General features: G+C 43.6%; 1 protein-coding gene across 1 annotated transcript; it reads left to right on the top strand.

The window, feature by feature from the left end:
* The first annotated feature begins 11,323 nt into the window (after nt 1-11,323).
* On the top strand, nt 11,324-88,790 carry SNCA (synuclein alpha). The gene is made up of 6 exons (XM_054990246.1): nt 11,324-11,559; nt 18,042-18,188; nt 32,921-32,962; nt 37,445-37,590; nt 85,288-85,377; nt 88,273-88,790. Exons 2-6 carry the CDS (start codon nt 18,068-18,070, stop codon nt 88,303-88,305), a joined length of 432 nt encoding a protein of 143 aa, XP_054846221.1. The 5' UTR covers nt 11,324-11,559; nt 18,042-18,067; the 3' UTR covers nt 88,306-88,790.
* The last annotated feature ends 33,106 nt before the right edge of the window (nt 88,791-121,896 follow it).

The following is a 121,896-nucleotide window of genomic DNA, read 5'->3' as shown; positions in this document are numbered from 1 at the left end:
CAGACAGTCAGGCGCCATCAATCAATTCCCCTGGAAACAGAGCCGGGGTAATGCCTGAACTCTGTCTGTGCTCCTTCTGTCGTCCTGGAAACCTGAATCGAAGCCCAGCTTACCTTGATCAGCAGGTCTTCCTTCCAACCATGAAGCTGCAAAGCGGTTACAAGTTGGGAGAAGGCACCCGGGGGAGGGAGGGGGTGTTCTGTAGCCATGGGCATTTCAATCTCATCCCTGCAAACCCTGATAGGCAGCTCTGACGGCCAAACACAGACCTCCTGCGTTGCTCTATGGGACCTCAGCTTATAAAAAGTACTGCGCTCCTAGGCTGGCTTTCACTTTCAGTGAGCAGTGGAGTGTGAGAGCTGTTGCTTGCTACTTGCTAGCCTTTGGGGAGAGACAGAGAGAGTATAATTGAGCTTGGATTTTTGTGGGAGTTTCCGGGGGGCCTCGGATTGGAGAGGGCATAACTCCAACATCCCTATTGCAATCTTGACCAAACTTGCGTGTTGGCTGGAGGAGACGCATATTCCTGTGAATATGGGCTCTCTAAGTGCAACAGGCGCCGTTCTGAGCACCACAAACCATGAACTGCGAACCGGTTCGGCAACGGGAAATGTCCATTGCGGTTCACGACTTCAGGATTGTCATCGGCACCGAACCATGAACCACGGATTCATTAAATTTTTTTGGTTCATGCTCATGTCTAGTCTGAAGCCTATTCTACTGTGTGTGCAACCTCAGTCCTGAACCTGGGCAGCCCTGGAAATTAATCATGCAATCCAGAGCAAAGTTACACCCTTGTAAGCCCATTGACATCAATGTGTTTAGAAGAGTGAAACTCTGCTTCGGATTGCACTCTTTAAGATCCCAGTGGGGAAATTCCAGTACACGTCTGATGGAAACATGTCAGGCAACTATGAGGATTTAATAATGTGTTAATTGTGTTCTCCCTCTCTCTCTCTTCTCTCTCAAAATATGTGAGAAAGGCAAGAAACCTGAACTGTTGATAATAATAATAACAATAACAACAATAACATTGGATTTATATACCGCTCTTCAGGACAACTTAATGCCCACTCAGAGCAGTTTACAAAGTATGCCATTATTATCTCCACAACAAAACACCCTGTGAGGTGGGTGGGACTGAGAGAGCTCCAGAGAACTGTGACTAGCCCAAGGTCACCCAGCTGGCTTCAAGCGGAGGAGTGGGGAATCAAACCCAGCTCTCCAGATTAGAGTCCCACACTCTTAACCACTACACCAAACTGGCTCTCCATAAGATGCTATGGCCCTTTTAAAAATAAGATGCTATGGCCCTTTTAAAAATAAACTACCAGTTGCACTGGGGTTATTATGGGGAGGGGAAATTTCTTTTTCCTAAATTTGCTTTTGTAGATAGGGCCATCTTATTTTCTTTTATTTTCTCTTTTAAAAGAGGGGGTTCTCTTTCATTCCTCTTTATAGAGAAATCAGTGCACCCTTTTGTAACTTCAACCTTTGTGGTTGTTTTAAGTTACACACCCCAGGGTGGTGCAAGAAATAGGAAGGTTTGAGAAGACCTTGTCAGGCCTCTTGATAACTATAGAGTGAAATTATGAAATTTTGCCGAATCCTCCCTCCAACCCCTCCTCTCTTAACATTTCTTTTTCAAAAATTTCAAAACAGAATTTATTAGAAACAGACTCCAAATTCCAAAAGAGAGGGAAAGAAAAGGATTGTTGGATTTCAGGGGGAAATGAGGAATTAAGAGAATTTCTCTTAGCAATGCCAGATTTGACCCTCTGTTTCATTAGATCTGTAAACATATAGGGGAATAGCTGTGCAGAATGGAAGAACAGAGGAAGGAGGGACAAAGGGATGAAATTGGCCCCTTTCCTCAGCAGAGCTGTGTCTTCAGAAGATAAAAAAGAAGTGATTTCACACCTTTCCTCCACCTGCATGGCTATTCCTTTGCATGAGTCCCGCAACCCTGGGAATGTTCTTTGTGCGAGTCGTAAGAGGATATGGGAACAGAGAGGAGTGCAGGAAAATTCTGCATGGAACAATGGGATCCATGTCACTGTTTTTTTTAAAAATTAAATTCCATATTCTAAAAGCATTATTTAAATGGGAGCTGTCATGTCATACATTTTAAAACTCTACTTTTTAAAAGTCTTAAGTGGGGCAAATCAACATTGTAGGTTGGCCAGAACATTTACTGTATCCATTTAGGTTACTGCCCGGGATACTAACCTTGAGCAATTCAGGACTGTGTTTGAGACTCTTTTAGCATAAGTTTAAAAAAATAACAGACAAGTAAGTGAACATGGCAGAGGTTCGTAAAGTTATTAATTCCATGGAAACAAATGAAGTTTTTGCCCTGTCATAACACTAGAACTCAGGGTCACCTAATTAAGTTGATTGGCAGGAAGTACTGGACCAATCCCCCCCAAAGTACTTCTTTGCACAGCGTCTAATTAATTCTCTCTCTCAAAATATGTGGGAAAGGCGAGAATCCTGAACTGTTGATAAGATGCTGGGTCCCTTTTAAAAATAATCTACCAGTTGCACTGGGGTTATTATGGGGACAAGTGGTGAGGGCCATTCTCTTAAATGGCTATAAAAGATTTGACAACTGTGTGGAGGATAAAACTAGGAATGGCTATTCACCATGACAGCTACATAGAACGTCCATGTTCTGAGGCAGTAGATCTCTGATGGATACAAATAATACAGGAAAACGATGCTGACTTCATGTATTCTTGTGAGTTTCCTGGAGGAATCTGAATGGCTGCTGTTTGAAATAGGATTTATTTATTTATTTATTTATTTATTTATTTATTTATTTATTTATTTATTTATTTATTTATTTATTTATTTATTTATTTATTTATTTATTTATTTATTTATTTATTTATTTATGACGTTTCTAAGCCACCTTTCCACCCCAATAGGGTCTCCAAGGCAATAAACACCAGAACATTAAACCATTTCAATATTAAACCATTTCAAAATTAAAACATCATTTAAAATATAACAGTATATCCAACACACGTAACAACACAACCAGGGGCGAAGACTAATCACAGTTAATGGGGGGATGCTAAACAAAACAAAAAAGACGATAGAAGCAGATGATAAATCTCCCTGAGGAGGGACTTCCAAAGTTTTAGAGCTACAACCAAGAAGGTCCTTTAGCAGGTTGCCACACATCTAGCTTCAGATGGTGGGGCCCCCTGAAGCACAGAAATGTTTCAAATAAGTCAGTATTGTCTTTTGAATTTTTTTCTGTCCCATTCTCCTTCTCTCTTCCTACCCCCTTCTTTTCCCTCCCTCCCCATACCCATCTTTCCCCATTCCCCTCCCATACTCTGTCAGGATGTCTCCGTCATAATCTGCAAAACTTTGGTACTGTTTGACTCTGATGATAGGGGCTGAAACTGGTCTTTGATGGGAATGTGAAAGTCTGCTGTTATCTTTCTGTTTTCTCTCTTTAGCCTGGAAAGCTGGGCCTCGTGGGCTTGAAGTTTCCAACACATCATCTCTGCTTTGTCTTGCTGCTCATCTATTGAACTTAGCTGTTTCCTGAAGGGAGTGGGGACTCTGGGGATGAGGCTGTGCTTACATTCCTATATATGCTATGTGCTTGTAGTGAAACGCCATTCCTGGCAAGGAACGCAGTAGGAGTATGATTCTAGTAGCTTATCAATAAAGTGCTTTAACACATGCAGTTCCTGGACTCATGCAGTGATGTCTTTGAGAGTTACTTGGTAGATCCTTACATACTCCTCCCCTCCCTTTCTTCTACTTTCCCCTCTTCTCTTCCTAAAGCAAGAATGGGTTTTTTTTTTTTACTCAGGAGCAGAAAAATATGAACTGTATGCTGTTTGCAGTAGTCTTATTTATTGTAATTGTACTCCCAACCTTCTAAAACAGAACAGTTGGGGACTGAACAAAATTAATGAAATTAACGTTCTCCAGAAATACTTTGTTAAAATGACGCAATGAATCTTGTCTGGAGTCAAATAGTTCAATAAACAAAAGAACACGAACTGGATAATAAATGTTTGCCATGGTCTTATTGATTTTAATTTTAAAATTCTACAAAAATGATTGTGTTGAATGTGCTATGCATGTATAATCCCTCCAGAATTTTACTGATGATGGGGAAAGGATTCCAAGCTGTTTGCAGTGATCCTATTTATCTTAATATTACTCAGAAAAAATGTAATTCAGATTGGTCTAATTTATTGCAGTTTTGCTTTGAATCTTCTGAAAAGGAGACAGGCTCTAATGGTCAGCTTGTAAGAAACCAATCACCTTCCATGAAATGTTTTCCAATGGTAATTTGGAAAACCAGTGAACTCCCAGTCATTGAGAACAAACCAATGGATTCCTATGGTCCTTCTCTGTCATTTGTTATTGTACATTCCCTTTGCATTGCATGGTGTATTAGGACCGAAGTTCCTGCATCAGATCCTCAGGTGTATATTTGAGCTGCAGATAATAGACACAGGGTTGTTGTGTCCCATGTTGTTTGCCTGATTGGAAATGCTGGGCTAGGCAGGGTAAAAAGACAGGTATTTCTACTATGCCTGTCTTTTTCCATTCTAGCAATAAAACAGCCTGTGGGATATACCCATTTCCAATCGGGAAAATGGCACTAGGGAAATCATTTGCTCCAGAGCGAAGATGCACCCACCCAAATGTTCAGTGGCAAAAGACCTTAAAAAATGACAACTGCAGCCAATCATACTAACAATTTTTATTGCCAAGAGGAATAAAATAGGGAAAGAAATACGATGTAAAAGAGCTGGGCAGAAAAAAGAAGGGGTTGGCTCTTCTTGTAATTTCCATGAACAGAAAGAGTTTCTCTCCATGATGCACACCGTCTCTTTCTCATTTCCACTGCAGCCCCAAATGCCCCCAAAATGCCGTTCCTGGAGGACAGACTTTCAAGAATAGTATGAATGGGGAGCTGGAGGCCTACAGTTAGAAAATCAGCAGCAGTTACACCTTGGGATGCCAAGTGGGAGCGTTTGGGAGCAAGACCATTTGGGGCAGTGAAGAGTGGAAAAAACAGTGTCATGTGAGACCACCACGACCATTTTGGCTCCTGCTGCTCTATTGAGTGAGTTTGGGGGCATACCACAGTGGCGGGAGGTTGTGTTCTGCAGTGGAAAACCTGGTAAGTCTAATTATTCCCCCCTTTCGTTCAGGGAAAACCTATACTAGATCCAAGCCAGGGTATGTCTATTAAATAATGGCTGGACTTGAAGAAAATATCACACACCTACACACACGTAATGGGCAATATGGAAAATTTCCTTCATTTTCCAATAACAACAACCGTCACAGTTGCAATTATGATTGTTTTCTCTTCCCAGCATGTAGCAGGAACACGAATCTCCCAGCAAACTCCTTCACTGTTCTGATGGTTGAGCTCCCTGCAAGCCTGAGGAAACACATTTATGTACGATGATTGCTTCAAAAAGAAACACAAAGAAAATCGTATAGAAGACTGTTATTTAAAGGAAAGGAGGTTTGTAGATTTGAACAGATGCCTCTGTGACGGAGAAAACACCTTGCTGAAAGAATGACTGAATGAAAAAAGCAGTTACGGAGGAGGAACCATATAAAACTTGATCAGGTTCTTCATAAAGGCACTGACCTTTACAACATGAAGTAAAAACAAGAGTAGGGACACAACACAGGGATAAAGCACATGCCAGGCTTGCAGAAGGCCCTAAGCTGAATCCATCAGTTGACAGGATCTCAGATAGAATGGCTGGAAAACACCATTCTGTGCTGGGGCATGCTACTGCACTCAGAATAGAAAACGTGGACCAAGAGTCTGGTGTAGTGTAAAGTAGCTTTACATCTTCAATGTTGCTAATCTTGAACTTGAGATGGAAAGAACAATGAAACAAAATAACTTATTTAAATAATGAGAAGATAACAGACTCATCTTGGCTGAAGGTACTGTAGTCCATGCTTTAGCCATAGCACTCTTCCTGAAAAGGGCAAATTGGCACAGGTACACTTTTGGGGGTGAAGATTGGTGGCTGGTGGCTACTAGCTACTGAGTCTATGTAAGTGGAGACTGAAGGAAACCAGTTGGCAGCTTGGGATGCAGCCAGTGAAAGAAACAAAAGACTGTTCTCCAGCTGACCAGTTTGGTGTAGTGGTTAAGAGCGTGGGTCTCTAGTCTGGAGAGCCGGGTTTGATTCCCTACTCCTCCGCTAGAAGCCAGTTGGGTGACCTTGGGTCAGTCACAGCTTCTAGGAGCTCTCTCAGCCCCACCCACCTCACAGGGTGATTATGGTTGTGCGGATAACAATAGTATACTTTGTAAACTGCTCTGAGTGGGTGTTAAGTCATCCTGAAGGGCAGTATATAAATGGAATGTTATTATTATTATAATAAAAGGGATTCCCGGGGAAGGATCCAAAAGCACATTGTTTCTAAAAGCACATTGCTGCCTGGCCCAAGGCAGAATGGATGCCAACTGGACAGGAGGTGAGTCAGAGAGGCTGGCAGACCAACAGCCCCCTCCTTGCTCCGGAGAGATGAGTAACTTAAGAAAATGAGGCTCCCAGGAAGCCCCTGACTCATCCCATCAACACCCAATCTCGTTCCCCTCTCCTTTCCACCCTAATCAAGCGACACCAAAGCTATTCAGGAAACATGGTAGCTTTTCCCATCCCATGCTAAAAGGGTCATCAAGCACCTTTCACACCTACAGTTCACCTTAGGAAACCTCTCCTAACTCCATTGTCCACCTCTGGAGACGGCCATTAAGCCATTGTTTTGGAAGTAAAGATGTCAGCTTGCCCCAGGGAGCATTTCTTCTTGCAGACTAACATGGCTACCCGGCTGAAACAAAGTTCCAAGAGTGTTGCTTCTGAATTTAATTTCATTTGGACAGACAACAGTTTTGGTGTCTGAATGTAAGTATGTGCTGTCAAGTTGCGATCGACTTATGGGTACCCCAGCAAGGGTCTTTCAAGGGAAGTAAGTAGCAGAGGTGGTTTGCCAGTGCCCTCCTTTGTGGACCTTGGTAGTCGCCCCTCCAAGTACCAACCCTGCTTAGCTTCTAAGATCTGATGAGACCGGGCTATGCCATGCCTCGTTTCCTCCCACAGAAACTGAAATGTAGACATAGAAAGGCACCCTTGTAGGGGAACAAATCTTCTCCTCCTCATTGGAACCTCTCTGTCTGCAGGTACTTCATTGGCAGACAGCTGACAGATCGCACTTTCCTTTAGTCAGTCCATCTTCAGCACTACCAACTGCTACTAACATGCAAAGAAACAGTGACCCAGCAGCTACAATAGGAAGTATTCTACTACGTGTTTTTGTCCGTGTATAGGACTGGATCACATAGGCAGGAATACTGAGGAAAGGTGCCCTAAGGCAGGATGTCAACATGCATAACACCCAAGTATCATACAAAGTCGTTCTATGGGGAAAATATAATACCATATGCAGATCTTCGTAGAAAGGGATAAAATATAGAAAAATGAAATTACAATGAAAAGAAAATATACCTTTGAGCATGTGCAGACTCCATGATCACTTGCAGAGCTGGTTCACACACTTATGTTACAAGAATCCTCGTTCTTGGATTACTCAGTATTTAGTAAGTGAAAAGCTTTGGGCTTCATGAGATACACTATATAACAGGGGTCCCCATTTTTTTTTGAGCATGTGAGCACCTTTGGAACTCTGACACAGGGTGGTGGATGCAACCACAGAATGGCTACCTCGGGAGGCGGAGCCAACTACAAAATGTCAGGGAGAGAGGTTATGCATAACTCTAATAATAACTCTTCAACATTTCAGGCAGAAGCTCTGTTTAACAGGATGACTTTTAAAATGAACATCTTGCTTAAAATGTTTTCTCACATACACACACAACAATGCACTGAAGATGCTTGTGCTGTGGAGGTAGTTACTGTTTTCTAAAAACATTCAGCAGGCACTAGGGAAGGTGTTGGTGTGAGTCATGGTGCCCATGGGTGCTGCACTGGGGATCCCGCTGTAGAGTAAGATCTGTGATACTCATCCACACATCTAAGTTACCACTTGGTGTTGCAGTCTTCCAGAGATGAACATGTACCCAAAGTAACCCAAAGGGTAGCAGAAAGTGCTGTCAAGTCATAGCCAATTTATGGCAACTATGTACGCTTTTCAAGGCAAAAGTTTGCCATTTCCTACCTCTGCATAACAACCTTGGACTCCCATCCAAGGCCAACCCTGCTAACGGTGCAACCCTAAGCAGAATCAAAAAGAGTCCAGTAGCACTTTTAAGACTAACCAATTTTATTGTAGCATAAGCTTTCGAGAATCAAGTTCTCTTCGTCAGATGCATGGTACAGAAACTGGTCAAATATAGAAGAGGAGGGGGAGGAGGGGAGGAGAGAGAAGATGCAATTAGGGGGGGGGAGGGAGGGTGCAACCAAAACATTCCTTTGCTAGTAAATGTAAACATCTCCTTTTGGTGTGGGGGTCAGTTGGAGTTTGCCGTGTTACTCCAGTTGAAGCCCATTAAAATCAATGAGCTTAGAATGGAGTGACTTTTCTTAGGATTGCTCTGTTAGCTTCCAAGATCTGATGGGCTAGCATGGGCCATCCAGGTCAGAGCAGTAACCCATATGTTAGGGGTTAAAGCAAAAGAGCTTTCAGATTATAGGGGAACAATTTACTACAGAAATGAAGCCTGGTACTTCTCATTTTTTAAAAATATCAAGCAAATCTGGAAGGAGTTCCTTGGGGAAAGGGACTTTGGGGGTGTGGGTCTCCTTGTTGAAATCTCGAACTTGGAACTTTACTTACTCGTTGATTGTCTAGGATATGCTTTTTTCAAAAAAAATAAATGTAAATCAAATTTACAAAGTGAAATCTAGGCATTTTTCAGAATTCAAGCACACTAGAATTCAGAAATATTGCCAAAGTTTAAGTGTGAAAAAAATGGTTTTAAATGTACTCTGAACATGCTCAGAGGCATGCTGAATAACGCTGAATTGAATCTTGGGCCCAAAACACAGAGGTATTTTCAAGAGAGTCAATAGTCCCTAACGAACCTTTTCCCACATCACCTGGTTACAGGTGATGCCCAAAAAAGAAACTAGATTGCAGAGTTCTCAATCTACCTTTCTCAGTGGCCAACATCTGATTTTAAAAAGCCAGCGCAAGGGCATTTGCAGTTCTTCACACATGAACATAAACAGCAGGAGAGCGCATCAAAAAACATCTGAAGTGGCACGCATGACATTTGTCTTTGCAGTCAAAACAGATTTCCTGGCTAAATACATAAAGTAGTATCCAAATGGTTACGAACTGCGACACAGTAGGTTAAAAGAGGTGAGAACTTCTGAGCATTTACAAATTAATGCTCTTCATTACTGCCTAATCCAGAGGTTCTTAACCTTTGGTCCATCCACCGCCATCAACATCAAATGCCACCCCAAAGCCACAAGAACAGAATCAGAACATAAAAACAATACTCCATACAAGGCAACTTGTATGATATATAGTTTTTATGTCCTAATTCTGTTCTTATGGCTTGGAGGTGGGGAGATGAGTACAATTCTCATATCTCAGATGTACCTTTTGTGATACCCTTGTACCTGAAGGCCATCTGCCAACTCCTTAATGTTATTTATTTATTATTTAACAAGATTTTACCCCACCTTTCTGTCTTCACAGGACTGCCAAACATACATACAAATTAAAATCTCGTTTTAAGGTTAGGCTTAATTCCTGTTTGCTCCTTTCAGGGGCCTGGGGGAGAAATCTAGGAGCTCCTCTGTTGGTTCTCTGAAACTATTCTAAGTGTGTGAAGGGACTGCCTGAGACCCCCAATTCCCCACTCAGTTGTGAATTCCCTCCAAGATTTCAAGATGGGGGGTGGGGCGTGATGGCGCCAGTTGAGACTCATTGAACTTACATCAATGAAGCAGCACCCAGGATTAAAACTACCAGTCTGCAGAGGAGGGGAAAGTGTCAAAATTTAATTCTAGGCATGCCAGATTCTCATGTTTGAAATCAAGAACTGGAAGGAAAGGCATCGGGCAATATCAGCAGCTATGGCCAGGTAGTAAGGTTGACAATTTTGTAATGACATGGCAGCATAACCCAATGGCCTACGCTTCTAAAGCTTCCAAAATAAAAAGGCTGGCTTTTCTTTTCAGAATGCTTTGCTTTCAATAGAGGCAAGGGGCCCTGCTGAGTCTCTTGATGAAGAGATGTTTTGCTTACAAGGATTTTGAGCTCTCCGGGAATGAAGCCTGTTATTTCTCAGGGCAGAGCCTTTGCATAGTGATTAGGTGGTTGGGTCGCAAGTCAGTATTCTGCTGGTTTGAATCCCACTACTACCGCAAGCTCAGTAGGTGGCCTTGGGTAAGCCACTCCCCTCAGCCCCAGCTCCCCAACTTTATTGTGGGGATAATAAGAACACTGAGCGTTCACTGTCCTGAACAGGGCACTGATCTGCCTAAAGAAGAGCGCAGTTATTATTATTGTTGTTGTTGGGTCCAGTAAAAGAAAAAAAGAACAAGGTGCAATAGGAAAGTTATTTATTGACCTCGATCAAGGTGGGACCGGAAGAAGTTTCTGTTTAAGATTCCATTTGCAAAATGTGTTGGGATCTAAACAACTTTCCTTGCCCAGGCAAGCCTGACCATGTCAGATCTCAGAAGCTAAGTCTTGCTTAGTACTTGGATGGGAGACCACTGACTAAGTTCAGGTTTGCTATGCAGAGATAGGTCATGGCAAACCACCTCTTCCCTTGAGAACCCCAGCAGGGGTTGCCATAAGTCTGCTATGACTTAACAGCACTTTCCACTGTCACAGTGCACCTTGGTCTTTTTTCCCTTTTACTGGACCTTACTGGCGCAGCCCTCTTTTTCCTGGCAGATCCTTGGGGATCACAGAAAGCCGTTCTATAGGCACTCAGAGGTTCTTTTTTGATCTCCCTCCTGGGGGCCGAGCGGGCGCGGTCAAAGAAAGAGGGGCGGGGCGTCCAGCCCATGCCTTGTCGCCGTCTCTCCGCTGACCGCGCCGGGCTGCAGGTACGGAGTTCGAATTTGCAGCCCTGCTCTTCCTACTTGTTGCCAATCTCATTCACGACAGCAGAGCCGGGGCGGGAGGCGGTAAGCGGGCGCTCCCTTCGTGCGAAGCAGTTGGCGGGCGGAGCCACGCGAAGCTGAAAAGCGACGGGGGGAGGGCCGCGTCCCCTCCCCGGCTGTGCTCGTGGGCGCTGCCTGCCTTCTCCCCCTGGCAAATCCGGCACAGGAGGGGCGGGCTAGCTCCGAGTCAGTGCGAGCGTGTAGGGACTGGGGGAGCAGCGTCTCTTCTCCCCGGCTGCTGCTGGTTTGCCCCCCGCCCGCGCCTTGCTGAACTGGGATCGAGACAGCACTAGCCGCCGGCCTCTCGTGTGCTCGCATCCGTGATGCGCTGAGCAGAGAAGCGGGGAGCAGCGAGCATCCTTGGAAACTCTCGGGGCTTAGGGGGTCCGCCTTGGCGTTCTTGTAACCCCTTCGGCCCAACAGTGCTAGAGATCTACCGAGGCGCGAAAGGGTGAGTAATTCGGAGGAGGCTGTAGGGGCGGCAGGTCAGGCGGGGCCAAGAAGGCAACTCTGCAGTCCTCGGTTGAGTTACTTGGGGGGAAATCCCGTTGGACGTCTGCATAGGTTCGGGCGGGATTGCAACATTTTCCGTCCGATGCCCGCGTCTTCAGGAGGCAGCCATCCCAGGGGGACTTACTTTTGAGTAAACACGTACGCAATCCCATGGTTGCTCAGGCGAAAAAAAAGAGAGAGCGTTTGTTTCCCCTCCTTCCTTTAGCTGGAAGGAGCAACCATCATTTTATTTATGCAAACAAGAGCGATCGGGAACCGGCTTATGAAACGGGCTTGGGTCTGCCTTGTGCTGCGTGGGGAAGAGGCGTCTCGCACGTAGCCCGCTTCTGGGCGCTGCCGCTTCGCCCGGAGAGTGGGGTCCCCGCGCACGTCCGTCAGGTTTCCTTTGCTTTCGTTTCTGGGAGCATTTCTAGGAAAGAGGGAGATGCTGAGGTGCTCCTTGGTGGCGGGAGAGTTGGCAGGTGCAACACACGAGTCAAAAGCCGCGAGCTGGTGGGTCTGTGCAGAAAAGCGCAAAGTTCGCTGTTGCAGGAAAAGTCCCTGCGATACTGCATGAAGCAGCGAGGGAGAAAACCCACATCCATTCTAGCAGGGTTTGCTGCAAAAGCTGCCATATGCAGGAGGCGTCTCTTGTCCATGTTTCCAGACCATTAACTCTGACGTCTTAATAGCCTCTTCCCCCAGACCGTGCATGCTTCAGTAGGCAGGAGAGGCAACCGGTGATCTATCTTGCCTCCCGCCTTTGTATGATCCTGTAGCTCTGTGTGTGTGTTTCAGGGAGGGAGCCCTGATGGTCTGTAATGGAACAGCAGGATTTGGGTCCCGTGGCACCCAGCAACGTTTTCAGGGTCTAAGCTCTCCACATGAAGAAAACAAGTCTGTGGGGATTCTAATATTCTCTGGGACAAGAGCGAAAAGTTCCTCAGAGTTACCCACTTCCCACCTATGGAGAGGATGACGGATCCTAGAGCACTGTGACTTACTGAATTACTTTGTTTGCTCTCTCTCTCACACACTCTCGCTCACACACACACAAAAGACAAAAGGTGTTTGTGTGTGTGAGAGAGAACAAGCATAATTCAGTGCCATGGGACCTGCCATCCTTTCAGCAGGTGGGAACTGGATACGTATACGGAATTTTGGCTCTTGTCCCGGAGAATATTAGAATCCCCACAGATCACAAGCGTCGTTTTCTTCATCACCTCCATGTCTTTGAAGAAGGTTCTGACTCTCAAAAACTTACACCCTGAAAATCTTGCTGGTTTCTAAGGTGCCACTGGACTCAAAAACGATGTAAACAGTTATTTGTGCCGTAATTGTAGTGGTGGGATCACCCTTGAATGAAAGGGGGGGCATGTTGGCATGAACATTTTAACCTTTTGAACTGTTTCACCTGAAGCCAACCTGCTTGGTTTTACAGCTGTTTTCTCCAAAATTTACCCATGTACGTCCTTGGCCATCAGCTCTTCCTTGGTGTTTGAATGCTCAAAGTAGGGGGCATTTTAAAAAAGGCTGAGGAGAACTGCCATATCTTGGAGCAAAATCCTTCTTTGAAGACCATTTCAGGCTCCGCCCCATCACCTCACTGGATTTTTTGTTTTTTGGCACGGTGTTTAATCAGAATTCACACCTCTATTTTTAAAGAATTACTCATTCGAGCACAGTTTGGAAGGACTTGCTGCCTGTGACACAGATGTACATCTTGGAGCTTCCGTTCTGCCATAGAGAAACGGAGCCTAGATGGTTAAAATGGGATTAAAAGAGGAATTGTCTACAAAGTTCTAACTTCTTAAAGGGCCTTTTAAATCTGGCTGACTCTTGTTGGAAACAGAATGCCGGGCAATAGAGACTATGGCAGTGCTTATATTTCAAGAAATTTAACACTCATCCATTGGGGTGGAACAAGATTGCACTCCTGTGCACATTTAGGCTTTAAATCTCATTAAGCACACTTGCTTCCGAGTAGTTGTGCATAAAACTAGTCTGCCTTTCTCGCTTAGGATCAAGGTGGATTACAGAATTAACACAATAAGATCCATATAATACATGCAACAATGAAGTAAAACTGGATTACAAAATGAGTAAGTGACATATTAAAAATCAGTATAATACATGCAAACACCACAATAAACACAGTATGATATATTTATTTGGGGAAATGTATATGCCACCTTTCCAGAGACCTGCTCAAGGTGGCTTTCAACTAACTAAAGTCATTGAAACAGCCATTAAAAAAACAAAAAAATAATTAAAACAAGAACTCTAAAAAAACTGCCTAAAATTTCAGACACTTGTTAAAAGTATCAACCTTGCTGAGAGCCAGTTTGGTGTAGTGGTTAAGAGCAGCGGGACTCTAATCTGGAGAACTGGGTTTGATTCCCCACTCCTCTGCTTGAAGCCAGCTGGGTAACCTTGGGTCAGTCACAGCTCTCTCGGAGCTCTCTCAGCCCCACCCACCTCACAGGGTGATTGTTGTAGGGATAATAATAACATGCTTTATAAACCACTCTGAGTGGGCATTAAGTTGTCCTGAAGGGCGATATATAAATCAAATGTTGTTGTTGTTGTGATGATGACGATGACTGAATTCTGAATAAACATGGATCATGTTTGACTGTTAATATGCCATCTGGATCTCTACCATATCTGTGGTATAATATTTTTTCCTCCTTGTTTTAATGTCTTTCCATACGGCTATACACAAACCCACTATGCAAGAAACACTGTAGGTATGAAATTGCACAGTATACTATCAGAGTTGATAGTAAGCTACCTGGTGCATGCACGCTCGCCTCTACAGAAAAATACTTTCCATTGTATCCAGGGCTTTTTTTCAGCTGGAATGCGGTGGAACGGAGTTCCAGAACCTCTTGAAAATGGTCACATGGCTGGTGGCCCTGCCCCCTGATCTCCAGACAGTGAGGAGTTTAGATTGCTCTCCGCGCCACTCAGCAGCGCGGAGGGCAATCTAAACGCCCCTCAGTCTGGAGATCAGGGGGCGGGGACACCAGCCATGTGACCATTTTCTCCGAGGCCACCCCACTGAGTTTCACCCCCTCTTTTCCCAGAAAAAAATCCCTGATTGTATCTACTTGTAATGATAGTTGTATAGACAGCTGTTTTTGTATCTTGGAACTTGGAATCTTGGAAGTTTAATGAACTGAGCAGAGATTTTGGAGAAAGAACTGTATTGGGGCTTTAGATTCTGATCCGTTCTCACTGTCTTTGGAGAGAAGGTTTTTTTTTAACATTAAAAGATAGTACATGAGTTGATGACTTGTGGTGGAATGTGGACTCAGCCTCCATTGAAAAGTGCTGTGATGGAAGCAGTTGAGAAAAATGTTAGTATGGTTTTGACGCCCTCCCCATTATTCCAGTCTGGGTAGTGTGAATTCAAGGAGAGGTGGGCATGTGGCTCTGACTGCTTGCTCTGCATGCAGAAGGTCCCAGGTTAACTGTCATTAACCTAAAATGGGTGGGTAGCTAGGAGATTGGCTGCCCCAAGCTCCTTGAAAGAAGATGAAAATAAATAATAATATACAATGCATGAAAATTGTGAGTTCTTGACAGTCGTCTGATACACGCCTGCCAGAATTTGATGTTAAACTTTTTGAGTGCTGAACATGTTATGTGTGGATGCAAAGAAACTGGTATCGTCTGTGGTCTGTAGTGACTAGCCAGTCCTCTCCTGTTTGGATGCCAGCCTGTAAGACTTAGCAATGGGAAGGAGGGAGAGCTGCTTGGAAGAGCACACGCTTTGCACGTATAATCCCCTCCCTCGGGTTCAAGTCTAGTTAAAGCAGCTAGGCTGGGGGGAAACCCCTGGCTAGTTAGCAGAAGTCACAGCACTGGGCTATATTGTCTGAGTCCATGCAAGGCTGCTGCATGTATCGATGCAAGGGCTGAGTATGCTGGTCACTGCATGGGAAGAAACTTCCCCAAAGTCAGAGCTGTTTAGAGAACTGCACCTCCATATGTGGAACCTTGCATTTTCTACAAGAAATAAAGAAATCTCTTTGATGAGGCTCCACTGTGTACAGAGACGTCAGTGCGTTAGAAATACCCATCTCTGTTCGAGAAAAGCATGCATGCAAATAAGCCCTGTGCTTTATTTGTAAATGAGAGTGGAGTGCAAAGGAGGGGGAGAAGGTATGATTGGATCTTTTACACACGGACTTTCTCTGTGCAATATGTTACCTCCATTTTTCCAGCTCACAGTGCATGCATACAGCGTTATGTAAGAAGGGTTAGTGCTGGCGAGCTGGTCAACATCTGTGGTGTATGGAGAGTCAGTGTATGGTGTAGTGTTCAGAGCAGGGTTTCTTAACGGGGTCTGCATGCCCTCCGCCCCGGATGGAAGCAATGTGCGAATCTGGGGGCATTTAGAACTTCTGACAACAAGTGAAGGAGGCTTGTGGGAGTTTAGAATTCTAAGCAGCTTCTTTTCCCCACTTCAGGTGGCTTCTAACAGCCAGTCGTGGAGCATAAGTGTAAACTACAGGGGGGCTGAGGGGCTCGAGCCCCCCCAGATTTGGCCAGGGGGGCAAGCAATGACAAACTCATATGAGGGACTCAGTTATAATGGCAGATGAAGCACAGGACTGTCCACTCCTATTTATATTACAATTTCTATGATTCTTTGGGGCTTTGTTCCTGTTTTTTTGCTCTTATGTATTTCTGTGTTTATTAAGAATTTATAATTTTAAAAAGGAGTTGCAGTTTATATAAACAATTTACAAATAAATGCTGCAGAAGAATTCAGAAACTCTGACGGAAGATATATGATTCTGAAAATCAGGCTTCTGGAAGGCAAGATTTACACACTAGCAACAATATAAGCGCCAAACAATTTAAGAGAAAATTTTTATGAAAATGTTTTCCAATCCTTTTTTGATTTTCAAGCAGGTAATGATCATGGGTGCCTGGGTCCCCCTAAATTTGTGGGGAGCCCCTCCCTAAATCCTCCACGGCCCTGCCTCCATAGATGGTGGCAATGGAAGCCCCTCCCTGTGGTGTCATTGGCTTCTCCCTATGATGTCACTGGACCCCGATTCTTTTAAGGACCAGCCCCAGCCCCCCAGCCCCCGGGAAATTGGAAAGTCTACGCCCCTGCCGTGGAGTGTTATTTTATGCTACTCACCCCACCCTGTGTATAAAATTCCAGGCTCTTAAAACTGTGACATCGAACAAATAGGAATCAAACCTTACATTAAGGAATTGGCTGATGCTGAAGGCACAAGGGTCTCATGGAATATATATCTGAGATCTGTGTATTGAATGCATATTATCATACTTATAACTATATTAATGACAAATGGGAAACCTGCAAGGACTTACAGGGGTCACCTGTATCCCTTTCCCCACACTATTTCCTCCTTCTGTCCTCTTGGCAGTCCTCATGTCCTCTCCCCTTTCCTTGCTTCCTTCTCTCCTCCCTGCTCACCAACCAATCTTTCTTTTATTTGCGCCCCCCCTCCACTCTTCAGTTTTATTTTTTTTAATTTCATTTATACTCCCCTTTCTCCACAATGGGGAACCAAAGCAGCTTACATCATTCTCCTCTCTTCCATTTTATTCTCAAAACAAGCCTGTGAGACAGGTTAGGCTGGGAGAAAGCAACTGGCCCGAGGTCGCTCAGCCAGCTTCCGTGGCAGAATGGGGATTTGAACCTGGGCCTCCCAGGCCCTAGACTGACACTCTAACCACTACACCACACTGGCTCTCATGCTGTTGCCTGGTCAGGAATGCTATTGTTATATCTCGTTCTTTTCATTTGTGGCATTCAAGACATTCAATGATAATATTCAGGGCTTTTTTTCTGGGAAAAGAGGTGGTGGCACTCAGTGAGTTGCCCTCGGAGAAAATGGTCCCATGGCTGGTGGCCCCGCCCCCTGATCTCCAGACAGAGGGGAGTTTAGATTGCCAGCGGTGTGGAGGGCAATCTCACCTCCCCTCTGTCTGGAGATCAGGGGGCGGGGCCACCGGCTATGGGACAATTTTCAAGAGGTTCCGGAACTCCGTTCCGCCATGTTCCAGCTGAAAAAAAGCCCTGATAATATTGCATATCTAATGAACAGTAGTGGATTATAGGTTATTAACCACTTGGTTGGAGTATCTGAGAACAGTGGTTGTGCCTCACCTATCCCACAAGGTTACTTGTATGGGTAAAATGGAAGTGCTGCTCTGAATTTCATGAAGGAAGGGCTGGATAAAAGCATCGGAGTAATAATGTGGGTATTAGGGAGAAGGCCATGAGGCACAATCCTGCTTTCTCTCCCTCCATACACTCTTCTTGAATTTCCCACTTAATCATGTAATTTAGGCCCATAGGCAGGTATGGAGAAATGTACCTTCTATTACTACCCCCCAACTTCTCTCATGGAACCACCAATGAATGTGTTCTGTTGCCTTTCTTTCCAGTGCAGGACATACAAAACTCTTGAGCCATGGATGTATTCATGAAAGGATTTAATAAAGCCAAAGATGGTGTTGTGGCGGCAGCAGAGAAGACTAAGCAAGGCGTGGCAGAAGCAGCAGGGAAGACGAAAGAAGGCGTTCTCTATATGGGTAGGTGAGCAAAAGACCCAAACTTAGCTTGGTGTCTGCTTGCTTTTTTTTTTTTTTTTTTGCTCTTGAGTGGAGACAGCTATGCTGTGAAGGGGCCCGGGCCGTGGCTCAGTGACAGAACACCTACCTTGCTTGCCGAAGGTCCCAGGCTCAAATCCTGGCCTCTCCATTTAAAGGAAATCGGGCAGCAGGTGTTGGGAAAGACCTTTCTAGCTTTTGCCAATCAAAGTTGGTAATGCTGAGCTAGACAAACCAATGGCTTGGTGTAAGGCAGCTTCATCCATCCAGCTGTTTTGTGTTCAACCTTGGCCATTTCCACACTGCTTACCTTCCCTCGGAACGACCCGGAACATCACGCAAAAAACGCGATCTTCCGTGTTTTTTGCGCAATGTTCCAGGTCATTCCGAGGGAAGGTAAGCCATGTGGAAACAGCCCTTGACCTGCTGGCAGGATGATAGAGACCAAGCCTACCTGGGAAGAAAGCATTCAACTCAGGATTGTTTGGTTGACCATACGGGCTGAGAGGGTGAAGAAGGGAATGAAGAAGGACAGCAGTGACAAAGTGAACACTGGCATAAACTGGGAGGAAAATTACTTAAAGTTTGGAAAAAAAAGATCTCAGTGGGCACCAACAGCGGGTTGTTGTGATAGTGTGCAGCAGTGGAAGGATAGTAGGCATATCAATACTACAGCGCTGCTACGCTCCTTTCACTGCCATGGTTTTCCTCAAGCAGTCCTGGGGATTTGGGTTTGTTAAGGTGTTGAGAATTTCTGTGGAAGGCTGCAGCTCTCCGGGTTCTCTAGAAAGTGGTATGGTTTGACAAGAGATTGAAATACAGATATGCCCAAAGAATGACCTAGATCTTTGAGATGTTTGTGGGGGGTTGGGGGTGGGGAGGCAATGTTGCAGGTAGAATTGCAGCAGCCAAAACAGTGGCCTGGGAAGAACTGCAGTTCCTGAGAAGTCCCTGTTTCCTAGCAATCAAACTGGTAGTGGCTGAGAAATTGATATATTTTTATAACATCTTTATATGCATGATGATCATACGCCTGTTTGTTCTGAGTTGGTGGTTCTGGTAGCATCCTGGCCACTTTCTGGATGCTGACTTGTGTCATCACTGCTAAGCTCTTTGGTGTTTCCTCCATCTTGCCAGTGCGAAGCACTTCAGTTTACCCGTAGTTTGGCCATGCACTTGTCTTCACTAGGGCTGGCGAATTTACATTAATTGTCTGAGCAAAACTGTGCCAAGCAGCAAGACTAGCTGTTGATACGTCCATGACATGTTTTTATCGGCTGTGTGAAGGAAGCGGAAAGGTGCAATATCCTTTATGGCATCTGGAAGTGTTTGCAGTACTGTTAGATATCTAGTATATACATTCAACAAAAATTAAGTGACGGAGCTTTTCTGCTTTAGGCTGCAGATAGGGCAGAGATCTCCCATAGGAAAAAAAATCCACATATGCAGAAAACTAGCACATCAGCCATGCTGGTTTTCTGTATGTGGAGTATTTTCCTTCTTGTATTCAAACTCCCCCCCCCTCCCTGCAACTTGAAATGTTACATTCCAGGGAAAGTGCTGTGATTCTGCAAAATGTATAAATCAGGCCTAATTCATTTATTTTGGAATGTGCTCTTATAGGGACAGCCTTTCATTAGATGTACGAAATGATAAAGTAGGATAATAATTTTTTTAAACGCAGATGAGTAAAATTACATTGGAAGATACCATGCTAAATGTAAACTGAACTGCAAATTGGGTGCATTGAAGCAATTGCATGAGTATTTTGGCGTACAGTGCATGCCCCTTAATCAAATGTGCATTCATGGCATGCCAATTGGGCTGAATGAATTGATCCTCACATAAAGCAAACTGGAAGGGAGGCAGCAATGTGTGCTTAAAAATGCTGCTAGTTGGGGGTGGGGGAATGGTGGGTAGTATACAGTTGGCATAAGAGACTGCATCACTTGTATTATATAGAAGAAGGTGCCCTTGTTGTCCGTGGGCACACTTGTTTTGCAGACTTGGGGCATAGTCCAGCCAAACCATGAATTTAGGACTGGTTTGCAAATGCATCTCACATATGTCTGAATGCAAACCGTCATGGACAGTTTTATTTCTCTCCCCGACACCTTAAAAGGAATTTACTTGACTCCCAGACGAGTCATCATCAAGTGTATGTTAGTCACCTACGGAGAAATCAAGTGACATAACTTGCTTGTATGAAGCTACCATATACTGATTTATACCATTGGTCCTTTGAACCCAGGGTTGTTTACTGTCCACAGGGGACTTACAGAGACTGTCCATGGAGGGACTTGTGAATCATGTAGTGTAACCCTCCTGCAGTGCAGCCACATTATCCCCGGGGCCATTCAGCCTCTGCTTAAAGACTACCAATGAAGGAAGGGTCTGGCATCTCAAATGCACAGGTTCCACCATTGCACACCTTTTCCTGAACTTACTTTTGCCCTTAAAGAGGGGCTTGGGCTGCACTGTCCCTCTGCAGAGGAGGTCTGAAAACTTGTCACCAGGGCAGCCGGGCCAGTTGCTGATCTGCATGACAATTTACAGAAGCTGTGTCAGTATTAAAAAAATGCTGCCTTTTTGCTGCGATTGACTTTTGCCCAAGGGCTCAGCTGTTTGGTTCAGTTTCTTTCATGTTTATTTAAAGCATTTTTTAGCTACCCAGGACTTACCAAGACCTGTCTTTTGGGGGTTTTTTACTCAGCAGAAGTAAAAAGCAGTTCAGGGGTGACTCTTTCTGGGGAAAGAATGGTAGGGAAGGGAAGTTTCCTTCTCTTCGTATGCAACCATATTCCCCAATAAAGCAATCCCAGCGCCTGAATTTGTGAAAGGAAAGAACATCATTGAGATTGTAAGGCGTGCTTGAACCCTGAGCTGAGACCCAGTGGTTCTGTTCAGGGTTCTTCAGATTCTCAAAGCCTTTTATAAGACAGGTTAGGCAGTGAAGTGACAGGAGATGGTGTTTGGAAGTAACCGCATCAAGGGCCTTGCCCGGGGGTCATTTCGTAGAAAAAGAGCTGGAGGAACTCATTAGCATGACTTATTAGCATATGCCACACCCCTTGACTTCACCAGAAGTGTGTCATTAGCATAACTGATTTGCATATGCCACACCCCTGACATCACCTATCCTGGCTGTTTTGGACCCAATCCTGGCCATTCAGGACCGAAATTGGGCCCAAAATGACAAAAAGGGGCTGAAAATGGCCAAAAAGGGCCCCCAAATGGTCAGGATGGGGCCACTGCTGAGTGGGAGAGTGATCCACTACCCGTCAGAGGCCTGATCTGGGCCATTTCAGCTCCAATCCAGGCTGAAACGGGCCCAAAATGGGCGAGAGTCAGGTGGGCGGGGCCACCTGACATGTGACCTCTTCGGTGAACTGCTGGAACTGCCTTCCTGCGCGCTCCCCCTCGAAATGAACCCTGGCCTTGGCCATCTTGCTGTCCTGCAGTTTAACCCAGCCCATTGACAAAGAGGGCTATCAAGTTCAGTGGACGTGTCTTCTTGAAGAAGCTGGAACCCAGAATGTCTCCCAGAATCTTCTGGAGCAGATTCTTCCAAGTATTTCAACAGGAATGATGAAGAACCAGGATTTGAAATAGGTTTGCGCATAACAGTGGTGTCTTCTCAACACCACCTTTCAAGCTGCTCCAAGGCTAGTAGAAAACATGCAATACATGTCTTAAAATGTACAGTGTGGCCCATGGTGGCCGCTCAGGTCAAGAAAGCTAGATCCAACTTTCAGAAGCAGGTTTAAATAATGACTTGGATCTTATACATCCCTTTGTAATGGAAAGCTTATCCACATCTCATTAAGATTTCCCACTTTTCAGTACAAAGATCTTTTACTCTGAGCAGAGTTTAGTCCTTGAAGTGAGACATGAAAACAGCTTTCACTCCTTTAAGAGAGATTGTTTGTCAGTATAAAATCATTTATAGGGTTCTTCTTGCAGTACACTCCCCAACAAGACATAAAGACTCCTCTTAAGAGATTAGTTTCTTTTATTAAAATAAACTCTAGTCTTTTTAGTAAAGTAAGATATCAAAATATAAATGCTTACTAAGATAAAACTTTTCAATATGGAACAGGTGAAGGAAACAAGAATGAAATCTCCTAACATTTCTCAATTAAATCTAAGTTTAAATCAATCATAGAATCATAGAGTTGAAGTTCCCGTAACACGTATTATAAGAATAAGTTTCTCACCTATATCTTCATGAGATTTCTTTCAGCCAAAACTCTGATCTGCTATCTGGATTAGCACTTTTATATGTTATCTTATGCAGGAATCGAGGATTTTTTTCATTTGATAGCATAGACAAAGTATGATTGGTTTGAGATTTAATTAATTATTCATATTTTCAATCGTGTTATTCTACTAAGCCAAAAAGTGGCACTATGTCCAGCTGCCATAAGCACTTCACAGGGTGATTATTGTTGTGAGGAATAATATAACATACTTTGTAAACTGCTCTGAGTGGGCATTAAGTTGTTCTAAAGGGTGGTATATAAGTCGAATGTTACTATTATGATTATTCAGGGCTTTTTTTCCTGGGTAAAGAGGTGGTGGAACTCAGTGGCGGAACTCAGTGCCGCACAATGACGTCACTTTGGGTCAGCTGGAACGGGGGGGGGAGTTTTTTAAAGTTTAAATAGCCCTCGTCGAAAATGGTCACATGGCCGGTGGCCCCGCCCCCTGATGTCCAGACAGAGGGGAGTTTAGATTGCCCTCCGCGCCGCTGTGCAGAGGGCAATCTAAACTCCCCTCTGTCTAGGCATCAGGGGCGGGGCCACCGGCCATGTGACCATTTTCAAGAGGTGCTGGAACTCTGTTCCACCACGTTCCTGCTGAAAAAAGCCCTGTGATTACTATTATTAAGATAAGAGATATAAATCAGTAAAAGATGACAGGAAAAGTTAAGTGAGCAGATCGTCATTGGTCCATTCTAACAATTAGAGAACATTTATCTGATACTGTCCATTATTTTTAATTGGCTGTCAGAGATGAAAGAGCACCAGTGTTGTTACACAACATGCTAGGAAAAACTTCAGTAAAGTTCATACAGAGTTCACTAGAAAACACATGCATCACTAAGTATAATGTGCTCTAATCCATATTTCCGTGACACCTTCTGCTGGTACGATGTCGTGCTTCTTTGTAGAGCTTGGTCCTCTGGCGCTAGGTGCCAAAGAAGAAAGCTCCTAGCACCCAAAGATTGTTCTCTGCAACAGAGGACCATGCTATGCAAGAAGGAAGAAAATACTCAATTCAAACCATAGTCTCCAAGAGCAAATCTCCTACTCGTCACCAGTTTTACAGGTCGAGTCAAGGAGTCTACTCTACACTGGATGTTAGGCACTGCTGTGCAATCCTTAATCTATCCTGAATGTCCAAACCGTGAACACGCATTCCAACGTGCAGATTCTCCTTGTTTCCAGTCCTTGACTTTATGTGGATAACTAGTGTGGCTTAACAATAATTCTACATCAAGAGTAACAATGGTTGGCACCTTGGTGACGGTAGGAAGTGCCATCAAGTCATAGTTGACTTATGGTGACCCCTTGTGGAGTTTTCATGGCAAGAGACTAACAGAGGTGGTTTGCATTGCTTGCCTCTGCAACCCTGGTCTTTGTTGGAGGTCTCCCATCCAGTTACTAACCAAGGCCAACCATGCTTAGCTTCCAAGATCTGACGAGATCAGACTGGTCTGGGCTATCCAGGTGAGGGCTGTTGGCATCTTAAAGACTATCAGATGTACAGTGTAAAGCTTTGTAAGCCAGAACCCACTTGGCCGTGAAGGGACCCACTTGGAATGAGGCCTCTCGGTTGCATTCTTTTGACGGATTGCTTGAAACCCGGGGCTACAAACAGCAGAACAGAAATGGGTGCGGAAGGGGCTGTTTGCTGTACAAGATGCTGATCAGATGGCCACAGGATTTCTTTGAGAGAATAGAGTATCCTTCATCTTAGTCTGTGCAGTTTGTAGATTGCGATGGATTTTTTTTTACTTCGAGCCCATTTGCCCCTCTGGAGTTTTATCTATAGTTTTAGGGATCAAGTGATATCCCAGTGCCCAGGTGAAATGTCTGCCAGAGTAACTGGTGACTTATAGATAAGGAATGAGATTCCTGTATATTGCAGGGATCCCAGTGGTGTGAATTGCACCTGTATTTGTTCTGTGTTGGACGGCAGGCTATCCAGTGGGCTGGATTTGCCCCTGTGCAGTGTCTCCAAGCATGAGAGTTTTGTTTTTTGAGTCCCCTCACTGTGGAAGCTAGCCATTCATTCATGTCGGAGAAGCTAAAGGGTGCCCTCAAAGGGGAGGCTTCCTTCATGAGGATGTCACTCAAGGGGAAGAGAGACCCGTCCCTTGCTTCTCAAGAACTCAGTGTCCAAGAAGCAGGCTTTGCCCCCTCTCCACTGTTAATCCCATACTTGCAGCATGCCGTCTTAAGCAGAGTTGCACCATTTGAAGTCAGTGGATGTCAGCAGGCTTAGAAAGGTGTAACTCTGCTTTGGGTTGCAACGTTGGTCTCAGAATCCTATTCACGGCAGTCACCGAGAGATTAGTCAGCCCCTACGATAGCTACCTAGAAGCTCCCTATTCAGAGGCAGTATACTTACGGACACCCACTGCTGGTGGAGGAAACATTAGGGGAGAGCTTTTTCCTGTTTGTGGGTCTTCCAGACACATCTAGTTGGCCTTTGGAGGAAGCAGCATGCTGCACTAGCTTCCTTTTTGGCCTGATGAAGGCCATCTTCTCAGCTGCATAGCCTCATGTTAGGCATTTCTTATCTAGAGACCATTTATGTGGGTTTCTGATTGGTGCAAAGAATTGGAGCAGCTGATTTCGCTCCCCCCCCCCCAACCCCGCAAGGCGTGATTTCATGAATCATACTTCATGACTGTTGTGAGGCAGCTTTCCCATAGATATTCAGCATTAGAACATGCGTTCCCTGAGCTTCATTATTTCTCTGGTTTGGGGGGGGGGTTTGGTCCACCATATGGTAAGCCAGTCAGCGAAAAGAAGCAGAAAGCCATATAATTGCTTTGCCTGAAGGAAAGCTCCTGCTTCTTACGCTTGCTGGAGTGGACAGCTCCTCTTCCAGTTTCCAATTAAAAGGCAAGGCATGTTTTGCTTAGCGCTGTGAAAAGAGCTTCATGCGGGTTCCTCCCACCTGGTGATTTGCAAATGGATCTCCCCCCCCCTTCTCCTCCTTGGTAATTTGTTTTCCTTCCTTTAATAGGTCTGCATCACAACATTCAAATCAGGAAAATACTAATCTGGATGCATGCCAGCAAGTCAAATTTGGAGAATTTAAGATCGTGATGGATGTAACAGTAAACTACCCTTAGTCTCAAAAAAAAAAATTTGCTCCTCTTTCTTCCCTACCCCTCCTGGCAAAAAAAACACCATTGTATGGTTTCATTTAGTGACCCCCCCTCTTTTTGCAGGAGAACCCTGGCCTGTACTTGTTTCCCCTGCAGAGATTCGTTTGGGCCAGGAAAGGATGTTTTGGGGCCCAGCAATAAAGTGAGGGCATATTACTTTATTGCTGGCACTGATCAGCTGTGGACCTGATTGGTTCATTGAAACTTGGGATGCCCATGGAAGGCACAGCTCAGTGCTGGAAACTCATTATCCCATCTCTTTAGACTTCTGTAAATAGGAGGGGAGTTGCTTACATTGAATCAGGATTGTGGCTTGGGGGAAGGCTGCTCACTTAACCGTTTCCCCTGCACTGATGGAAATGCATTCCCTGCTGTCGTTTGCTCTGATAGGGAAAGTGTATATGTAGGGAGAATGGAATATAAGAGGTGAGTATAATCTTTAAACTCCGTAGTGGTTGGAGTGGTAGACTAGAATCTGGGAGATCCAGGTTTGAATTCCCAATTTTTTTTTTATTCCATGTGCATTGACTCTGCTACTCTGCTGGCTTTTCCATACAAGACCTAGAGAATTTTGATGCTAGAATCAATCCAGAAGAGCTTCAGGATGTAGGAATTGTTTGGGGCTGAATTTTAATGTGTTGGGGGTCAGTTGTTGCCCTCTTCCCTTGTGCTTACAGCAGCATAGGCTGCAGCAGTCTCACACCACTCAGGAGTATCACAAAGGTGGGGCCACTCGCACAAGTCTTTCCCACCCAGTCATTTTCCTTCCTTCTGATTAGGCAACAGTCCTACACCTTGATATTGAGTGATTCCAGGTGATATGTGATATCACCCTCTATCATTTTGCTATTATGTTTGCAGGATGAGTTAATGGGAGAGCTCCTGTAGAAAATGTTGGGGTGTGCAAAATCAAAAAGAGTCCAGTAGCACTTTTAAGACTAACCAATTTTATTATAGCATAAGCTTTCGAGAATCAAGTTCTCTTCGTCAGATGCCTGATCAAAACTGGGCAGATACAGAAGAGGAGGGGGAAAGAGAGAGAAAAAAGGGAGGGGGCATAAATCACAAGAAGGCAGAATGCAATTAGCATGGAGGCTATCAAAACATTCCTTTGCTTGGAAATGTAAACATTTCCTTTTGGTGTGCAGTCAGTTTGTAGCAGTGAAGGTATCCAATTCCTATGTAGTATAAGCCTTCGATGACCACAGCTCTCCCTGCCAGCTGCATCTGACAAAGAGAACTGTGGTCCCCGAAAGCCCACACCAGGCGTCACTGGGCTCCCCCAGATCACGCCTCTGTAAAGAGAATCTGTTACCTGTGGTAATGTGATAACCATTCATAGTCTCTATTCAGTCCCCGCTTGACAGAGTCAAATTTGCATATGAATTCCAATTCAGCAGCCTCCCGTTGGATTTTGTTTTTGAAAGGTTTCTGTTGAACCACAGCGACCTTTAAGTCTTTGGTGGAATGTCCTGGTAGGGTGGTTTAGTTTCACAAGCCAGCTATCATGTTACGGGGCCAGATACTGCTCCAGGCATGCTCTCGTGATGAGCACCCGTTTCTGACTACCCATGAGACTGGTATAGGCATACCACATCCATGGTCAATTAGTGAGTAAACTAGTATGATGGGAGGGGGGATTTTGCTCATACCAATGTCCCAGACTTATGTTTTCTTCACAATCACAGCTCTGGAAACCCACAGGAATAAATGCAACTGGGGAAGGGAATTGGGGGTGGGGGTGGGAAAGCAATAGGTAATCAAAGGTTTAATTACTCCCTTCCATCACTTATCAGCAGGGCTTTTTTTCTGGGGAAAGAGGTGATGGAACTCAGTAGGTTGCCCTCGGAGCACGGAGGGCAATCTAAACTCCCCTCTGTCTGGAGATCAGGGGGCGGGGCCACCAGCCATATGACCATTTTCAAGAGGTTCCGGAACTCCGTTCCCCCGCGTTCCTCCTGAAAAAAAGCCCTGCTTATCAGATGAAAATCTCTCCCCCCACACTCCTCTCCGAGTGCTTTACATGGCAAAAGAAGCCAGAGGAGAGAGCAGTTTAGATCTCCTCCTCCATCCAGGAATCTTAAGGTCTGGATCAGGCCAATCTCCTTATCTCCCTCTTCTTTTCCCCTTTAACTGACTCTCAGCTGCTCTCGATGTTCTGTGCCTCCTGGAGCATATTCAGTCCTCCATAAGCTTATTTTTCCCCTTTAGGGAAATGCCGTGTTTTCCTGCATAACTAGGGAATTCCTCAAGCAGGAAGAAAGCCCTACCTTGTCTGGCTTTGATGCTTTTGGCATTGGCCTGGACTACTCAGTTTGTCATGAAATGTAGTGATGATAAGGCTGGTATTTCAGGTGCAAGATCCAATTATGCATTGTTTTCTCACAATTTAATAAATAAGCCCTGAGACAAGCAGAAGTATACCCTGTATCATTTTTTTCTTCACATATATATATATATATGGACCAGAGAGGCAGTTGGTGTTCTACAGGTATGAAATGCTGATAGAGCAGTTTCTCATACTCTATGAAGCTGAAAGATGTATACCATGAATCATTTTGATACCCTACAACTGGAGAACAAGCCACTTGTAACAATCTGCACATTTTAAAGAAAGCCTGGAAGGGCTGTACACACTCAATTACAGGACTGTTAAGAGTTAATCCCTCTCAGAATGGGATAGCTTTGAGTGGCAGGTGACTCCAAGTCATCTGACTGGGTAGTCGGAGCTGAGAGAGGAGGGTCATTCCTAGCATAGAGAGAGAGATCAAGTTTGGAGAGTTGAGAGATGGAGTCCTCATGGAGAGGAGTTTCAACACTGGCAGGAGAACTGGGAAAGTTGGCAAGGATGTTTGGGAAGTAGGTGCAGACTCCCAAAAGGGCCAAGGAAAGGGGATAGATCTAAGGAGAGATTTCCCCTACTGAATAGCTCAGGAGAGTGAAGAGACCCCTGGTCTGGTGTGCTTGAGAACTGCCTGTCAAGACCTTCAGATTCGATTAATGACTGAAGGAAAGCACTAGTGTGTGAAGAGAGGGGGCTGGGAGTACTGGAAAGTGGGTACCAGCATTCCTAATCCCCAGAAGAGAAATAGAATACTAAAAGAAAATATATTCAAGTACTTGGGGGTGGGAGAAGGGAACCAAAGCCTAAAAACATAAGTCTTAAGTAACAGGGATGAGCATAAGAACTGAAATCTCTGCATGTTCTGAATTTTACCTCAATGATAGTTATATATGTTGAATTTTACCTCAGAAATTTTCAACCCCTGACTTCACCTGACTTTTCCCTTCTAATGTAAATAAACCAATTTGTTGTTTTTTGGAAGTTTAAAAATGCCTCTGGTGACATTTCTGTGGTTTAGGGACAAGAGGACATCACACCAGTGTTTAGGTAGGCGCTTCTGACACGTGCTTTTTGTAAAAGTGGGAGTGAAGTGGCCTTCAAACTGAACAGGAAAGTTTACAGAGGGCCACTAGGGGTTTAGGGCAAGCTAAGCCAATTGACCCCTGTGGTGCTGGCACAATTGCAGTAGAATTGTTTTATTGCAATTGGACTGGGTAGTTATTGTTGCAAATATTAGTACTCTGTAGTCATTCCTTGCAACGCATGAACACTTCCAAAGGCACTACAGCCAGTTTGGTGTAGTGGTTAAGAGCTCGGGACTCTAATCTGGAGAGCCAGGTTTGATTCCCCACTCCTCCGCTTGAAGCCAGCTGGGTCACCTTGGGCTAGTCACAGTTTTCTGGAGCTCTCTCAGCCCCACCCACCTCACAGGGTGTTTTGTTGTGGGGATAATAATGACATACTTTGTAAACCACTCTGAGTGGGCATTAAGTTGTCCTGAAGGGCGGTATATAAATTGAATGTTGTTGTTGTTGTTATATGTACTTTTTTGCTATCTCTTAAGTAGAGTGGTATGCATCACCCTGTCCGGCATGAAGATGTTCATATACCAAGGATAATTTCTCATGCTAATGTGTTGATAACCATTACACTTTGTTTCTTTCGACTGTCATGGCCTACCCTCCACAGTTTTTGAAGTCAAATTCAGCCATGTGTAGTTTTAGAGATATACTAGGAGATATAATTGTTCTGTAGTTCAAAATACACCTCAGCAGCTGCAGTTTGTGAGATAATAGGCTGCACACTGCACTGTGCTTTTGGTTCAGGCACATGCATTTATTTATATCCGAGTGCATCAAAAAAAAGAGAAATCCGACACTACCATGCCAATAAGAAATATAACTTGAAGAGTAGCAACTCTCACTTAATATATTTTTCAAAACATTCCAAGCATAAAAGCAAGAGGTTGGATCCAACCATATTTTTCCACTAGTGGAAAAGGGTGGGGAGAAGTCTCCATTGACCACCCAAAAGGCTATGTTTGGGATTGTGGGACCTCCATGGACAAATGTCACGTGGAAGGGGGGCTGTAATAAGGAGGGGAATTGGCAGAGATTGAGCAAAAAGATTGGCTGGATCCAAGCCAGGGATTTACCAGGGGGAGAGACCAGATAATAGAGACTATTCGTGGTAAAGTATAAGATACAATCTCCCTTCTGACTCACACTTAAGTATTTAGTTCTTCCTGGTGTATAGCTGTGGGTTTTATTTTTGCATCTGCAATATATCATTTCATTTGCCTCCTCTCAGATATCAAAGCTTGACTCTGAAGAAGAAATACAACAAGGCTTCCTCTGTTCTGGTCCATGATTGTTGGCCATTTCCTTCGTTTGCAGGCAGAGAGCCAATTGTCTCCAGCCTGCGTGCAGAAGGACTGGAATCTTTACTGGGCAAGCTACCGTATGGCTCTGTAGGGAGGATGAAGTCATCTTAACATGACAAAGGCAGCACAGCCTTGCTTTTCCCCCTCTCTCGTCATAATCCATTTTGATTCCTACTCTTCTCCTTGGTAACTAGGTATTTTCAAGAGAGCTCAAACACAACAGTGACAGTGTGAGAGATGGGCATAGCCAACACATTAGCCCTAGGGAGAGGCTGTTATTTTGCTGTGCGTGCTCTCATGTGGTTGCCTTGGGGGTGTACACCCTGAGGGTGTTTTAAATCTCTGGCAGCTGACACCCTTGGATGGAAGTATTTTTTTTCAAAGTATAGTAAGATGCCAGTAAGCAAGGGTCATATGATATTTCCGTACCCCCTTTTCTACTCTTGAGACTACAAATGCTGGCCATAAATTCTGGTTTCTTTGCAGATATGCATGCCTGTTGCAGATATTTTGCATTTCCCCAGCATCAGCAGGAAAACGAGATTGAATACCAGCTCCACTGTTTAGAATCATCTGAAAATATTTCTACAAACCAGCTTAGAAAGGAGCACACAGGGCTTTTTTTCAGCAGGAACTTGGGGGAATGGAGTTCCAGAACCTCTTGAAAATGATCACATGGCTGGTGGCCCCACCCCCTGATCTCCAGACAGAGGGGAGTTGAGATTGCCCTCCGCGCCAAGTGGCGCGGAGGGCAATCTAAACTCCCCTCTGTCTGGAGATCAGGGGCCGGGGCCACCAGCCATGTGACCATTTTCTCCGAGGGCAACCTACTGAGTTCCACCACCTCTTCCCAGAAAAAAATGCCCTGGGAGCACATATTATCATAGACATGTGAAGGAATGTCATGCTGAGGTGGACCATTGGTCTGTCTAGGCTTCTACTCTTCAATCTGACAACTTGTGGCTTAATGTTTCAGGCAATGATTTCCCCAAGCTCTGTTAGCCAAGGTCCTTTCAGCTGGAAACGTCAGGGATGGCTTCAGGCCCTTTCTACATGCAACCAAAGGTGTGTCTTTGGGGCGCCATTTTGACATCTCTTTCGTAGACCCTGTTACGAGAATGGGTTAAAAACAGATTCTCCCTGTATTTTTTTCCCATTTCATAGCCTGGTGAATCTCACTGCATTTTCCAGTAGAATGATTTGTTGATGGTTTTACAGCAGTTCTGCAGTACTGTGGTTGAATTTGCTTTCAGTTTTGGCCAGGTTGTTGCTTTAATATGAAAGATACAAGAGTCCCATGGCACAGAGCAGTAAGCTGCAGTACTGCAGCCCAAGCTCTGCTCACGACCTGAGTTTGATCCCAGCGGAAGCTGGGTTCAGGTAGCCGGCTCAAGGTTGACTCAGCCTTCCATCCTTCCGAGGTTGGTAAAATAAGTACCCAGTTTCCTGGGGGTAAAGTGTAGATGACTGGGGAGGGCAATGGCAAACCACCCCATAAAAAGTCTGCCTAGAAAACGTCATGATGCAACATCCCCCATGGGTCAGTAATGACTTGGTGGGTGCTTGCACAGGGGCCTACCTTTACCTTTACAAGAGGAGCTAAAGCCCCCAAAGGACAATCTGGAGACATTTTTAATGATTTTACACTATTTAAATATGTAAATAAATAGTTCCTAATAATTAATACATGCCCCAGCTGTCACTATTTATCAGAAAGGGTTGCTGTTTTCTGGTCCCTGTCGATGGCAAATTATTGAGTTCATTTTTGCCTGTTAAAATATCATGTCTGTTGCTAGTGTTGCTATTCTTCGGGGTTCAGTTTAGGAGCGTCACCACTAACAATAAATAATGTTGATCAATTAAGAGCCTTATATGGTCATTCAAAACAGTGCACGCATTTTTGAGGGAACACGCAGACATGCCTGCTGGTCTCACTCCTTAGTGTCCCACAACATATGTGGGCCATATGTGTGCATGTGCCCCTGTTGTGGATACACTTATATGTACTTACTGCAGCCTAGAGTACTTTGTGGAAATTTTTGAACTGCTGAATGGAACAAGCTAATTCAGGCTTGCTTGCCTGAGTGGGAACTAAAAGAAACAGGTTTTCAGTTTAGCCAGCAAATGAATTACAGGGCCTTCCCCTGCCCCAAAATAATCTTGTAGAGATGGGAGGGGGGGCTTTCTTTGGCTCAATCTGTACTTCAATAAATAAACACGTACATATTTGTATATACAAATATTTTTGAGTTTGCAATATCTCAGTTAGTCTAAATGTATGTAGCGGAAAACTTATTTTGTACCACTGGCTATTTTTCTTGACTTTGTAACTGTTTAGAAAGCATATTTAAATTTAAAAAAGGGGGGGGGGGAATAAATAAACACTTTCGCATAAAAGCATCAGAAATCTGCAGGGTTCTTTCCTTACACAGAAACTGACTACATAAATGTTGCCCCTGGAGCTTGCTATCTTTAGGGGTGGGATGGGGGCATGAAATGATATGATTCACTATTTATATGCTTTTGTGTGCTAAGAATTGATCGTTGGGTTCTGCTGATAATTGATTTCCCTCTCTCAACAGGTTCCAAGACCAAGGAGGGAGTTGTTCACGGGGTCACAACAGGTAAACTCATAACTGCATTTCATTTTCTAAACCCATGATAGGTCTTCCACCTAATCCTTTTTATCTCTAAGACGACTCTGACTCACAGAGGAGAGCAGGTGTGGCGTCGTGTTCTGACTCTCCAGTGAAAGAACATGCCAGTCTGTGCATGTGTTTTGAAAATAAATAGTTTAATTCAAGTTCCTCTGATTTTAAAAGCTCCATGTCATACCCACCATTTGTGGGGCGCACGGATGTGATGTGGGTGATGTGAAAGACCTCTGCCTGAGACCCAGGAGAGCAGCTGCCAGTCAGAGTAGACAATATTGATGGACTGAGGGCCTGACTCAGTGAGTTCGGAGTACAATGAATGAAAAACCACATCGATCTTAGTATTTGGCGGTAAGATTGCTAACCTCCATTTGGGGGCTGGAGATCTCCCAGAAGGCCAACTGAACTCCAAACATCAGTTTCCCTGGAGAAAAGGCTGCTTTGGACAGTGGACACCATGGAATTATATCCCCCTGAGCCCTCTTCAAGCTCCACCCCCAGGAATTTCCCATCACAGAGCTGGCTGGCTACCCTATGTGGCAAGCTGCTTCTACATATAAATCTCCAGCACAGATTGGCTGTTGGGTATCGACTCTGTCGTGCTACCAATGTGACTAGAAAAGGAGCCTGAGGAAAGGGCTGCATAATATTCTTCAGTGAGTTCCATCCTTTCAAAATATGGAGTCTAGACAGCTGCTGAATATCCCCTTTTTCCTTCTGGCTACAGCTGCCAATACAGTACAGCATCTGTGGGGCTTCTACAAGGCAGATTTCCCTACATTTTCCCTGCCCCAGTCCCCCTGTAGTGACTATTCCCTCTGTGCCACTGGGAGTGGGGGGGATGCTTTTTCTTTTTTCTTAAATTGGCAATTGATATATTTATTTACTTCATTAATACCCTGACTTTCTCCCCAAAAGCAGCTTATAACGTTCCCCTCTCTCCATTTTATCCTCATAAAAATCCTGTATAATAAATTAGGCTAAGATTATATCATAGCTTCATAACATTCTGACTTATTAGATTGCCTGGATTCCATGTTTTAAGTCTCTAGCTTCTTTTATTGTGGGCAATATAAGGGGAAAGACATATTTTCACAACAGGGGCTAAACACTTCATTTTTAACTAAAAACGAGGGGTTCTGAGAACCTGATAGACAGATTTTATAATGCTGTAACGCTGTAACATTATGTCAGTTGCCTGTTTCTTTAAAAAAGACCTCTAGTGGTGATGGGGAAATGGCAGCTGTGAGGGAATGGGAAGGAAAAATGGTCATGATGTAGTAAAACTGTAGAGATCTGGACTTTGCCACCCACATAGGTGCCATCTTGACCTTGTTGTGATCTTTCCCTAGACATCACAGCAAAGCTGGTTTGGAAAAGATGTCAGAAAAGACAATATAGTAAAGAGTCCAGTAGCGCTTTTGAGACTAACCAACTTTACTGTAGCATAAGCTTCTGCATCCGATGAAGAGAACTGTGGGTCTCAAAAGCTTATGCTACAGTAAAGTTGGTTAGTCTTAGGGCTTTTTTTCTGCTGGAACATGGTGGAACGGATTTCCGGCACCTCTTGAAAATGGTCACATGGCCGGTGGCCCCACCCCTGATCTCCAGACAGAGGGGAGTTTAGATTGCCCTCCGTGCCACCAGAGCGGCGCGGAGGGCAATCTAAACTCCCCTCTGTCTGGAGATCAGGGGGCGGGGCCACCGGCCACGTGACCATTTTCGCTGAGGGCGATTTAAACTTTAAAAAACTCCCCCCTTGTTCCAGCTGACCCAAAGTGATGTCATTGTGCAGTCCTGAGTTCCACCACTTCTTTTCCAAGAAAAAAAGCCCTGGTTAGTCTTAAAAGTGCTTCTGGACTCTTTACTGTTTTGCTACTACAGAGTAACATGGCTAACTCCTCTGGATCTATGAGAAAAGACAATGAAAACCTGGGGGATACGTGGTTGTATGACAGTGTTGTGGGGAAGGTGGGGGGGGGGGGAAGCGGTTTTCAAAACCATCCAAGCCAGAACAAGCAATTCATGTGTCATTGACCATTACTTAGGAATTGTACTTCTGTTTCATATTCCACGTTCTGGTGCATTTAATTTTTAAAAAGTTTATAGTAATGAAAGCTACTGGTCTTTCACAATATTCACCATGGGGCAGGAAATGCTATCTCATATGAAAGTTACAGTCTTGTAATGATTTAAAGACTTAGGGCCAAGCTACAAGTGACGAATGACACTTGAACAGCAAGTGGATTGAGTGGAGGACAAGTGAACAGGGAGAAACACACTTGCCATTCAAGTGTCATTCGTCACTTGTAGCTTGGCCCTAAGAAACTTACTGTGACATAAGTTCTCATCTCTAGCAGGTTTTGCTTGCTTATGAATGCTTATGACACCTTGAGTTCATTTGTCTTAAAGGTTCCCAGCATTCTAGTGTTTTGGCTGTATTGAACACAATCTCGGGGTGTAACAAAGGCATAACAGCCATTTCCATACTACCTTAAAAAAGCTACAGGCTCCTGGAACACTGGCAGCTTCTTCGCGCGATGTTTTCTTTAAAACAGATGTAGGGCGTTTTTTCAGCTCATATCGCGCGAAGAAGAAGCCGCCAGCGTTCCAGGAGCTATTTTAAGGCAGTGTGGAAACGGCCGTTGGCCAAATCAAGGATCTGTTTGTTGCTGGAGACGAGTGAGAGCTTCCCCTGTAGCAGTTTGAGCAGACCAGCCCCGTGGATACGGGGCTGCAGACACTAGCAAACTCTTCATATAAAAGAAAGTGCAGCTCTTCATGAAGAATATATACATGCATTTAAAAAGACTTGATTAGTGAAGCATGTTGAGACAGGAGAACAGATGCATTTCCCTTGCACTTTTTTCCCTCTGTGCTGTAGGTTAATGCATGGGGAAATATTTAGTTGATGGGGAACTAGGCTGGTGTGATCCACCTACTTCTCCACAGATCTCAGATCTGTTGCTCCATTTTCAAATTCTACAGACACTGTTTTCAAGGCCTGTGGGGGGGGGGGGTCAATATTTATTATTAGTAAAAGAATCAGCATATGCTTTGGATACTGTAAACTCACAAGTACCGGTAATTGACATTTGCAAGAATGCTTTTCTCTTGATGTGTTAGGCTGGCTGAGACAAAACACTAGACTATGGTTCGGGGCTAGATGTTTGCCAGATCTCTCTTCAGCCTCTCACATCCTGTAGCGTGAGCCAGTTAATTTCTTTATAGTAATCCCTAGTTAGCCATTAATCTGATCCAGCAAATGTTTGCGCCGGTCCTCCAAGTGTGAAACTTTTTTACACTATGCATTGCAGCAAGCAGACACCATTAGATTCTGGGCTTCTTCGGGAGATTTGCATTAAATGAAACTAGGGGTGCCATCTTCCTGTCGGTGGTGGGAGTTGTCCTGCACCCCACCACTGCTCGCCTGGGTGGTGGGAGGAAAATGGCAAGCAAAATGAGGGGGTACAGTCAGTGCCTCTCATATGTTGCTGCAACTTCAAGAAGTAAGGGAGGAGCATGTGGGGTAACACTCTAGAGTTAGCCAAAAACTCTATGGTTAAAACATAGAGTTTGGGGTGAATACTAGAGCACCCCTGGTGCAATGACATCACTTCCAGGTTGCCCCAGAAGTGTCATCATTGCACTGGGGGAGTCGATTGTCCCACCACCTAAGTGTAAGATCCAACTTCCCTCATCTTGCATTGGTTGCCAGGCCATGTCCAGCAAACCCTAGGTGAAACCCTAAGCCTTTCCTTCTGAAACTTTCAGAAAGACGTCTTTATTTCCCATGAACTGGGAGGAACTAAGGTTCAGTGGCAAAGCAGCCATTCGGCATGCAGAAGATCTAAGTTTTGAGTCCTGGAACTCTCAGTTAAAGAGTCAGATCCATCTGGCTTTTTTGCCCAATCTCAGCCAATTCCCTTCTTTATTATTAACCTCCATCCCCCATGGGTGTTGTTTGGGCTGGTCCCCTGATTCCTTGAAGGGTGGAGGTTTTGGTGATCAAAGGGGACCCCTTGCTTTTTCACCAGGAGAAAAGCTGGCTGGATTTAACCCACAGGTAGCCCTTGCTGGAGAAGACATTGTCTTCCCAAGAGCTGCTACCAGTCTGAGTAGACCATACTGAACTAAATATACCAGTGGCCCAACAGCGTTTATATATGCAGCTTCCAGACCTAGTGTGGAAGAAGAGGGGGCCATTTCTGAGAGGCCAGAGAAAAAGTGGCATTGTATTCTGGTCAGAAGGAATTGGGCTGCTGGTTGCCATTTCCCCAATAAGTTACTGGGGAATGTAGCATAAGGCCTGGGGTCTGGGCTTTTCTCTTTGGTTGATGAAGATGCCTGAAGAGAGAGACTCAGTTGAGGGAATCTTGGTTTCACATCTTAAAGCGAATGTACTTTACAAATAGTTTGTCATTTACTTTTTACCTTTTTGTTTTTTTACAGTGGCAGAGAAAACTAAAGAGCAGGTATCCAATGTGGGGGGAGCTGTAGTGACTGGAGTGACAGCCGTAGCGCAGAAGACTGTGGAAGGTGCCGGAAATATTGCTGCAGCCACTGGCTTTGTCAAGAAAGACCAGCTAGCCAAACAGGTTAGTTTACCTGTGTGAATTTTTTTAAAAAAATCTGTCAAGAAAACTCTTACATATTTTTCATGAGCTTGGTTTATGTGGTAGTTGCTTTCAGGATTGGTCCTGGTACTTTTTTTTTTTTAAAGACTCCGTAGATTTATGTTATGTCATGGACTTCCTTGGAAGTGAATGTTGGAGAGGCACTACATAAATTGTTTTAAGTTAATCCTGACAGTAGCTAGTTTCAGGGCTTTATTTCTATGCGTAACCCTTTCTTTATGGTCTAAACACAGGGCAATATGGGATATTTTCATGCTACGAATGGCACCTCCTTACCTCACAAAGATTGGCTGTGTGGATGGGGCAACACATAGCACTGGGATGTCACCGTTCATGTTTTTGAGTAAAAGTTATGAAGAAGAGGGGATTAGTTGGTGTGTCTCCCATAATGTACATTTAAGCCCTTAAGAAAATACATTCTGTGTCATATTATGCTGTAGTTTAAAAGTCTGTGTTGTAAAGTCACTTCCCTCCAGAGATGTTGGAGAATGTGTCTCTGCAATTTTCTCGCCTTAAAAAAAGCACATATTGATTAAAGTGTAGAGGAAATGCTTTTTTCCTGGTTTAAGTTCTCTGTTTAATGGCACTTTTAAGCATTACAACTAACAAATCATTGGGGATTTGAGAACACGGTAGAAGACTGCTAAGAACAAAGCCATTATATTTTTATTACTTAAGGGTATACCTCTCTGTCAGATTCAAAATTGCAGTTTTATTCATCCTTCTTGAATAGTTCTCTGGAAAAAAAAGTTGGACCTATAAAGCAATTTAAAAGTGTGAAAAGATACCAGAGAAAGTTTGCAAATTGCCCCTACACTGTGGTAGGGTTACAACAAGTAGAGAAATTCCTGAGATTTGTGGGGGTAGAGTCTGGCGAACGCAAGGTGTGGGGAGGGGAAGGACCTCAGCTGGGTATAATGCCATAGAGTCCACATTCCAAGGCAGCCATTTTCTCCAGGGTAACTGACCTCTGTCACCTGGAGATCAGGTGTAATTCCGAGAGATCTGCAGCTGCCGTCTGGAGGTTGGCAGTCCTACCGTCCAGGGCTGTGTACCCCAAGTACCCCGGACTTGCCACAGACCCCTTACCTGCAAACCGACGGCACTCCAGCAGCAGACATGTAGAGCCCAGAGGAGTTGACGCAGCTCCAGCCAGTGGAGAGGGAGAGGGAAAAAGAGCCAGCTGGAGAAACCAGCCAGGCGCGTGCAGCCCAGCCAAACCTTAAAGGGCAAGAGGCATGCACACCTACCTGGGATGCCGACGCCAGGGCAAACAAGCTAGATACCCCTACCCAGGTCCTAGGGGGAACCAGCAGCAAAGTTTATCCTGGGGAACTGGCCAGAACCCAGGAGACCAGGGGTGGCTCCCTTACTGACCAAGGCTGACCCTGCTTAGGTTCTGACGAGATAAGGCTTACCTCAGCTATCCACGTAAGGACAGCATCGCACTAGTTGCTAGAGAGTGAATTTTTTTATTGCACTCTTTCTCCAAGGATCTCAGAGCAGAATCCCTTTGGTCCTCATGACAACCCTGTTAGGTATGTTAGAGAGATGACTGGCCAGTGAGCTTCGTGGCTTAGCGAGGATTTGAACTCAGGTCCTAGTCTGCCACTCTAACCACTACACATACTGTTTTTATATTCTAGAGTAGTTATTTGAATAAGATGCAGCCAGCCGTTACGAGTACCAGAATTCTGTGGTGCAGCTGTAATTGGGCTCTGTGGGTGGGGGGATTACACAAACAGTAGCTTGGCTGGCCGTGTTGTTCTGTTCTCCCTGTTTATGATTCTGTACTTTTCAAATGTAAGCAGATGGAACATTAAGATTTCCATTTACTATATATATAGATATGTATAGGTTAACTGATAGAGAATAATTAATGATAAGGTTTAAACATGAGGATTGACTAACTAACAATATTTTCTTTCTTTGACAAGATTTATATGCACCAAACTGAATGTATAGAAGAGTTAAATTGATTGAGTATCTGAGGAGTTATATAGAATTACCATAAAAAGTTGAAATGAGTAATATATAGAGAACAAATCAAATTGTTTGATTTAAATGTGGGAAATTTTTATGGTTTATGATATATAGGTTTATATAGAATTATTCAAAACTGGAAAATGGGATAAATTGTTTATCTAAAGACGTATAGTTTGGGTGTATAATAATTAAAGGAGTTAATGATGCACTGCTTAATATAATGGAGAATGTATATCTGTTTTAGACAGAGGAATTTAATAGAAGTAAGGGAAAAGGGACAGAGGGTGGGAAAGCTGTTGGAAGTCAACAAAAGGGGGGGAAAGGGAGGGGGTTAGAAACGAAAAATTAGGGGAAAATTGATTGTAATGTAAAAATAAAAATGTTCTAACCCAATAAAAAATTTTTCAAAAAAAAAAAAAAGATTTCCATTTACTGTAAAAATCATTTTAAAAAAGCTAATCATGGCTCAGTTTTAAATTCCTAATCCCAGTTTGTTTGTAAAACACCTCATAAAATTCCTGAGCCTTTTTTTTTCCAAAGTAAAATGTCCAGAGAACTAAAGAATATCAGCAGCAATATACTTAGATATTGCCTGGTGGTGCTTTAAGGAGCACCATAAAAGCATTTAGAATTTGAAAGAAACCTTACATGCGCACATGCTTGGTGATTCAGTGGAGGGGCTGGGGCTTAGAACATCTGTTGTTAGGACCAAGTAGGATCAGGTAGAAGGGGTTGTGAAAGACCTCTGGCTGAGCCGCATGGAATGTTGTGGCCAATCATAGCAGACGGTACTGACCTTGGTAGAACAGTGGTCTGACTTGGTATAAGGAAGCTTCGTGTATTGATTTTAGTCATCATAGATATTGAATAGCATTTTCTGAAGGACAATTTTTCAACCAGTGACCTCAGGCCATCTGTTTTATCCTAATCTACCTCACAAGGTTGTTGTGAGGATAAAATGGAGGAGGGGAAAGTAAGAGAAACCACCCTGATCTGGAAAATGGGCAGGGTAAAATGTACTAAATATCCAAACCAATCATATTGAACATTATTAATGTTTTGATAAGTCAAGAACGTATATTCTGCGTCATCTCCACTAAAAAGAGGCTCAGGCAGCTTCATTTTTTTTTAAGCTTGTTCAGTTTCTGAGTCATAGTTTAAACACAATGCCGAACCATGGTTGAGAATGAGTTTTGGGCTGTCTGCATTCCCTCTTCCCTTCGTACACCAAGGGCTAACTCAGATCTTCTTGGTTTGTGGCAAATCATAGTTTGTCCACAGAACCAAGACTGTGCCAAGACAGTTGAACCAAAACGGCAAATTTGGAAGCAGATCCCAGTGTGCAGCTGTGGTTTGCAAGATGAGAACCATCAACAATTTCCTGGTTTGTGTGTCATGAAAAAGAGTAATTGGCTCAGGGCCTGTAAAGGGAGGTGAGATTGTGCAAATGAGCCCAAGACTCCTTCCACACTCCTTCATATATCACCAAACCATGGTTTAGCATGACAGCCAAGCTAAGCCACTAATTCTTCCTCATTGCTCCCTAATTTGGCATACATGATTTAAATAGGGGGAGGCAATTGGACAGGGCGTTCATTGTTCTAGGAAGAACCCCATACCTGGGCTTTGTCATGCATAGGGAAGTATCACTTTACTCTCACAGTTTAACAGACATACACTGGTTTGTTCCAGCCAGCCTTTTCATTCAATCTTACCTAATTCCGTTCCTTATTCTAGCCCCTATGGGATCTGCATGCCTTTTGTCCATGTAGGTCGCATAATCCCCAGCAGAGATGTTTTGGTTGTCCTCCCAGTTTTCTCCAGTGGAAAAGCTAGTTGGATCGGATTGTTGCAACGGATTGTGTAGATCCATTGATTTGTTATCACTTGAAGCGCTCCTTGTTGGGAGGATTACACTGAGCTGAAGTGAGTCAACAATGCGAAATCAATGCATGTACTACCTACAGACTTCGTACTGATATGTCACAATAGTTTAATTTAATCATTTAATAGATCCTGGAGGACAGTATTTCTGTGGCCAGAGCACTCAAGGCATAATTTAAAAGTGCTCAGATTCCTCTCCCAATATCTGAGGGTGTTCACTGTAGGAGGAAGAGGTGTGGGGGCTTAAACCAGCATGAGTACTGAATACATTTCCAGGCACGGAGAGGACTTTTTCCCCCAACAGGGCAATTACTGGAAAAGTGACTCAACTCATTGGAGGCCTTTAATGACGTTTAGTAGATAAATGTTATGCTCAACATCCTGGAAGTCACTGTGCATTATACCAATGACATTTGGAAAGTGCCAGATTTACAGTGCTGGAGACAAAAATGTATTGTGCAGACTGGTAAGAGACAGGTCAGTGCCAGTGTGTGCATCGCCTCTGAAATAATTTAGCTGGAATCCCTGGGCATAATTGCTGATGGGCCCATTTGGGAAAGACTGGGCCTGTTCATAGGATATTCCTGTTTTCCTCAGTGTTTCGCAAAGAAAGATAAGCACCCAGCTCAGTCTTTAAGGCTGGGAGAGGCTTTGCCTAGAGAAGGGATTCACCTCTTTAATTTCCCCACACGCACCTATCCTACACTCCACTGAGCGGACATTTGTTTGTTTATAAAAATACTAGCTTGATACCCGTGCTTCTCTACAGTATTTAACTACTTTAAATTCAGTTATAATACTTATGGGTATGTAACATTTTTTGGTTTGTGGAGTTTTTTGAGTTAGTTTTGTAGTATAGTAGCATAGTACCCGAGCTTCATGAAGGTGTTTGAATAAAGCGATTCCCCGTGAACATTTAAAAACTCAGTGGCCATACTAACTTTTATATAAAATCCCTATTCAGGAGTCTTGTACCATCTTTCTTCAACTGTCTGCAGTTTTCTTTACCTGATTTTTACCTCAGAGTACAGAGTTCCATAGCTAACCAATCAGAGAGAAGGGGTGCAAGCAGGCAGGAGCCTGCCAGCCATACAGGAAAGCCAGGCCCCACAGGGAGATTGGCAACCATACTTTTATGGGAAGACTGGGAAGTGCATTTTACCTCAGGAGACGCATTCAATGACTCCCAATAGCAACTGCATACTGTTTAGAATGTGGGGGGTGAGGACCAATCAGGGCACGTATGCAAATGACCTCTGTGTTCCAACTGTCTCTGGGGGGGGGGTGGAATATTGTGAGCCCCAATTAGCCTTCATATGCAAATGACCTTGAAAGGCTCGCCCAATCAGGAAAGTGGCCAAGCTGGCAGGGGGTACAAGCAGGCAGTAGCCTGCCAGCCACACAGGGAAGCTGTATACCTTTGGGAAAATACATTTTACCCCTTTTTACCTCTTTAGGGAGCAAATTTCTTAAAGTCCCTTCTTAGTGGGATTCAGTGTTTACATCATGAAAGGAATGTTCTCCCTAAATTTCATGTTGCTAGGTCCAGATAGAGAGAGAGAGAGAGAGAGAGAGAGAGAAGATTTATAATTCACATTTTTGTTTGGCTCAAATTTGAAGTTTTCCTCCTTCTACTGAAGAGCCACTTCACTTAGAGAAAGACTTCTTAGACTAGAGGAAAGCTACTTGGAGGATGGTTAGATCCACCCCACTAGCTAGGCTTGGAAGGCAAGAAGATGCCTGTAGTCTGGTTTGTCAGAAATGCTAGTGAAATGTCCCATCAGGATGGGGGATGTAAAGACTCATTTTTTCAGTGGCCTCTGGATGGCGCAGTGTCTCAGTGGGAGTCATGGCAGCAAGTCCCAGCATCAGCTGGAGGAAAGGTCCACTGCAGTGGTGTCAGCGTGAACAGTCCCTTTATTTTATGGTGTACTTGTTCCATAAATCACCACCTTTTTGACCTCCCAGAAGACTAGTGACTCAGTTTGACTATGGTTTCTGGAATGAGTATTTTATTTAAACATGGGAATGGCTGGCTATCCAGGGTAATCCAGATATGTGCCTGGCATCGATTGCATCTTCTGTCCAGGATCTATTGATCTGGTATATTTTTGTCCTCCCCTGCTTAGGTATACAAGGTCTTTCCCTTCCTGATTTTATCCTCACGACAAACATGAGAGGAAGGTCATCCAGTAAGAAAAATGTCAAGAATAAGGACTTGAACTAAGGGGACAGGGTTTTCCTGCTGGCTGCTGAGAGCTAACATGGGGGGAAATGTTTTTAAAAGTGGCATTGTGCCAGTGATGTACCGTTACTTCCAGCAAATCAGAGGCAGGCAAAGGCAAACCACCTCTGTTAGTCTCTTGCTATGAAAATCCCGCCAGGGATTGTCATAAATCAGCTACGACTTGATGGCACTCTCCGCTATCACGCTTCCAGCAAATAACTGGAAATGACATCATGTTGCCGACATAACACTCTAGAATTCAGGCAAAACTCTATGGTTTTAGAAGTGGCATTGCACCACTGATGCAACATCATTCCCCCTTGTCCCCACCCCCTCCCTCTCCCGTTGGTTGCCAGACAATGGCTGGTAACTCTAATTTGAACTCAGGTTTCTCAATCAGGTAGCCCACTACTTACCCACGTGTTGGTACTGATGCAGAAAACGTTCAAAAAAGCAAGAACAAATTCTGAGTATAATTTTGTGGTTAAAATTGCAACATCCCTGAATGCTTAACGTTTATGCATTTTTAAATGGTTAACTATAAATAAAAGACCAAGTGAGCTCCAATATGGCAAAGGAGTCACTGTAGGCTCTTTTCGCCTGTCATGATAAGGGCTCCAGAACTGATAACAAAGAAGCAGTGTGAACTCCTGGCTTACAACTGGGGAGAATGTGTTCAGTTCCTACTCAACAGTTGTCATTGGGCCAGAGTCTCTCTTAGATCAACACATGTTGTTGTGAGGATCAGATGGAAGGAGAAAACCAAATATTATCACTGGGCTGTATCTTATAGATCCATTCTACAAATGACAGGCCTTTTCTCTGGTGCAGAAGAGCTGGCGGAAGAGCTCCTTGCATCAAAAATAAGTGCCATTGTTAATGGAACAGCTCATAGAATCCAAGTTTCCTGGAGAAAGGAAACACATTTTAAAATGAACAGTATGTTACCACTGTGGCCTTTGTGCCCCATTTAAAGCTAAGCTGTATGTAAATTTAGGCCTGAGCTGGTCCGGCCCAACTTTCAGATCTGTGCAGCATTCAGCAAGCTAGCACGTATTTTTAGGGCAAGCGATGTGAAGAGCATTCACAGGATGGAATGCATATTTAGCACTTTTTCTTTCCACCTCCCACACAAGCTATGAGATGAGATTTTCAAGTTGCCAGAGTTCTCTGCAAAGATTTTGATGCAGCTTATTTTGCAGACACGAGACTTATTCTGAGATCAAGTGATAAGTAGTGATAAATGGTCTCTTACTTTAAATTATGGGCGGATGAAACGCACCATCCCTATTTGAGATCATCTGTGATTATTATTTAGGAGGACTTACACATTATGAGGAATAAAAAATAATTGCATTCAAATGCTCTTAAAATATATTTTTTAAAAGTCTTAAAATACCAATGAGATTTCCCCTCCCTGGTCATTCTGTTCCGTTCCATGCATTTCTTCCAGTTTAACAGGGAGAATTTCTAAAGTGGAATTGGCTGGTGCATTGCTTCCAATTGATTCTGTTCATCCGCATTTTTTCTCATCCAAGTTACGGATGAGCACAGTTGTTTGTGCACATTGATGATGCACAGCACAAAACAGAATCTTGATGTCTTTATGTGTACTGTGGCTGTGTGCTGTTGCAGCTGGAGTGCTGGGCTAGAACCTATGCACCACATTTTTATCCAAGGAGCTCAGGGTGATCTCTCCCTGTGTCTCTTGGATGCACAACTTAATGTGATGAGAGGGACTGAGTGTGTCAATGACCCTGAAAGCGATACCCTCAGGAGTTTTAGACTCTGTCAAGTTGTTGCGTCACCAACTTTTAAGTAGCAACTGAAGCGCTTTATAGTAGTTTGGGCAGCTCTGTCCATCCTGGTTCGCCAGAAGTCGCCCTGGTCCTAGAGCAACATATGTTAGTATCTCATTTCCTGAAGATGGACTGGTGGAAGAAAGGTGTGCTGCTGACTGAATGTTCCTCCTTGTAAGAATTACTTCCATCCAGATTGGCATTGTGGTTGTTCTTGAAGGGGATGGCCATAAAGGAACTAGTAGCATGGGAAGAACCCAGGCATCTTGGGAACTTCATATTCAGCAGGGTCCATGAACAGAGCATCCTTCAGCCAGCCATAGTTTCAATGACCCCCAATAGGGGGCACAGCATCCTCCTGATCCAGAGATGTATCTGGGGGCTGCAGTGGGCTTCTTCTTCTCTTCTGAGGCAGCTCCCTTGGTCTCAGGCTAAGAGAGTTGGCTTATTCTAAGACGAAGGGACGGAGGATGTGGGGAGACCCCATCTACCACCAGGAATTTCTAAGTAAACAACATGCCCTATATATCTTCTACACATGTAGGTTTTTTCAAATTTTCATCTTATACAAGAGGACAGAGACGTGCTTCTGATGAAGAGTTTGTGTAGGCTAGACAGCTAACCACTGCCAGAAAATATCCGTGAAGTATTGCGGGCAACGGAAGATCCCAACTGTGACTGGTTCCAGAAGAATGGAATTTTTTTTTTTTTTTGAAAAATTTTTTATTGGGTTAGAACATTTTTATTTTTACATTACAATCAATTTTCCCCTAATTTTTCGTTTCTAACCCCCTCCCTTTCCCCCCCTTTTGTTGACTTCCAACAGCTTTCCCACCCTCTGTCCCTTTTCCCTTACTTCTATTAAATTCCTCTGTCTAAAACAGATATACATTCTCCATTATATTAAGCAGTGCATCATTAACTCCTTTAATTATTATACACCCAAACTATACGTCTTTAGATAAACAATTTATCCCATTTTCCAGTTTTGAGTAATTCTATATAAACCTATATATCATAAACCATAAAAATTTCCCACATTTAAATCAAACAATTTGATTTGTTCTCTATATATTACTCATTTCAACTTTTTATGGTAATTCTATATAACTCCTCAGATACTCAATCAATTTAACTCTTCTATACATTCAGTTTGGTGCATATAAATCTTGTCAAAGAAAGAAAATATTGTTAGTTAGTCAATCCTCATGTTTAAACCTTATCATTAATTATTCTCTATCAGTTGACCTATACATATCTATATATATCTCAATCAATTAATCTAACTGCTTATAAATTCACATTTCTCTTCCTCCCCCGGTAAAGTCACCCCTCTCTTTTATACTTTTATTATATTTCAGTAGTTCTCAAACTGCCACAGTTTTCCTCCCACCTCCCATTTCTTCTCCAGGTATTGTTTCAGCTTCTCCCAGTCTGTGTTGAACTGCCCTGAGTCCAGATCTCTCAGTTTTCTTGTCATCTTGTCCATTTCAGCCATATACAGCAATTTGTAGATCCAATCTTCAATAGTTGGTACTTCTTGTACTTTCCATTTCTGCGCATACAAAAGTCTAGCTGCTGCAGTCATATAAAAAATCAACGTCCTATGATGGGCTGGAATTCCCTCCATTCCCAAGTTTAGCAGCAGGAGTTCTGGGTTCTTATTTATTTGAAACTGTAAAATTTCACTCATTTCTCTTATTATTTCCCCCCAGAACTGCCTAGCTACCTCACACGACCACCACATATGATAGAGGGAGCCCTCATGTTTCTTACATTTCCAGCATTTATTAGAAGTATTCAAATTCCCTAGCGCAATCTTCTTTGGTGTCATGTACCAACGATAGATCATTTTGAAAATGTTCTCTTTAATATTGATACATGTCGTTGTCTTCATTGTAGTTTTCCACAAGTATTCCCATGCCTCCATTGTTATTTCTTTATTGAAATTTATAGCCCATTTCACCATCTGTGTTTTAACTATCTCATCCTCGGTATACCATTTCAGCAATACTTGGTATACCTTGGATATTCTTTTCTTATCTTCTTTAAGAAGGGTCTGCTCTAGTTCCGAGTTCTCTGTTCGTATGCCCCCTTTTGCAAAGTCTGAGTTGTATAAGTCTCTAATCTGTCTATACTGAAACCAATCATAGTTAGGTGATAGTTCCTCTTGCGTCTTTATTCTAAGTTTAGATACTTCAATCTTAGTTATTTCTTTGTACGTTAAACATTGTTGTTCATTATCCACAGCTCTCGGATCTATCACCTCATATGGAACCACCCACAAGGGGGTTCCTTCTTGTAGGTAAGTTCTATACTTCTTCCAGATTGTAAATAGACTTCTCCTTACAAAATGATGCAGGAACATCGAGTTGACCTTTACTTTGTCATGCCATAGGTATGCGTGCCATCCAAAAATTTTTTTATATCCCTCTAGGGCTAATAGTTTCTTATTCTTTAATGTCATCCACTCTTTTAGCCAAACTAGGCAGATTGCATCATGGTAAAGTCTCAGATTGGGCAGTTGCATTCCGCCTCTCTCCTTTGCATCTTGTAAAACTTTTACTTTCACTCGAGGCTTCTTGCCTGCCCAAACAAAATCTGATATTTTCCTCTGCCATTTTTCAAATTGTTTAGAGTCTCTGATGATTGGTATTGTCTGTAACAAAAACATTACTCTTGGTAACACATTCATCTTAACTGCTGCAATCCTGCCCAACCATGACAGATTCAATCTATTCCATTTGATCAAGTCTCTCTCTATCTGAGTCCATAATTTTTCATAATTATTCTTGAACAAATCTATATTTTTTGCAGTCAGCTCAACTCCCAAGTATTTCACCTTACTAGTTACTTCACAATCCGTTGTTTCCATTAACAATTGTTGTTTCTGCTTAGTCATGTTTTTGCATAATATCTTTGACTTCTTTTTGTTAATGAAGAAACCTGCCAAATCTCCAAACTCCTTGATCTTGTCTATCACTTTTGGCATGTTCTCCAGTGGGTCTTCTACAATTAACATTATGTCGTCTGCAAATGCTCTGACCTTATATGAATAGTCCTTTATTTTTATTCCTCGTATTTCCTCATCTTGTCGAATTTGTATCATCAGAATCTCCAATACTAAAATGAACAACAATGGAGATAACGGGCAACCTTGTCTTGTTCCTTTACTAATCGTCAATTTTTTGGTCAATTCATCATTCACTACAATTGCTGCAGTCTGGTCTCTATAGATTTCCTTGATTGCTCTGACGAATTTTTCTCCCAGTTGTAGCTTTTCCATAGTGGCAAACATAAAGTCCCAGTTTAAATTGTCAAACGCTTTTTCAGCGTCTACAAAGAAGAAACCAACCTCTTTGTCACAACGCTTGTCGTAGTATTCAATAGCATTGATCACTGTCCTTAAGTTGTCTCTTATTTGTCTGTCTGGCAAAAAGCCTGCTTGTTCCTCCTCTATGACTTCCGAGAGCCACCCCTTCAATCTCTCCGCCAATATCTTCGCAAAAATTTTATAGTCATTATTGAGTAGTGATATAGGCCTATAATTTTTCACGCTAGTCAGATCTTGGCCCTCTTTTGGGATCAATGATATATTCGCTTCGCTCCAAGTGTCTGGAATTCTTTGATCCCTAAAAACTCCGTTCATCACCTCTTTTAGGAATGGTGCCAGTTCATTGGCCATTGTCTTATAAAATTTAGCCGTAAGTCCATCTGGCCCTGGCGCCTTTCCTAGATTTGCGGATTGTATTGCCATATTTATTTCCTCATCAGTTACTTCACTGTTCAACTTATTTCTCCAAGCTTCCGAGATCTCTGGAAGTTTGGTTTTCTCCAAATATGATGCTATTGATTCTTTGTTTACTTCTTTTTTATTATACAGCTTAGCGTAAAATTTATAAAAGGCTCTGCTAATGGTAGTCTGCTCCAAATACGTTTTGTTTTCTTCACAAATTTTATTTATTATTTTCTTTTCCCTTTTCTTCTTTAATTGCCATGCCAAATATTTCCCAGGTTTATTAGCACCCTCAAAAGCTTTTTGATTCAGTCTTTTAAGGTTCCACTCCAATTCTTTGTTACTCATTGCTGTTAACTGTTCTTGAAGAATTTTGATTTCCTGATGTATTTTCTTTTTCCCTGGTCTCTTTTTTAACTGTACTTCTTTGGCCTTTATTTTCTCCTCAATCTCTTGTCTTTTCTCCTCTTTCTTTTTCCTTGCTCTACCATTTAAGTCCATTAGTATGCCCCTTACAACCGCCTTGTACGCGTCCCAAACTTTACTGGTTGGTACTTCTTTATTCACGTTGTATTGTATAAAAAACTTAGTCTCTCTTCTCAGTGTTTCCGTATTCTCACTTTCCTGTAACAGGTCCTCATTTATTCTCCAGGCTTTCCTTTTTCTCCTTTTTCCAAATTTCCACATAATTGGGTTGTGATCTGAGCCTACCATCGGCATTATTTCTACCTCCTTAGTCCATAGCGCTAAGTCCTTTGAGGCCCAGATCATATCAATTCTTGATAATGTAAGATGCCTTGCAGAATAAAAAGTAAACTGTTTGGTTTTAGGATATTCTCTCCTCCATACGTCTTCGAGAGTCTCTTGTTGAATCAACTCAAAAAAAAACTTTGGCAATAGTCCTCTTTTCTTTTGTGCTTTTGTAGTCTTTTTGTCTAATTCCAAATCTGTCACTCCATTGAAATCTCCAGCAAGAATTATCTGGTCATATACAAGATCGTCTAGGTGCTTCCTTAAGTCCTCAAAGAAGCTTTCCTTTGCACCGTTAGGTGCATAAAGTCCGACTACCAACACTCTCTTTAAGCTCCAATTACATTCCACTGCTACAAATCTAGCTTCCACATCTCTCATAACAAATTTTGGCTGCAGCTCCTCTTTTATATACAACACCACTCCTCTTTTTTTCTTGTTGGAAGCCGCTACAAATTCTTTGCCCAATTTTCCAGATTTTAAATATTTTACATCCTGTTTTCTAATATGGGTCTCCTGCAAACAAACAATATCACATTTTTGTTTTAGTAGCCAATGAAAAATATTTTTTCTCTTATTCGGTGAGTTTAGTCCATTTACATTCCAAGATAATACTTTACACTCCATATTCATGGTTTTGTTGGTAAGTCTTTTTCATTGTCCTTGATAAATCTCTCCATCTCCCGCTCAGATCTGATGCGTTTTTTTGCCCCTCCAAACTCAAAGGACACTCCTTCCGGTAACTCCCATCTGTATCTGATATTCATGTCCTTCAAAGTCTGAATTAGCACTCTATATTTTTTCCTGTCCAATAACGCTCAAGACCCTAGGGTGAGTTAGATCTCGGACGAGGGGGGGCTCTACACAAGGAGTCTCCCCCCCGATCCTTGAGGTCCCACCTTGCGACGGGTCGGCTATAATCTCTGCGGCAATTTTGGGGCCAATTCGGCTGGCATAAGACCTACATACCCAAGCTTCGATCGGGGAGGGAAGTCGAGAGGAGAATTTAAGATCGAAACAGCGATTACAACCCGAGAAAGCTGGAGAGAAGGTAAAGATCGCTATCTCTTGAAACGGGACAGATTGATAAAAACAGAGAGGAAAGAAAGTAGACTTTTAAACTGCAACAGACTAGCGAAAAGGAGGTGAAGACTCGGCAGGAGTTGTATTTTAAAAGAGACTAAGTTTAAAGAAGTTATTACAAAAATCGGACTATTGTTTTGAATACCTGTGGTTTTGGAGCTGTGGGAAAAAGACACCATCGCGAGACCTGCTGTGGGAAGACGGGAGACAGGAAGTGCGTAACAACAATAGAGTGGCTGGAGGGAAGCGGCCCTTGCCAAAGGACAGGAAGTGGGGAATCGCCATCTTTGAAAGTGGAAGGGTCGTGGCTTCAGCGGAAGAGGAAGTAGGCCATCTTGGATCATAATAACATAGAGAAACCATAGAGAAAAGACGCCCGACATTTTGGATATAAAAAATTAATTTTGGCAAAGATTGGGACATTTAAAAAAAAGGAAAACGTTTAATTATACGCCACGGAGCTGAGGAAGAGAGCAGATTCGTGGGAGCGAGCTAAAGCAAGCCCCACGATGTCGAAAAAAGAGTGGCAATCGGCAATAGAAAACTTGGACAAAAAACTTATAGACATGATGAAAGAACTTAAGGACACGAAATTGGAGCTTATTAAAGAGGTCAAGGAAGTTACACAGACAGTAAAGTCGGAGCTGTCAGAAGTGAAAAAAGGTGTGGAAACGATTAGCAGTGAATTACAAGGAACGCAGCAGAGAGTTAAAACAGTAGAAGACGCGATGGAGAATTTAATAGACACGCAACAAACAGAGATGAGGCTGGTGAAGGGGAGGATGTCAGTTGCAGAAACTAAACACATGGAGAAGCAGCTTCGTTTTCGTGGTCTGCCAGAAGTGGAAGGGAAGTCAGCGCAAGAACAGATGACTGAGGTGTTGGCTGATTACCTGGGGAAGGAGGAGGAGGAAATTGTGGCTATCCTAGATGTGGCGTATCGTGTGAACTCGAGAATTGCAACCCAGAGGAAACTACCAAGGGATGTGATTGTGCAGTTTACAACTAGAAATATGAAAGAGAGGATTGTGACCAAACAATTTCAAGATCCATTGGAGATTGATGGCAGAAGAATGGAAATTTGACAGGGTCCTGATGTTGGCAGAGGGACCCGTTTCCCCAGTCAGACTCCCATTCTCATATTAATGCCCAAAGAAGAACAGAGGCATCGTGAGAGAGAAGAAGAAAGAGCCAAATAAAATACCTCCTTCCTCACTTTGTAAAGGGAGAATTAAAAAGAGAATTGTAGAAGGAGAATAAAAAGAAACCAAGAGAAGCCCAGAGGGAGGACGAGGGAAAAAGAAGGGGGTATAAAAGGGGCAGCCTGAAGTGGGAACAAAACCATAAGCCCACATGCTTACCAGTCCCGCTGATCCTCCAATGGCTGTTGCTGATCCATGGAGACCCCTTTCATTTGAATAAGGGCAGCCAATAACAAGCCCTGCCTTACAAAGGCCCCGCCCACTCTCTGAAAAGCTCACTGGGTGCCAAGGGAAGTACTGGTGGGCGCTATGATACCCACAGCACCGTATTGGGGAACTCTGGTCTACTGTATTATGTTAAACTTCTTTGAAACTAATTTCTAGCTGTCATGGTTGTGGAGAGAGACCGATTAGCCACACAGCAGAAGAAAAAAGTCATGTAGAAGCATCACAAGTTATACACTAGAATCAAAGGTACTCTAAATCTGTAACATGTGAAGTGGCCACAACGTTGGAGCAGAATCGACTTGGTTTAGTGGATAATTAGTTGCCTTGCTGAGGGGACCCTGGCCTCAAATCCTCACTCATCAGCCGTCATGGAGTTGTTGGAATGATGACATTGGGCAGCGCAGCTGAGCTCCTTGGAGGAGAGATTTAATTCGGATGTGAGAAATAATCTAAGTTAGTGGTCCTTGCAAGATGCAGGCTACGTTTGATTCATTTTGGGTGCTTATATGCTACTCTTACTTCCGGAGGTTTCGACTGCCTGGCGTGGGTCTTCCAAGAGGTCTCCCGTTTCAGCAGTGACCAAGGTGAAGTCTGTGGTGCATGAAAAATACAGTCATGATGATGCACATGCCCTGGGGTCATTCTTGAGACAGAATCGCACCCAGAGCTTGTTTTCTGAATGAACCAGACTTGGCTGATTCAGATCTTATCAAAAACCGTCAAAAGAGGAAGCAAGAGTAGTTTGTGCTTCTCTTTTCCAATGTTCCACTGAGAAATTAAAAGCATCATTTCTAGGATTTTTAGGTTCTCTTTCTGAAGAAATATTTGTTTTTCAGAGAAAGAGGTTTCGTATGGTGAGAGGATGCTGTCACAAGAGCATACATTGCTTTCTTAGAAATGTTGGCCCTACAGTTTTCTGAGTGAAAAGGCACCATTTCCCAAACACACAGATCATGTGCTCTATCACTTGCGATGCCTCCCCTCCCTCTAGAGCAGACCTGACCCAATCCTCCTCTCCTTTCCTGTCCTCCATTGGGGCATCCCTAACCCAGCCCATCGTCTGTGCCCTCCAGCAGTGTCAGCATAGAGGAGCAGGGTGCATAGCTGCATGAATGGAATGCTTGCACCCCCTTACCTACAAACAGACCCGTGTAATCACACTGCTGCCTGGCATTCCTTTGTGCCGGGGTGTCACGGCTGCCAGTGGGCATGAATGAGAAGGGGGAAAGTATGCCCCTGTAAAAAAGATGTTTAGATGCTTCCCCGGAAAAGTTAGGAAATTGGAATGAAGGGACAAAGATTTAAAACAACTTCAGACAAGAAAGCATTTTTGAAAAATTCTGCTTGGTGTAGAAAATAAAGGAGAGTGGAATAAAAATATGAACCAGTGCATTTGATCAATACCCTACATACTCTCTTAAGAGAGACTGAGAAGAGATAAGGAGGTGTCCTGGACCATGCGCTGCTTCCCAATAGCCCATGCAATGTCCCACCCATGTGGCTTCCCAGAGCAGCATCCACTGGCTGTGGAAGGGATGTGCTCACCTCTCCTTTCAGTCTTACTCCATTAGTCCAGGACACTTTTGATGCCACGCATCCACTTCCCAGTGTTTTTCGTCTGCTGACTTGGTTTCTCTTCCTCTGTCCCTGTCCCTTCTGCTTGCCATGATGCCATGCCTCCACCATTCCCAGACCTGGCAACAGGTGAAGTCTGTGCCCACTGCCTGGTTGCCTCTGTGGACCGTGGCTGATTCTGTGATCCCAAAGAAGGGCTAGCTTGGTACCCTTCCACCTTTGGCACAGACTGGCATCTTAGGTGATCGCCTGGGTATGGCTAGTGAAAGGGCCACCCCATTCACAAAGTGCCTCCAAAATGTGTTCTGACTAAATTGTGCTGTCCAGCTACAATGCGGTGTAGACCCTTTCTTTCTTATGCACACCCACCATGGCTGGGTGCTGAGCAAGACAGCTTTGCAGGAGGGCAGGTGTGCCGCCATTGGCATTTGGGCACTGTGCCTGCAATTTTGTATTTTTAGTTGGTAAAACCTGAGATTATAAAGTTTCTGGCTCTGAACAGAGGTTTTACATGTGGAGAGAGAAATTTGTCTTCAGAAAATAAAAGCAGAGCAGTCAGGACCCCAAAGACCTCAGTTAATAAAAATAAACAGTGTTGCCTGGTTTTTCCAGAACGCCTCAGTTCAAACATCATCAAAAGCATTGTTTATTGCAGTTATGTTAGCTAAGGACAGCAAGTTCAGCTGACAGTCACTCAAATCCTGGATTGCATTGACAAATGCTGGTTTCTTTGCCTTTGCTCTGTAGCTGGAGAGGGTGGTGCTCAGGGACAAGGCAAGATGCCTGCATTCACAGATCACAGGACACCATAGCTAGGACTAACCGGTAGTAAACCAGCTCCTGATCCAGGCTTGATTGGCCCTATTTATCCACAGTTAGTGGCATGTCCTGTATTTGGGTAATCAACCAACATAATTAGTTTAATTATGATTTCGTGTGACTTGCGATCTCATGGAAAAAGAGGGTACACTTTTCTTTAAAGGTCCCCCTTTCTTTAATGGGATTCAGAATGGCATACCTGGAGTTTCCAGTCCTTTCCTGATCAGATTTGCTTAGTTTCGATAAGATTGCAGTGTCATGTGTCTTCTGGCTATGCCCTGAGGCATTAAGAAGGGCTGGATCTTAATTGGCTGTGCTATCTGCATAAGATCACATTCACTGGCAGAGTGGTATTTCTGGTTGCAGAGGGAGGGAGGGAGGGTTATTTGGGAAGAGCCATTCTCCCTTCCAACTGTAGACTTTGCACTTGCCCTCCGCATTGTTCTTGCTGGTAAAGTGACCCACTACAACACAGTTTTGCAGGCTGCAGAAGGCTACCACGGGAGGAAAGAGCCAGAAAACTCACCCTCATCTAGCCACATTCCACTTGCGTTGCATACTCTCCAAGTCAAAGTTATTAAAAACATCTACTTGATCATGCAGTCACAGTATGAAATAGTACATCAGCTAGTAAATAGAGTTCTGCATCCTCCACATCTGAATGCCATGAATAACATAACTCCCTCACAAAATTGTGCTGCTAAACTAGAGCAAGTAAAGGCCACCGAGAGTTGGTTTCTGTGTCTTCGTTGTTGAAATAGAGCATGTTGGTTTCCCTCAATGGAACGCCAAGATTTCTGAAAGCTTCATTGTACGGTTATTACAGAGGACTCATTTTTCATATCGAACGCCGTAGTCAATTGTTCAAAGAATCTATTCAGTATCTACAAGAACAATATGGCTGCCAGATTTGTGAAAACAAAGATTCAAATAGTTTGTCGTATTTAGAACTCAAACGCAGAAGCTACAGCTGTGACCTGGAATCCCACACCTTGTGTCTACATGTAGTCTGGCTCTGTTTTTTCAGTGATTCCAGAAGTGTAGTCAGCATATGCTCAACAACTTCACGTTGCTGGATTGATGTTGGCACGGACAGAAGGTTTGAATTTTTATTGGATTGGTTGTCACAACAGTACTGTAAAATTTATTATTATTATTATTAACAACAACAACATTTGATGTATATACCACCCTTCACGACAACTTAATGCCCACGCAGAGCAGTTTACAAAGTATGCCATGAGAAAGAGTGACTAGATTACCCAGTTGAGCTTCCATGGCAGAGCAGGTAGTTAAACCTGTATCTTCCAGGTCCTAGTCTGATGACACCATACTGTTTCACCCCTATTTTACACAGAGGAAGCTGAGGCTGCGAGATGGCTGTTTGCCTCTTAGCTCATTTCACTGGTAGGTCTTGAATGGAGGGCTTCCAGAACCAAACCTCTACTTTATCCAACACAGTGATCTTCTGTTAGTCATTAGTCAGGTTCCAGCCTAAGCAGGGTTCAGCAGCAGTGCCTTTTTCTCTTTCTTTGTTGCTGTTTTAAGACAAGGAGAAAGAGAGCCCTTGAAGGAGAATAAATAGGGTTAGAAAGATGAAAAGTGCTTCTCATTAGGGTAGGGCTGAGCCAAAAAGGTCCCCCCAGATTCGTCCGTCCTCCACCTGTGAAAAGGGGCAGCACTTTTATACACACACCAAATGCATCTGACGAAGAGAGCTGTGGTTCTCAAAAGCTTATGGTACAATAAAGTTGGTTAGTCTTAAATGTGCAACTGGACTCTTTATTATTTTGCAACTACAGACTAACATGGCTAACTCCTCCGGATATATACACACACCACTTACCAGTAGCAGTAATCACATCTCCATTGCAGCCTGATGCCACCCTTTTTTCTGTTTTTCAACCAATAAACTCCAGACTGAAGGCAGAAAGCATTGCCCCACCTTCTAGATTCAGTTCCCTGGCACCAATAATATTGTGCTACACCTGATGACATCTGAAGCCAACAGAGTGAGGGCAAGGCATAGAAGCTGCCTCGGACTGAGTGAGATTTTTAGGTGAGAGTATTGTCTACTCTCACTTGCAGTGATTGTTCAAGCTCTTGATCAGAGGCCTTTCTATCACGTGCTACTTGATCTTTTAAACTGGAGATGCCATATTTTGTTGGACTTAATGTACAAACAGTTGGAAGGTACTCATGGTACACTTTTTTTGTATATGACGACAGCAGTGAGACTCTTATATGCTCAAAAATGGAAAGCTACAATATTACCTACAGTAGAAGAGTGGCTGAAGAAAATGATGGATTATGCCGAGATGGCTAAACTGATATCTTTGATCAAGGAAAAGACAATAGATAAATATCTGATTATCTGGAAGCCCCTTACAGACTTTTTGCGAGAAACAGAAAGAGATGGACTAATGATTCGTGCTTTCGAAGATTGGGGAGAAGGAAAGAATGTCTAGATGGAAAGGAGAAGTAGTTATTTATGGTAATTTTAGAGTTAGTATAGAATATGTAATAGCGCTATTCCTTTTCAAAGAGAAAATTGATATGTATTCCTAGTCACATACATTTTTCTCTTTTTTTCTCTTCTTTTGCTTTATCTTTTAGAAATACATCCTTTATTTTCTTTTGTATGTTTTTATAATTAAGTTTAAATTTTTAATAAAGCTTTATTAAGAAAAAGAAACGGGAGGTGCCAGGGATTGAACCTGAGACCATCTGCATACAAATCCAATGTTCTGCCACTCGACCACAGCTCCATCCCCAGCCATGGTCCAATGGTACCCATCCTCACTGATGTTTTGGTTAAAAATTGAGAGAAACAGGCAGTCTGTGGGGCCCCGAGGTCTTTGGAGGAAGGGTTGAATAAAAATCTAACCCCCCACCCCAAATTGGCTCACTGCTAAGGAAATATAGCCAATTTTAAACCAACTGTATCTTCTCTGTGGGCAGGTTGTTCCCAGTCTTATGCGTAGGATTGTGTTAATTTGACAATGCATTCCATCAGTGAAATTCAGCACAGAATCTATTTGAGAGCAGATTTCTAGCATTGTTTGACAGACCCAGAGGAATTGTGAATGATTAAAGCCCTTTTTCCCAATGTATATTCAGATTTTTTAAATGTACAAAGAATTGGTTTTTTTTTAAAAAAAAATGAGATGCAATATTCCATATGCAGGATTCAAGATTGGAGATTATATGTGTATGTGAGAGAATGTCTCTTCACAATTGTAGTTCATGAAAAAACACTGACACAGGAAATAACAGTAGAAAAGAGCAAGAGTCCAGTAGCACCTATAAGACTAACAGAATTTGTGGAAGGGCATGAGCTTTTGTGAGCCACAGCTCACTTCTTCAGATACAGCTAGAATGTGAGTCTATCTGTCCTTACATCTTGGAGAGTGGAGTGATTTCAGATGCCGAATGACAATAGCAGGTGTGATTGGATTGGGTGGAGTATGCAGAGTGGGTGTGGAGAAATCAACATTGGTAATAAGACAGGAAGCCTAGGTCTCAATTCAATCCAGGTGGATGCGTTGTCTTGAGGAAATAACAGGTTATCAACACAATTCTACCTTTCTCAAGAGGATCTGAAAAGATTCAGCTTAAAAATATGAGAGCATTTCCACTGCAGAATTAATTTTGCCTTTAATTCCCAATTGTATGTATGTATTGTATATTGACACTAAGTTTCTGAAATGTAGCAGAGGAAGCAATTCAGACTAAAAAAAAATCCAGAATACATTAGACAGACGCATTCCGCTGTCTGTTCTTTTTATCAGGGCATCCCACTGAAAGAGATAATAGCAAGGCTGCGTAGAGACCTCAACAACTTGAGATACTGTACTTGGTGACTAATCAGAGAAACAATTAGTGGGCTGTGTGATAGAAACCACTTCCCTCTTTGAAAGGCCTGGGTGGCAGAGTATGACAGGAGGGCAGGAGTGAACAGCAGAGATTGCAACCATCTTCACCATTGAATCAGAGAGATCGCTGCGGCAAGAGTTGTGCCAGCCACATAGAGATGAAGCAGCTAGGTCTGCCTTTAAAGATGGACACTTTAGGTGACCCTTTCTTGCTCATTAAATTGTCATAGCATCCAGTAGAGCTGATAGGTAGTAAGTTCATGGCAGACAAAAAGAAGTACTACTTTACACTGTGTGTACTGATGGGACTCTCAGCCATGGGGTGTAGTGATGGCCAGTAGCTTAGATGGCTTCCTTAGTGACTAAACAGATCCTCCATGTTCAGGAGCAGAGTCCTTTCTAATACCTGTTTTTTGTTGGCAAACAGGATATGCTTTGGCCTCTGTGTCATGCTTGTAGGCAGGGCTCATTTTGAGAGGGAACGCGCAGGAACGCAGTTCCGGCAGTTCTTTAAAGAGGACACATGTCAGGTGGCCCCGCCCACCTGACTTTCAGCCATTTTGGGCCCAATTTCAGCCCTTAATGGCCAGGATTGGGTCCAAAACAGCCAGGATAGGTGATGTCAGGGGGTGTGGCATATGCAAATCAGATATGCTAATGACACACTTCTGGTGATGCCAAGGGGCATGGCTTATGCCAATGAGTTATGCTAATGAGTTCCTCCAGCTCTTTTTCTACGAAATGACCCCTGCTTGTAGACATTCCTAGGACTTTTCATTGGCCAGTGCGGGAAGCACAATGTTGGACTAGATAGACTTTTGGTCTGAACCAGCAAGGTACTTCTTAAGTTGATCAAACGCTACTAACTTTTGGTATTACTTAAAAAAAAAGCTCATTTTCTGCCTTAGATGTCAAAAGATGGAGACGGGTTGCTTTCACACAGACATTGTTCTTCTGTCTTTGCTTCCCATGCTATTCAGCTTAAGAGGCAAATTGTTGAACTGGGAAGTGGCGCTTAGAAGAAGAATGTCTCAAGGGTCACTGCCTGGCCTTCTCCTGTAGAACATCCTCAACAGAGATCTCAAAGGTTAGAATGAAATATCATGCTGATGAGATTCAGGGAAGATGCTGTATTAGGCCGGTGAACCACTGTGAAGATTTTGAGATGATAACAAGTGCAAAAAAAAAAACCCCAAACACCCAAGCATAATGAGCTTCACTGGCAGAAAGGCAATATAATTTGCAATACTATAAAAGAATAAGAATGTTTCATGGACATAAGAGAACATAGGAACAGCTATGCCAAATCAAAGCAAAAGAGTTTTCAGCTAAACATTAGGAAGCACTTCCTGCAAGTTAGAGGCTTCCTTAGGAGATGGTGGGCTCTCCTTCCTTGGAGGTATTTAAGAAGAGGCTAAATAGTCATCTGGCAGCTATGATGGTTCTCTAACTGAATATCCCACATCAAGAGTGGGAGCGCATGGAGAGATGAGCCAGTACTTGGCTCTCGTAGCCCCTTCTTACATGCCCAGGGTAGTGCCGATTGCCACTTTGGGGTTTCCTCTGGGCCAGATTGGCCAGGGATCCTGGAGGTCTTTTGCCTTCCTCTGGGCATAGAACAGGGGTCCCTGAAGGAGGTGGGGGGATACCTGTGAATTTCCTGCATTGTGCACGGGCTGGACTAGATGAACCTCATGATCCCTTCCAGCTCTATGTTTCTGTTTCTATGTTTCAAAGCAATGGTCCAACTAGTCCAGCATCCTGTAGATACAGTGGTCAGCCAGATGCCCCCTGAATGCCTACAAACTGTGCTTGGTCGCCAGAGTCCCATGCCGGTGCTGTTTATAAGAACACTACGTCTGAACATGGAGGTTCCATTTTGTCTCATGGCTAGTGACTGTGGTCTCAGTCCCAATCCCTGTGGAACTCCCCTGCTTGCTTGCTTGCTTCCAGTGTGAGAGCTGTACATTTATTCTCTGCTTCCTTCCACTTAAATCAGTTTTTAAATCACTAAAAGGACCCATCTTCTTGTCCCGCCGCTGCAAAATTTACAGAGGAACCTTTGGAAAGGGACTTTGTCAGATTTTTTTTTTGAAAGTCCAAGTGTCTAATATATAAAAACATTCTTTGTATGTTTGTAATACCAGTCAAAGAACTCCAAATGGTTGGTGAGAAAGAACATTCCTTCTCAAAAGTCATGTTGATTCTTTCTTGTTAAGGCTTGTTCCTCTATGTACTTAATTTGGTCTTTAATAAAAGTTTCCACCAATTTACCCAGAACATGCTAACTGGCCTGAAATTTTCTGGATCACCTCTGAATCTCTTTTTTAAAGTCAGCATTTTGGACTGCCAGTCCCCTAGATGAGAGGCCAACTTTAGTGATAGAAGGCCAGGCTCCTAGGATTTCCTACCTGGCCACCTACTACCTATCAATCCCAAACGGATTCCTATAATGTATCTTATAGCCATATATTTTATAGCCTGTCACGCAGATCAAAATGATACCTATAATAAGGCCACTCGTGTCTTGGATAGATATTTTTGCAAACCTATGGAAACCTCTAGAGTTTCAGAAAAACCTGAATTGCAAAAAGGGGATTTAAATACAGCACAAACATGCTGAGATCTCACAAGACTACCTTTCAAGATCTTGGATACCACTTGAGGTTGCCAAAGGAACCTCAGATCGTATTATCTCAACAACCTCAAATGGTGGCTGAAATTCCATACGCAGTTCTTGCAAGAGGTCAGCACTTTCATCCTATTCTGTGCGTTGTTTATTTCCTTTTGGAGGTGAGGGGAACTTGAGAAGGAGAGAAGAAGGCAGTGAGAAAGCCTGCAGGGACTACAAGGGAAGAGGGGAAACCATGAAGGGATGGGAGAGATACAGCATGGGAAGGAGGCCAGCAAGCCCTTTTGGGGTTCCTAGTTGTTCCCTTCTAGTCCTTTTGAAGCTTCTGAGTCCTCAACAGTCCCAGGTAGCTTACTCTGTGATATCTACGTGAACTGCAGACTTTGACATGAACACAACTGGTAGGCAAACTAACCTTGATCGACTTTCTCAGTTATACATAAGACTAACTTCTGATTGGATTGCCTTGATGATGTTGTGCCTGCGCAACAGCTGCTTGCTGTGCAGAGCCAGGTTGTTGCAGCTTGGGGTTGCTTTTGCCCAGCCCTAGAACAAAATTTCCGCAGCTGAGGATTGAGGCACAGATCTTCCTGAGTCAAGGTCGGGTCATTAAACGGACCTTTGTGTATTGTGAAGCACAGAATGGTTTGCTGTTCTTTTGCCTGCACAATCCTTCGAACAACCAAGATTAACTAGATTGGATGGCTTGCTTTTTACACCAGTGGCATCTGTTCAGAAAAATGACCAGAAGAACTAATTGAGGACTGACTGGGTTCATGGGCAGGCAACAGATGGATTGGAGTGCAGAGGGAGAAGAAAAGTACATGAGAGAGAAAGGAGTTGTCATTAGCTGTAAGTTCGGTGTAACCAGACATCTTGCCAAATAATTGGCTCCTTGCTTACAACTAGTAAGCAGAACATGAGCCAAATGAGAAAGTGTGCAATTGTGACTGGTCATACCTTGTTGCATCGGACTTGCACTCATGACATGTTGTTAGTTTCTGGAAAGTTGATCCTTTTTAACTTTAGGATTCTAACACACTTCCATGAAATTAAAGAGCATGAGTAATTGTTCCCAAGCAGTTTGGCTTTCTTTATCCAGTGGTGGCCATCTGATGCCTCTTGGTAATTCCGAAACCGGCAGAATGGAAACAGCCGCCTCTTGGTGTCAGTCCAGAACATCTGAGAGAGCCACATTGCAAATTCCAACTAGATAACAAACTAAAAAAAGAAGTTTTATTTGTCCTGAACCTACTGCAAATCAGCTTCAGTAGTGAGAAATCTTTTGTTCTTCTCTCACAATTCTTTTCTGATCCATGTACTCTCTCGCCTTGTATTTCAGTTCAAGACATGCAATCGTCAGAGAACCTGACAGCTCCCTTAAAATACTGGTACCTTACTTGCCACTGTTGATAAAACACCTGGCGCAGTCTGCTAACTTTGAACAAATCAAACAACAACAAAAAAGGTTGCAGTCAAATGTATCATAGGAAATATGTAATTGCCTACACCAGCCATTGGCGGGGATCAGTTGTAAGAGCCTTCCTGCTTTTTACATTCCCAAATTCTTTGTTCTGTCTTTTTAAAAAATACACTCTTAAATAACAAGCATTCTCCCAATTCCTCACTCTGCACAACTGGTTTTCCAGCTGTAGGGGAAAAACTCTGCAATCAAAAATGGCAACTCTGTCGTTTCACACCAGCTATTATTCCGACACTTTCTTTCATTGCAGGATAGAAATGGGATTGGTAATGATAGTTTCTTTGCAACTTTGTTCTGTTTTCCTCTTGATTTTACACAGCAGGAGGCCCGAAGCGGCAGTCCCCTCCAGTACCTATAAATATTCTTTAAACATCCCCACCAGACACTTTGTGCAGTGCAGGCTCAGCATTTCTGGTGCTGTTCTGTTCCGGTAATCTCTCCTCACCAAAACCTTTCTTCCTAAATACAACTGTAGCAAAGATATCTTATTTGCTTTTAAAACTATAAATATTTTTATGCCTCATTATTTACAGAAGGTTGCTACCTTTTAGCAATGAACAGTCCAGCTGTTGATTGCCTCAGCTGAGAATCTAGAAAGTTAACAACAACAACAACAACAACATTTGATTTATATGCCGCCCTTCAGGACAACTTAATGCCCACTCAGAGCGGTTTACAAAGTATGTTATTATTATCCCTACAACAAACACCCTGTGAGGTGGGTGGGGCTGAGAGAGCTCCAGAGAGCTGTGACTAGCCCAAGATCACCCAGCTGGCTTCAAGCGGAGGAGTGGGGAATCAAACCCGGCTCTCCAGATTAGAGTCCCGTGCTTTTAACCACTACACCAAACCGGCTGATGGTATTACAGGCACACCGTTATCACATCTGGCTGTGAGTTTCTGCATAACAGCAGTGGCTTGGATCCCAAAAAGCATTGCTGCCCATGGAGCGTGAATTTCTCACCTCCTCTCTCCCACTGCAGCCTAAAATGCCTCCCCCCACAAATGCTGCTCCTGCCCCACCCCAAGGAACAGTAAAAGGGAGGGCAGTTCCAAAAGACACATGATGCCTGCTCCAAATTCAATCATTTCCAGAGATTCCATGTTGGGTCTACCATTTCACAAAGTAGGAGAGGGGCACTGGAATGTATTGAAGGGAGTGGGTATGTTTAGCCTGGAGAAGAAGAAGGGAGGCTGCACCAAAGCAGAATGAAGACGAAGAGAGAAATGACGCAGAAGAAAATGAATCTTTAATAATTTTACAACCACTATGCATTTCATGTGCATCTTTGTCAGGGGGACTCTGCTAAAGTTCTAGTGGAGACTTTGCTAAAGTATATATACGGGTAGGCAAAGAACTAAAAAGAATCTGGGAGATTCCCCCCGACAAAGCTGCACATGAAATGCCTAGGGGGTGTACAGTTATTAAAGATTATTTTTCCTCTACACCATTTGTCTTTTCACCTTCAGTTAGCCTGGAAAAGAGAAAACCAAGACGAGATCTGAGTCTTCCCTTCAGATACCTGAAAGGCTGTCACGTGGAAGAAGGCAAAGGGTTGTTCTGTACTGTTCCAGAGAACAAGGCTAGATCTAATTGGCTTGAGTTACAAGAAGGTCGGTTTCAGTTGACTATTAGGAAAAACTTCCCAAGAGAGATTTGGGTCCAGTTGCACCTTAACAATCAATTAGATTTCCAGGGTATGAGCTTTCCAGAGTCAAAGCTCTCTTCATCAGATACTGTATCTGACATAGACAGCTTTGCTTCTCCAAAGCTCGTTCCCTGGAATTCTAGTTTGTTTTTAGGGTCGTACTGGATGCAAATCTTGCTCTTCTTCTACTGACCAAGATGGCTACCCACCAGAAACTATCCCAAACTATCCCTTGTGTCCCAAAGATACAAGCTGTTCAAGAAGGGGTGAGAATACCTTTCTTATGAGGAAAGGTCAAAGATACCAGGACTTTTTTCAGTTTAGAGAAAAGGGAGGAGTTAAATCTTTCCACTGTACTCTATCCCAAAGTGAAAACAACCTCAGTGATCCACTATTTGCTCTGTGGTGTACCAGTTTGTGATGTGAGTACATAGCAGCTCTCCCCTGCAGTGCTCCATCCCAGTAAGAACCAAGCCATTGCACATGTGATTTTGATAGGAAAACAATGCCTTTCTCACATTGTCTTTCTCTCACTGAATGCATAAATTATTTCACACTTCTTACAATATCTCAGAAAGGGAATCTGTGGTGAAGTTTAATGTGCAGAATTTTAAAGGTTGTGGTTTAAAAAGCTGCTGGTATGATGGGGAGTAATGACTAATATTAACTAATTGATTTCATTTATAGCCCACCTTTCTTGTTGAGATTCAAGGTGGTTTACAAGCTATAGAAACAATGCAATCAAATAGCATAAGACATCCAATGAACAATAATAATAACGGCTCTAATAATATCTGCTCTCCTAGACAGATTAGTGCCCACTCAAAGCAGTGAACAAATCCCCACAATACAGCTGGGGCTGAAAGGAGTGGCTTAGCATAGTGGTTGGGCTGCCAATCAGCGCTCTGGTGGTTTGACTCCCTCTACTGCCATGAGCTCAGCAAGTGGCCTTGGGTAAGCCGCTCCTCTCAGCCCCAGCTCCCCACCTGTATTATGGGGATAATGATAACATTGACTTTGTTCACCCCTCTGAGTGGGGCAGTAATCTGTCTAGGAAAGTGGTATGCAAGTATACTGTTATTGTTACTATTATTACCTACTGAGCTCATGGCAGTAGTGGGATTCGAATCAGCAGAGTGCTGTTTTGGCAATCTAAACACGTAACCACTGATCAGGTTTATTTATTTATTTACTGCATTTATAACCCACTTTCTCCCCAGTGGGGACCCCAAAGTGGCTTACATCATTCTCCTTGACTCCATTTTATCCTCAGAGAATCCTGTTAGGCTGCCTGTGGGGTGATGGTAGGAATTTCGACAACGTAATGGGTGTGAAGACAACCTGTCAGAGTAGGCCCAGGAAGAGTTCTGAGTACCTTGGTTGAGAGCGGAACTACAAGTGACAAAAGGCACAGGTTGGACACTTGTCAGCTTCCCTCAAGTTTTGATGGGAAATGTAGGCGTCCTGGTCTTGCAGCTTGGCTCTCTGACTGCTGTCCAATGGTCTTTTCAACTGTCACTTGTCCAACATTCCGCCAAGCTGCCTACATTTCCCATCAAAACTTGAGGGAAGCTGACAAGTGTCCAATCTGTGCCTTTCATCACTTGTAGTTCCGCTCTGAGTCACTGTCTCTCTCTGCCTAGCCTACCTCATGGGAACTGAGTTTTTTTAAAAAAAATCCCTGACCCTTCTTGTTTAGAAAATAGGCATATAGACCTGAGGCAGAATTGTAACCACAGGAGGAAGTCACGTGGCAGCTTCTGACCTTTGAGTTCTCAGTTGGATGTCTTTAAAGAACTTGTGAGGTGTTAAAATGGGTTGGCTGGAAGACAGCAGGCAGGGCTGCTTTCATCCTCCTGGTCCTTTGGACAGAATTAACTGGATAAGTAGGAAGGCTTGTCTAGATTATAAATCTGCAGTGAGAAAACCTTGTATGTAATTGTCGGTAGCCTCTGAAAGGTAAAATAGGGCATCTTTTTATAATTCCTGTTGCCCTTTTTATTTGGTGGCCTTGGGAGAAATTCTAAACAGATCTACTGTGAAGTGAATCCTGTTTTATTCTGTGGGGCTTACTCCTGTGAAAGTATTCTTAGGATTGCAGCCCTTACCTTATTCACATCCCTAATACCCTTGCCAAGAGGGTTCTTCTTGAAAAAAGCCACCCAGTGAACTACGACTTAAATCTCAGTTCTTTGGGGGAAAGTGACAGCCCAGCTGAGTGATAAACTCTTGGGCAGGCCAGACCTCCCACCTGCCTTTCTCCAGTGGGTCTTAGAACTGCTTAATGCTGCAATCTCAAGAACACATCCCCGAGCTTAAGCATCATTGAATAAAATGGGACCTACTTTTGAGTTGTGATGTGACGTCCCCCCATGGGTCAGTAATGACTCGGTGCTTGCACCTTTACCTTTCTACTTTTAAGTAGACCTGTTTAGGATTGTTCCCTAAGTTTGGCTAAATAATCCTTTGTATTTATAGAGCGTATTTCCTGCAAATAACTTTATGTACTTAATGCCATGACTAACTTAACCTATAGCTCATTTTTCTTCTGCACTCTGCTTTACCAAGTACCTGATTCATATGGTGAAGGCAACTGAGTCAGTGCTCACTTGTATCTCAGAGAGGGAGTAGCCATTATTCTACTCCTTTGTCCCAGTGGCCTTTGGTTCAAATCTGTTTGGTGCCCAACAATTGGGAGGCTGTATTCAGACATTACAATAACTTCAAAATAAGCAAAGATTTGTGCAGGAGTCTGGTTTGCTGCCATTCCTCCTTTACTCCACCATGTAGTCTGGTGCACCAGGCTAGAGTGATTAAGGATTCCTGGTTTGAAACAAACTTTTGTTCCCTAGGATACATGTATGAATTTACTCCCCCCATACTGGGAAGCTTAGAGAACCAGAATTTGCGCCAAACCAGGTATCTTTGACTAAGGAGGCAGATTTGCAAACGTGTGTACAAATCTCAGTTAAACTGGAGCTTGTTCTGGGGTTGCCAATGACCTGGAGGTGAAATGTCCTGTCCCCCCAGGAGTGGGCAAATTGCGGCCCGTGGGCCACATGTGGCCTGCTACAGCGTTTTTTTGTGGCCCGCCAAGACAGTAGAAAAGGGTGATAGGGTACATTTGTCTCATTAAACTGATTCTAAAATTAAATGTGCTTGCAGCTATAGATGATACGAAATTAGCACAATAAATAAATTGAATAAAACGACCACTATTTTATTTAATTTATATTTATTGATTTTTATGATACAATTTATACCTTTTCTGAAATGCAAAGTTAACTAATGAATGCAATCATTTTAAAAGGTGCGGCCCTCCACTAACCTCCGCTCCCACAAAGTGGCCCCCGAGCCAAAACAATTGCCCACCCCTGCCTTAAGTAATGTTATTTTACAGGTGATGTTATTAATTTCCATGCCATGAAATCTTCAGCTTTCCATAGATACACTGACTTGACTCAATAAAGGAAGCCACAGCCTCCACTTTGCAAGATAGGAGCAAGGCTGTTAACGCTATTGTTTTGTAAATCCTTCATTCATAGAGTTGCCATAAGTTGGAAGCAACTTGACAGCACGTAAAACACACACACAAAGAAGCAGGATTTCTTTTCCTCCAGGCTGTTGGCGACCCCACTTACTGCAACATCTAAGCTCAGTGCGAGGAGTCTGTAACGTATCCACAATTCCATTTTAAGACTCCAGAAACTGCAGACAAAAAGTGTCTCCATCGTACCCTAAAACCTTTTCCCTGCTCACTGCTCCCTTTTAAAAAAAAAAAAATTAATAAACAAGATATCAATACAACTTTTCAAGGAAATAACAGACAGTGTAAAGTTAATAATGTACAATAACAATAGTTCGCACTATAGGCGTATATATTAAACATCACAGAACTTTCAGTATTTGTTGAACATACCAATATAATCTAAAATGATGATTATAATGTGAAATAACCAGAATTAGTTACTGATTGTATAATTTTAGACCTTGGTTGAAGGTCATTCATTTCTATATATACAAAAAAGGGAAACCATTTATCAGAGAAGTTCGTTTCAGCAGGAAAGTGTTCAGTTCTGTACAAGTCATCAGTTATTTTTTCCAAAATAAAGTTGTTCCAAACCTTTTCAAACCAATCCTCAATTGTCGGCCTCTTATGTGCTTTCCACAATGTCGCTATGACACTCTTTGAGGCTACAAAAAATGAAGCAATAAGCTCCCTTCGGATTTTAGGTATGGTGAGTTCTTCCCAAACATCCAGAAGAATTATTTTGGGATCTAAGGTGATGTCATATCCTGTATTTTTTTTTTATTTCGGCAAGCACTTCCCTCCAAAATGTGGCAATGTGAGGGCATTCCCACCAGCAATGGGCGAATGAGCCCATCACTTTTTTTTTTTACTGCTGAATATCCAGCCTGGTACAATTCTGGGGAAATTCAAAAAGCTTGTTCAGTATTTGGTGATATTTTGGGTTGTCCAAACTGATTTTGCAGCAACCATGTAAGACTGACAGCCTTTTCCTCCTCAGAAAACAGCACACCTAAGGAGTTGAGATTTGAACAAAGGAGTCCCCTGTCTTACTGTGCTATACTAGTTCACTTATAGCGCAGTCCCATGCATGGCGGCTCAGAAGTACGGCCTCCTTTGTGCAGTGGGGTTTACTTCCAGGTCAAGCTGCATAGACCTGCAGCCTCAATCTCTGTTCTACACCAGCTCTGGCAACTGAGAGCTCTGCTCGGTGGATTATTTTCTGCAGACTCTGGAAAATATTTTAGGTTATAACCTTGGAGGATGGTTGTTACTTTAGCGCTGATCAGACTAAAGCTACGTGCATTTAGCTGCTAGGTGGGAAGCTTTTGTTTAGAAACCACCAGATCTGCCATGATCCATCACCGGCTCTGTTCTGGTATTGTCGTGGAGTATCCATGGTTTGCTTTTTTCTCCCTTCCTCCGGCTTTGAACATCTCTGTAAATGTGAAAGAACACACACTGAGTCCTGTAACAGCGCCAGTGAGCTCTCCAAAGCTGGTATTGCTACATAATTCTAGACAGCTTGTCAGTATTGATTAGCTCAGTCACAAATGTTACTTGTAGGAGGAAGATCTGTGATGATTATCCTCAGGTTGCCCCCACGGTACTTGCGCTCTGCATAGCTTCAGTTCCCATTTACTCTTCAAACAAGCACACTCACTGCAGCTGATAGAACCTTGGGGTGATCTTTCAGAATATCTAATGCTGATAAATTACAGTGACCAACACTGAGAAATACCTGTCATAAGACTGCAGATAAAATGAGAGCCAATCTTGCTCTTTGAAATACAACCAATTGCAATGAGTGCTTTATAATGTTAAATCATTTTCTTCCTGGTGGCCAGAAGATTTTGTTTCCTCACATTCACAAATGAGCCACCTCCCAGATGTCCAAGGAGAATTGCTCATACTCATTCCGTTAACGCTGGAAATCTTGCATTTTGTGTTTATCACATGCCTAGACTATTCTCCTGGTTAATCTTTCCAGTGACCTTGGACTTTCTGTGGCCATTTTTTTTAGTGAAGGACAAGAAGGAAGGGAATTGCCTCCGTTCAGGTTTATCGGCAGCATTTGCAACTGGATTACTGGGGAAGATAAATCCAATTTCTGCTTCCAAGTTAATATGAGTTGATTCAGTAATAGCCTGGCCTAGCTCATAACATTCTGTGGAAGATCAAGGGGAGAGGGGAAGGTGAATTTCATTGTCTGTTTAATTTTGTCTGAGAAAACAGGAACGCAGAATTTTGACTTGAAGAAAGTATCCAAAGGAATCACTGAGAACATGGTATTCTCTACAGTATTATGTTCATTTTGCTGCTTTTGTTAGAATGATCTTTCTTTTTAAATGTTTTAAGTTCTATTCTGGCACTCTTTATCAGTAATTGCTGTACAGTACAATAATCAGCGGAAAGTAATTACAGTAAGTTCTACTGTCTCCACCTGCACTCCCTGTGCATTCTATATGCTCCTGTACATTTGATCTGTACCTTAAAAATGGGTTCCAGGCCAGACACTCAGAAGCCAATGATGTCTAGTTTTAGGCAAGTTCAAAGGCATGTAAATAAAGGCCTGATCAGCGATTACTAGCCTTATTCTTCTCTTCCAGGTGTTCATTTGGACCAATAGGAATATCATAAAGGGACTGTAGGTTAGGTTGAACCTCTGTTGCCCTGGTATTCAAGACATACAGCACAGTTGTCTCTGCTTTCTTGATCCAGAATTTAAAAGAGTGCAGTTAGGGTGTCTAAGCACACCATTTTATGGACAGCTCTTTCTGTATCAAAATACATAGGGTTGAGTTGGAAGTATATGCACATTTACTCAAGTGTATTCCCTCTCCAGCTTTATGAGGCATTTCTATTAATATTTTCATCATTTTCTATTTCTTTTAATATTTTTTGTTATTTATATCCTGCTTTTCTTCCAAATGGGGCCCCAAAACAGTTTACAACATCATTCTCCCCTCCTCCATTTTATAATCTCAACAACACTCTGAGGTAGGATAGGCTGATAGAGAAGAATAGGGCTGCCAGTTGCCTCTTCCTTCCCCACCCACTTTCACCTGCTCTTGGGTGGTTGAGCAGCAGGAGAAAATGGGGAGGGGATGACATTTCAGATGTGGCAATATCACTTCCAGTTGCTGTGTTCTCAAAACTCTAGGAATTTCTCTTTCTGTGATCTTTACTGCAGAGATATGGGAGAATTCCTAGAGAGCCACTGACATGGTAATACTGCTTCTGGGTGATCACCTTGAAATGACGTCATTGCCTCAGTGATGTTTCCCTCCCCACACTTCTTTCTTATTTTATAATTTTTTTTTATTTTTCATAACTACAAAACACTACACAGCACTACACAAGACTATCACAAGGAAAGGGGAGAGGGAAGGGACAAAGGGGGGTGGAAAAAGGAAAAGGGGGGGAATGAACTACAAACACTAAACACTACACTTCAATGTTTCCCTTCATACTGTCATAATACAAAAATAGCTCCATAGGATAATGATGGAGTGGTTAATCATACAGAGAATAAACATTTCAAATTCTGATTAAACTTTCCTCCCCCTTCTAGGTCCCGGACGCAATTCTCTCTGTGCAACCGCTGTTGCGGTGCTCTCCTCCTCCTCCCCCCCCTCCGGCTCCTCCTTTTCTTCGTTCTCGGTGCAGCAGAGTTCTGGGTTTTTATTCTCAAAATCCTTTAGTTGATCTTCTGATAATATCTTATAGGCCTGATCTTTATATCTAAACCATATTCCTTCCGGGAATAACCATTTGTACTTTATTCCATGGTCCCTCAGAAGAGCTGCAAACTTTTTATATTTAAAACGCCTTTTCCGGACTAGAAATGGAACGTCCTTCAAAATCTTGACTTTCAAACCCATAAAGTCCAAATCCGCATTGTATGAGTTATATAGGATGGTGTCCCGAATCTTTTTAAATGAAAAGTCAATAATGATCTCACGAGGCAACTGTCGCTTTGTTGCATATTTTGAAGAAGCCCGACGGACCTCCAAAATGGCGCTTTTAACCTCTTCTTTAGTCGTCCTCGCGGGTATCGCCAATAGTTCCGAGACCACCTCCCACAGATCCTCTTTTTCCTCCTCTTTCACGTTTTGGAGCCGCAAAATTGTCTGCGTTCGTTCCATCTGTAGCCCGATCAGCTGGTTCTCAACCAACTTCAGCTCCTTTTTTGTAGCCTTCACAAGTGACGCACTTTCCAGAGCAGACTTCTCTGCCCCCCCCCCCGCTGCTGCCTTAATGGTTTTCACTTCGCTTTCAATTAAGCCCACCCTTTGATCAGTTTCGTTCAGCTTGTCAACAAAGGGTTTTATGGCTTCCACCACCGCCCTGCGCACCAACTCTTCGAGCGACTCTCCCTTCAAGGTAGCCGAGATTGACTTACCGAGAGCGGGACTTTGCTTCTTTGCTGCCATTTGGGGGGGGCGCCAACAAAATTCTGGAACTCAGCGAAGGGGAAGAACGAGTCTTCTTCAGATCAACCTCTCCTTCACGAACGCTTGTAGAACAGAAGGGATTCGCTTGTTTACGGGCTTCCGCCTGTTTCTTTTATTTGCCGTTTCTCGTTGCCCGGCGGCACTCGAGGCGCCGCGCACGTCTGCCGGCCTCCATAGGGACAAACGGGCAATTCCCCCCCCCCCCGCATTGATTTCGGGGAGTTCTTCCCGCAGCGTCCCGGACCCTGGCTCCCTCCCTGGGAGTCCTGGGGGCTAATCCTTGCGGATCAGCCGCCCGGTCAGGGTGCCCGGTCGTTTCCTCCCGGACCAGCCGAGAGGAGCGTCCGGCATGGCTGAGAAAACGAAACCGAATCCCCTCCCCACACTTCTTTCAAAAGCTGCCGGGGAGCAAAGGATCTGCCTTTACACCTTTATACCTTAATAGAAAAGAGGTTGTTATGAAATCAGAGAACAGAATACTCCCCCGGACACATATTATAAAAGATGAGAACAATCCATACACCTGGGAGGCTATCATTTTTCAGAGCAGAGAAGAACATCTGTCTTCTAATACATTTCCTGCATGTGTGGAGAGTGATTGAGTGAGATCATATTTGCAATCCGATGCAATTCAGTCCTGGAGAGCAGTAAACACAGAGATCTCTGAAAAATTTGTAGGGACATCTTTTATTTAGTTGGGCTTGAAATGCCTTAAAATGGTATTAAGAATTCTTGCTTTTAAAGATAAATAACCTTTTTTTTCCAAATTAAGAAAGAAAATGCAGTGTCACAATATGGCTATGCCTGGTGTCTAATTCTGCATGACATCTGAATGCAGGAGCCTGACCAATTGGAGTTAGTTTCTTCTACACAAACTTTGGCTGCATTCCAATTTAGAATCCCAGTTTGTGGCCAGGAAACAAACTCTGGCTTTCTCAAGTGCCTGCATTCAGGACAAATTGGAGCATGTTTGAAGACCTTTTGAACCAGGAAGCATTCGGTATGAGTGACATAGGGTTGCCAGCTCCAGGATGGAAAATTCCTGGAGATTGGGGGGCAGGGTGGAGCCTGGGTGTGTGATTTGGGGAGGCAAGGGACCTCAGTGGGCCGTAATGCCATAGAGTCCACCCTCCAAAGCAGCCATTTTCTCAGAAATCAGATTGATTTCTGTCATCTGGAGATGATTTATAATTCTGGGAGATCTCCAGTCACCACCTGGTGACTGGTGACCCTAGAGGGAAGGTAGACAGCACAAAGCACATAAGAATGACTACATGTTTGAGCCCATTGCAGACACACAAAGGTCATTTGCAATATCTAATTCTGCCTCTTTTAACTCCTGAAAAGCCAAAGAGGAAGGGAGTGATTTATAGCAATCCCACTGCTGGCATAATAGGCAGGTAGAGCAAGAATCCTAGCCAAACCAGAACTTCCATATTTGGTATTGATGAGCCAATAGTGCATCCTTAGTGTCAATAGTACTGTGTTTTCAGCTTACAGAAGCCGGACCAATAAATGAAACGCTTCTTTGCTTGTAAGGCTCCTTGAATCTTTGCTCTCATTGTGGTATATTCATTTATACTTGTTTCTTTACTTCATTTATCCCCTGCCTTTCTCTCCAATGAGGTCCCCAAATAGTTTGCATCATTTTCCTCTCCTGCACCTTATCCTTACAACAACCCTGCGAGGTAGTTTAGGCTGAGTGTGTGTGCCTGGTGGTTTTTACTTCCATGCTGTCCCCTAATAAATGTTCCAGCAGTTTGAAATGGGGGTGATACTGAACTTTTTTGCTTTCCCCTGCCCCATAAATAGCAAATGTAGAATAGAATGCGCATATGGGTTGAGTGACACCTGGTATAGATGTCCTTCAGCACTTCAAGGCCCCTCGTCTTGGACTCGTGCTGAGTTACAGCCTTCTAAGGCTGTTGAAGTCAGTATGTTCAGAATGGTGTAGCTGTGCTTGTAATTGCACTGAAATACTCTTATCTGCAACATTTATGTAAAAAGATAGAACAGAGAAAGGGACTGTCCTTAAAGTGTGTGTGTGTCTGTCTGTCTGTCACACACACACTCACAAATGATAAGGCTGTGGGGGGGCAGAGATTATTGCCTGTTGGGCTACAAATTTGCCACTCTGTCCTAGAGCATAGGTTTCAGTGTGTGTTCTGTGGAAACCTGGGCTTGTTGTAAGAGCTAATTTAATTTTCAGATTTAGGAAACAACATTCTATACATCTTCAAGGCGTTTTTAAATCGATAAAAGGCAGTTAAAATAATCAAGATACCAAAAAAAAAATGAATCCCAGTAGCAACACATGTCAGGCCTGGCTAGAGGATTCTCTCAGACTCTCCACTTCATCCAACATGGTTAAAGATCTTTATTCAGACAAAACTCCCTAGAAGTGCACTGATACATAGAGATTGCCTAGAATGCTGAAGTAAAGTCTTATCCGAGAGGTTATACCCCAGTCCCCCTCCCCCAAGACCAAACTAGTCCATTCAAGTCAGCAAAAGTCCTGCAAAAGATGTAAAGCTGAATTTCCCACGGCCAGTTCCCACACAATTCCAGCCATACTGATAAGGCCTCTTAGCAAAGCATAGCAGAGTACAGTGAAGGAAGAAAGCTCACACACACACACACACACACACACACACACCGTAGGTATGCATTCACAGTTATGGCAGGCTGGCTGGCTTGCCTGCCTGACAACACAAGCCTCAAGACAAAGAGAAAAATTAAAGCTTGCCACAGTCCGGGGATGTAGGAACATATTTTGAGCTCCATACAATTTGATGTCAGGACCCAGAGTGATGGGAATATTGGTGCACACCTGTCAACGTGGTGTGTCTAAATTATTAAACCCCTGGTTGTTGATTTCACTGTCATCTCTTAGCCTAGGTAGGTCTTTATTTCTTTACTCATTACCCAAAAAGCTGCTTTATATCGAGTCAGACGGCTGGTCTGTCAAGGTCAGTGTAGTCTACTCTCCAGGCTCTCAGTCTTCCACATCTCCTTCTTCCTGGTCTTTGCCAGGGATTGAACCTGGGACCCTCTTCGTACAAAGCAGGTGCTCTACCACTCAGCCACAGCCCCTTCCCAATAAATTCCAGCTTGGGATATCTGCTCACCAATCTCCCAGTAGTTTTATTTTATAAACACGAGGCTTCAAATTGGATTTGGGTCACAGCACCAGGAGAGAGGGCTTAACACTTTCCCTCTGAGCTCTTTTAGCAAAGGTGAATTTGCCAAGGTAAATTGAACCCTCAGGGGGCCTGTATGTTTTATACAAAGTGACAAACAGCACTTTTGTATGTATGTGTATCAGGAAACTGGCATGGGGGGGGAGAATTTACTGCTCCTGTAGTGTCATGGCTTTGATCCCAGTTAGGAAAAAGGGGAGCAGCTGCTTTTTGATAAAATTAAAGTCATAAGGCAGTTTAGTCACAGAGCTCTGATATCTCATGTAGTTGTACAGTGTAAAAAAAAATATCTGAGCTGCAAATGGTTTCCACAGAAACACTGGGATTTGCTGGGAAGTTGGTATACGAGGAGGAAACAGATTAATGGACTGTGTGGATGTGTGCTCTAGAAAGTGAATCAGATTTTTTTTAAAAAATGGAAGTGGGCTCTCTTTTCATCAAAAGAGGCACTTCAAGTGTCAGTAATGCTTGAATGAGTGGCATATTCAGACAGCTTCCTAATGCATGAGGGATGCAGATCCTAGGCAGGGAACATTGTTTGGCAGAAATCGTGTGACAGATTTTGGGGTATGTTTCATGCCAAGCCTGGAGAGGAATCCAGTCTGTCCCTCAGTGCATTGGGCCGTAGCAAGCACACCACATAGCAAGCACACTAATAAATTATGAGTTGTCTCAGAGGTGTATGTCTTCAGCACACCTAGGGTGTCAGTGCAATCCTAAATTAGTGGGCAAAGGAGGGCGCAGCTCTGTTTAAGATTACACTGTAAGACTTGCCAAAGGCTTCTCATGTTTTCCTAAATGTTTACCTTGTGCTGTCCCTGTTATTGGCAGCACCCAATGGATTGCAGTTTTTGGATTGCAATCAAGCCTCTTGGCCTGAATGCATAAATTTATATAAAATTACTTTATTTTTTTTAAAAAAAAAAAACCTGAAGAAATGCATCTCTGTAATAAACCCCAGGCACCGAGTTCTTAATCAATGCCAGTAAACAGCATAATGCAATTTGAAGGTGTTTCTAACTGACATTGGTAAACATACAATCAAGAATACAACCTTGAGTGCTAGAGCCCTGCTTTAGCACAGCATACGGTATTTTCATGTACAAAAGGACTGCCCTCCATTAATCATGGGTAAGCACAATTACGGTCCCCTTACCTCATTCTAAGAAGAAAAATGATGCAGCGAGAGCGTATGAATCATTCATAGTAACCCGTAGTACACATTACTGTTTTGTCTGGAAATGTTCTTTACTGGTGGCTTTTGTCTGGGATTATGGATGGAGTAGGTCATAGGTGGCAGAAAGATGGCAATCGAGCAATGACCGTTTCCCCACGGTCTAAAAATAGTGTGATACGGATCACTGCCGGCTTTCTCGCACGATATCTGACATCGTCCGTTTACAGAACGCGATTTCTGATGTCACCTGTTACAAAATGTCAGAAATCGCATGAGGAAGCCAGCAGTGTTCTGTGAGTATCGCACTATTTTTAGATGGTGGGAAAATGGCTAGTTTTGTGGATAGTTCCTTCTGATGTTTTGCAAATGCAGGAGTTACTTCGGCTGCACGGACACTTTCCTGGGAGTAAGCCCCATTGAATAACAGCTGAGGACTGCTTCCTTTTTTGTGCAGATAGGCGTGAACATGATGTATGAAATGAAACCATGTTAATCAAATTCACACGCAAACCTGTGAAATCAGGAATCCTCCTCTGGGTTTTAGGGATCAGCCAGCAAGTCAAACTTGTGTGTGGCAGTACACGAGATATACTTGCTTACCTGTTTAGGAATGGACACAAAACAAAAGACCGGAACCACAACTATCACTTCTGGATTGGACAAGAATGCTTATACTATTGACCAGCTAAGTTTAATCAATAGAGCATGCAGCTGGTATCTCCATAGGTCTGAAAATCTAATGATCACTGGGTGTCGTTCAGTTTGTAAACCTGCATTCATGGAAGGTGATCCCCGCAGGTGTTACTGAGCATGTTGCTCCCTTCTCCCTCTGGCATGCAATGAAACAAGATGTTATGGTGAATAAGAAGGTATGCATGTCTCCCATAAAGAAGTTCTGCTCAGAGAATCTGGGTATCCTTGCTACAATAGCTTGAATTCTGGGGCATGGGGGAAGAGCTGTCCACTGGATCCTACTGTGAGAAATATGAGCTGAGCACCCAACACGATATTGATTCAATTCTGTATTTATTCATATTCTGCTTTTGTGTAGCTGTGGAACTAAATATATGGTGTATGTGGAGTTTCCAGGCAGCCTCCAATTCAGGCACTGATCAAATAATTTAATTTAATTTATTGGATTTATATTCCGCCCTCCCCATACCAGCAGGCTCAGGGTGGATTACAATTTACATACATTTAAAATACATCTAACAATTACACAGTTTAAAGTACAAGCCCAAAGTCACTTAAGCATCAGCAAAGTCACTGCATGAAATTCCTTCAGAGCCTATCCTGGGGCTCTATAGAGGCAATTCCCAGCCTTCTGTGGTATGGAAGAAGAGGAGGGAAGAGGATGAGAGAGAACATTTTCTGGGCCAGCAGGGTGTGTCCAGAATTTCTTTTTGGAAAACCATTTTGTAAAAAATAAAAACAAGATGGTGACAATATAAAAAGCAGGTTTGGCTCAATAACTTCATTTTTCTCTTATGATGGTAAATGAGAGGATGGTGGGTGTTATTAATCCATTTTAAATCTATCATGGGCCTTAAATATTTTGGAAACCATTCAGTCTTGTTATGCGGAAACATTGAGTTCCACTGTCAGTCATATTATTTGCCTGCCAAAATTCACGGAAAAGCAGCTATGACATTGCACCTTCTCAGATGAACCAAGGTTGTTTAGTTGAGACAAATCGCCTTCTTTTAAGTATCTTAAAACAGTTTGCTGAAACCTAAGGCATCATCACATGTCCCTAAAACAGATTTGGAGAAGATGGAACCATAACTTAAAGCCAGTAGCAAAGCTAAAGTAACAAAACTGGATAAGGTTGGTCAGCACCTGGGACAGCTCCAAGAGCAAACTAAGATGCCTGCTGAGCATCTGACAGTAAAGGGGCCCGGCCTGCTGAATGCCCAGTCCTCCCACTTAGCTTCAGTTGAACAAAGGGAAATGATCTGACACACAGGCTGCTTCCACACACGTTGGATAATCCACTTCCAATACTCTTTAGTGAAGATTTGAAACTGATTTTCCATGTGTGGAACAAAAAATCCACTTCTAAAGGATTACGAAAGTGCATTGAAAGTGCATTATTCAACGTGTGTGGAAATGGTCACTGTCTGGTACTTTGACATGGCCTTCACGTATGCCTTCTTTGCCTGGTCCCATTCAGGGGAGAAAGGAGCTTGAGCAACTGAAGATGAAGCCTTGGCTTCAGAGGGAATGTAAAGTATTGAATCTTCTTTCTCCGGCCTGCTTTTCTTCAAGCCTTTGTCTTATTCCACAGAGGTCAATTCTGGATCAAATTCACAGTAGCCCTGTTCACATCTTAAAGTGAACAGCCTGCACGTACCTGCATTCACCTGTTTGTAGGAAGGCGCCAACACACATTCACTTTACAAAGGAAACCAAGGAACAGTACTTGGATAAATAGGGAATTTCAGTCATGCATTCAGCTGTACATGTGTGGAATGTAACCATGAGAATATAAAGAAGAATCAAGTATCCACTGCACACAGATGGTATGTGATTTCACTGTAACTTGTGAACAGGGCTAGTGTGGTATTGTGCAGAGTCAATATGGTATAATGGTTAGAGTGTTGGGCCATGACCAGGGCAGCTCAGGCTCAAATCCCCACTTGGCCATGAAGCTTGCCAGTCCCAAGGTCTCAGCCTAACCTACCTCACAGGGCTGCTTTGAGGATAAAATGATGAACAGAGGACCATGTATGCCACTCTGGGCACCTTTGGAGAAGAGCAGAATCCCCAGCAAAACACAAGTGGAAACATTAACAAGCTTATCATGATTCCACTTGCGCAAGATCTTGTGCAACATCCAACACCATTCTCCCTGTATAACACCCAGAGGTTGGTTGCACATGACCAGTTGCAAGCTGAAATGCAAGTGGGGATACAATAAGTTTGACTTTGCACAAGAAGCTACCGTGGCCTTTTCCTTACACTTCTGCTTGTGCAACGGCTCTAGCATAAGTGGAAATTTGGGGGCAGGATACAACCCATAGAATCTAATTGGTTCCGTTTTGGAAAACGTCTCCTAAAATATAATGTTTTTTGTTGAAAAAAATGGTCCCATTAAGTAAAGACTGAACTGCTAACTGGATAAAGGTGTTAAACATTTCATTGCATAGCAGAGGAAATTATTATAAACTCTGCTGATTAAAACGTATTATGTTATCTGGAATAATTATGCTAATTCTTCTGGCATTTAAATTGAAGAGAAAACGGGTATCTGTGGAGCTACCTATTTAAACAGACATTCCAATTTGATATTAGCCTTTTTGTTCTCACAGAAACTTTTAAGAAACATAACACTGCCTAAATGAAACAAATTACATTTATTTTTAAAAAATAGACTAGTCAGGTCACCTTTGCCAAACAATATCATTAGTTAGATGGAACATGTTTTAACAACAGTTAATAGACTTGCTTGTGTTTACCTGCTGGCTGAAGAATGGCTTTTTTGTGATTGGCAGGGGGAAAGAGAGAGTCAATCTACCTCTCCCTTAACACAATGCAACAATTACATATGAGTAAATGAGGTCACAGTTAATCAGTTATGTCCTGAGCCTGGGCAGTGGGTGGGTGGGGGATATGTCTAGGCACAAAGAGGACTTTGGACATGTGTTCTGTAATTGTCAGTTCAGAAAGCAAGCAGTTACGATGGCCAACATTGGTAGTCAAGAGGCACAGTAGATAAAACAGAGCCAATGGCAGTCAGGACATAAGTGGGAGTGGACATGCATCAAGGTGCATCAAAGTGTTCAAGGAACTCTGGTAGGAAGTGTTGAGAAGAACCTGGTTAGTAATTGGATGGGATCCCTCCAGTGAAGACTAGGGTGCTGTGTTGAGGCAGGCAATGGCAAACCACCTCTGTTGGTCTCTTGCCTTGAACCCCTGGCAGAGGTTACTGTAAGTCAGCTATGACTTGAGGGTACTTTCCACCACCAAAGCTGTTTTGAAAGATCTGGCTGCATTTTTAAACCTGTGTGTTGTTTTAATTTGTCAAAGGGACTGTTATGAAATTTCGCTATCCTTGCAACTGGTTATTGTTCTGTTAGCTGCCTTGAATCCATGGTGATAAGGCAGGATATAAATGTTTTAAATAAACTGCATCCAGAAATGAATGGCGTCCCTCCAAATGAGAAGCTGGGAGTACATCATGGTGCCTCTGGGACTGGTATAATGAACAATGCAATTGAATCCATCTGCAGGGCAGATTTCACTGGATGCTCATGATGCCTTCTACCGACAGAGAGAGAGAGAGAGAGAGAGAGAGAGCCTAAGGGTGTGATCCTCTATATCCTTACCAAAAGAAAGCACCATTAAACTCAGTGAAACTTACCTCTGAATAAACTGGCTTAGAAAGGTCCATAGCTCAGTAGCAGAGTGGATGTTTTTAAAGCAGCAGGGCCTGCATGCAGTCCTCAACACCTCCAGGTAATAATAAAGATGATGGTGTGTGCTTATATACTGTTCTTCTAGGCAGATTAGTGCCCCACTCAGAGCGGTGAACAAAATCAGTGTTCTTAATTAGCCCCAAAGTACAGCTGGGGAGCTGGGGCTGAGAGGAGTGGCTTACCCCAGGCCACCTGCTGAGCTCATGGCAGTAGCAGGAGTCAAACCAGCAGAGTGCTGATTCACACCCCAACCACTTAACCACTATGCTACAGCAGCTCAGGTAGCAGATAAGAGAAAAACTATAGCACATCTTTGAAAAGTTGATTTGTAGGAGGAAATTAGCAATAAAGTGGGTGGTAAGTAACAAAGTGGGAAACAAAAGCCATTCGTCTTACAGTCTGGAAACAATCACTTTGAAAATGTGGTCACTGCTGCTTGTGATGAATGTTTAGTAATTTCTCTGGTAAACAGGTTTGGCAGGTTTTGTACTTTTTCAAAAGCATACCAAACCTATTAGACCAGAGGCAATACTGGAACAAAACAAGTGTGTATACCGTAAGCAGGGGTGTCCTGTCCTGGGCTGAGATGGGTTGGCACAATGCAGGAGGCTGCATAGTCCACTCAGCCCTCCTATTGGATTGGCTGGGAGAAGAGCCACTCAGGAGACTGGGTTGTGATTGGAAGGAAATCCAGGGAGCTGGGAAAGGGGAACTCTTGAGAGGGCTGAGGAGGAAGGCAAAGGAAGAGGCAACTGGAGTGTGTTCCCTCCTGTGGGGCATGAAAAGGAAAAAGGTGGTGTGCCACCTTTGACAGCCAGTAAAAAAGCAGACAACTGGACTGGGGCCTCAATGAGGAAGGAACCTCACATCCAGTAATGGAAAATTGGGTATGGATTGTACTTCGCTATGGCTTGGATCCTGTGAAAAATCTCCACTGCTAGAAAGGATTTTTGTCAGCAGAGTGGGACTTTTTCACCTCTTCCCTTCCACGGCAGCCCAAAATGGCCCCTGAAATGCTGCTCCAGGGGGACAGAGAACCTCCACGAACAGCATGAGGGGGAGTCAGATATCTGCAGTGGGAAGGGGAAATGAGCAGAAGTTTTCCCCCTTCCGTTGGCAGAAATTTTCCACTGGATCCAACCACATGTCTGTGTGTAAGGTTCTGAACACACTGTTTTAGCTATTTGACTGAAAGCTCGGTAGGTGAAGCCCCATGTAGCATTTTAATGAAGCTCCCCTTCAGTTCACGTCTTTAATTATATAAAAAGAAAGTGAATTATACATTGTGTGACCCTTTATTTGCAGCAGTGCTTTGTGCTGCTAAGTGCACGTTGGGTTCTTGCATTTTTTATTGCTTCCTTTTCAGAGAGATCCTCAAGGGACACGTGCTTCCCCCTTCCTCTGCTTAGCCTGAGCTTCTTCGAACTATCTGGGTTACGGTGCCCCACTTAAGGCCATCCCTTGTGACAATTACATTTAGTGCTCTTTCTCATTTCAGTTCTCTTTGGGCTGTCGGGTGAAATCTAGCCAGCAAGTGGTCAGAATCTGGGAGAGACTAAAGTGAGTGCCAAAGCTCTTCCTCTAAATTAGAGCTCTGATTACCATCAGAAGGCAACGTGGTTAATCAACTTAATGTAACCAAAACCTTACGTGCTGCACATTTTATATGTCAGTTCGCGATACTGCATTGAGTTGTCCATTAGTTTCCAGTCCATGGGAGCCTGGGATGGGGGGAAGAGGGAGTGCTCTTAAAGGCGGTTGCTTTCCTTTCTTTTACTGCCAAGCTCTGGTCACTCCATCAAGTCTGTCAAATATGTCTAGGCCCAGCAGTGATTGCTCCTTTAAATGGTCAATCGTTGCAATCAGAGAATCGCAAGGGTTGAGGAAGGGGCGGTGGGGTGGGGGAAACCTTGGGCTGCTTTGGTCACTTCCAGAGGGAAAGGGGTTACTTGCACCCTCTTTCTTTCTCCTCTCACATGCAGGTTGGGGTCAGGAGTATCATTAGCCTGTCTGACGGAGGAGGGGGGGAATCTCAGTTTTGGAACTGGTGATCAGTCACATCTGAAGAACTAGCAAAAGCCATCCATCCAGTGGATCGATATGTAGCCAACGGGTGTAGAATTCTGAGATGGGGGGGGGAGTCCCATTTTCTACCACCAGAGAAATGCAAATACAGCAACTGGAGTATCAACATTGAGTATATATGCATATATATTTTTATCACAGTGGGGGAGAGGCATGGAGACCACTGAGATGGATATTGTGTCAAATGAAGAACGTCCCTCCTCCCTCATCTTTAATTGCCCCCAAACTTTCTGCTTAATAGGACGTACCTCTACATTTTGATTTTCTTGTATCACTAGGAACAAGATGGACCTGCATCTTCTTTTTCTTTTAAAAAAAGACAGAGATGCTGAGGTTTGCAGAGCAGCTGCTAGTCTATGCATTGAATTTCATACATGCACACCGTTTTAATTCGAGCAGCTTTGTGGTGTACTGAGCAGAGCATCAGATTTGGACTGGGAAGACTTGCTCAGTCGATTTTATTTATTGCTGTTTTTATCCCACCCTTCCTTAAGAGGAGGGACTGTGTATTAGTGGTACAGCATTGACTTTGCGTGCAGAAGTTCCCAGATTCAACCCCCAGCATCTCTACTTCAAAGGATCAGGCAGTAAGTGATGTAAAATACTTCTATCAGAGAGCCTCTGCTAGTCACAGAAAGTGATATTGAACTTCATAGACCAATGGTCTCATTCAGTATAAGGTAGCTTCATGCGTTTCTCTAAGGTGGCATACACATGTCCATTGTACCTTTACAGTTACTTATGAGATGGCTTTGAGAGAGAGAGAGATTGGCCCACCCTCATCCAGTAAATGACGTGATTATTGTGTGGATTTCAGCTGAGGCCTACCTCAGTCCTGGTGCAGCGTGCTAACCACTGTACCACACTGACCAGCCCACATCTCTCACTTGAACCAGATAAAGCAGGGTAGTTGGCTCCCAAATGTCTATACTGAGGAAGCCACCATCTTTAATTCCTCTGAAGTTCTTTACAATAGTTGTATGGTTGGATCCACTCCTACTGAAATAGCAAAATAACCTTATCTGCCTTGGCAAGCTTGGCAGGTTACAAGAACTGCGCTCATTGTCATGACGTATCTCCATATGGAAGTCTGTGAGCCTGTCAGGTGTCATGACTGTGTACAGCCCTGCCATGATTGTTATGAGACCACCTGTCCCATCGCAGTCTAATGCTAACCTGCTGTATTCTCTCCTTAGCCATGTTCTTTCCATATTATAACTGTTATTCCTCCAGACAGGATGGGGCCCCAGAACTATGCATCTCCGAGCTAGAGACGACCTTGGAGACTCCAGGCGCCTGCATTTGTTACTTTGCCCAGATGCTGGGAACCTAGTATTGTATACTCACTGTTTAGCCATAACTATAATGGGTTCTCGCAGAACTAGTGTTACCCTGTGTGCCAAAACATAACCATTGCTGGAACGTGGGAAAACTCGACTATAACATTGAGCTTTTGTTTTAAATCGTCACTTCTACCAAGCTCCGTAATGGAGTTCAGACCTGAACTGTAAAATCCTGAATAAAGCCTTTTCTGTTGGAACCAATGTGTGTTCCCTGGGGAGGGGCTGAGGGATCTACCTGCCAGGAACTGGCATCAGGGGTACAACCGCTTCTCCAATATCAACATTGACTGTCAGGCATTTATAAGGCATTTCAGAAATGTCTTCCAAAACTTAAAGTTGAATAATGAGGAGGTTTCTCTCCGTTGCTTGGAAAGTTCCTTGTCTTATTTTCTGTTTGGCAATCCTTGCTCAATACACCATTAACCACAATAAGTTACAGAGCACTGGAAATAGGGTGGGAGAGGCACTGATGAAGAAGAAACGTGTGTCAGGCTGTTTTCTTTCCTTGTTTATAATCATAGAATGAAGAAGGCCTCCCACAAGAAGGAGTGGCGGACAACACAGATATGCCTGCAGACCCTGAAAATGAGGCCTATGAAATGCCTCCTGAGGTAAATCTTTTTTTGACATCTTCTGAGTAATATGCCAGTGATAGGCGCATTGTGGCCAAGCTAGTGTTCAATATCCAAAATAGTGCAAGATGATTATGTAGGGGTGCCACAACAGCTTTAAAAGCCTTCCTTCCTTTAGGCAGAAGGACACACCCATCTAATGGCGTACAGTGAATACTCATGTCCCAAATTGCTGGATTACTATGCTGTGTTATAATGGTTTCTTTTTTGGCAGTGTATTATGTGTTCACATCTGGTTCACAGGCAGTGTCTAAGAGTGTGATCAGTCTCTGGGGAATAGAGATGGGTACAAAATGAACCACGGAACAAAATTCTGGACGGAACAACTGGTTCATAGTCAAAGAAACACACATTCCATGGGGCTTTTTTACGAAACAAACGACTTTTTCCTACTGTTCCATTGCCAGTTCGGGAGGCCAGACACTTTGGTGCCATTCAATCAATCGCCCAGGCAACGGTGGTAGTCTTTTGGTTGCCCCCAATCTGAGGCCTCCACACTTGATTGGCAGCTGTCCTTGCCAACTAGAGAGCTCCCATTCTGACCCATCCAGCCAGGAAAAGGGCCAGCCCCTCAAAGTAGCTGCCAGCAGACACTCCAGTTTTTAGTACTGTGAAGAGAAAATGACAGGAAGGGGGGGCCCATGGAGGACTAATTTCCCTGCAAATTTGGTGGGTTTTGGACATTGGGAAGGTCAGTTTGGAGCCCCTCAAAGTAGCTGCCAGCAGACAATTCATTTTTTACTACCGTGAAGAAAAATGACAGGAAGGGGGGGACCCACGGATCATGCCTTTCCCAGGGGTCAATCTCTCTGAAACTTGGGGGTTCTTTAGAGGACAGTGAGGACTAGCTTCCCTGAAAATTTGGTGGATTTTGCTTGCAAAGTGCCATCCCTATCCAAATTAAAAGCAAAACAGTTTGATTGTAAGCCAGATCTAAGGGCAGAAAGAGGGGAGAGGGAAGCAGAAGCTGCTCAAAATCAACGCTCTGCAATGGTGACTCGCTGATTATGACAATGGACACTTGCAACTGCAACTACACCAGTTACCCAACACGTGCACAGACTGGGGCTACAAGGCACGTGTTCCTCAGGAGTAAAATGGACACGGGCAGGAAGGAACAGACATGATTCTAGACCCTTGCATGTCCTCTTGTAATTCATCTCATTTAGTTTGGCTGTGAGCATGAAGGGGCCCGTTCTGGGCTCCCTCAAACCATGAAGCGGTTCGCAAACTGGCTGAAGTTTGGCAAAGTTTGTGGTTCGTGTTCTGTGAAAATGAACTAACCACGCGGTCCCCCCCCCCGGTTCGTGCCCATGTCTACTGGGGAAGCCCCAGGTGAAATGACAATGCACTCTTACTTGGGGCTGCCCTTGAAGAGTGTTTGGAAGCAGCAGCTAGTGCTGAATGCTGCGGCTAGACTACTGATTGGGGCCAGCTGTTGGGAGCACGTGACCCCATTATTACAGCAGTTACACTGGCTTCCAATCTGCTCCTGAGCACAATTCAGGGTGTTGGTTTTGGCCTTTAAATCCCTACATGGCTTGGGATCAGAGTATCTGATGGGGCTGTCTGACTCAACAGCCTTCTCACCAGGCCCTGCTTCTCATCCCTTCCTTGCCATCGGCTGCTCAAACTCCTGGTTCTGTATTCTAGCCAGAGCTGGATTTGTGGACTAGCCAAGTGTAGGGCCTCAGATTACAAGGCTTCTAATTTTTAAAAAAACAACCCTAAAATTACTTATTTTTTCCTTTAAATGGGTCAGTTTAAACTTGACATAGCTTAGAACCCCAGTGTGTCTTAATACAGCCCGTGTCCTAGTGGGCAGTATTGGACAGCCAACAATGACTTGCTTTCCTGCCCCCTTTTAGGTCAGAGCATTCAGTTACTTGGACAAAAACAAGTGGGAAATTTCTTGAGACAAACTTTACTTTATGAGGATTTTTCTATACTGAAAAGTAAATGTGAATTCTTAAATATACCAAACAACTGGTAGGAGGGAAGGGGTTTTAAAATCTCCTGCTGCATGAAAAGTGTCTTTCCACGAATTCAGCATCAGGATTTTCATGTGATTGCATCAGATCCGAAATCAAGGTACTAAAGAAACACACACCAATTATCCTGTTGTTATGCTTTGAGAAAATACTAGGACAGCCTGCTTCCCTTCCTGTGCTGTTCTTGTAAAGCTGTTCGGAATTGTAGATTTTAGTTCTTTCCCACTAGAAAATGCTTTTTTTTCTTTTTGTCATATTCTTCAAACAAGAGCCTACAAAGGTATACCTACTTAAATTTAAATACAAAATTGCAGGCTATAACAGGTGATGATTGTCAGTGAATTACTGCATGTTCTAAAGAACTATTTCAATTTCTGAGCTTAAGTCTGCAATTACCAATAGACAGGCATAGAGACAGAGAAAGTTGGAAGTGAAAGTGGGTCCAGTCGAGTTTTTTCACTCACTCTTACTCAACCCTTATCCCACATGTAAGGTTGCCAGGTCTCCCTGGCAACTGGGGGTCAGTACTTCCCGGGCTTCACTCACGGGCTTCCAGCTGGGCGTGATGATGTCACTCCTCACAGACAGGGCAGACGTAGGGGTGGGGTAGGGTGCAAGAGGGGCGATTCTTCTCTCCGATTTACCTTCTGAGCAAGAGAGGCATTTGGCAGCTGAGAAGTTCATCCCATACTCTGTGCCAAATGAACTTCGTCATCCCCTCTCAAATTAGCCAGATCCCATTTTGAAGGTGAGGGAGGGAATCGGTAAGTCCAAAGTATAAAATTAGCCATGGCCTTATTCTGTCTGAACTTTTTAACCATGGCAGTGTAGGTGGTCAAATTAGATGATTTTTCCCACCGTTGACCGTTGCTCTTTCCTACAGGAAGAGTACCAAGATTACGAACCTGAAGCATGAGCACCACCTCCCCTTTTCTTCCGTGCCGACAAAGACCTTCTGTCCTGTACAAGTGCTGAGTTCCAATGTGCCCGATCGTAAACTATTTTTTATAGTTTTTAACAGTGTCTTTGGGAAGTCTTCCATCAGCAATGATTGGAATCTCTGTAACTGCATCTGGTTATTGTTTCAGTGAACGTCCTTTTCTCTGAAACAAAGGCCAAGATGTCAGAACCATTGTTGTTGTGTGGATATTGTGGCTTCAAGTTTTAAAAAGTTTTAAAATAATTATTTTAAAAAACCAACACCTAAGTGTCTACTCCTTACTTCTAAAGCTGTACATGTTTTGTTGATAAATTGTTGGTAATTTGCTATTGTTTATGATACCAGAATTTTTTAAATGTTTCCTATGACCATTGTTTCCTGTCTGGGGATGACTTATTGTGAAAGTTGTTAATATATTTCTATACATATATACATATATATACAGTAATTGAGCATGAACTATGCACCTATAAATATTAAGTGTGAAATTTTATTTGTTCTGTGACATGTTTTACCAAATTGTATCTGTAAATAATGGTGTCAGTCTGAAATAAATAAAATGTCACCTGTTTAAGTGGCATTTCTAAATTGGCGCTGGTTAACTAGCACTGTCTTTTTGTCATTTTTTCTCTATTTGTTTGCAAGTTTAGGTTGTACCCTTTCCAGAAACTGACCACAGCCAGATGCTTTGTTTACTTGTTTAACATATTTTTAAACCCTCCTTTCTCTCCATGAAGTTTGGATCAAGACAGGCAATAAAATAAATGATCAACAATAAATCAATCCACACAAACCTACTAAAACCAATCTACAGCAAGAGAAATAAAAACCAAAGCAGCCAGCAAATAATTGTATCCAAATCACTGACCATGCCCGTATAGATTATTATCTCTCCTTTCTTTTTCCAAAGGAAAATGGGAGATTTAAAATACAAACTGAGGAAAGGAGGCCAGTGGAAGATGCCTTCCTAACTTCCCTCCTCAGGGTGCATGGTGCTGTACAAAGCAACAGTATGGGCCCCGTCCTGAGAAGTCTACAAACTAAACTCTGACATGATATCTGAAGAAGGGAAGAAGAGAGAACTGAGCATTCAGAGAAGTGTACGTTCAGTTCAGTTATGAATATTCGGGCTGTGTTTCATTGGGGGAAGAGGAAAAGGGGGTTTTGTGCAGGTGTTCCAGGAGATAGGCTTGCCAGGCCTCCTGCTACGGTAGGAGGCTTCCTGCTGACAAGCCCTGTTGCCCACTGCTGCTCCAAGCAGTGGCAGGAGAAAATAAAATACAAAAACAGAGACATTGCCGTGTTGCTATGACAGTTCCAAGCACAACCAGAAGGTGACAAGGGGTAGCTCTAGGAATTGCCAGAAACTCTGTTTTTGCACCATAGAGTTTCCAGTGATTCCTAGAGCTACCATTTGTCACTTCCCAGTTATATCCAGAAGTGACAGCATGTCGGCGATGTTGCCAATATCATTCCCACCTCCTAGTCCCCACCTCTGCCCTCCTACTGGGAGAAGGTTGCAGAAATAAGGGGTAGCCAGACAGAAAGGATGGAGTTGTTTGAGAAAGCAGGAGACTTTTGAGTGACTGAGGAAGATGGAGCTGGAGGGATGGCCTCACAAATGGTGGCCAGTGGTCACACATTACATTTATAGTGCAGTCCTAAAGAGAATTACACCCTTGTAAGTTCATTGAAGTCAATGATAGGTGCAGTGTTTGGGTCAACTGCCCATCAGTGAGCACATTAACTGTGCAACTCTAAGTAGTTACACCTTTCTGATTCTATCGAAGGCATTAGGCTCACAACTTCTGCTTAGGACTTCACTGTAAATTGGGGTGAGAGGAACTGAATTATTTATAGTTAAGAAAAGCAGGCCAACATATTTCCTGACCCAGTTGCAATAACTAAAGTTAACTTAGGAAAGGGCCAAGGAAATCTTACTGCTTCCTAAGTAACTGCTCGTGCCTCCTTGGAATCACGTCACAGACTGCCCTTTTCAAAAGGAAGCACAGACAAAAGTTCAGAATACAGTGTCAGGTGCAAATTCAGATGTGCTTTTTTTAATGCCCTTATTGTCCTGAAGATGTGCTTTAAGATGTGTGAGGAGATCCAGCATCAGTGTCCTAGTGCTTTTTGTTAGCACTTCAGAGCCATTGTACAGAGTGGCTGGTTTGAGCGGTGAAATACCAATCAAATCTGGATAAGGGGGGGCCTTGAACACTTCCTCTCTGTGGCAGTTTCCCCATCTAAATATCCCCAGAAGCATAAACAGCAACTTCCCCAATCAAATTAGTACCACTAGGTGGCCCTTGTACAAAATTTCAAAAACAGAGGGCCAAGCTACACATGACAAGTGACACTTGAACGGCAAGTGGATTGAGTGGAGGGCAAGTGAACAGGGAGAAATACACTTGCCATTCAAGTGTCATTCGTCATGTGTAGCTTGGCCCAGAGATCTGAGTCTGGATTTCATATCTCATCAAGCCCTAAGATTCCTGGTGTTTGGCAATGGGGTTTCAGTCCCCTTCGTATCATGTTGCTCCTCTGAATATCTGGTAAAACCAGAATGAATGATAAAAAGTTTTTTTTAAAATTGAAGAATAACGGTGCAATGCTAAGCAGCATTATACCCTTCTAAGTCCATAAATGTCAATAGGCTTGGGATAGCGAAGCTGCCTAGGATTGGACTCTAAATGATGTCATCTATGAGAATATGTTTTCCATTTGTATGATCCAAGTTGCAGGACTTTCATGTTTCCCACGGGCTGAAGTTGGCCTTCCAGGAAGTACACTTTTTGCTTTCATTGTAGTTCCAAGTCTCTCTGTCTTCTTTGGTAGCTCTTTTACACACAGATTTTCAAACTTCATAACAACATAGCTCCCCCTTAGGATATGGATATGAATTGGTGTATTTTTCATATGAAGATTTCTAAATTAATTATTTAGAGCATGGTACTGCCATTTCCCATTTCTAAGCCAATGCCCTTGGAAAATATGAAGTGTATCAAGTTTCCTAAAAAAAAAAAAAAAACCAGGCCCGCTGTGCTTATTTGTCAGGTTAATCTTTTCTTTCTTACTAGGTTAATATCAGCAAAAACATTCTGAGTTCAGGGCTATTTGCAATAACGCTCTGGATGAAGTCTCTATGGTTCATATACTTTGTTGAAAAACCTGCCCCCAGATGGTCGAAATGGTTGCGGCCCATAGGTTCTGGTAGTTTCCATAGCAACCCAGTGTGTAATGTGGTACAGGAGTAATACCATGCATTTTAATGAAATTCCTCTAGGGATGATGAAGCCTTTTGCTCAGGTAAATGAAACGCTGTGTTTTTGTATTACATTCAGAACTATGGAAGCCAGTATGGGGTGGCAAGTACCAGAGCTGAATATAATCCTTGCAACACCAAAGCCGACTAAAGATCAGATGAACAAACTCCCAAAAGCTTCCAAATATGCATGCTTTAAAAAGCAACAGTAGACGGTGAGTTACACAATATCTCCTAGAGAATAACAGATAAGTCTGTGACTGAAAGTAAGAAGCAGAAACACTCAGTCCCTTTGATAACCAAGTGGTAACTTGCCATGGTACGCAATCGTTCGGTAATCTGGATGAGTGAGGTACAGATGCTGATCTGCAGCCACTGCATGTTAAAATTCTCCTTACCTTTGGCAGTCAAGGTAACCAGAAATGATATTTTAATGATATTGGAAGCTACTGGGATTGGGCCATGCTGATGTCCTTCCATTCTTGATCCACCCATTCAAGTGGTCCTGGTGCCGGTGCCAGAGTTTCTGGCACCTGAGGCCGGGGGCAGCTTCGCCGCTCCTGTGCATGCGCACATGCATGCCCACACGCGCACACCCAGACTGCTCAGTTGCCCCACACCACCCTGGCCACCTGCCGCGCTTGGCCCACAGATGTGCGCTAGCGGTGGCGGCAACTTAGAGCCAGACCAAACGAGACGAGGGTCGCGCACGTTTTCTTGGAGGGATGGGATGGAATAATGACAAAAGAAAACAAAGGGGAGGGGAAAGAAAGTGGGAAGGATCTAGAGAAACAGCTACACCTCAGGTTGAGCTGCTGAAGACGCAAATCCTTCTTCCAGGCACAAGCCCCCCTCCCCACCCCCAACGCAAGGGCATCCTGGGAGAGAGCAGCAGCAGCCCACCCCGGAATGGTCTTTGGGTGCCCTCGCGTCCAGCAGGCTTGACTGAACAGGTGGAAGAATCGTGCTCAGAGCTCATGCCCTTTGCCTCATGGCATTCATGTGCTCACTCCCACGCTTGCCTGCCTGATGGGTCTCCCTCAGGACCTCATCCAGTGGAATCATGCCTCCTGCTTTCCACTCTCTTGTCTCTCCAGCTGCTTACAGAGAAGCATTGTGAATTTGGGGTACTTGGATTTGTGTAAGCTCATCCCACTGGTTTACCACAGACTTGTGCAAAGCAGGAACAACCCCCCCACACACACACACACATACTTAAGACATGATTGCCAAAATGTGAGCACATTGATTCCGTCACTGTAATCAGAAATGCTGTCTTTCTCAAACACTCCCAACCTTGGGGATGGAACCTTTGCACATGGCCAGCATAATCTGTCCAGAGGGAGGGCAGGACTGGTCCATTTGTTCCTCTTCCCATCTACGCATGTTGTTTTCTCCCCTGAATATGTCATTTGAAGACAGCTAAGACTGCACCCGTGAACACATACCTTCCTGCTATCTCTAATATTTGAAAGAACCTATGAATTTAGATACACAACCTGGTCCATACAAAAAGGAAGGGCCACAGGTCAGTAGCAGAGCATTTGGTTCACATATAGAACAGCTCAGGTTCCATCTCCAGTTAAAATGATCAGGTAGCAGATGTGAAAGACCTCTGCTGGTGACCCTGGAGAGCCACTGCCATTCAGAGTAGACAAGACTGGCTCCAATAGACCCGATCATCCCACTCAGGCTAAGGCTGCTTTATGCATACAGAGCCTACATCTATTTCACACATTTGTAGGCTCTTTCAAATGTTGAAAATACCTAGGGGGTGAGGATGGGATCAGAGCAGGGTCAGCACATGGCATGGTGGGGCAGTTGCCAAGGCCTGTGGCTTCTGGTGGAGTCCACTGTTGCTGACTCCCTCCTCTGATACCGGCACTCCCCCCTTTCCACTGGCGGCTACCAGCTGCATAAGCTGTCTAGCACTGCTGGAGAAGGGCATGTGGGTGGTGCAAAAAGCATCAGCATTCCATGGCAGTGGCACTCCTAGCTGCACCTACCACCCAGCACCATAGGGGAAAGGTATGCAGGCAGTGTGGGCAGCTGTGACTAGAGATGGGCATGAACTGAAATAAAAACCAAAGTTCGTGACGAACCAGGCTGGTTCGTGGTTCGCCCATTTCTGACGAACCACCATGAACTTTAGGCTGCTTCGTTTGATTCGTTTTTTGGTTCATCACTGCAGACAGCCTGGTGCCAATTAATCAGTTTCCTAGGCAACGGGATCGACTTCCTGCAGACCTTCTGCTGACCCGGAAGTGGCCTTCTGCTGGCCCAGAAGTGACGATTTTCTGACCTGGATGTGCCGTTTTCACAAACCAAACGAACCGGTTCGTGAACCGAGGCAGGTTTGTGAAAGTTCATGGTTCATGAAATGCAATGAACCATGAACCAACCGCATGGTTCATTTTTTTTCTAGTTCGTGCCCATCTCTAGCTGTGACTGCAGGTGGTGGGAGAACTTATGAGTGTAAAATGGAAGAACTAACAGGAAGGTGGGGGCATGTGGGTGGGAGAGCAAGAATGGAAGCCTAGTAGTGGGCATGGGGGTTCCAATCCAAAGTGTACCCTTAAATTATGGTTTGTATCTTAGCATGCATTGAAACATTGCAGAGCCTCCGAAACTACAATTTGTCCCAATCATGGGGTGCAACCAGCTGAGCCTGTTCCTGGCCTTGTTTAGTATTAACAAAACTGAAAGCTCCCAGATTTCTTCAATTTAGCAAGAGTTAATAATAAATCTCACTGCACTTTCCATCTCCAGGAAAGAACACATGTTACTTTTCTTCTTTTTTGACAGCTTTAATTGGTCTTTTAATGGCTCCTAATTAGACATGTTGTAATCATGCATTTGTTCCTGTAAATCAGGGTATCGTTAATATTCAGCAGGTTTTTGATGTGATTAATCTACTGGCTAAAGAAGAAGCACGAATTTTGACACACCAATGGACCCAAGGAACTGATTCTAAAATGTCCATAATGGAGTTTTCTCTCCAGATTTTCAGTAGGCCTACAGAGCACCTAGTTTAAAAGTTAACAGCACACAGAGATCCCCAGCTATTACAGTAACCTCACTTTACTTGCTGTCTGGCAACGCCAGCCTTTTGTCCACCCTCACCACCAGCCCTGCAGCAGCAGACACCCCCTTCAGGCCCTGCAGCACAGCCTCTGGCAGTACCTCAGTTGCAGGAGCCCCTACAGGCCTCCAGGCCTCTCTCACCCTTAGGCCAGTTGCAGCTGACGCCCAGGCACAACTCTGGGGAGCAGCTTGCAGCCACTCAGCAGACTCACCCGTCTCCTGCAGTTGCCCAGGTGGCTTCACTTCATCCAGGCTCACAGGAGATTGCCATCAGCACAAGCCAGGCAGGCGCAGGCCCCAAGATGCCAAGGGAGCCACTGGGGAGCGTTCAGAAGCAGCAGGGGCGAGCCAGGCAGAGAGCAGACCAAATGCCCGCCCTAGACTGGGATGGAAAGGGTGAGGCCAGGAGATTGCAGAGTCTACCCAGCCCTCCTATCAGATAGGCTAGGAGCAGGGCCAGTCAGGGAGACGGGGTGACGATTGGGGCCAGAGCCAGGGAGTTGGGGCCAGGGGAGGCCTTTAAATTCAGGTTCCTGTGAAGGATGAGGAGGATTTTGCAGGGAGAGACAGCTGGAGCGTGCTGCTTCTCCCAGGGCAGGAGAAGGAACAAGGTGGTGCAACCCCCTTCCCTGCCCATCTGAGGCTGGAGGACACCTGCCTGGAGAGCTGGTAAGATGGCAGGCCATCCGGAGAGGGTGCCAGTGAGGGAGGAGCCTCACACTTGCTGTGCTTTGGGTACACGTTCAGCAGGCAGTAACCATTCCATATCTATATAGCTACAGGTACCGTCGGCCGTGCAAGTGTTTCTGTTGTTCTCTCCAACCTGCCTTGTCCAATCCAAGCAGCCTTACAAGGGCACAAACCTAACTGCACGTGACATTTTCCCCAGGAATGTCAACAGGTTCAGTGGAGAGAGACATTCTAAAATTCCATGTTCCTCCAGTACATAGGAACCTGATTAAGACTGGGATCACGGAGTGTGGAGAGAGGGGCTTAGACCTCCCTGCTGCCATTTTCCTGACCTGAAACAGCTCCGGGCTGCTGTTTGCCTTCTTGTCACAAAGCTACAAGTAGCTTTTCAGTAGAAGTGCAACCCCAGTGGAGCAAATAGTATACAGAGGAGGACCTGGGTGCAAGTGGCAAATTCTAGAAAATGGAGGGGGATCATACAGGAAGGGGGGGTAACTGCTTCCCCCATGTCATTTTCATCAATAGAAATATCCATCTGAGAGATCCAGGATACTGTAGCATTAAAGTGTGGGACTACAACCAGGCAGTCCTGTATTCAGATCCTTACCATAAAGCTCACTGAATGACTTTGGGGCGGTTACTTTTTCTAAACCCAAATTACCTCATAGGGCTGCTGTGAAGATAAAGGGGAGGAAGCCCAGGAAACCCCCACATGCTGCCTAGAGCTCTTTGGATAAAAGGCAGGCTTAAAATGTACTAGGCAGGTTCTTTACATTGGTGGAATCCTCCCACACTAATCCGGCCTCAGAATTTTGGTCAATGCCCTACACAGAACCCAGCCCCCAAGTGTGAAAGTCGGTAGAAATTCTTGTCTTTCTTCCTGGATTATCTTGGCCGCGTATCCAAAGGCAGGCAGATTAATCTCTGCTGCGACAATAAACTCAATAAATCCAGGCACGGAAAAGTGTGATGCTGTAATATTTCTGTGGCATTCAGACACTCTTATCTAGATATTTTTCAAGTAAACACCTGATTATTCAGCTTTGGAGTTGCTGCTAAAGAAGAGCCATAAAGAATGAGCCAGACAGAGCAAAAGAGCTTTATCAGAAACTGATACTGGGTATATGCTATCCACTGATACACACACACACTCACGAGCGCATATACTTCAAAGAAACCAGTTTAGAAGGTATTTTCTGTTCCCCAAAACCACGGGTATTATATTTCTGAGGAGCAAAGGGATGGAGGAGCAAAGCTCTCTTATGCAGATAGTTTCAAGTAGGTAGCTGTGCCGGTCTGCAGTAGAATAAGCAGGATTTGAGTCCGGTAGCACCTTAGAGACCAACAAGATTTTCAGGGTACCCTGAAAATCTTGTTGGTTACTAAAATGCCACCGGACTCAAATCCTGCTCTTATACAGAGAACGTCCAGCAGTTACACCAAACTGCAGTTCTCATGATTGTGTATGAAAAACCATAACAATTGACCTGATTTCAAGCCGATACGCGTTTGTTACATTGAGATTCTCACAAATATAAACATGCGAAACTGCTTTGCTAGAAATCTGGGGCCAGTCATATGACCCACATCCACTTCCTGCTTGAGCATTGTGCCCCAAGGCAGTCATGTGACTATCACCATCACTCTTGCAGAGGTCTCTGCAGGTTGTCTTTTAATGCACCCTTGCAAATAATTGATTATGTTGATTTTAAAAAAAGATCCATGGGTGCTGAAGATGGATTCCCTCATCCCATCTTGCTAGAAAATCAGCACAAGCTGAATATTTTCATATTTATTTCCTTCATTTATACTCCACCTTTCCTGCCGACGGGGACCCAAAGCAGCTTACATGGTTGTCTTCTCATCCATCCTCACGAAAAACCTGCGACGTAAGTTAGACCAAGAGGCTGTGACTATGACTGGCCGAAGAACACCCAGCAAGGCTCCATTGCAGAGTGGGAATTCAAACCTTGATCCTAGTCCAGAGAAATAACCACTGAACCACAGCAGCTTTCCTTTTCTGGTGGCAGTCATCTATTGAAGGGTGTTATGTCATGTGACTGGGCGCTTACATCATTTTTAACAAAAACACGTTCTTTAGATTCTCTGCACAAGTTGTTGAATTCCATCTTCAGTCACCCACCTCACAGCTTGTTGTGAGGATAAAATAGGGGAAAGAAAACCATGTATGCCATTCGTGGTCCTTGGAAGAAAAAGGAATCAAATGTACCAGATAGAAAAGAGGGCCACTCCCATACTAGGAACACATGTACTCCTGCAAATAAATTAGTATATTAAAGAAAATGAAGTCTTGAGACGACAAAAAAAACCACACATGCCATATCATGGGCTTATTGCACATGACCCCCACACCTCTTTGCAGAGAGAAGAGAATGAAACATTTTTATCTTTCCTTATAATATCAGAATATCATCCCCTCAAAGGCAGACACGGGCCTTGACATAAACTCTCTGATAGCATACAATTCAGGGCTGCTGCTCTAAATGAAAACTGGCTGGCAGATGGAGAAGCAATAGGTGGGAGAGCAGGTGAAGCAGACAGGAAAGTAGGTCAGGTGACACCCATCCTGAGAGAATTCTGGGGAGAGGAAACATTCTCCAGTGAAACACAAACATGGCTGCCATATTAGCTCTGCTTTTCACAGAGGTCAGAAACCTGTGTCCAGGTAGGGTTGCCAACTGACTGGAGAAAAATAAGTCCTATCACTTTAATAGAGGCTTGGTTGTTGCTTTTTGTTAAGGCTTCAGATATTTCTACAAACCTGGATGGTCCCCCAAGTTTGCAGGAAAAAAGCTTCCTTCTGTCAACATGACCCCACTCTGCAGATTTGATTGTCTGTAAAACGGGGCCATGTTGAAAATTATGTATATTGATAATATGATGTGATGCTATTTTTGTATGAAAATAGTAGAGTCCAGTAGCACTTTTAAGACTAACCAACTTTATTGTAGCATAAGCTTTCGAGAACCACAGGTCTCTTTGTCAGGTGCATGATGAAGAGAGCAGCGGTTCTTGTCATGCATCTGATGAAGAGAGCTGTGGTTCTCAAAAGCTTACCGGACTCTTTACTATTTTGTTACTACAGACTAACACGGCTAACTCCTGGGGATCTATTTTTGTATGAAAATTCCCTAGCTATGGAAAACTGGCACATGGAGGAGAAGGTTTCCAGCCTAACCTTCTCCTTCCCATCTTTGTTGTGTGTGTGGAGGGAATTGTAGGAAGATCCACTCTCATGATCATTCTTGACTTTAAAAGTATGACGTACCTTGTAGTTAGGAATAAACATCTGGTCCCCGTTTATTTTTAGATTCATTTGTATTTTTGTCACCCATTTTGCTTCTCTGCTTGTTGCACGTTCGTATAGCGCTGTATTTTTTAAATGCAGCATTTATACATGGGGTTGGATCCAGTGGAAAATTTCCACTATCAGAAGGGGGGGGTTCACTGATTCCCCCTCCCACTGCAGCCCTATGACTCCACCCTTACGCTGTTCCTATGGGTTTCTTGTCCCTCAGCATTTCAGAGGTCATTTTTGGCTGCAGTGGGATATATCTTTTATAATATTGCTTTATTGATATAGAAGGAACTTTGTAAAATCAGTGTGAGGAAATGAAACAAAAATTAAGAATCGTGGGTTCAATTCACACACTAGAAACAAGAAATGAAAATGGGGGTTGGAGGAGGGTTGGAAAAGTGGGCATAAAAAATTCCAAAATCATTACTACTTACAATTGTTTCTCCCAACTGCATCAGAGTTGCTTCGTTAAAGGCCAAGGTGGCAGGCAGCCATGCAGAGCCAATGCAAAATCCCATGGCAAAAGCCACGTGATACCTTTTACTTAGGGTTGTTGCCAACTTTTAAAAGAGTCCCTTGAGCTGTCCCTTTAATATCAGTTTGATCTACAGCAAATACCAGGTGAAGTAATTTACCTCCATGCCATGAAAAGCATCTTTTAAAAGGCTGAGAGCAGAGGCAAAATGTGTAGTTGTTACAGAAACAAAACTGGAGATTAATTTTAAATGAGGCACCAGGTAAATGCTCAAATTGAGTGATATTTTCCAGTTCAAGGGACAAGAAACTCCTTAAACAAACCCCACAAGGGCAGTCAACTCCCCCAGGCTGATTCCTCACATAAAAGTTAATTATCTGATGTGCTATGAAGGAGCCATCAAAATCAAACACCCCAGACAGAACATTCCCATCGTCATACCCTGTCTCAAGCACAATGCAGACATTTTCAGCCGCAAGTCACAAGAAGCCCAAATAAGCGTTACGCTCACCACAGAGATTGGCATGGTGAATTTCCCAGTCCTTGAATGTGGCATTTGGGGGAACAACTCACTGGGCAAGTTGGAGTCTTCACATGAGATGTTCCTTACCCCCACTGATACTGATGTGAATTGCAACAAGGATGGACAGAACAAGGTTAGCTCCACCTAACACAATGAGTTGTTCAAAATACCACACCAATGGGAGGAGGGATGCTGATCTCCATGGCAACTGTAACATCTACAACAGGAACTTAAAGTATTAAGCAGTGCTTTCAGAAATGAAATTATGTACATGCGTGTGTGAACCAGTTGTATGCTATTTGTGAGGAAGGCCAAAAGAAGATGGCTGGTTCAAGTTCACCCAGTTGGCTTCATAGCTAAATGAGGATTTGAACCCAGGCCTTCCAGACAAGTCCAGCAAACCACATTGGTTTTCATATTGCATCCTCAGGAACAGATTCCCTTGTACCAAATATATATTATAGGTTATATCAACCATGAAGGGCATCCATATACAGCTTTTTTGTAAACATAGAAAAGTAGTGATTGAAACATGGAGATAACTTTCATAAGGGATGCTATCAATATATCTAATTCTCAACATGGAGAAAAGGAAGCATGGAAAGGTGAAGATTAGAGATGGTACAAACTGAAATATGAACCAAAGTTCATGATGAACCGTGGTTCATGAACCGGCGGTTCATCAGAGCCCATTTCTGACGAACTTTAGGCTGGTTCGTTTGGTTCATTTTTTGGTTTGTCACTGCAGATAGCCTGGCGCCGATCAATCAGTTTCCTAGGCAATAGGGGATGGACTTCCTGCAGACCTTCTGCTGACCCGGAAGTGACAATTTGCTGACATGGATGTGACATTTTCACGAACCGAATGAACTGGTTCACGAACCAGGCCAGATTTGCAAAAGTTCGTGGTTTGTGGTTCATGAAATGCGACAAACCATGAACGGCATGGTTCAGGGTTTTTTCCAGTTCGTGCTCATCTCTAGTGAGGATATAAGAATTGCCAGGAGCAGGGAAAGGATGTGGTGAAGGGGTACAGGGGAAATGAGATAACCCTCTTCAAGTCTTTCTGGGTTTCTCACAGTGCATCTGGGCCCAGCTGCTGCAACCACTGCATAACTGGACCATAGTTTTCCCAAAGAGAGGCTGCTGGAGGAGAGAAGGATGGAAAGCTAAAGGCAGGGAGGGATAAAGGTATTTTGGCTGATGGGCAGGAAGAAGAGACAGAAGCCAAAAAAAAGTGGAGAGGCTATGGGGGCTGCCAGAGAGAGGAAAGAAGACATAGTGGAGGAGAGTAAATTAAGAACCCCCCGGCAAGTCCTTTTGGGGCTCCAGCTTGTCTTTAGATATTAGTGTAAAGAGTCCAGACTCAACCTAAAACTAAAGTACGTGTCTAGTAATTTGACATAAACATTTGTCATGCTGGTGTCTGAAAATGAAAAATAAAATTTAGGCCATCACTGATACTGGACCACTTCTGCTGTCAGTGTAAGAATGTGTGTGCTCATGAAGAGACACAGCAATCTTCATCAGCTACAGGGTTCTGTACAAGTCAAAAACATGCATGTGATCCTGGAAACAGAAATGAACCTTATTAACAATATGATGCAGACTGTTTTACATTTCAAAACAACACCAACGACCAAGCATAGCGAGAGATAAAGGGGTCGCAAACTTGTCTGCCCCTGTGCTTTGAAAAGAAATCAGCGGGTCAGAGTTTTCACAGCACATAAATAGGGCTGCAGGCTTTTCATTAAAGCTGTTGCCGTGCCTTTTAAAGTAAAGTGTTGTGCAGCAAATTGCCACCATCATGTTGAGCTACATGCCATAAAAAGCTTCACTGACTGGTTTTTGCAAACCAAGCTCCTAATAAAAAGATAGGTAGGCTTCCCCGCCCCGCCCCCCCACCGCCAGTTCTTTCATTCTGTTGGAAATCCTACATGGTGTTGTTCAGCTTTAACTGCCTTTTTATCCTCTCCCATAATACTAGAACTCAAGGGCACCCAATGAAACTGATGGGCAATAGATTTAGGGTGGAAAAAAGGGAGCATTTCTTCCTTTTTAACTATGGAATTCACTGACAGAGGATGTAGTGAGGTCATGAACCCAGATGGCTTTAAAAGGCAATTAGAAAGATTTGTGGAAAAGAGGTCGGTAATGGCTATTAGCCATGGTTACTAATGAGAACCTCCATAGTAAGAGGAAGGAAACCTCTGAATTCCAGTGCTAGGAGATAACATCAGTGTAAAGCTTTTTGCCTCTAAGCATGTTTTTTTGGCCCTGGTTGGACAGGCATGAAACAGGATGGTGGACTAGATGGGTCACTGGTCCAGTCTGGAAGGGCTCATCTTACATTCACAGCTGATTACTGAAGTACAAACTGTATCAGAATAACTGCTACAGGGACTGGTTCAAAAGTTGGCAATCCATGGAGGAAAAAAAGCAAAGTGTTTCATTGGAATAATTATTATGAATGCGTAATTAGGAATGGAAACAACATAGTTCATTAGAACAAGTATAAATAATGAGAGGGATACAAATAGACCTGAAGATTGTCTCTGACAACACTTAACTCGTTACACCCAATTAAATAGCTGAAAATCTTTTGGGATGACACAGACCGAGGAAGGAGCTCTTCGCTATCACCCTCCCCGCAACAGATTCATACATTTCATGACCAGATGGGCATTCTTTGCTGCATGCACCTGGGCTTCTCCTGCCGTTAAGCGGGAGCTTTTTAATAACTGGCTGTTTTTCTGTTAACTGCACCTGGTGGAGAGCTGCCAGGTTTTTATTGGAAAATGTGCTCAGGGAGACAAACGGTACTTTTTAAGCATTCTGTTGCATTTAATAGTCAGCCCTCCAAACCAGGCTTTGCAAATTGGTAGCTGTCAAGGTACTTTCCCAACCCATATTCATTTGGGGCTCTTGAGCAGTCCCTGCATATTGCAAAGATATTCTACATGTCATGGAAAGATACATTTTTGGTTAATGCTGGGCACCTGCCAGGTTTAACCAACACTCCCTTGAAGATGCATATTTCAGAGAAAGAATGCTCTTTCTGCCCTTGTTTTATGGTATGAGTCCCCGCTGAACCCCTCTCCTTATTTTTGCAGTCAGGGAATAGCTGGCTGAGATATTCTCACTTCTTAAGGGTTCAACTTCCTCCTGAATATAAATCTCCTCAGACTCTCCTGAATACAAATATAAAGTGCTGGTGGTGGACATATCTTCTCTTGCATAACCCAGGAGGTCAGTGCCAGACAGCCTCCTGTAGCTATTCGGGTTTATTTGGAACTGTGGCCAGCCTGCTCTAGGGTAATTACATTTTTCTTCCAAAGCACAAACACCAACTAGATTTTTAAATCAGCAGGGAACAGGCAATTGTCGAGTAAACTAATGTGGCAGGCCAAGGAGAGCTACCAGCTGTAGATTGAAGGAGGAAGAGATTGAGTGGAGATCCTTGTCGTGAAAACTGGGGGTGCTAACAGGCATGGGTCTATTTCCATCTGTTGTGCTGTTGGAAGGTATGAGAATGGTAACAGTAGATCATTAAAATCTTCCCTGAAAGACAAGCCTCCCAATGGGGGGATCCTTGATGTTGTCCCAGGGAATCTCATCCCAGATTCTTAAGAACGTAGTTGGAAAACTAATACTCTGGATTATATTTGCTTGTTTGAGAGAAGTGATACAGCTTTAAAGAATGTCTTGAAAAAATATAACAGGGTACAGCATTTTTTTTCTTAATGAGATTCTGTCTGTTTAACAGTTGAATCAGTAGAAAATCAAAGATCAAATGTGGAGTAGTGGTTAGAGTGACAGAGTAGGATCTAGAAGTGTGCTTGTGCCGTCAAGTCACAGTTGACTTATGGCAACCTCTCTAGGGGTATTCACAGCAAAAAACATTCAGAGATGGTTGGCCATTGCCCATCTCTTTGTAGCGATCCTAGACTTCCTTGGTGGCCTCCCATCCAAATACTGACCAGGACAACCTTGCTTAGCAGCCAAGATCTGACAAGTTTGGGCCACCTGAATCATCAAAGGGTCTGGGAGACCTAGAGCGGAACTACAAGTGACAAATGACACAGGTTGGACACTTGTTAGCTTCCCTCAAGTTTTGATGGGAAATGTAGGCAGCTTGGCGGAATGTTGGACAAGTAACAGTTGAAAAGTCCATTGGACAGCAGTCAGAGAGCCAAGCTGCAAGACAAAAGTGCCTTTTGTCACTTGTAGTTCTGCTCTTAGTTTTGCATCCCTGCTCTGCCATGAATATTTGCTGAATGACTTTGCCCACCCCCAGCCCCCTGGCAATCTACTTCACAGGGTTTTTGTTATGAGGATAAAATAGAGGAAGGGATGTGGTAAGCTGGCTTGAGTCCATTGGGGAGAAAAGTATAGTAGAAATAGCCAAATAAATACACATACCGCTGCCTATCCTTGGATGCCCACATCAACAAAACTTTGGGCCCTCAAAGCATTTTAGAATATTTATGTTATTTATCATTCACCTTTTCTACTGAGACAAAATGGACATATTGTGCTCTGAACCTTGAGTCAAAATGAATCTACTGTAGGATTCACACATTGTTGGACATTGTGCTATTATAATCATTCATGTCCAAGAAGGATGGCCAGAGAGGAAAACCCAGGAGGCGAATGATGCCGCTAGCGCTATATCCAACACTGGCCTGCAAACCTGCCCTAAGAGTCTTTGAATGTTTCTTCTTATGTTAAGCTGCATTGGGTACTAAATGTTACTCTAGATTAAGACTTAACTCCAGTTAAGTCTTCAGTTTACAGTGGATCCTGAATCTTGGGGATTTCTGACTGGGTTCCGTAGTCAGTTCAGGAAAAGGAATCCTTCTGAGACTTCTACAGCACTTTTGTTTCAATTCTGTATTGTCCACCCCCATACCAAGAGATTAGACCACTGTCTGTCATTTCTGTTTCAAACTTTCTTTTAGAGTTGGGGGTAATGGAGAAACACATAACCTAGGGGTTGGCTAATTTGCTTCTGTGCAGAAATAATCAGGGCTCAGTTTGATGGGGGAATGCAGTTCCGGTAGTTCTCCAAAAGGGTCACATGTCAGGTGGCCCTGCCCACCTGAGTTTTAGCCATTTGGGGCCCATTTCAGCCTAGATCAGGGCCGAAACGGCCCAATTCAGGCCCGAAATGGCCAGGATCATACCCAAAACAGCCAGGATTGGTTCTCAAATGGCCAGGATCGGGCCTCTGATGGGTGGTGGATCATTCTCCCACTCAGCAGCAGCCCAATCCTGACCCTTTTGGGCCCCTTTTCAGCCATTTTCAGCCCCTTTTGCCATTTTGGGCCCAATTTCAGCCCTGAATGGCCAGGATTGGGTCCAAAACAGCCAGAATAGGTGATGTCAGGGGGTGGGCCATATGCAAATCAGTTATGCTAATGACACACTTCTGGTGCTGTCAGGGGAATGGCATATGCTAATGAGTTATGCTAATGAGTTATGCTAATTTGCTCCTGCAGCTCTTTTTCTACAAAATGACCCCTGGAAATAATCAAAACATATTTTTACTTGCAAAATGAAATTCTGTGATTTTTTAAAAAATCTTGATTTAGAGCCTCAATGAGGGCTGAGCTCTTTTGCAAAAATTTAATAGTGGCCCCTTGAGTTTGTCAATATATTTGTGCTATGGGGACATATCCAACCATGGATATCATGGATCTTTCCCCACTTCTGCTTCATGCCACTGAGGTCCCTGAATTTTTTTCCTGGTGGGAACGACGTAGGGGGCAAAGGGGGGGGTCTGCAGAGCTGGGGGCAGTTGGGAGGAACTGCTGCGCTCTCTACTCTGAATTGAAAATACTATTCCATCAGAATACTTGCCATTTTTCTGGAATGAAGGCAACTGGAAGATCAAATCAAAAGTCTAATATATGACGGATAACTTTTCACGCAAATGCTTGACGCGTTCGTTGTTGCCGATAATGCCCTCTGATACATTTCCAGCAGAGTTTGACTGAACTGATACTCCTATTGAAGAAAAGGTTCTTGATTTTTCAGTTCCTATTTAGCTGCAAAATGCTAGCATGCTGTCACACTTTGTCTGGAGCTCAAATGGAAAACAGCATCTGCTGAGATGGAGGAAAAGCAGACAAGCTGTTTCTGGAGGATTATTAACAATGCATATTTAATTCCATGCCAAATATGTCAATTTATTTATTTCATATTGCTGAATTGCATTTCTTTCATATTGCAGAATTAACATCACTTGCCCCAGTGTATGGGTTTCATTTGTTTCCATTATGTTGGCTCCATGCAGTGGACAATCCAGATTAAAATAAACCCCAAACACACATACATATTGTTAACCCTTCAGAAACATATTAGGCTGGATTTAAAATGGAATCAATTTCACCCAATTCCCTTCCTATTACACTTCCCATCCCACGTGGCTTTTGTGCAGGCAGGACCCATGATCGCCAGCATAGCCTGTTTGGTAGTCAAAGGGGACTCCCTCCTTCCTTTATCATCAGTGAAAAAGCTGGTGGGACCCAATCCAGCATTTCTTCTGTAGAAACAGTGAAAATCTTTTGAGTCCCAAAATCTGGTATGGGAAGTCTTCCAAGCATTACTTTTAATCCCACCCTAATTACCTAAGAAATCCACACAGTTTAAATTTAAGAATGAACTGCAGCTGCCAGTAATATCAAGGCTTTAATTATAGTCTGAGATTGTCTCAGAGCAATTGTTGAAAATGCAGCATGGCAAGACAATCCTTGCCTATTTGGTATACCAGAAATGAGTTACTTTGCTGTATCTCTGGTAGATTCTAACAGGACACTGTTGCTCTTAGGGGAGGGGCCGTGGCTCAGTGGTACAGCATCTGCTTTGCATGCAGAAGGTCCCAGGTTCAATCCCTGCCATTTCCAGTTAGAAGTAACAGGTAAGTAGGTGATATGAAAGACCTCCACCTGACACCCTGGAGTGCCACTTCCAGTCAGAGTGGACAAAATTGACCTTCATGGACCAGCGATCTATACAGCTGCATGAGTTCATGTAGTCACATTCTCAACTACGAGAGTGGATGCAATCAAAACCAAGAAGATAACTTTATAAGGCTAAAAAGAAACTCAGAGATGTTTTAAATTAATAGAAACACTTTTGCTGTTTGAAATCTTGCTGAACAAACAATAATCAATCTTTCAGGCTGCAGTCAACACTGCACTTTTGGTTCAGCACCACCCTCTCGATCCGTTCTAATTTAGCATTTTCGCATTGTATAGTTCCCTCGAAATTCGTAGAACAGGGACTTTCAGGTCTATAATAATAGAGCTCGGAGAATACAAAGTTCTCCTGCTGGTTTCTGGTTGTTGTGGGGTTTTTATGTCTGATTTGTTTTCATTGATTCACACAGAGATTGACACACTTGCCCAGCATAGATAGTAAAAAGAAATTGTGGGCACGTGATGGCCGGTATTAAGCTAGCTGGGTGATCTTGAGTCAGTCACCCCCTCTAAGCAACTGGAATATTTCAGCGCAAACTGAGCTGTTGAAAGAACCCAGAAGGAGACAAGGCTGAGCAGCCATGGCCAGCAGCAATGGCAACAGGTATGGTTTATTTTTGCCTACTTCTGCACCATACATGGTGGCATGGGAGGAACTGATGGATGAGCCTGTCTCTCATCATCACTCCTGACCAGTTAGAGCTGTGCTGCCCCTGCAGCTCCATAGCACCATTGGGACTTGGCTCTGCTCTCTCCTGGCTGCTTAGCAGCTCTTTGAGGGACTGGTCCATCGGACACTATCTCAGTGAGTTAAAAAGAGCCAAACCACTCCTGATTTCTCTTGATTCCCATTTGCCCCCTTCTTTTGAGACCTATACATACCAGATCAAAGGACATTTTCCACTTGGGGTGGAGAATAGTTTGGACATTTTGACTACCATCCAGGCATTTCAGTCCAACCAACTCTATCAGTTCTCTGTTTGCAGGATGCCTTTTTTCATTTTTCTGTACAGCTCGGTTGGAACTGCTCAGCAATGTGTTTGCACCCAAATGATAATGTATGCAATCTTTAAAGCCCATTCAACCATGGTTGGTAACACAGCTGGCCTTATCATATTGGGTTGTCCAAGTTCACATTTCAGAACAATAACTTTTGGGGGAGTTTTTTGAGCAAAACTGTGCTGATAATAATTATAGCGTCACTTCATTATTACAATTAACCTTCCAGAATGGCAGTGTGACAACTCTGTGAGTGTGAGTAAAGACAACAAAAAAGAAGTAGGCAAAAACAACAACCTTGCAAACCAAGGTTAACCAAGGAGGTTGGAAACAACAGAAATAAATACATATCAAATCATTGAAAATAACTAAAAATATAATTTAAAAACACCTGTATAAAGTTTAATAGGAATGCATAGACTAGAATAAAAGCATCATAAAAGCATACCAAAACCATAAAGAAAAATCATTAATATACAGTCATGATAGTACAACTAATAGCCATATGTACAAAATCAATAAAACGAGACGCATTTGGACCCAAAGGCTTTCCTCAGTGATACATAAATATCAAAGCACCCCATCAATAAAATGCATTAAAAATACATAACCTAGCACATATTGAACCTGAAATAGAGGGGGAAAGGTGGCGGTGGTGGGGAAACAAAAATGTATGAGGGTTAATATCAGGATGGTGAATGTAAAACCAATATCAAACATACACGTTTTAATAAAAATTACGCTAAGATGAAATCATGCTGAAATGAAATTAAAATAGCATGGAGTGAAATCCTTATAACTCTGTGTTTACATGTTTGTACGAGTTGGAATTTGCATGAGAGTGGTGAGAAGGACAGGAAAAGCTGTGGCCACGCGTCCCTCCCTACTTTTACCCACATTCAGGCTGTTCCTCTACATGTTTCCTTAAAAGTACATTCTCTGAGAAGGTTGGATGCAGAAAGAAAGATACATTTTTTAAAAGAAAATTGTTGATTTTCAGGTTGAAAAATCAATGATTATCTGCTGCTCATTCTGGCTAGGCGTTTGCACAAATGTTTATGATTACTGAAATACAATAGAACATTTCATTATGGTCAATTTGTTTCCCTCCAGTGCTTTCCCTTATATAGTGAACCTTATATAGGCTGTGCTTTATTGCACTACAAACATTTATGGAAGGGACTAACATCATGCTCTAGGTCTAATTCAGGTGAAGAGGTTTCGGAAATTCCAGTTAATCAAAGCCGACTGATATCTCATCCTTAACTTGGGCAGGAGTCCATAAAATGAGATTCATTCGGGAGAACAAAAGTAGTCAATCAGTGCAGTAGGGAGCCTGAAGCCCCCCCTCCTCAAGTTCCAGGGACATAACTGGCAGCACCCTGGACAGCTCCAGAGTTGACAACCTGCCCCAGCGAAGCTCAAAGTGGAGTTCTTCTTGCATACAACAAAGCAGGCTCTGCAGTCACAGTCCTTCCCCCTTAAGAATCTTCAGAGGACACTAGTGAACATCTGTCATATTAAGCAGAACCATGAAAAATGTCCACTTCGTGTGGACCCATCTCTCCTCCTTGGTGCTCTCCATGGTGGCAGTCCTTGGTGCTCTCCACCTCTCCTCCATGGTGGCACTGCTTGAAACAACTCCAATGCAAAGCAGCACACACAGATTTCTTTTAAAAAAATAAAATAAAATTCCTTTGAAGGAGCAACTGGGGAGGTTAGTACTGAATCCAGCCTCCCTTTTCCCTTATCTGAGCAACTGCTCCTTTTTTAATGGGATTGCAGAAAAGAACTGAGGGCACATTGCACGTGCAATGGACCACTCAGCTGATAATGAACACACAGAAGACAAACTTGGGCACATGTCATATCTCGGGCTGGGCTGGGCTCTTGAAATCTTCACCTTCCTATCTACTCCTAATACCTACTTAAGAGTGTGTTAGAAACATCAAGTGAGGTGCACTTCTACAATGCATCAGGGCATGAATGCCTTTCAGCTGTGAAATTAAACTCCAAGCGCAGAAGCTGAAGTATACTTAAATTTGTACAGCCTCACTCATTATTTGATAAAAAGTGGAAACAACAAAACAAAAGAACCCTAGCCCTTCGTCGGGGGTGATGCTACGTTGGCTGAATAAGCAGCCCCAGTTGCATAGAGGGCAAGCCTGGTGGACTTTCTCATCACCTGCTGCCGACTGTGGGAATGCAGCATAAGCCCTTTAAGGACAGCACATGTAAGGGAATAAACATGCCTACAGTCCTTTTACTTAAATCTTGCTCAGGAACAATGATTTCATCTCTTCATTCAGTGAGTGTTACATCTTTAGTTGTACATATAAGAGCTTTCACTCTTGCAGAAGCCTTGGATGACCAGTGGCTCTATGTCACATCACTTGCACTGGTGTTGGGTCAACACGGAATGCAAACTGAGGCCTCCCCGTTCAGTCATCCTGTTACTCAAATAGGATGTCTCCTTAAGTCGTTGGGGGAATTAGCAATAAGGAGGCAGCGAGAGGCGGTAACTGGGACTCTCCACCTATGTCTACAGAGATTGTTCCCTCAGAGGACTCACAAATAAACAGGCAGATGTTCAACCAGAAAGGCTTCTCTGTTAACAGGGGGATAAAAGGCAAGCATACAGAAAACACACACAACATACACACAGAGATAACTAAGAAAACTGTGAGGAAATGGAAAACTGTGAGGAAATGGAAAGGGGAAGAGTGATAATTGCCAGTCTCAAAGAGGAGGGAGGTCCATGGAGGAGCAGCAAAATGATCAGTGTTTCACAGAGGGAAGACTCTCAAACCAACTGAGGGCTCGTGGATGTGTACCAAGGGGCACACACACAGAGCACATAGCTGGGAAGCCCAGTTATAGGGCAGAATGTTCCCTGGGACAAGGCTGATCAAACACAATGGCTTAATAACTTGTCCAGAGGTAGGACAATAACTTGGGAATGGTTTGATTTGACTAGCTGGAATAGTCTATAGGTAAAAATATGGCTTGATGACCTGGCAAGTACTAGGTACTGATTAGGTAAGTGGGTGAGAGGAGGTAAAGGAAGGCATTGATAAAATTAGGCAAGGAGTTTTCTCAGGAAGCCTCATTATCCCTGCTGCTTTCCAGGGTGTGGGGGCCGTTAGTCAGTCATCCCCCTCTCTGACCTCACGTCTTGATAACTTTCCAGTCTCCAGGCTGGCTGGCATTCACTCTGCCTTGGGCCAGGCAGTACCTAGGACTTATGGCAAGGGGGTTATGTTTTTCCATGTCCATAAACTGCCCTTACAGCATGGGAAGGGGGTCTGACTGCTAACAATTCCACTTTTCCCCCCAAAACAGCTGCACAGTTTACAGAAACTGCACTTGAAGGACATAAAACTGTAGGCTGATAATGAACATTAAAGTTGGCTGCAAGCCTAGTGCTGCAAAAGGTGTTGCATAAGAATTCCTTAGAAGACATAAGACAGTTAAAAACTGTCCTTTCTCCTATGGGGGGACTTCAACTGTCAATTGGCTAAATGAGAAAAAAACACAATAATACCAGTGGCAACCCTATGTGATAGTTAGGTAAGCCCTATTGGTAATGTTACCAACTCTGGTTGGGAAATTCCTGGAGATTTGGGGGTGGAGCCTGGGAAGGGCAGGCTTTAGGGAAGGGAGGGACCTCGGTGGGGTATAATGCCACAGAGGGGATGACTGACTAACGGCCCCCACACCCTGGAAAGAATAATGCCCCTCCGAAGCATCCATTTTCTCCAGGAGAACTGATCTCTGCAGTCAAGAGATGAATTAGAATCTGGGAGATTTTCAGACCCCACCTGGAACTTGGCAATCCAATCTATCGGGCATGGATGGCTTGCCATACTCTGTTTAAAGGAGGGAAGGAGAGTCAGCTGCTCCGTCTTCAGAGGGATACGGAGCAGAAGGGTGGGGGAAAGGCAATGGCTGCCACCCTCCAAAAAGCACTGCCTGAGGCCACTGCCTCAACTCGCTCCATTGTATCCACATGATCTCTGCCATGAGGCACTCAGACCACAGGCAACTGTTAGTCAAAAACCTGGCTGCCACGCAACAGAGGGGAAAACACCAAATAGCCTCCTTCAGCAACCCCTTGTCCAGGCTGAGGGAGCAGATCTGGGAACTTTCTATCACACAGGATTGGTCTTCTGGTGTCATCTGATCTGCCAGGTCATCAGATGGTTGTGAGAGAGTTCCAGCGGCAATTCCCTCCTAATGGCAGCAGTCTTGGTGGGCACCTCAGTGGCAGTTGCCCATGGTCCATAGCACTTGCTAAAATGTCTTTTGCCTGATGCACTTGCTTGCTTACTTACTTTATACCCCGCCTTTCTCCCCAATGGAGACCTCATAAAAGCCCTCTGAGGTAGGTTAGGCTGAGAGAGTGTGACTGGCCCAAAGTCACCGAGCGAGCTTCCATGGCAAAGTAGGAATTCAAACCAGGGTTTCCCAGATGCAATTCCAACACTCTTAACTACTGCACTGCCACGAAGGTTACCCAGCCCATGGCAGAGGGACAAGAAGCAAGTAGGAACCCCAGATCTGATTGCAGTTAGTGAAGTTCTGTGTGGGCATCCCTGATTATTCATGGCAGTCAAGGCTTCCCAAAGGACAGTAGGCCCACCATTAGCAGTCTTTCTTGTGACAATCACCTACTGGAACTGTATGGGGGCATGGCTAGGAACAAGAACAAGAAGGGGGGGTCACTTCCACATAAATAGTACATCAGAGGAAAAAGAAGTGAAAAGGCACAGTCATGAAAATACTCGTAATTTACATATATACACGAACTGCAAATACAGAATCTACAGTCACTACAAAATAGACATTCAGAGTCCCAGTAGGAATCAATCTTTCACCCCAATGGGTAAGTATACAGTTCCCAAAAATTCAAGCTATGGCGTAACGCGTCATCCGAAGGACAGCGCTCCAAGCAAAGTGGCAACGAGTAAGTGGCAAAGTAAGTAGATGGCAACGAGTGCGAGCCGGCAACTTCTCTTTGCTTGTTTCAGGCCAAAATGTCTTTCTTCAGGCCACAATGTAACAACAGGAAAATTAATTCAGTTCAATCACCATTCCACATCAATAGCTCCATAGGTTGTCATTGGGGTGAAAGATTGATTCCTACTGGGACTCTGAATGTCTATTTTGTAGTGACTGTAGATTCTGTATTTGCAGTTTGTGTATATATGTAAATTACGAGTATTTTCATGACTGTGCCTTTTCACTTCTTTTTCCTCTGGCATGGCTAGGAGGCAATTTCATTTCAGATGGGGCAACCATGCTCTATGGGGCAACAGGACTGATCCATGTGAGCTGAGTGTGTGCGCTAGAGCATTATCTTGAACTGCAAGACTCATGAGTTCTGTGGCAGGCACACAGGGGTTTCTCAACAGGTAAGGTGGTATGGAAACAGATTCTTGCAAGAAATTTTTTTGAAAACCAGAGTTCTAGAGAAATATGTACATCGTGGGAAGTTTGTTTTGCACAAGCAACACATTACGGTGTGATTTCTTCCAAATATACATGTCACAGGTGCGAGTGTAATAACAGAAGATACAATACTGTCAACAACAGAAGCTCAGACCTAAGCATGACTGAAGTTTTGAGCAGACACCAAACATGTTGTGGAAATAAGGGCTTTTTCTTGCTACCCTAGACATAATGCAGATCCTCATATCTTCACCACTATGTACCCAGATGCCTGCTTCTGTATGCTAAGCACCAGACTACATCTTTTATAGCAAGGGGTCACTGGTGTGCATAGGTGACTGCATTAAACACACGTGCCATTATGCACATAGATGTACAGTCTCATATGGACAATGCCTTTTGTTCAACCACTTCTGCAGCCTCATTTTTCTTTTAAAATGCAAGGAGAACAGAACTCTGTCCTCCTGAAGCACCCCCCCCACACACACACACACATCTCCAGAAATTTCTCCAGCCCTAAAGCAAAGCTGTCATGGTAGAGCATAGCCAAGATTGCTAGCACTAAGCTGGCAACCTGTGGAAGATTCATCAGCTAAGGTGGCGACTTTGCCAGCAATGCAATGAAGTCACTTCCAGTCCAAGCAGTAAAATCATAGAGTTTTGACCAAATGCTAGAGCACTGCTGTCAAAGCAATGACATCACTTCCGTCCGTGCCAGAAGTGAAATTATCAGGTTTCCGGTGATGCTGAGCAATCCTCATTTCCTCTGCCTGTTTTTCCCTGCCACCCAGCCGAGCAGCAGTGGGAACAGCCAGTGTGGGGTGGGAGATCTGGCATAACTAAGCATACCAGGAGAGGCGGGTCTGCAGGTTTGCAGATGCAAGGCAATTAAGGGCTTTGAAGGTGATAACCAGAACCTTGAATTGAACTCAGTAACTGATTTGTAACCAATGGCATATCTGCAGAATGGATGTGGTATGTATGTTCCACTTAGCTCACAATAGTATCCAAGGTGCATTGTTTGGTCCCAGTTGCAATTTCCAAGTTGTCTTCAAGAGTAGACCCATGTAGAGCACATCACAATAGGCTAGCCTTCAGTTAACTGTATATGATGGGCAGATTTTTTTCAATACATTCTACCTTTATGCAAAAGAACGGAGATACATATGAAGGTTTGAATCAGATACTAGGCTCCACCCACATTTCCATATGAAAGGCAAGGTGGCCACTGTTTCTTTTCACAGAAAGAAATGTAATGAACGAATGAAGCATGTACAAAGCTTCCGTCTCTATACGGGACCCATCTTTCCCTCTCCAAAATACCAGTATATGTTGGTGCATTCACAATACCTTTTTTTGGAAAAATCAGCACATGCTGATGTGTTACACAGTTGTGTATTACAGCATTTCTTGCAGTATGGCAGATTTACAACCATTTTATAACACTGTGGTCCAGCAAGGAGAGACACACCCTTTGCAATCGGTGGCTAGTTGCTGTTCCATATCAAGAACTCTGGAGTGAGCTCATCCCAAAAATGAAACTGGAAATAGAAGTGTTTTCTTTTGTTATGTCTTCCCACAATTTATGCTTTTTTATTTATTTAAGATACCTATATACCCTGATAGCCCAGGCAAGCCTGATCTTGTCAGATCTTGGAAGCTAAGCAGGATGGGCCTTGGTTAGTAATTGGATGGGCAACCTCCAACAAAGACCAGGGTTGCAGAGGCAGGCAATGGCAAACCACCTCTGTTTGTCTCTTGCCTTGAAAACCCCAGCTGGGGTTGTCATAATTCAGCTATGACTTGATGGCACTTTTCACCACCAACCTACTTGTATACTATTTGTCTAAGAGCCAAACTACAAGTGATGCCTGACACAGGTTGGACACTTGTCAGCTTGCCTCAAGTTTTGATGGGAAATGTCGGCAGCTTGGCGGAATGTTGGACAAACGATAGTTGAAAAGTCCATTGGACAGCAGTCGGAGAGCCGAGCTGCAAGACCAGGATGCCTATATTTCCCATCAAAACTTGAGGAAAGCTGACAAGTGTCCAACCTGTGTCAGGCATCATTTGTAGCTTGGCTCTTATTGCTGGAAGTGTTTTTGCCTAGGTCTTCCAAAAGTGTCCACTTGTGCTATTCTCACATTGCAATAGTTCCCATGTTAAAAATGGCTGTGTGGATCAGATCGCAGGTGGGAATTCTGTGTTTTCCCTGCACCTCTGATGGAAATTTAAAATTGCTTAATGAAATCGTGTGATGCAGTCCTAGGACTGTAGAATACATTCATGATAAAACACAGAAATGCCATCACACTTCTTTTTAATATTTCATATAAATTATTTTTATTTTCTCAGTACTGCCACAGTAGATAATTAAGTGGGAGGGTTTTTTTTTAAAATAGCTCATCCCTTGCAATCTAATACAGTTTCTCAACTGAATGTTATTGTTTTAAAATGTTATTGCAATTTCTGCCGTTCAGTTAATGAGTTTGTTAATATTTGGGAAGGAGAGGTGCTGAGGGACATGAGAACTTTCCAGCTTTTAATATAAAAGGTAATTAAAGATTCATTGGTGGAGAACCAGATTGCTGGGGGAATTGCCTTTTGGTTTTGGAACATTAGTCTAAACTTGACCTGGACTCCAAAATGGATAGCTACAAGCACTGCCGGCGCCAGGGTTTCTGGTGCCTGTGGCACCCCCGCGAGCGCACGTGCACAGCGTGCGCGCACCACGGACTGTCATCGCGCAGTGCAAGCCGGGGGCATTCGCCGGCGGATGGCTGGGGTGGCGGGCGGAGGCTGCTCCGCACTCCGCACGCCACCCCGGCAGTGGCTTGTGGCTGCTGCGCCCGGCTGGGTCGTGTGGCGGCGGTGGCTGCAGCGGCGGCACGGGGCTGGCTGGCTGCAGCAGCTGCGGGCCAGCCACGCCAGCTCTGCTGTGCACGCCTCCACCCCTGACACTCCTTCTGGCACCTCTCCAGTGCCCTCGCGCCTGAGGCCACCACCTACCTGGCCTCTATGGGTGCGCCGGCCCTGGCTACAAGGTCATAATTAGCCCGCTGCAGTTTCAGCTCCCCGTAAGCTGTTGTGTGGCACTTGCATTTCAATCATACATTTTAATGGAAGTTGCCAACTTCTCAACTGTCCATGGCAGTGGTATTTTTATGAGCCACTGTATGTGCAGTGGTTAGCTGGTGGTAATGCTTATGCACATGTCTTGCAAAGCTTCAATCAGGGATTTCTTTCTTTTCTCTTTCTAGCATATTTGCACTTACCAAACCCAACAATTATGACAAGTTGCCACATCCCGCCCCCCCCCCCCGTGCATCTGCTGTGCCTTTAGTTGCCAATGGGGTTAAAGGCAGAACATTCATGGTACAGAGTTGCTGTGATGGGGGAAATGTGTTACTTTTCTTCCTATCACATATATTAAAGAAAGGTTGCAGAGCCTGGGGAGGTCAGAGTTTGGAGTGGGAAGGGATCTCAGCAGGGATAAATTACAGAAGAATTGATCTCTGCGGTCTCAAATTTAGTCGTAATTCTGGGAGAATTCCAGGCTCTACTCAGGGGTTGGCAATCCTACATTGAAGACGTGGGAGCACAAAACAAGATGGCAACTTTTTTTCTTTAGTTCACAACAAAGATGGCAGTATGGTTTTTTCCTATCATTTCTATTAACTTGTTTGGATATTTATTCCCCCACTTTGCTCCCCAATAGAAATCTAAAGCAGTTTATGATATCATTCTCCCCGCCTCCATTATGTCCTTAGCACAACAACCCTTTGAGGTAGATTAGGCTGAGCTAGAGTGACTGGACGAAGGACACCAGGCCAGCTTTCATGGCTGAACGGGGATTCAAACCTGGGTTCCCCAGAACCTAGTCTGACCCTCCAACCACTACACCACATAGGCTCTATGAAAGATAAAAGGGTTTTGCATGCTTTTTGTTATAACCACAGAACAGGACCCATTTTATATTTGACTAAATCAGTCTTCCCTACAGATCCAAACCAGAAAAATCAAATGAAAAACGTTGACCTTTGTTCTAACTGCATTAAATCAGACTGGATGTTGAACTTTCTTTTTCTCTTGTTTTCAACATGCCGTGTGTTATTTCTTGAAAAATTTACACACACATTGTGCCAAATATTGTTTGCCCCTTTTACATTTCTTGTGAAATATAGCTGAACCCTGAACAAAAGAGTGTAAATGGCTTATGTTTTGGTGGGACGGATAGAAAAGAGTGCAAGTTTTTTTAACTGAAGGCATGGTTGACTCAAACTTTGGATTTCCTCTCGAATCACTTATGTATATTAGATGATTGTGTAAATCTGCTAGGATCTGTCATGAATAATTGATGTTGCCGCCGCTGCTAACATCACACACCCTTTCGCAAATGCGTATTCTTCTCAAGCTAGAACAAATTTTAATATAAAAGTTGTAACACCAAAGCTCTGAAATCTCTTGAAGTGAATTGACTCCAGTGATCTTTGTATCAGTCCCTTGGCACACTGCTATTAAACAAACATTTTTCATAAATATTTCAGCACTGACAGAACCTTTCTGTCTTATCATCAATCAGTCGAGTATTCAGGTATGCTAGATTCACAGTGTAATTTAAAGACTTATCATGCCAGCCAGAGAAACCCATCTATCACCTTGCGCTCTTAGCTGCTTCTATATCCTTACTGACATTTATAGTTCTGATAAAGGGAACCAGGATCTTTATCTCTTTGGATATTTATTTAGATTCATTAACTATTTTTAATGAAAGATGGCACTGTATGTACTTTCTGACCAAGCTATAATCTTATTCGCAAAAAAAGTCTTGAAATTATTTTTTGGGGGAAGAATGCGGGTATATATCATAGTCTTGGCGAAGAGTGTCATCAAGTCATAGCCAACTTATGGTGATCCCTGGTGGGGTTTTCAAGGCAAGAGACTCACAGAAGTTGTTTGCCATTGCCTGCCTCTGCAAACTGGTCTTTGTTGGAGGGCTCCCATCCAATCCAAGGTCGACTCTGCTTAGCTTCCGAGACCTGACAAGATTGAGCTTGCCTGGCTATCCAGGTCCAGGCACATCATAGTCTTAAACTGGTATGATAGTTACTCCATCTTTAGGCACTGGGATTTTCTGGCCTGGGCAGACATTTCTAATAGAGAATTATTGCATTGTAATCTAATGACAATTCCCAGGAAGATGCCTTGACAGGTTAGCTGAGATAAATCCGCTGTTATCATGACCTAACTCAGTTTAGGTTCCTCAAGAAGACTGAGGGCCAAACTACAAGTGACGAATGACACAGATTGGACACTTGTCAGCTTCCCTCAAGTTTTGATGGGAAATGTAGGCAGCTTGGTGGAATGTTGGACAAGTGACCGTTGAAAAGTCCATTGGAGAGCCAAGCTGCAAGACCAGAATGCCTACATTTCCCATCAAAACTTGAGGGAAGGTGACAAGTGTCCAACCTGTGTCATTCATCACTTGTAGCTTGGCCCTCAGAATGCAAAAGATCCTCTCAGGGCCAAGCTACAAGTGACGAATGACACTTGAACGGCGTGCATTTCTCCCTGTTCACTTGCGCTCCACTCAATCCACTTGCCATTCAAGTGTCATTTGTCACTTGGAGCTTGGCCCACAGAAGGGAGAGATTCCCACTGTTTAAAGTGCTTCCTCCTTTGTCTCCAGAAAAGTTCCTTACCAACATCCACAGACACTGATTACCCTTCCCTGGAAATGCCCTCCGTTCTGGAGATTCAGTCTTCATCTAGTTCTCAGAGCCCAAAACACACTTCTCTGGGTCAAATATAAATTTACATGCAGTTAACCCCCACACACTCAATCAGCTCTGTGTGCTAAGCAAAATGGTCTGGCATGATGTTTCATAATCATAAAAAAAATCATTAAAGAAAAGAAATCTATTTCTGAAATTACATAAATGGACCATATCAGAATGATGAGTTTACAGCCTGCCTTGGGCTCCCTGGGCCTCTACATGTCAGGACAGTGTGTTACCTGGAATGGTCTCCTTCTGAGTAAATAGAATGGGGAAATAGCAAGCGAGGAAGACAGCTATGCGAGAGGCCGATAACTACGGGATCTTTCTCACCAATAATTTACGGAGACCTTTCCCAAGGATACACACACACACGAAACTGGTGTTCTTGATTAAAGGATAATTGTTTTATTCCAGGGGCAAATGCATACACACAAGATCGCAAGCAAGAGGCCTAGGAAAAGTAGTGGTGAAGGTGGAATAGATCTGAGAGATTGGAAGGTGACAATTACCCATCCAGAGAGCAGGAAGTCCGCTGAGGGAGAGCTTCAAACACCAGCGTTCTTGGCTGGGAGAGCAAGAGGCTTAGGGCAAACCTCAAGGGGAAAGCACTTTGAATCCAATAAGTGTGTACCGAGAGAGAGAGAGACTTAGGGAAGCGACCCTAAGGGAGCAGCCATGAAGCGTGCACAATTTGAATGGGCCAAGGCACTGCTCTTATAGAGTAAAATGTGCCCTAAGGTGGGATGGCCCACCTAGCTGTTAGAACAAAGATCCCAATGGTCAGTTCCTGGGAGTAACAAAAGGTTTGTCTACCTTGATTGGTGGCTGCTGGGGCGTGTGAAAGAAAATGCAAAACTTGTCCTGACTCTGCACAATAGGGCAGTTTGTTAATGAAGTCCACCGGAGCTAAGATGATTAATTTAGTTGGGGAATGTACCTTCCTAGGAACGAACTGTAAATACTAGAGATAGGAACAAATTGGAAAAATGAACCATGTGGTTCGTGGTACATCACATTTCACGAACCACAAACTTTCACAAACCTGCCCCAGTTCGCAAAATGGTTCATTTGGTTCATGAAAACATCACATCCGGGTCAGCAAATTGTCACTTCCTGGTCAACAGAAGGTCAATTTCGGTCCAGCAGAAGGCCACTTCTGGGTCAGCAGAAGGTCTGCAGAAAGTCCATCCCCGATTACATAGGAAACTGATTGATCGGTGCGAGGCTGTCTGCAGTGATGAACCAAAAATGAACCAAACGTAACAGCCTAAAGTTCATGGCGGTTCGTCATTAATGGACTCTGATGAATCGCCAGTTCTCGAACCATGAACCTGCCCGATTTGTGCCGAATTTTGGTTTGTATTTCGGTTCATGCCCATCTCTAGTAAATACTTATGAATGTCATTTGATTAGCTCCTCAATCAAGGACAGGAGATCTCATCACGGGAGGAGGGAATGTGTTAAGTGGGGATGACTGCGAGACCATTGTTGCACTGGATTCCTTAGGGGCTGGGGAAACTGCAAAACTAATCACTGTGAATCTCTCTGCATTCCTATGTGGCATTCCATTCATTCCTGGGTCTCCTGGGTGGGACTCAGCAACTGTTAGCTGGAGGTCCTCTGGCTGCAATACAAGCTGCCATTTTAAATTCAGAGGCCTGGTGATTTTATATCACAAGCAGCCATATTAAAATGGCTATTAAAGATGGCGGAGGCCAGGCTGACTGCTTACAAATGTACCATTTCCCTCACATCCAGGATCTACTCAATCCTAGTCTGACATGCTATGCTCTTCTACATCACATTCTCTCCCTCCATCCTCTGCATTTAATGCATACCGGGTTTATGGGTTTGAAATGGATGTGTAGCAGGTAGAAAATGAACAGACAAAGCCAATACTAGGTTAAGTTTTCTTTATACTGATATTTTATGTCTTCTCAAAAGCAAAACCACTGAGTTCCTGATCATATTATGATGTCCAGAGGACAAGTAATAAAATACAAATGTATATTTAAGTGTTGCACATGTTTTGCCACAGCTACTGGTTCACATCTTTTTCTCTCAATTTCTTTTATCTTGCCCCCCAGCTGCTGTAGCACAGCGGTTAAGTGGTTGGACTCTGACCCAGCCCTCTGCTGGTTCAACTCCCACTACTGCCATGAGCTCGGCAGGTGGCCTTGGGTAAGCCCCTCCTCTCAGCCCCAGCTCCCCAAATTTATAGTGGGGAGGGATAATAACAGCACTGCCTTTGTTCACTGCTCTGAGTGGGGCATTAATATGTCTAGAAGGGTGGTATTTAAACACACTGTTGTTGTTGTTGTTGTTGTTGTTGTTTTTCAACCTTTGGAGAGGCAAAACATGGCACTAACATCTGTGCAGATTTTTATACATACCATGCATAGAAAACTAGCATATCAGGAAAACTAAGTTGGTGCCTTTCTCCCTGACATCCAGTTTTATATTTGCAGAATTTGTTTTATTTTAGTTATTTATTTCATTTCTTGTTTTCTCCCCATTGGGAACTCAAAATGGCTGACATTCTCTCCTCCTCCATTTTATCTTCACGACGATCCTACAAGGCAGGTCAGGCTGAGAGTGTGTGATTGGTCCAAGGACATGCAGCTAGCTTTGATGACAAAAGTGGGGTTTGAACTTGGGTCTCCAAGATCTTAGTCCAATACTGTAACCACTACACCACACTGCCTCTCACTATTTGTTGTTTCTTTTATAATAAGAGTGCCAATTCCAGCTGGGAGAGTTCTCTCATCACTGGTCCCAGGTCTTGGTTGAGAGCTAACAGTCTGTCCTACCTGCTTGCTTGCTATTTGCCAAACTCTGCAACTCATCTTCGGTCTGGTCAGCAGGTATTCAGTAGTTCTCTTCAATGATCCACGTGTGCATTTAACTAAGGCTGATTCCACACACGTTGGATAATCCACTTTCAATACACTTTATCAATCGTTTGAGGTGGATTTTTTTGTTCCGCACACACAAAAAT

The sequence above is a fragment of the Eublepharis macularius genome, chromosome 10 (assembly GCF_028583425.1).
Source record: "Eublepharis macularius isolate TG4126 chromosome 10, MPM_Emac_v1.0, whole genome shotgun sequence".
Lineage (NCBI taxonomy): Eukaryota > Metazoa > Chordata > Lepidosauria > Squamata > Eublepharidae > Eublepharis > Eublepharis macularius.
This window is presented reverse-complemented; position numbering and strand designations above follow the sequence as displayed.

Bases quoted from the DNA above. Each gene is read 5' to 3' on its own strand.
- SNCA (XM_054990246.1), top strand. From the start codon at position 18,068: ATGGATGTATTCATGAAAGGATTTAATAAAGCCAAAGATGGTGTTGTG. The intron at 18,189-32,920 runs GTAGGTGAGCAA...CTCTCTCAACAG, and splicing joins AGAAGGCGTTCTCTATATGG to GTTCCAAGACCAAGGAGGGA. The intron at 37,591-85,287 runs GTTAGTTTACCT...TTATAATCATAG, and splicing joins AAGACCAGCTAGCCAAACAG to AATGAAGAAGGCCTCCCACA.